Here is a 144179-nt window from a genome sequence, read left to right as displayed (position 1 = left end):
CTAATATACTGAGAAGTGTGAACAGACAGTTGGAAGCTGACACTCTGCAGCCGTCCTAACATGTCTCAGGGTGATATGTGAAAAGGAAGTCGTAATAAAAGCTCAACCATTAGGATCATGAACTTAAAGCAGTGAATTAGCTACCATAACATACAGTCCCTGCCAGAACACTGTACACTTTATCTAGCTGATAGCTGGCATCCCTCTTCAAGCATGCTCCTCCGGTAGGTGCTGAATGCAGAAAGTAAGTGCCTGCCCTCATTCAAGTGAGTTGCAAATCTCACTCTGGAAGCAATCCTACACCTCTTGATATATATCAGAATAAAGAGGAGAAAGCAAAATTGCAGACAGTGAAACTCTGCTGACAACTCAGGTTGATAGCAAATGTATATTTGGCTCTTTCGAGTATATTCAAAGGTTTGTAAAGGCCAATGGAAAAGGTATCTTATTTCTACACCCATTCTAGAATCTATTCTGTTGATCAGTAGTTCAAGACACAAAACTTCTATACTAAGAGACTGTGTTTATAATCCTCAGTTTCTGTCATCTCAGGACTGAATTTACATAGATGCAGATATATTAAGTTGACAATGAAGAGGCATTAACCACTGCAGTAACAGGTGAGGTTAATTCTCTGTTAAATTCCAAAAAGAACATAGCATAAAGAGAAACCCTGAAATTATTAGAGAATTAGACCAGGCACACTGTATTTAAATATATAGGGATTTACCAACAAATTCATTATAAATAACTCTTTGGTAATAGAGTCTTTTCACAGTAATATGGAAATCTAGAGTTGAAATTAAAAATAAATAAAAATGTTTTCTAGAAATCTCTGTTGGAGCTGAGCTTGTCTCATTTCTTGTCTATCTGTCTTTTTTGTCTTCCATCAGAAGAGGCATGGCCAGCAGGGACAGGGATGCGATTGTCTCTCTCTACTCTGCCTATGTGAGACCCCATCTGGAGTACTGTGTCCAAGTCTGGAGCCCCCAGTACAAGAAAGACAGACAGCTGTTGGAGAGGGTCCAAAGGAGGGCCACAAAGATGTTAAAGCACCTCCCCTATGAAGACAGGCTGAGGGAGATGGGCTTGTTCAGCCTGGAGAAAAGAAGGCTGAGGTGTGACCTCATTGCAGCCTTTCAGTACCTAAAGGGAATCTATAATCAGGAGGGAAGTAATCTCTTTGAAAGGGTAGACAACAGCAGGACAAGGGGAAATAGTTTTAAGTTGAAGGAGGGAAGATTTAGGTTGGATGTCAGGGGGAAGTTCTTTATTATGACAGTGGTGAGCTGCTGGCATGGGTTACCCAGAGAGGTTGTGGATGCCCTGTCCATGGAGATGTTCAAGGCTGGGGTCCTGGGCAGCCCAGTCTACTGTGAAATGTGGAGGTTGGTGTCCCTGTGTGTGGAGCTTCATGATCTTCCAACTTGCTCCATTCTGCAATTCTGTGATTCTGTGGTTTCATTCTCTGACTGTCACTGTCCTGAGTTCTCCTCAGTACACACACCAGCCTCCTGCTATGCAGAAAGTGACAGCAGTACCTGTTTATCTGATAATCTCTACTACAAACCAGCTGAATGGGGAAGCACTGATAAACAATATTAGCTCCAACCTATGGCATCAAATACATTACTCCTTAAAAATTAATCAATGTACTTTTAGACCTCTGTGGTCATAATTCCATCTTTGAAACCTAAGTTTGTGGACAGCTCTGTATTATGGCAGCTGGTTGAGCTGGCTGACTTCTTGATCTCCTCTATGCTGTCACAGCAGACTGTCCATGCAAGAGTGCTCAGATATCTGTCTCCATCCTAAGAGTTTTATTGGCAAGAATGATGCACTGGAAACTTGAATAATTAATAAGAAAATCTTCCAAAAATATTTTGACTGATTCGGACCTACCCCCAAAATTCAAAATACTTTTCCAAGTGAAAAAATAAAAAAAAGTTTCTGGAAATTTTTCTACGGTGCCTTATGGCAGGTGATTCTGTGATTCTTCATGGTTCGTTTCTCCTCAGCAGACAATCTCTTTTGAGAAAACTGTGTCTCCCATGAGGCATCATAAACCTGTTCTCTTGAGGATTCTGCATTATGGGAGCTGACAGTCAGCAATGCAGTCATTCAGAAGACCAAGAGAAGACAGGTACACTGCACTCAGACATCATCAACCACAGCTGTCCTAAAGGATTTTCAAAATTAAAATATTTTCATTTGGCTGGGAGCTCGTTTTAGAGTCTGTATGAGAATTATCCATCTAATTTAGTCATATTTTGTAAGTAATTCAGTTAAATACACTTTTTTTTCAAAGGAAAAAAGAGTTTTTCTGAAGATTTTTTGGCCAGAAAGACAACGTATCAGCACCAAACATAATCTGAGTGTTTAATATGAAAAAATATATATAATTTTTATTTGCTCAAAATATCTTCTACATGAAAAAAACAGCTTAATTTTAACAGAAGGAAGGTGGATCAAACATAGAATGGCTTGGGTCGGAAGGGCTGTGGGCAGGGTTGCCAACCATTAAATCAGTCACTAGATCAGATTGACCAGGGTCTTGCTTCCACTGCCTTTATATGCCGGTTTGATCAGCAGGTTCTTGCTCAGCCATGTCAATTTCCTGACTCCTCTGACTGTTTTTCTATACTGAGGGATAAAGAATTCTTGTCTTTTCAGAAAGACATCCTTATAGAGTTATCAGTTCTTTTCCATTCCTTTGTCTCTAAGGACAGGGGATTTAATCCAGTAATTCTTTATACAACTTAAGGTTCACTCTCCTGAATTTCAGGGTCTTGAGTCCACTCTTTGTGTGTCTCTTATTCCTTCAAGTCACAAACTCTACCAGGAGTTGGTGGAGTGCCTCCAATCTTAACCTCTTTAATGAGCTCCTCTGCATTGGTGAGCAGGTCCAGGTCCAAAATGTTTGTCCTCTGATCAGTTTCTGGATCAGGAAGTTTTTCACAATGCACTACAGCAGTCTCCAGGATTGCTTTGAGCCTTCAGTGTTGCTTTCCCAGTGGACACCCAGGTGGTCGAAACCCCCCATCAAGATGACAGTCTGCAAGCATGATGCCTCCTGTAGATGAAACAAGCAGTAGATGTGGCCTGAAGGAGGCTGCAGCCCATGGAGAGCTCCCACAGCAACAGACCACAGCCTGGAGTTGCAGCCCAAGGAGAAGAACCCACAATGGATGTCTGGAGGGAGCTGCTGGCCATAGGTACCCGTGCTAGAGCTGTGCCTTACCAAAGGATCAGACCCATGGTATGGAGCCATGTTGGAGCAGTGCTTGGAGAGCTGCAGCCTGTGGGAAGCCCACACAGGATCAGTTTGGGAAGGATGGCATCCTGTGGGAGGGATCCTACATACAGCAAATGCAGAGAGTGACCATGAAGGATCAGCAGAGATGAAATGCTATGGACCAAATACATAACTTTTCCCTTGCACTTCTCAGTGGCAGGAGGCAGTGGTTTTTGTTTCCCTTTAGTTCTCGCTGTTCTAGTCTATTAGCAGCACATGCTGAGTTTGTTTTGCTCATGGTGGTAACTGGTTAATAATCTCCTTTTCCTTATCTCAATTAGTGAGCTTTTTCCATTATATTTTATCCCTCTGTTCTGTTCAGAAGAAGCAGGAGAGCAGCAAGACAGAGCTTAGCTAGCGACAAGTGTGAAACCATCATGGGAATAAATTATAACTTCCTTCCACTTTTCTGAAATTTTAGAGATGCAAAGTCATGCATCATGAGTTCTTCATAGAGATATCACTTCTAGACATCTTCTGCTTTATTGCTAGTTTCTGTAACTGTAGCAGAAAGAATATGTTATCCAAATATTTCCAAAACAAAGTGTCAGTTAAGATTGGCAATGAGGAGACGATGAGGAAAAATAACTCCCTCCCCATTAGTATCACCTGGCTTGTGCCTTCTCCAAGACACCTGATTGGGCAGCAGTGCCAACACACGCATTACTTTCCTTCTTCATTTCATTCCCATCTACTGTCCAGACACATCCATCTGACAGGTTTCCATTTTTAAGTTCCCTAGTCAATTAATTGGCATATTTCTTTAGACCTCCGCACTCAGGCATGCATGTTATATTTAGAAGTCTGAACTGCTGCTTTTTGTGAGTAGAAAATTCATATTTCAGGAAAATCTGTCACAGATGTTTTGTCTTTAGGAAAATGAATCAACAGAAACTAAAAATTGTGCCTTTGTAGTCTTTTGCTTATATTGTGTGGCTCAATTGCAGAGTGGTCAAAGGCTCTGACATTTGACATGAAATTGGTAGGAATGTGCAAAACAAGATGAGTGAGCAGGATATTCCCTTATCATCTTGACAGAGAAGCTGTTTGTGGTGATGTGTGCAGAATTATCAGGCATGCCTCTATGCTTCCTTATCTCCTTCCTCTCTGATTTTGAGCTCCAACTCAGGGAACAGAATTAACATTTACCAACAGTATCTTTTAAGAATTTACCTCTTGGGATTATGGAGATTCACTGGCTCAAGACCTCTGATGGCTTAGATTGCACATTAAAAGAGAAAGTTATTCACTAAGCATACCCGTCTGACACCACTGCTACAAAGACAAAAACGTGGAACTATAATTCTCATCCAACAAGATGCCAAATGCAAATTGTGTTCTCTTTCTCAACATACTGATATCTTTATAATTTCTCCTGTTATCATTCCTAGCTTATAAGTGGTGGAAAGGCTGCAGAAGAAGCTTTAGAATGCTGCAAAAAGGCATGAGCTCTGTGGAACATTTATTTCTTCTCTGGGTTTGTAACTGAGCATAACCCCAGTGGAGTAGAAGCTGAATTCCCAATAGTCCCATTCTAATTAGAGTGTAACCAGAATAAAACTGCAAGTTATCTGGTCTCTACAGCTTCCCAGAGTACTCAAAATCTTGCTTCCAAGCTGGACAGTGAATACATCCCTGAAGGCAAACTGTAGTTGTTCTTCAAAGTATTACACAGACACAGGAGACATGGTATATCTTTTTCTTCAGATTCTGAAAATAATTTACTCAAAGTATTATTGCTTCAAACAAACATTTAAGATATGCTTCTTTTTTTAAGTTGTATAACCTCAGCAGAGCCATAGAAAAGAGAAACAGATTTTATGTTTCACATTTTAACAGCATGGCAAAGACATGCTGAAACTTCTCTGATGATGGAATACAGGCATTGCCCTGTGTAACTGTGAAGGTTTTGCCCGAAGATCATCATGAAGCTAAAGAACATGGAATTCACATGGATATTTTTATGTCTTTTCTGACCTGAGAGATTCTGTGATGATTCTATGTTAACTTTCCCTTAGGCAAAACTATGCCTATAAGACATAAAGCTGTAGAGCATGAAGATACCCGAGCAAGCACTGAGCAAACAAACTTTATTGTGGAGCTCCGTTGTGACTAATTAACACAGCTAGATGTAGCTATATTAGTCTGGGCGAACTGCCATGAAAACCTACCATACTGCTTTTTGTATCCAAGCAAACTACTTTAGAACTACCTAAGGCATCTTGAATGAAATATACTGTAAGGAATGGAAGAGCCTTAGTGCCATAAATGATAAGAGATGCAAGACTCAAAAGCCCAAATCAGCCCTGAACTTTGTTTTAAAGTAGGGATGATTCTAAGGGAATGGGTCACTACAGGAAATTGGTCTCTATGCAATCTTTAGTTAGTAAATTCTTACTATATTATTCACTAAAATTCTTCACCCATCTTGTCTGGTTTAGACTATGCAAAGAAATACTCTCTATAAAGAGTTCAGAGAAAGGTGTTTCTTTTAAAGATTGCTAGTATTATTAGGTTTCTTTTGTTTCATATAGCATGGATTTAGCTCTAGTTTCTCTCTTCGAACCATAAACTCACAGCTGTTACCACACTCCTGAGCAAAGGCCATAGTATACTATGGTAGTGCTTTGTCATTCTTAAAAGTAGTGTTATTTCTCGTACCTTTTACGGTTTCAAGAAGAGAAATCACCTCTTTTAATGGCTGAAGAAGATGATATTAAATGTCTCTGAAGCTTTAGTGATTATAAGGTTTCTGAACACCCCTGCAGAAATGTTTATCCTCAAAAATAGCTGAGACAATGGAAGTTCCTCAGTAGATCTTAAGTGGGGGTGTGTTAAGAAGAATTGCACACTGAAGCTTACAAATATGATGAGCTGTTTTAGTAAAACAGCAGAAATAAGAACTACTGAAGGAGGAGAAGGGATCTGTCTGTCTACTTTCTGCCAAGATGCTGTCAACCAACATTATCAACTGTTACTTAAATCACAATGTTTCAATGAAAGGAATAATCACTACTCATGCACAACTATGTGAAGCTGTTTTGACCTATGGAACTAACCATAGCTTGAAAGGAATTTCTGCAGGCTATTCAGGTCATGAGGACTCTATGGGAATTGCAAGCAAAGGTGCTGCAGATGACCAGTTGCTAGTTTCTGAGAAATGAATCTGTAGCTGCTGGGAGCTGATCCAAAACACTCACTTTAATTTGGTAAAAGCTTTCCAGTGTTATTGCTATCACTTACAGTTTCTGTTGCTATAATGCACAGCAATTCCATTCAAACCAATAATATAAATGTCTGACTTAAACTCCTAGTATGTTTCAGAGAAGAGTGATAGGCATTTTTTGTTATTATTTCTCTGCTTTTCTGAAGCTGACAGATTTGGCTTTTTATGTAGTAAATGAGAAGACACAACCAGGTACTAGAAGCATGTAGAATAGCTAGCATAGCTAGCATACATCTATCACCTTAAACATCTAGATAAATTTTAGATTCAGAAGAGAAAAATAAAAGACTATTCTGAGACTTTTCTGGACTGTAAATGTCTGTCTTAGGATGTGAGCTGAATCCTATCCCCAAAGTAAGCAGTCTGTCTGACTTCATAGCATGGATATTTCTCTTTGTCAGGCTTTCCAGTATGTTAAGTCATCTGAGCCACCAAAATAGCTTTGATATCAATGCTAGATCTCTTTCTTATTATAGAAATAGGAAACCTAGTCATGGACATTATCTTAGTGTGATAGGGCTATAAAGATACTTGCAAACGCACAGTAGAAAATGTAATGCATGAATCAGTGATGGACAGGAGAATGCAAAGTAGCAAAATACACTATTAATTAATATTATGACATGCTATCACAATACAAGAGCAATACAAGTAGTGTCGTGAGATCTCATAAAATGGCTTTGCAGATATTCAAACCTCACTAAATACAAATACATCTAAATACTAAATGGACTTGGTCCTAGGCAATTTGCTCTAGGTCACCCTGTTTGAGCAAGTGAGTTGGATAAGAGGACCTCCAGAGTTCCATATCAACCACACAGTGATCCCTAATTTCTCTAACAAAGGGCATTTTTGTGTTTTTTAGCTGAACATCATTCTTTCTAAACACCGAATAATCAAGAGTTAAGCCTCAAAAGATCTAAAGACTTTTTGCATGCCTTCAGTGTTTGTGTGCCTCCCGAAGAGTTATATGCAGTAATAATATCACATCAATTGGGAAAATAGACAGGCTTCACAGGATTTCTGTGTCCCAAAGTTGATGAAGTACTTCAATTATTTCAGACTAGTAAAGCCTTGTAAGCACTATTTCTTTAGTAGAATTTAGTAGACCAGAATTTTTCCAGCACCTCTGCTATTACTTAACACTAGATATTATCAGACTGTAGTTCATAAGAGATTTTTTATGAGCCTTGAAGCAAATTATTTGAGTGTTTTTTAAGGTAATATTTTATTATCCTATTTACTCCAAAGCCATCGTTCGGGGGGGAAAACGGCAGATTGATACAGAAGTTGAAAGTGCTGGGCTGTATAATTTCACTGCTGATAAATAAAACATTATTTGTGCTCCATATTACAGAATTTGTCATTAAATACCAGTATTTTCTACACTGTTTATTTTATTGCTCATGCAGACTCTAAAAGAGGCACCAATGCCTACTTCTTTCTTATATATGTTTGAATTAAAGACTAGTGAGAGACATGCAGCATACTCAAGATATAATATTTTTATTGTTATTATTTTAACCACTCTAATAAATTTCTTCTGAAGCTCCAATTCTGGAGAGATTTTTATTAGTTTGCTTGCTTGTTTACTTTGTTTTGTGTTGCTTTGAGGTTGTACTTTCATTTGTTTTTAGAAAGCTTGCTCTCAAAGTATATTCTTTTCTCCTATCAACTTGACTCAGAAGTGAATCTCAGAGATGACATAATCTTATTTTTCTTAACTAAGGAGAAGCATTAAGATGACAGCCAACAGGGTAGCTGAAGTAGACTATCTTGATAAATACAAAGTTTCTCTCCAAGTAACAGTGAATATAGTGATGTGTTTCCTCTTGACAAGTAATTTAGAAAAACTGATGTATATTCTAAAAGATCCTTGTCCAAGATTTCAGCTGCAGTAAAAGAGCATTTCCTTAATGTTCAGTGGAGTGTTTAAGACCTTTCAAGAATCTGGCATTTTTCTTTTGGATATTTTTTCCTATCCTTAGGTTTCATGTCCCAAATACTCATTTTCTGGTAGCAGAGCAGTAAATGTCATATTCTTGAGTACTTGCCCAAAGATGTGCTTATGCTGCAGTGCTTGTTCTCAGGGTAAAAACTGATGTGCAGCAGAAATGATGCCCTCTAACACAATACAGGAGCAGGGAACATAGCCCTTGCTTTCAGCCTGATGATATATGCAACACAACATGTTTGTTTCTGCCTGTGTTTGAGTTGAATTTTGGGGGCTGGTCATAATAATCAAGTTTTAAATGTTTGTGAGTAACATTATTTCATTTATCTCCAAATGACAAAGGGAATGTGGAGGAAAAACAGAAGATATTTTCTCTATAACCCAGGAATGTATAATAAACTTTAATGTTCAGGACTAGAGTTTTCCAGTTGCATTATAATTGGAAAAATACAGGTAATTCCTGTAAATAAAAGCTATGCTTATGAATGGCTTTTCAATATTGCAAGTCTCGCTGAATTTCCATACCTAGTGATTTGTGTGGCTGAACTTGAACTACAGATATTTTGAATGTGTTTTGACTTTGTTCATTGATACACACTACCCTGGATAATTGTTTGGACAGTATGAAGTATTCCAGTGCTCAAGAACACTTCACTCTAATGGAGTTTCCCCTGAGTTCTGCCACTAAGGAACTCACCAAAGTGCCACACTGTTAATAATACGAGAAAGTAAATTTGTCCTGACCCAAAAGTGCATTCAGTAGTCACTGGATTATTCACTAGTTAAAGTGCTAGCAGACAATAAAATGTGACTGTAAACACTAGCATTAGTCTTATCTTATAGAAACCATAAAGTTAAAATGCAGTTTCCTCGAAACAAACAGAGAATGCATTTAGAACAAAATATACCATCTGATAAATAAGATACCCAGTCAGCCATAACCTCAACTATTTGCAGACTCCATTCGATTACTTTTTTTTAAATTTTTTAAAGGAAATCTATGGGTTGCTCACAAATATACTGAATAAAAATATTTTGTTTACTGCTTGAAAGGGTCCCTCCACTGAGATTAATCCATGAAAATTGAAAGCGTAAAAGTTGTTCTGCAAATACATGTGTGTATGTGTGTGTGTCTATAAATACTACAACATTTCCTGTAATTAATGTTGCTTGATACTTGTTGTTTTAGGATCTTTCATTAGTTTCTCATAGCTCTCCTAATCACTAGGATATTTTTCATTCTAGCTTTATCCAGGCTGACACAGGCATTTTTGGTTTGAACCAAAACTGCCAAGAATACTCCTGTTCAATATTAGTTGTTTACAATATAACAAATGAGTATGCCCCGGATGGTTCCCATCTCTTTGGCCTACTCTTTCTTTAACTCCTCCCATCTCCAAGTCCTAGCTCAAGCCTATTCTCAGGCTATAAATGCATTTAGTACTGAACTATCTCATCTTAGTCTTTTGGGGCAGCCTGTTTTCATGGACAGTTTCCACTATTCTTCTGGTGTCCTAAAGTCTTTTTCATTTATACTTTGATGCTAACTCCTCACTTTGATCTGCAGTCCTTATCCATGCACATGGTCCATATCCCAGATTCTCACACTTACCCATGCTATGCTCCAGCAAATTAGCTTGCAGTGATTTCCTTACTGGCTTACTACCCTAACATCCATCCCTTCACAGCTCTTTGTCCATTTTACAAACCTTACAATTACCAGCAGCCACTCATATTCAATCACTTCCAGTCTCTCCTTCCCTTGTGCAGATCCTCAACTTACTGTGGTAAAACTGAATACCAAATAGTATTACCAGGCCTACTGCATACTCACAGAGTTATGTGTGTACGTGTAAATACACATGTATGCACGCATGCAGACAAATACACTACTATATATATGCAAATGTTTTCTTTAAACTACATTCAGTAGAAAAAGCTTTGTCTGTCTGGAAAGATGCAGCTGCCACTTGCAATGGATTTGTTGATAAACCTTTGGCATTGCTCCACTGATGCAGAGAATCACAAGTGCAGCTTAGACTAGTTTACAGCTGCTTTCCATCATCTGAGATGCACCATGCAGAAAGCTTATACCAGCATATCTGGCCTTATCTTTCTTTTCAGACATTCACAGCCTTGCTCAGTCTGTTCTTTCTCCTTATTATCCTTATGTAAACGGTCTTTAGATTTTAGATTATGAGACAGATCTGCACAGTGATTTTTCCTTCTGGAGAGCTAGTCTCCTTGGAGCACCACTATGCAAAATTATCCTGCCACACAAAATGTTATGAAGCGTTTTTCAGATCAGTATTTTCTTATTAAAAATTAGCATTTTCTTCTGATAATTCCTAGGAAGAATTAACTGTTGTCAAACTGACAGCAACACCACCAAACCATGACAACTGTCAACGCAGAAAAAAATGAGTTTATAGCCATGAGGAAGTACTTTACTAACTCAATTTGGAGACTGATGCTGGCACTCGGTCATCTAAGACTTCACCTACATCATGAAAACTGTGAGACATATATTAGATATCTAAATAGAATTTGTGTAGCTCTTCACTTCATAGATTAAAAAAAAATAAAAAAAAAAAGTAGTATTTATTAGCTCACTGAATACATTTGATAGAGAAAATCCTGCCTAAGTCTCAATGTCACCAGCTTATACTAATATTCAACAGCTGAATGGAAATCTGCATTTCTAAAAAGTAATTTGGGAATTGCCAGTGATTCAAAATAAGGAAATACTGGATGATAAAAGGTATTCACCTGAGATCCTTTGTGGTATTAACCTACCTAGAACTTGAAACTCTTAGAACCTCAATTTTATTTCTCTCTACTTTATGAAGTTTTAATACCAAAATGATGATAGACATTACATTAATTTCTTGAAATGAAAAATTAACATTTTCTGTTGTTACATTGCTCCTTTCAGTTGAATGAATTCTCATGTTCTTTGGATCAGCATAAGTCAAAACCCTCCCTACATATGTTGTTCCACTGCAGAATGAGACTATGAGGCTGCAGTCTAGTCAATATAGGTTAATACAACTGAGTTATTAGTGAATCAGACTATGAAGCAGCTTGCTTCTTCTTTTTTTTTTTTTTTTTTCTCAGCATCTTGTTCTCAATAAAATCCAGTATGCTAGTAATAAAAACGCTAATATCTGTTTGGTTATCCTAAAGCTTCATAAAATAGTAATCAGGCAGTTCAGCTTTCTTAGATAATATCATTTATGTGATCATAAAAGCTAAACTGTGCAAAGAACTCAGGAAAATAAAACCCATAAAAATGAACTTGGAGCAAAAGCTTGACAGTGAAGAGTTTGGCCATATACACATATTAAGTCACAGTTATTCAGAGAATTACATGTGGTATACTTCAAGCACTCATCCAATCCAAGTGTCTACAGGATAGGACAACTCCTAAAAATCTCAACTAAAAATATGGGAGTTGGAAGAGTTAGACCTAATTAGCACTAAGTATATATGACATGGGCAGGTGGAGGGGATGTGTTGACCTAATGTTTATAGTAGTTTCATCCCTCATTGTACAGATGACAGCTCTTCTCACTTCCTTTAGGGTAAGTGGCATTGCAAATCCATAAAAAGATATTGGGCAACATATTGAAATACAACTGTAACTTATTAACCTGTAGTCTTATTTCACCACAAAAAATGTGGGCCCTGCACAGTAATAGGTTTAAGTGTTCACTAATGATGAGAAATTTTGCCTAAAGTATCCTGCTGTAAAAATTAAGTCTGTAGGCCTGAATATGACAAAAAAAAAAGCCAACTCCATTCAAGTATTTTCAGGATCTCCAGAATCAGCACCAAAGGTCCTTGGAAGTATTTGAAAGCTGCATGCCTTGGGAGCCATTGTGGAGATGGGAAAATTTTGACATTATCATTTTGCATCTCCTTCTACTTGTTTGTAACTGACAAAATTATCAGGTACTTTGTTTTGCCTTGAGTCTGATAGAGTCCTAAACAAGAAAATAAAATAAATAAATAATAGAAGAAAGAAGGAAAAAATTACTTCTTCAGAATCCAAATTTGATCTCTAAGGTCCCTTCCAACCCGCACGAAACTATGAAACTATGAAACTATATACAGCAGTTCCTACTGGGACTGATGGGCTGAATGTGACCACTGTGAAACGAACTGTTACCCAGCAGTCTAGAAAGAGTGTATGGATATCAGATTGACATCTGAACATGAATCCTTCTATTTCATTAATAGATACTGATCCCTACCCTCAAATTAAACTTTGACTGAATGTCAGTTCCAAGGCAAATAGGGATGAGAAGACAATACACACAGAGGACAAAGATTTTTCCCAACTTTCTATCTCCGTCTCAGTGTTCTTTAGTGTTTTTGCAAGAAGAGAAGTGTTTTCTGAAGGGAGAATTCAGAAACCTCTTTCCTGATATTTCTCTCATATTTTCCTCCAAAAGTAGAAAACTCAATTGTTGCATATATTCCTCATATGACAGATGTTCGTTCATCTCTCTTAAGGAGAGCAATGCAATTTGAAACTAAAAAAACTTTCTATGCCTCATGTGAATATAATTGAGTTATTGGATAAGCTGAAATGCTTCACCTCTTGCTGTTTATCTGCATATTTAGCGTATGTGAGGATCATTGCCACACCAGGCTTGGTGAGTCTGGAAGCTTTTCTTGCTGTAGACTGTGCTCCAGCATGGAATACAGTAACCTCAGCACTGTCTGGGTTTTACTGAATTTGAACAGTCTGACTTATATGCGCCTGACACTCTTCTGGTATTGTGCTGAGCTAACAGTGACTTGAAAAATCCACTGATTCAAGAAAATGGGATTCTTGGGTGAATCTTTTGGTCATAGACATGAAAGCATCAAGTAATTTTTCATGTAGACACTTGTGTTATTTTAGAAATTATCTTCTGGATGGCCTAAGTCATACTGAAAGTCACTGGTTTTGTTTTTGTTGTTGTTGGTTTTCTTAAATGCTACTATCACATTAAAAAATACTCTAGACTTCTAAATCACTTCAGTTAAAAAATTGCTGAGGAGCACTATAAAGTATCGGATGCATATTTTAAAATGGCAGTGTTGAAGATTATGCTGAAGCTATAAATCTGTTCATGTTTCAGAAACTAAGAACACTATTATTAGGTAGAATAAAATTTGAATGTCAACTTTTCTCCACAAAAATCAACAAATCTTAAAATCACAAATCTCACAAATCTTAAAATCTAGCTCTGTCCAATTAATTTCAGATATATTCTCTAAACATTGTACAAAGTTGTAAAGAATACAAATCCCATATATATGTAGATATTTGCTTGCAACTCTTTGTCCAAATGCTAATGTTGTTTTCCACGTGTAGTGTTAAATTTGAGCAAATATATTGATCATAACACTGCAGCGTATCCAGAAGTGTATGTTGATTTCCCCTGTGGAGAGGAGCTAGCTAGTACTGCAGAATTTGTCCTCTTAGTCTAAAGATATGACAAATCTCTTCTTGGCAGCAATACAGCAAAATGTCAGTGAATCCATAGCTCAGGGAGATTACTTGGATTCAGAGACGTCTCAGGAGCCACGCGACTTCAAGGCATATGCTAGCAGCTCCACAGCTATAAGACAAAAACTGATGGTGGTCAGAGCTCATAGATGGTACTTACAGTATTTATTTGTTGAGCAGCTAGGTATTTCTGCATCTCCTCTCTAGAAACTTGTATCAGATTCAATCAGGATAAGTGCAGATGGTCTAATAAAACACTTCATGACACATGGAGAATTGAGCAAGGTTATCTCAACAGAGATGTCAAAAGGTCATAAATAGAAAACAGGAACCAAAAATCCTGCAAGAAGTAATACATTTCTTTTACACTAGCATAACCATCAGTCTCTATGGCTGTGTATTCTGCTTCTCCTTATTTTGAACTCTGGGATTTTAATCTTCAAACCCCACCCTCCTTATTTTTTCTCCCTTGGTGATTAAAGCTCTAAATTCAATCTATTTTAATTCATTTTATCTATGTTGTAAATCTGTAGAACTCTTTAATTTAATTGCTTTGCTGATGTTGCAGCCCTGGAATAATAGACTTCCTCTCACTTGAGCTGAGATGAGCAGATTGTTTCCATTAGACGCACCAGTTCCTGTTTTGCTTCTTGCTTGCACCAGGCAGTTACTAGAAAACAGAAACAAAAAATAAAACAAACAAACAAACAAACAAACAAATTCAAACCCAAAAACCAGCAGATAACTTATTTGTTCTACCTGAAAGGCATCTTTATGTTTCAGCTGAATCATCAGTTTTTCAACATTCACATCTTCTGTCTGAGAAAATATAAATAAATCATGTTCAGAACAGTGAAATATTTTCATTTGGCATTTCCACAGTAACACATTATTATCTGGAAAGTAAGATTTATAAAAACAGATACTAGTAGCAACAATGGAGCCTGTTCTTATAGTTTTTGTGCATTCCTTAGGTACTGGAAAATGTGGAAAGCCCAGGTCCGGGTTTCAAGACCTTTGTACCTGACTTGGAGTATGAACAGGACCTCCCTTGATCTCAGTTTATACAGCTCAAGCCTCAATGAAATGCATGTCTTTGCTTCTTGGACAAACATATTCCCTATTACAAGCAAAGACAAAACTCTTTCAGCACAAGGATGACATCTAATTCCCTTACTCAAACTAAAACTCCATGTTTGTATTTTTTTGCCTTATCTTATGTTTTGCTGCCCTACCCAGACAACCATTTGCACATTTCTTATTAGGTAGAACGACAAGCAAGTCAGAGGTCAGAAAGAAGCGTGTTAAATAAATTCAGTGAAGTTACTCTTCTTTAACACTGACATAAGCGAGAAGAAAATCGGGCATTCTGCTTTTAGCACTTCTATCATTTGCATCCATATATTAAAAGATTTCAAGTACTGATAGCTGGATCCCTTGTTTCTGTAACCCTGCAAATCTTCACTGCGTCTTGCAGATTTGCAGCATCTATGATTCTGGCCCAACTATTTGAGCCATTATATTAAGTAATGTTCGTATTCCTGATTAATCTTACAGTGTGACACTTACTCAATCTTTTGTATTCAGTGACAGTTGTAAGAAAACAGGCTTTTATTTTGTTTTCTTTCTTACACTGTTTTAATTATTTTCAATGAAATAATTAGCAATAGGAGTATAAAGTGGTCACACAGAGCTTTTTTAAATGAAACTTTCACTTTAAACCTAAAAGAAAGTATCTGTTTCTCTGTGTAATGCATATAATGTACTCTGTAGATATAACAGATTTTTTAAAGATGTATAAGTGAAATATTTTCCTTAAAAAAAAAAAAATAAATAAAATTAAAATAAAAAAAAGGAAAAAAAAGAAAGTAAATGCTCTTAATTCTGGAATAAAAGCAATCATCCCTTTTTAATTCACTTCCACTGCACTTGGTACTCAGAACAGATTCCTTTCCATAACCAGCTTCTTCTCCATGCAACAAAGGGGAAAAATCGTGGGACAGTCAAGGCTGTTATAAATAATTCTCATAATACATGGATGCCTAGACTAAGATTGACTACTTCTAAGGAAGAGACCTGAAACAAATAATCTCCAGAGCAGACATCCAATATTTGAAGATTTAGGAGAGGAGGCAGCTCCCCTTTTACTAACTCTCTTCATCAAATGCTGTGGTTTAAGTGCTATGAAATACTGCAGTTGATTAATGATAAATTTCCACAGATCTTATTTTGCCATTTCAAATAGAGCGGCTCCCAACACAAGGAATGGGATGGATAAGGTCAGAATAAAGCCTGGTTTACTACACTTGCTTAAGTGTGGAGTCCAGCCAGGATAAGTCCATAGGTTCTTTTTGCTCCTAAGTATTTCTCTCCTTTTCCAAATCATTTCCTTTAATGTTCCTTGTGCACTCTCCCCCTCCTGGTTTAGCAAGACTTAACTGGAATAAAAATAATGCATGAAAAAAAAAAAAAAAAAAAAAAAAGCAAAACTTGTCACTCAAAACCATAACTAATATATAACCACTCTTTTAAATGATACAGAATGGTAAAGTCTGGAAAGTGAATACAAATTGTCCCCTTCAAGAGACATGGAGACATGCACATCCTCAAAATGACTGCTACAGAGGTAGCACTGTCAGATTTCTGAATGGAAGAATATGAAACTACATTTCTTCTCATCTTTATTATGGTTTGTTCTGCATCAACAATAACCCCCTATTGACTTTGCATTCAGATGCAATACAGTCCTTTTGTGAGAGATTAGTACCTTAACTTTGCTTCTGCATTTGATCAGCCAGAGCATCTGTTTGTTATTTTGTGTATTTCAAGGCAGCAGAGATTATCACTTAAATAGACCTTAAAACACGTACTGGGGGGAATAATCACCTCAGCTGTTGGGAAACAGATTTTGTTCACTCTCTTAAAATTCTGGAAAATATTTTAATGTTTCTTTGACACATATAACAGTGTTAACAGCCCACTGTTGTTATGAATTAGTGTGTTGGCAAACATTAGCATCTGTCTAGCTGGTCTGGAAGGTATCAGAGGCCCACAGAGAAAATCCAACTCAAGAAATCAAGATCCTTTTCATAGAGGGCACTGTATGAGGACTCCAAAATCCAGCTGTGATTCCTGTGTGTTACTTTGAACAAGATCTGAAGGTCCAGTTAAAATAATTTTAGAGACTCTAATTTTCGAACTTTGCCCCACAGCTTTCCAGCATAGCTTAACACATAACTTTGAGAGTTATCTTCAGATTTTGAAAAGTCAGCATCTTTTACGGACTGAAGTTGTATTTCATCCCTTAAATAAGAGGGCAAATTAGATGATCATGATGAAAACTTCTGGGTGTGAAATCTGTTCATCTTAATTCTCAGTGAAGAGATCAGTTACCAAGACTATTACTTTGTCTTTCTGTCCACAATTTTAAAGAACATAAAAGAGTAAAAATGCAAGTTTGCTGTCAGATGGGGCCAGATAGATAGTGAAAACAAATCTCTATTTGGGCATGTTTTCAAAAGTTAAGGGCCGATGCATTCTGGTTCCACTGTTTGCTAAAGTCACAGGTCTCCAGATGAGAAGCTTCTGTTCATTTCCAGTTCGTGAAGGCTGAAAGTGCAATTGGAAACATTTGTTTGGAAATTGTGTTGATTGGAGACAATCTTGATCCAAAATCTTATGGTCACCCAATTAAGCACAGAAACACCATTCACTGTTATTACAGAAGCCCTGTTGCCTGCTCGTGCTGTGCTGGCTATATCTGTATGCAAAAAGAGAAAGATAGTATCTACCCTGCTAATTTTCTAGAGATTGGGATCAGCTAAAGGCAGCTGTTATGCAAAGAAATTAAGGGAAAAGCAGGCTGCTAAAGACAGACATCTTGTGAGATTTTTCAACTGTGCTTATGTATAGGCACCCTAAGTACAAAGTCTGAGTGAAATCAAAGAGACAAAAAAGTTCTTTATGCAAGTGGATTTGAAAATCTTGCTTGAATATACATATACTTTCCTCTAGAGGTCTGGTCACCTTAGAGGATATGGCCAAGACCAGGTCTGCAGCAGAGCCAAGCCTGTATGTATATGTGCATCCTATGTCACACCAAGTATCCACAGAACCATCAAAAAGTGACTATAATAGCATTATTTTCTTAGAGAACATTATGAAGGTTCTTTGGAGGAAAGAGAAAAGGAAAGCTCCTGTTACAAAACAAATCCTCCCTATACACTTTTCTGGATCAAAAGGAAGAAGAAATAAGAATCATATCATAGAATCATAGAATGGCCTGGGTTGAAAGGGACCATAATGATCAACCAGTTTCAATCCCCCTGCTGTGTGCAGGGTCACCAACCACCAGGCCTGGCTTCCCAGAGCCACATCCAACCTGGCCTTGAATTCCTCCATTTCCTCCTTGGGCAACCTGCTCCAGTGAAGAAGCTATTAATAAAATCTGGCAATATCCACGTGAGCCTTCCTATCTCTCAACAACTGGAGATCAGAAATAGATTTCCTTTTGACAGCTTTCTTGTTTCTATTTGCAATCTGCCAGCCAATGGGTAGGATAACATACCAGAGACACCACCCTTTCTGAAAGTGTAGTGAAATGAACTGAAATCAAGTGAGTCAAGCACACATCTCTGTTTTTTTTTTCTCCTCTTGACTTCATAGTCAGGCAGATGTCTTTGTAAATATCTCCCTTTGTGTACTAGCTTCTGACTAGAATATCAGCTGAAAGTCCCTGCTGGAGCTTTGTTCTGGCACAAGTGACCTTCAAAGGCATGGGGAATCTCATCATATAAAACATTATAAGTGAGACCAGGGAGTTTATCACATGATCAGAAGGAGCCCTGAGGACTGCCAATCTTTCAGCCTCCTATCTGAATTTGTAAATCAAACACAGCCTTCTACTCCTGTCTGAGTAATATGTTAAGATCTATTTTAAAATATATTGAGTGTTGTTTTTTATAAGGGACTGAAATTCAGTCAATGTAAATTGTAAATCCTCCAGGAATGTTATTTCCTCTTCTTACTCTACAGTATATCTCTGAGCAGATTTCATGGCACAATTGCTTTCATAGCTCTTTAATTTGCATTCCATAAGCAGAGTGCAACCCTCCATCCACCACATCCTCTAGGTTCAATTTACCTCGAAAAGTCAAAGTCCTTCCTAACATGAAATTTGCCATGGGAAGCTTTTATAGTTATTTAAGTGGAATTTCAATTTCTGTATAATTTTGATGCTGACAGGTTAACTGTATCTGAAGAAATTGTGAGCTTGCAATGAAGTGTTAGTGGGTATACTATAATTAATACAACTTCCTTGGTGTAGGAGTTGACAAGAATGGTTTTCCTTCGATGTTAATTCTAATTCCTCTTTTTTTCTTTTAATATAAAATCATTAATTCATAACCTCATATCTGAATAATCCCTGGTGCAGTGGATGCTAATTTGAAAACACCATGAATGAAACTTCTTTTGCCTATTTATTGGTTGACTTGTTGCATTAACAAGAAAACTGATAAGTTTAATTACTTTCATGAAAATGAAAGGAAACTATTATTATTTTGCTAAAGCACTGATGGTTGTGCCACTTTAAACTAAACTGAATCCTAACACAGGCTAAGTGACATACTTGGCAGGGAGCATATCAAACAACAGAGTGAAATTTTTATTTCTTAGGACACCATTAGCATTTTATGGTACAGAGATTGATTACCCAACGCTGATTTGTTTGTTTCATGCATGCTATGAAGCATTCTCCTTTAGGCTATTGCATAATTCCCAGTTTCCCCACAGCAATAGCAATTATTTGATTCAGTGATAGATCTTGTAGCCTGTGTGTAATCAAGAGCTAGTTGAAATTACATTCCAAATTTAAAGGCTTTTAAAAAGATGTTTACATGGTAGATTTAAAATAATATAGATTAAGTGCCACAAGTTTTCCCCCTGAGAAAAGAGTAAGGGATTCTTGTTTGTGTTTTGATTTTATAAAGAATCCACTAGTGTGTCTATCATACACTTTTTATTGTGAATTTTAAGCCAGATTCCCCCTTGTTAAAACTGTGAGTACTTTCACCCTCAATAACACTGTCCAGGTGTGAATTAGGACGCAGTTCTTCCTAGGACATACTTCCACGTGAATGTAACTTTCCTGTGTAATTCCATTCATATTCTTAGCAGTTACTTTTGACTTCAGAGCAGTAGAAACTAAAGTAGTCTGACAGTTACTCAAGACTCTATTGTTTTTCCACAAGAGATTGGGAGGGTGCAATCAAAAGCATTGTACTGTAATTTCATATAAATTTAAAGGTCAGTAGCAGTTGGGGTTTTAACTATCTCTGATCAGTTTTAAGGGCACTACATTTCTTGGCCACTATAGGCACTAAATAAGCAGTTGGGAAACTTAAGGTTTAAGGATCTAGGTGAAACCTATTTTCTTACATTTTATGTGATCTGGTTATGCTTTTTGGACATGTTCATGCCTATACATCTAGCATCTGGATTTGAACAAGGGTGTAACACTTTATACACCTGAAGATGAATTCAGTAGAAGCCTTGGGTTGAAGAAAATGGGAACATCTTTTCTGTCTGGGTTTTCTTGGGGTTTTGCAAACAAAATTTCAGTTCCATTCAGAAAGAAAACAAACCTCTTCCATCAGTGACAGGACTCCAAAAGAAAATTTTTGTAATTACCTGCAATTATTTTCATCTCAGTGGTATCTTGCAGAGTGGTTGTTAGGTTTTCTCTTGAACAAATGCAAGACAAGGGGAGTCTACATTATAGTGGTGCAAACAAACTGTCTGAAGACAAGTTTCTGTATTATCCTGACTGACCTTTAACTGTTGCTTCAAAAAGTCACTGGTCTCTCATATGTCCTTTTTCTTACAGGCATGCAGGTAGGTTAGATATTCCAAGATAATTCAACTGACTCTGCCCGTGGTTTGGCAGCTGAAATAGGCCAGGAGCCTATATTCAGGCTATTTATCTAAATACCCATATCAGTCAAAAGATGTCAAAGTAGTCTATGAAGTCTATGGTATAAGTCTTCAATCTAAGTTCTGCAACAGGTAAATATATATGTATATATATATAAATTTCAAGTGCTTATCTCCTCCCTTTAAATAGACTACACAGTCAGATGTATCCATCCATGCTGTGAACACTGTAAGATCCTACCCTTCATCTCAAGAGTTAAGAAGATGATGGAGCATCACACTGCTCATTTCTTAGACAAATAATAGTTCAGGTTTTGGAATGAACATTAGGAAATATGCATTAAGGTCCTGGCTCCACGCAGGTCTCTGGCTTCTCATGCAATCTCTTATAACAGATTAGAGGACTATTCATATACAGAAGTTTGGAGTCAAAAAGTGTCAGTGAACAATTCTACAGTTAAACTGATATGCTGGTTTTTGCATATAGCCCTCCCCCCTCCTTTTTTTCTGGTTAGTGAGATGGATGGATGCCTCTGAAAGCAATTAACTACAAAAGAAGCAGAAAACAGCACAGAAATATTCTGTATTTTGCAGTAGCAAGGCTTGTCACCACAGTGTAAGAATAGGTGGCACAAACTTTCCATTCTAGCATTTGGACTAAATAAAGGTGCTAAAACAAGACAGATAGCAATAACCTCATCCTTGTCTTATTTATATATTAGAACTAATTTCAAGAAGCCTGACTTGATGCTTAATTCTCAGACAGTCCTCTGAGAACTGAATCACGAACCTCCAAAGTTTAAGTGTAAAGTAATAGAGCTTGAAAGCACTAGTCACTCTTCTAGGTTAAGGTGGATCATCTTGGGAAAGAAAAGAAAGGAAAATTTGCCCCAGGTAGTTTTGTAAGGTATTTGCCATCTGCAATTGTTTTTCTACAGGGTTGTATTTTAATGCTTCACCCAGCTAGAGCTGTCACTTTAATGTAACTTCTCTACATCCTACCAAAATGCAAATAATAAGATATTACAATTCTACTCTGTTTGCTGTTCTTGTTGTTAGTAGTTTGGCTGATTACCAGTGTAAGCTTGCACAGCAAAGAAAATAAACTAGATGAACTTCCTTCTGGTGAAAACACAATTATTTGGGAAGGTAGCCTGTAAATACACTTTATGTGTATGACTTTGTATTACTCTTCAAAGGAGGTTATACTACAACAGGGATTACCAGATACCATTACACAAAGGTAAGGGTATCTGAGGACTGAATAATTACAGTGGTTCATACATCAAAACAAATTGTAGGATCATAAAGTACAGTTGGCCCTTTTGGCTCCAGGACACACTACGGACTCACATTCAGCTTGTCATGAATCAGAACCCCAAATGCTTTTTCACAGGGCTGCTTTCTCTTTTTAAATCTTCATGTGGTTGGTGATTGCCCAGCCTTCTAAATTCTCAAGGTATCTCTACAAGTCCTCTCTGCTCTCAAGGCAGTAAACAGCTCCTCCTAACTATCACCTGGAAACTTACTTAGTATGCATGAGTCCTACCAGTCCTGCCCTGTGGAACTCCACATATGACTGATCATCAACTTTGAGCTCAATCTATCTGCCAGTTGTTTACTCATCACGTTATACATTTGTCTAGCAGTATGCAGGGCACATTACCCAGAAGGATGCTGTGCAAAACATTAACAAGTATTTGTTGAAATCCAAAAAGATTATATCAGTTGGCTTTCTTTGGTCAGCTAGGTGAACAACCTTGCCATGGTCCTACCTATCAGGACTCCCGAGGTCTCACTGTCAATGAAAATTTCTGGGTATCACTGAGGCCCATCACAGCCAGAGAAGGCATTACATGACTCTGCTCTACAGATATCCCTATTTTAGAGATGATCATCTTCACCACATACAAAGTAACGTTATTTCTGGTCATCTTCCTGCTGTTAACAAAGCAACAAAGCAGAACCTTACTTCCAATGATTTATTTATTTTTTTTTTTTTAAATCACTAAACAAAACTTGGGGTGTTTGAGGATTGATTAATTGCACTGGCTCGTCAATCAAAAGGAAATGAAGTGTCACATCAAAAGCAGTCCTATTTTTAAGTGTCTGTCTATGATGCTATTGAAAATCCGACCAAACAAAAGCATGGAACGATAAAAAAGTCTGAGAAGAAAAAAGCTTTTCCCCTACAGAAGCATAAGAAAGAATGACTGTTCCCAGAATCAAAACAAGCTTCTGAGATCCTTTACTAAGTCCTGTTCTTCTACCTCCTTTTATCTACAAATAAAAGTATCCCAGAAGATGAGTGATTTGAAACAATGTTTGGACAGAGTGAATTGCTACAGAGTAGTCTCTGTGAAAGTGAGATAAAGGAACTTAGGGCAAGAGGAAAAGGAAGAAGGGGAAAACAAAACAAAACAAACCTGAAACAATAACTACACGCTTTCTATGCTGTCACTTGGAGCAAAAAAAAAGCTAAAACTGAAGAGTGATCCAGAGAACTGATATGCCGTTTCTTGAGGAAAAGAGAAAGAAAGAGAGGAAAGGAGGAAAGAGGGAGGGAAGGAGAAGAAAAGAGAGAGGGAGGGAGGAGGGAGGGAAGGAGGGAGGGAAGGAGGGAGGGAAGGAGGGAGGGAAGGAGGGAAGGAAGGAAGGAAGGAGGGAAGGAAGGAAGGAAGGAGGGAAGGAAGGAAGGAGGGAAGGAGGGAAGGAGGGAAGGAGGGAAGGAGGGAAGGAGGGAAGGAGGGAAGGAAGGAAGGAAGGAAGGAGGAAGGAGGAAGAAGGAGAAGGAAGGAGGAAGGAAGGAGGAAGGAAGGAAGGAACGGAGAGAAAGGACAGGAGAGGAAGGGGAAGAGGAAGGAAGGAGGGAGGAAGGAAGGAAACGGAAGAGAAGGAAGAGGAGGACGAGGGGGAAGGAAGGAAGGAAGGAAGGAAGGAAGGAAGGAAGGAAGGAAGGAAGGAAGGAAGGAAGGAAGGAAGGAAGGAAACAGGTTCAGAACAAGCACATCACAAGCTCGTTGTGAGTTACAGGTCTGAGAGGCTCTGGAGAAATGGATTTGCAAAAGGTCAAATGCAAAGTAGTCTTGGATTATGCTTCATTGCTAAGGGAAGGAATGCTTAGAAAACAAATAACTGTCTCACTGAGAGATATAAGATATAAGATATAAGATATAGCAGATATAAGAGCTCTATAGGTGTAGCATGACAGATATTCTATTAATACCAGAGGAATCAACATTATATGGCATCTCAGTATGTCTTCAGACTCTTAATTTCCATTTGAGAATCTGATCCCCAAGCCCCTAGAGCATGTAAAGTGAATTCTCTGTCTGAATAAACAAGGCATTAAAAACTGAAACACTTAGAAATCTACTATACTAAAATGAGTGTTAAGACATCTCAAAAAAGCTGAAAGCCTCCACATGATATAAATTTCCCTTCCACAAAAAAAAAGAGATACTGACTATGAAAACAGAATGATGTGGGAAGAGAAACATATATGAAAAAACCCAACTGAACTACAATGTTTATCACTTTTAAGTTGTTCTGTTTGTTATGATTTCATTAGAAGCATCTCAGTGATTTATGGTAATAGAGTGCCTGAGAGAAATGGATTAGAAAACAGTGCAAATGAAAGACTGTGAAGTTCATTTTATATTTAGTTACCAAATGGCCTTGCAATGTATTGCATGCCATTCATACCCTATCATATCACAGGTTTGTATTTAATGAAGGTATATACACAGAAGTTTTAGAACTGTAAGAAATAGCATGAGGTGATCAGAATTTATTTACAAAAATAAATAAATAAGAAGTCTTCACTGTTAGAGTAGCTGTTAGCATCATTAAAATTTTGAAAACATGAATGCATCATTCAGAGCAAAACAGTGTTCTTGCCTACTAAAAAAAAATATTTGCTGCTCTGTCTCTAAGGCAAATAGCATATAAATGTAAAATAAAATGTAAAATAAAATGTAAAATAAAAAAAAATGCATTTTCTGAATTTTATCTTTTTCTTTATTTCTCCCTTTGATGTTATTGCCTCGCATTTACTAAAGGAATGCCCTTAGCTGCACAGGAATGATTTTTACATTTGCTAAGGTTTTATAAATCCTAAAAAAGCTTTTTGTTGTTGCTTTTTGCCATTTCTTCTTTTAATTATTCTTATAAATGTGTAATTAAACTTGTTTGCCATCCAGACTTTTCAACTTCCTGCTGGCACAAAGCAATAAAATATTTAAGACTGACTACGATGCCACTCTATGAATCAGGTGACCCTTTCATGCCTGTTACTGTGGTCCTCTGCTGCCCCAAGGTAAAAAAGCACTAAGGGTGTTCTTTCATTCTTTTTTTTTTTTTTTTAATTTTTTCTAATCCTCTAAATATCAGTGTTAGTGTTAGCAGCACTGCAGAGGAAAGGGATGGTTTTATGGCTATGCTGTGGTTGTGCCTCTGAACCCATCTACAATGTGACTGCATGATGTGAAAAGAGGATGAGCATTGCAGCAAGGAGGCTAAAGACTTCTACATCTACCTCACTGCATTCATTATCACCTCTTTCAGGGCTTTCTTAATGGTTAAGACACAGACAGCACATCAACTACAGCATTTAAAGAAATATTCACCCGACGAAATACCCAGAGTGTAATTCTATTTGAGTTGGCCCTAAGACTTATTGTACAATTATCTTAGGGTAAAAAGCAGTTGAAAGATGTGAATCATAACATCATACACAAAAATAAATAAATAAATAATGATATGCCTAAAATAAATAGAATCAGTTTTACTCCTTGAAATTTTAAATATTACTTGTTATTTCTCTTTACTTGTTATCCAGTGATCCAAAAGTGACTTGTCCACAGTACCTATTTGTGACGTAGGCATTTCATAGTCTTGAGATCTAAAGTCACTATAGTCTAGCGACTATAATTCAGAGCGCTGACATCTGCTGAGATTCTGACCTTTTTGTTTCCATCTCTGTTCTCTGCTCCTCAGACTATAGTCTATAGTAAATCAATTAAATCTTCTGCTTGTCTATCTGCTTCACCAGTGACAGTGGCATGGATGCACTGCCATGGTGTCTGCAGCACTGACCTGATGCAACTGCACCTTTCTTGTGCCCCACTTAGGTGGGGGATGCCACACATGACCTGATACATTTTCACATTGTTTTTCCTGGTGTGTGCACTATTCATTTTGAGAGCCAAAAGCCCTGCTTCTCATTGCATTGCCGTATGGTTTATGAGTTTTGCAATGCATTTTTTAGGAACAGCAGAAGGTAACCTTGTAATGGAACTTGAGATTCCTTGACTTTCTTGACTTGCTTCAGCAGTACAAGCCAGTGCCTATGTATATTGAGAAGCTGTGAAACCATGTATGGAGTTGCATTCATGTTTTGAAGTCTGTCCCTCTTTGGAGCTATCAGAACTGAAAAACAAATACTAATGCTTTCAAGAAATAGTACTGATATGCTTTGGTTGACAATAAATGTAGAGAGGACAAAGCCCAGTAGCACATAAAGTGTTTCATGGGCACCATATTTCAGGTAAGGCTGCTGTGCACTCCAGTTATAAGTATTATGTATATATATATATATAAAATGTATGGCAACATTTGTAATATGATAAGCTTGGGAACTATCATGGACCTTATCCAGGATTACATCAGCTGAAGGTCTAACTTCAACTTTGTCGTTCCATGTGCTTTTGTTTGAAGGTAATGTCAACTCTTTGACATGAATTTCTACCTGGAGATATTCCTGTCTGCTATAGGAGTATCAGTTTATGCTTCAGAAATTATTTTTCTAAGTGTCTTTGTATTTATTTGCATTTATATGTTTGAAAAGCACCTTATTTGTTAGACTAACTATTTTTCTAGAAAGTTGGAGCTATCCCAACAGTTATCTCTCAATACAAAACCATCTCAAGCACTTAGGAGGATGTTCTTGTATGTACATATATAGGTAGTTGTAAGTTACTGTTTGCAGTAAATCCTGCCAGGCCTTTTGTAAGCATCTGATACCAATTCTTCTTCCTCTGTTTAAACATCAACAAGATCCATGTTGTACTGGAATCAGAGGGAAATGCCTTTTCTCTTAAGGCATCTTCAAGCCTTTTTATTCAATAACATATACAGCTTTTCTTTGGGTCTGCCTAGCCCCAGGTAAAGTTAGTTGCAAGCTGTGAACCTAACTAAGCCATCTTTCTACTGTAGAACAAAAAATATATATATTGATTCACTTCATGTAATAAGCTGACCACTTTGCTTCATACTCTCTTTTCTGCTCTCATAAAGACAATTCAGGAAATATGAAGAAAAAACAAAAACTCTTCTTTCATACTGCCAGTATATGATCTCTGATGCTCTTTATAAGCTCTTTATAAGTGTGACCAGAAAGTTCAGGGTGTCAAAATTGAAATAGCCCATCCAAATAATAAGCATTAGTTTGAGCAGGGTCAGCAAAGTATTTCCCATATATTGCTCTGCAGAGCTTTCTAAAATCATCTTTGACAGTCTGAAAAAGAGTTCATAGAGTAAACCTGCATTGTTGGACCAGTGGAAGAAGCAGATGGAAGCATACTTTTTGATTCTTCCAAACCGACCTCACACTTTTACAAGTTGCTTAAGCTATCATACACATGGCCAAAAGTCTGCTTGTCTTCATGAATCACTGTGAATATCTTTACCATAGCTTATTTACATCTTCCTTTTTCTGCAGGGGGTGTCTATCAATCTTGAAGATAGGACTGAAGCAATTGCTTTCTAATCTATAAAATCTTCAGTGCCGTGTGTTAAGCCAAGAAGTGCTTTGAGGGGCAAGGTAAATAAATTTAAAAAAAAAAAAAAAAAAAAAAAAAAGAAAAGAAATCATAAAGGATAACAGCATTTTCTTTCTTTACTACATCAGGAGAAAGCTGTCAGACTTATGAGGTCTACAAATAGTCTAGGCATTGAAGAAGCACTCAAGGCTGTAACAGAAAACCTAAATGAATGCTTTGCATCAGTATTTGCCAAAGCCTTACTTTACAGGTGACAAGTCTGAAGAATTGTCTATTCTAGTTGTCAAGAGGAGATATTTTTAAAAAAAATACAAACATAAAATGAGCTATAAAAAAAATTGTCAGACTGAAGTGATAAAGCAATTCAGATATGAAACTGCTGACCTACTGCCTGTGGTCTGTAACCTATTTCATAGATCGACTCTGTTACCCAAGGAATAGAATCCATCAGATGTTGTTTAAAAGCATTTAGGGGGTGATCTGGAGAAATACAGACCAATATATCTGTCTATCAGACCAGAAAATTGCTAAGGAAACTATGGCAAGGAATGATATTAACTAAAGCATTGAAAAATATTTTGGGAATAAGTTCTTGATACAGAGACAGCCATGTTGTAATTGCAATTTGGAGCCCATTAGGAAAGAGAAAAATTATTTGAATTTTTGCAACAATTTTGACAAATATTCTCACTAAAGACTTAGCAATGAAATGAGTGGGTAGGAAGTAGCTGAAAATGAGGAACTAAAGGGTAGGGATTTGTGCTCAGTTTTTGTCATGAAGCAAGACTCCCAGTGAATACCCCAAATGTCTGTTCTAGGATCAACACTAGCATAGTCTGAAAAGATCCTGAAAGAGATTGACTAAAGAGAGATGACAATATTGTTCACATAGGGGTATTCAGAATAGTAAAAAGCAAAGCTAATAGCTACAAAACACAAAATGATTTCACAGTATTGACTGGCTGGACTACAAAATTGCAGATGAAAGTCGTTATCAATGAATGTAAAGCATTCAGAGAAGAAAAGTAATTCCAGCTATGCAGATGATACAGTGAACTCTAAATTAACTGTTATTGCTTAGGATAGTTCTCTGAAACAGCCAACTTAGCTGTCAAAATGACAAAGAAAATGTTAGGAGTCATTAGGAGGGAACAGAAGAAAAAAAAAAATAAAGAAAACCAATATCATTATTATGACACTGTAATAACAGATATTTCTCCCACACTTTGAGGGCTACAAATGGTAACCTTCATCTTTTAGAAGATGTTGCGAATCAAAAGGATAATAGAAACTGGCAGAAATGTGATCAGGCAAAGGAGGAGGGATATGGCAAATGTCTAAAGCCATGAGTAATGTGAAGAGGATGTGAAGGAAAACCATTCATGGTTTCTCAGAATGCAGGAATTCGATATTCTTGCTGAGGCAAGCTTAAAACACAAATTGGAAATGCTATTCACACACCACCTAATTCAGTAAGGGAATTCTATGCAGCAGGGTTTTGGAAAGTCAAACAGAAGATGAAATTCCTTAAAGCACGGGTTACTCAAGCCATCAGTAGCATGTCGAGATCATTTTTTTGCTTCTTTGTCCAGTCTCCATATCATTCTCAGCAGCTGCTATTGACCATGAATAGAGATGAAATAATGTACTGGATGGATATTTGGTGTGAGCCCGTAACAGAGTTCTTAGGAAGTTATCTCTATTCTGAGGCAAATCTCCAATAATCATTACCACCTGAGATGAGTTTCCTACAGTGTTCCAACAAAAACAATATCATTATCCATCTAGGACATGCACTTTGGAGATCTACTTATTCTTTCTTCCCTCTTTCCCCAAACTTGATAGCCTGAATTTTAGACATTTTAGAGCAAGCTGTAAAGTTTAGCTGGGTATCATAAGGACATCCTACAATGAAGGGGACTGATATGATTTGTTATCATTTGTTAGATGGAAAACTAAGGGTTTTTTGTTTTTCCTTCCTTTACCCTTTGCATGGAAAATTAAGTTGCATAAGTGGAATTAATGTTATATATCTGCAGTCAGACCATGTAATGTTGCTGCACATCATGAGCCTTATGGTTACGTAGGAGCCAACTCCGGCAAGCTCCTCAGATAGAAAATCTGAGCAAAGACCAGCATCTCCAGCCCCTATCTGGAGGTGATCTCAGCCTTCCCTTTATATGGAGAGCAAGGAGGAAACAAAATTGGATACAAGTCCTTCTGTTAGGAAATAACATGTATTTGGAAAAGAGCTTCTAAGAGAGCAACAAAAATCACCTAACCTGCTCCCCCTTAACCTTACGTCGGGAATGGAATAAAAGTAACAAAATATGAAAAACACTTCAATGTTTTGCTGGAGAATATATGATTCTTTCTGTAGTTCAGTGTGTAGATAGTACTGAGTATACAAGAGACAGTCACTGAGTAATGCAGAGAAATCAAACTACTGACAAAGTCCTATTTCTTCAGGGTGCTGTATGTGTCTGAATTCTCTGCAAAAGAAGAAAGACTATTAAACCAATTAAAGAGTGTATCAACATGCTTATGCACAAGGGAGCTGAATTAACTTTCTACTGTCAATGTTAATTCTCATATTTCCTAAATTTGGATTGCTTTGCAACCTTAAGTTGTTCCCTAACCACGTTTCCTGATGTTCAATTTAAATAGAACAAGCTGAATAAAAACACACAGCTCTCTCAGTCTGTCTGCAGTATTTCTCTTTTTTATTATTGTTATTATTAAATTGAAGAGGTTAACAGTGTTTCAACAGAAAACCAAAAAAGTATTCAAAATGTTTTAAAACAGCCCAAACTCTACTTCAGTCACCACTTGCACAATCATGTCTTTACGGTGGCAGCAGATTTCCAGGTACAGTTATTCATTCTTTGTTTGGAAATGATTGTCTTTACTAAGGGATAGTCAAGGTCCTTAGCCCATGATTCTTTTCCCCCATCTCATTTCCAGGAACTTATGTTCTTTTATTTTGTCTTTCTAACTATGGACACATTTGTTCCTTTCAGGAGTGCTAATAAAATTAAATTGTAGCAGGGGGGAATAAATGGATAATTCAGAGAAAACCCACTACCAACAATTATCCCAGCCACAGTGAAGCCCAGAATATCTTTCAACAGGCAAACACAATAAACTTCCTATTTATAAATTTAACAATCCTTTTTTAACCAGTGGCAAAGTAGAATCTCAGCAGGACATTTAGACAGTAGTATATCCAGATGGATTCTCAGTGTGAAGGGAGTCTGAAATACACACACCAACATAATAAAACCAGGGTTTCAGGCTTGCAGTGCAGTGGCATAGGGACTGTGAGTAAATTTATTTCACAAGAAGCTGATTTCTTGTGCTAATGGGAAAATGTAGATCTTTTGCCTTGCTCTGTATGTGGTAGGTCATAGATACGGTAGGATTATAAAGGAAATAGATCTGTGTGCCACAGTCCCTGACAGCACTGTGTTGCATTTCTTGGCCCGTGCCCTAATTCAGAAGCACAAGCAATCCTTTCTATCAGCCCGTTGATGCTTTAAGTGGCTCACAGCTTGACTGTGTCTCACAGCCCCCCAGGGGAAAGCAAACTTGTCAATAATTCCTAAGCACCTTAAACAAAATATGCAAATGCAGTAATTCCTATAAAGAACAGAGATGGGGGAAGGGACAAAACTTCCAAAGAAAGGAGATGCAGTTAGGGGATTTTGAGGGGGGAAAGCGGGGGGGGGGGGGGGGGAAGGAAGAAATAGTATGAAGAAATCTGACTGCAAACAACTCACAAATCAAAAAGGAAAATAAAAGTAGGCACAGGAGAGTAAAGGTGATTTGTGTCAAAAGCAAAATATGTTAGGCAGTTCTAGGATTTGGTATCCTGTTACACACACATGGCAGGAAAACAGATTTCAGGCAGGATTTTGTAGAATGGGGCAGGCTGCCTGAAGTAATTTAATAATACATATGACAGAAACTGGCATCCGCTACTGCACCATGCCCTGTACCCTTATGAGGAAGATCTCTGCTCTTTTTCTAAAAGGCTTGTGTCATAGAGTCATGGAATGGAATCATTAAGGTTGGAAGAGAATACTAAGTTCATGCAGTCCAACCATCCACCCATCCCCACCATACCCACTAACTATGGCCCTCGGTGCCACACATACACATATCTCGAACACCTCCATGGGCGGTGACTCCTTCACCTCCCTGTTCAGCCTGTTCCTGTGTTGTCAGAATACAAATACTAACACATATACCACAGATTTCAGAGAAAACCTGGGGGAGGAGATGCAGATCGACAGTGGAATCTGACTTCAGATCGATAGGAAATGGACATCAGAAGTGATTCAATGTGTACTGCATATACCAAGCATACACTTGAATTCTTCTCATCCCTGCACTTGCAGTCTGCTGTAGGATGTTGGCTATGGAAGGGTAGTGTGATGCAAGTGAGAGATGTGCACTTCTGTGTCTGGCATGAAGGGTCGTCACTGGTAGCTGATAAAATAGGCCAATGCTCTGTAGAGTGAAAGGAAGAAGGTAAGAAAAACAGAAGAAAACTCTTTGAAAACTACAGAAAATTTGGCTGGATAAAGAGAAGCTGTGGAAAGCAGTTGGTAGAGACATCCATGATCCTGGAAAATAGAGAAAGAAAGGATGATACTGCTGCATTTACACAGGTGACATGGAATACAGCTTTCATTCATGTGTCATGCCACTTGAAGCCCAGATAGTTGCTGGGTTTAGCCTTATACTCAAAGTTTTCCTTGTCCTTTCAGCTAAAAAATGCTTATACTGCTCAAGAAGTGCCTGAGCACGTCATAGCATATTCTTGATGAAGTTGTCATCCAGCCAGTATCCCAGGAAACAACAGGAAGTAACAGTGTCACTAAAGTCCCTATGGGCTCCATGCTAATCAGCAGTGGGAGGAGAAGTGTTTTTAGCTGTAATGTACATGAGTACATTCAGCAGTGTGTGTATTGACCTAAAATTTCTTCAGAATCACTTAGCAATACAAGAAGGTATTGCATTTTGAGGATGAGCTTAATGATGCATGGTTAATTAACCATGTATTTTTAAGCGAGAAGAAAATGCATATTTGTCCTGGGAAAAACTTGGGATTTTAGATTGCCACTTCTTGGTACAGTGCAGAACTGTACTTGATTATCCACGAGGCCCTTAGGTATGACAGAGTGGCACCTCTCACATTTTCCATAACTGCAGATCTCCCACTGAAACTACTAGATGCAAATATATGCCCCTTTGAAAGCCCCGTGCTGTTGATCTGCTCCTTTACGCTTTGTCAGTGTAACCTGAGACTGGCAGGTGGAGATAAACCAAAGTGTGAGACTTTGTAGATACTCACATCAGCCACCACAAGCTTGTTGCCTTTGTATCTCCAGAAACAGAATCCAGCTGGGCCACATTGCTGCAGAGATACATTTGCACACTTACAGCTACGCACAAATGGAAGAGTACATTTCTTCTCCATCAAACTGCTGTTTTATACCCCAAGATTAACAAAATATCAGGAGAACACCATGTCTTATCAAGATGCTGTTGATGTGCCACAAGAAATTGATATTTTCCAGTCTTTGTATTGTAATGAAGACCACCACTTTCAGCTCAGGGTGACTGGCCAAAGGATGGGATTATGTCCAGTCATACAGAAATAAAGCAGCTGCAGAGCTCCTGGAAACCTGCTAGTGGGGGAAATTTGCCAGAGTAGCTCATTGATCCGTGGCCATATTCCCTGTCTATTTCTGTAAGGTCCCCAGGAAAAGAAGGAAAGATCACAGGTCTCATGAATTATTCAGGTAGGCTGGGTCCAATCCATAGATCACTCGGTGACTACACATGCATACTTGCCATTTTCTTAAAGCACTGCTTTAGGCTTTAATCTGCAAATAACTTGAGTGTGTCTGAAAGTAGCTGCTTATACCAAGTTAGAGAACTCTACAAAGTGTTCTTCTGCAGCAGTACCTTGCTATCAAATGTAAAATTGGAAAGTTCCCAGGTGTGCAGTCTTGAAGCTCATCCTGTAATTCCTTGTAAGAGAAAAGGTATTCACCTATTTATTTGTGGTGGTGAGCTTGTTAATTAAATATGTTCGTGAATGTTATAAAAACAGATTATACTACTCACACCTTTCATTCAACTCAATATAACAAGATGTGGCAAATCATAAATACATTTCATATTAAGACTCGTTCTTTGCATCCAGGTCAAAGGCATTGCTATCTCTTGATTGTTTTCTCAAAGCTGTCTCCTGGTAAGCTTTGCACTGCCCACTCATTGTGTCTAACTGCGGGTATATCTACATTCAAGTGTACTGTAGGGTGCACAATTTAGCCTCAAGTGAGCAATTTACCCAGTAACACCAAAACACAGCTTATTACAGAGCTTTTCTGAGAGCTCTGAATTGTCTTATGTTGTATCGCTGTGTGTACTCGTAAGTCTCAGTATGTGACTGACTAATAACACATGCTTAGTATGAGATGCTTACTATGGGACTGAATCTTCACAACACCTGCATACAGCACATGCTTTCCCAGAAGAGAACTGCAGCACACGTATTTTCTCTACAAAAATAAAATAAAATAAAATAAAATAAAATAAAATAAAATAAAATAAAATAAAATAAAATAAAATAAAATAAAATAAATAAAATAAAAAAAATAAAATAAAATAAAATAAAAAGTATTTCTGCCAGTCATACATTGAAATCAGATTTCCAGAATCCATCAGGGGGATGACTGGGATAGGTGCCCTCATGGTTGAAAAGTGACCCTATTATGCCAGGAGATCGAACAAAGGAAGAGCGCTGGCAGAAAGTAGGACTGTGACCCATATGTTGTCAATTACAGTTCACTTAGCTGAGTCTGTTTATTTCCTTGCTTCTCAGTAGCCAGGTGTAAATGCAAAGGGCAGCAGCATCAAGGACCTTTATCAGACATTGCACAGCTGCAGGTATGGAAAAAGAATAAACCAGCAGTGCCAGAGATGCTTCTCAAAGCACAGGCATGAATAAACAGGTTGTCTTGCCCCTAGAAACAATGCCTGCTGCACATCATACAATACCTTCAAGCCAAATTCTACTTGGTGCCTATAGTGACCAATTTCAGACACAGGGGTGTTTATTTCCTATTCAACCAAAAAGTTACCTTCCAACTCACTTTAAGCCCTAGCTAATGTGTACAAGACAATGCAAAATCAGACCTTCCTTGCCACTTGACTTTCCTGACAATCAGCCTTCAAGAATGTGGGTAAAGAATAATAGTATTTCAGACTTGTTTGTTACATTGTGCTGTGATTTAAAAGATACAAGACCAATTTCTTATCCATTTCAGCTTACCCTGATGTTACTTCAGTGCCTCATGTGCTTCTAATATAGTAGGCTAACCCTGAGAGGAGCTGGGCTTTTTCATTATGCTCCCTGCTTAACTTTGAAGTCCTTAATGAAACTGTTTAACCTGCAAGTCTTAGAAAATGTCCTTGGCTTCCAAGAGAAACACTCATAAAATTAGCCATGTGGCTGAAATGTAGTGGGCAGAGCACAAAATAAACAGATGTGAAATAACAACACAAAAATATTAAAAGGCTGGATCAGATTTGTTGCATTATTTCATTTTCTTTTAAATTGGCTCAGTTCCTCACTGGAACCAGGGCTGCTGGAACACTAGTGGCCCCACGTGAGCTCTGGGATTGCAGCTCCTGACTGCAGTGCCTCTTTTTTTGCTCTACCTGAGAACTGATAGTGCACCAGCAGGGAATTAGGCTGGGGTCACATCCCAGCACAGGGAAGCATTCAGGGAGAGGTGATTTTCTCCCTGCTGAAAGAGTTGGAGGTGAGAAATGAGTGGTGTCCTTACTGAAGCTGAGATGAGGAGGGAGGTATTGGGATTTTACAGACACCATTTCCATACTCCACCCAAGCAGCAGGAAGCAGCTGCTCACTGTTCCCCAAAGCAGAAAGCACTGAAGCCACATGTAGTACTACTAGCAGTGCCCCGTGCAGCACAGCTTAAACTCTCTCTCTGAAGTCAGTTCACCCTCCCTGACTGTTACAGCACACTCACCTCATGGCATTCAACGCTCTCTTTTGGATCATGACCTCCCATTAACACACCAGGTGGTTTTTCAAATGTATAAACCACAAAATATGATTTTTGTTCTCATTTTCCATCCGGCTTTGCTGCACGCTGGAGTGTTCTTTCCCCAGTAACTATCTTTCTTTTTGCTTTCCTTGTAAAACAGCTAAAATATAGGGAGGGAATATAGAGATAACAGACGGAAGACAGATAATGCAGATAGAATACATAGAATATGTTTTCTTATATAAACTATATCTCAACGCATACATTTGCATATTTATATCTCCATCTATATGCATACAAGCATTTTTTCTAGGAGGTGTAGAGCAGAAGCCAAGCTATGAAGCCAGCTGGAAGGCAGAAGGCAGGAGGACGATGCTACAGCCCCCGGACCGCCCAGGCTCTCAGCCGTCAGCTCGCAGCCCCCTGCCCGCTCCCAGCTCTGAGGATGCGACAATCGCAGCGCCACAACGCAGCATCTTCGGAGGGGCGTCACCCCCAGCCCCGACCAATCCGGGAGCTGGGGGAGGGATGCTCGGGGCAGGGATGCGGGGTTGCCAGGCGACAGCAGCGTCCCCGTGTCCCCCCCCTTTTCTCCCCCCGTCCCCCCCCCTCCTTACTCCGAGTCATCCCCCCGAGACAGGGCTGCGCTCCCGCCCGCCGTTAAACAGCCGCGGGCAGCGCATCTCCGCAGCACGGGGACATCGGCCCTTCCAAGGGCTGCGTGCCACCGCCCCGCTCCCGGTAGCGCCGTGAGCGATTAGGCAGCTTCAAAGTTAGAACTGAAAAGGCAGCGTATGAATAAATGATAGGAACAGGGTTCAGCCAACCCCTCCGCGCACGCCCCGAGTGCCGGGAGTGGCAGTCGGCAAATGCCAGCCGGCTCTCCCTCCGTGTCTGTGCAACACTAGGTCTCCTTCTAATTTAGAGCTTTGCACCAACCCCCCCTTTGCCCAGAAAGGAGAGGAGCTCTAGAAAGATGTCAGGCTGCAAAAAGGGACCCCAATTAGCAGCGCTGGTGCCGGGTGCTGCCCGGCCGAGAAGAGGCAAAGTTTCCCGGAGGAACGGGAAGGAGGTGCTCCAGAGAGGAGAAGGGAAGGGGACGATTACTTGGTGATCGCAGTGTTTCCCTCCCGTTGTCCCTCTCTCCTCCTCCCCTCTCCCAGCCTTACCCCCGACCGCCCAGGAGGCCTTGATGAGTTTCCATCGGGATCCGATCCAAAGTAGGGGGGGACGAACGGTGACTGTTCCCAAAGGAAGCAGCTCACACAAGTTTCGGGGGGTGAAACTCCCCGGTGGATGTTGAACAAGCACATCGGGAGGCTCGTGATGACTGGAAGCAGCTGGAGACCTTCGCCGGGACCTACCTTCACTGCACGGTAAGGAGCTAGGTACTGTCATCCCACGTCCTGCTCCCTGCATCTTACATCCTGACCCCTGCATCCCATGCCTCAGATCCCTGCATCCCATCACTCACATCCTGCATCCCAATCCCTGCATCCATTGTCCCTGCGTTCTAAATAGCTGCATCCCAGTCCCTTCATCCTGGGTCCCTGCATCCCACGTCCTTCATCCCAGATCTCTGCTTCTCAGTCCCTGCACTTCGAGTCCCTGTATCCTAGCCCCTGCATCCCAGTCCCTGCCCTCCCAAGGAGATGCAGCCTCTGACCAGGAGACTGCAGGCTGTGCAGCCAGGGAAAAAAAGTTTAGAGTGGCATTTTGAAAAGAGGTTTGATAATGGTATCTGGGGAACAGGAGAAGGTGTGAGGGGTACTTATGGCTGTCATGCTGTGAAGGGGACGTAGGGTGCAGGGGGATCCCAGTACTCCACAAACGGAGGGGGGCATTAAGGGGTTGGCTTGCCCAGGGTAAAGCAGCTGTGTCCAGATGTTGCTCAAAGGTTTCTGCTCACAGGGAGGCAGGATTTGGGAGTGAAGGGAAGATATCTTGCTGTCCTCTACCCTTTCTTAAGCTTTGGTGGAAAGTGCCAAGCCAGCAGCTGGGAGAGCTGTGCTGGTTCCCAGCTGATCTCCCAGATCTGACGCTGGGAGAGAGGTGGGGACCTTAAAGAAACTGGAAAGGCTTTGCTTCTCCAGAGGTGTGTCCACAGCAGGAACCTGGCTTACTCCTGAATCCTAAAATTGGAAGGCTTCAAAAAGAAAGGAGAAAGCAAGGATTATTGTGCCAGTATAAACTCTCCTATATATATATATATATATGCCTGTATATCCATCTGTCCATGTGAGTATGCATCCAGCTGTATGGATATATATGTCTGTTTCTGGAGTTGATTGTGCTTATGTGTGTGCACTGCCTATATTTCTGTGTCTCTGGGCTTCTGTTTGTGTGTATCCATGCTTGTGTGTGCTTAGGTGCATAATTGTGTATACATGTATGGATTCATAGGAATGTATGCTTATTCCTAGGTGATGTTTATCTGTGTGTAGAACCTGTAGGTGTGTGAGTACATATATTTCACCTGTATGTGTGTCAGACATACATAGCTACTGTGATATACATGAGTGGGTGTGAGAAAGAGTATCATGAAAAACTGGGTATCAATATATGCTATTGATATTGTGTCGAACAGGGCTAAGGATTTGCTGATAGTTTTTGAGTTCTTTGTTCATGCCACCTGCTGAAAATGGTTTTAGAGAACTTTTAAAATAATTATTTCAAGTAAAAAAGAAAAAAAAACTCTTGGTAAATTGTGAATCAGAACAGGCTGGGATACAGACTGGTACATATTTCATCTTGCATAAGTATATGTCTCAGGTTGATTAAATATGCACAAAAACAATTTGAAAAGCACATAGTCCACCTGATTAAATGCATATTTTAGGATACTTTTTTTTTTTTGTTTTCTTCAAACACATCTAAATCCTCGTGACTTCTTATGCTGTTCTTTATGTTGATAAATACAAGCCATTACAAGAACTGTACTTCCTTAGGTATACTGGGAATAAATCACACATTAAGCCACTTATATTCACACTTAGGGTAACAGGAAAATTGTGATGTTCCTGTTCACCCTATGGGTGAAATTATTAGCAGTCCCTTTTAATCCTTCTTCATAAATTGGTTACTTAAGGAATGCAAGTTGATTTGTCCTATGTTAGAATAATTTGTATTTTATTTTCTGTAGCTCTTTAGCTTGTTGTTTTCTTTTAAGAATGGGGCTGTGCACTGTTGCTCTCTGTATTTCCAAAGTCTTGCATTACATATAAAATATAAAAACTGCTTTAAAATGGAAAACGCATCAAATGTTCTACCATTCAGTAGCTTTAAAATAAGCAAAATTGCAATGCTATCAAGTACATTACAACAAGAATTTCATCCCTGAGCTGAGACACTTTGGCAATTGCTGTTGATCTTTGGTTACTTGTGCTGATGACCTACTTATAAGCTTCTATGAATAAAGTTAAGCATCTCATCTAAGAGTAAGTTTCTAATTTTGCCATTTAGAAATTGAACCTAAGGCAAGATACAGGAGTAACATTTCCTTCTGGATTCACTTAATGTTTTTGTTCTTATTTAAAGTGTAAGGAAGAAAGGTAGTAAATCAGACCGGAGAGACAAAGGAAAGAAATGCACTAGAAATAGTGGCATCATTCAGCTCAGAGATCTGAATTACACAAGTAGAGCTGAATTTGGAAAGGAAGAAGGTGTAAGGAGACATGCTGACATTTAACAGAGCTAAACAGCCGCTCTGTGAAAATATAATTGTCTCATGGAAGTGTCCCACAGGAGATAAATTATTCTGAAGCTTGCAGAATCCCATGAAGAGTACTGGGACCTGGTTCTACTGGTGGGGTTATTCCATAATCTTTCCTTTAAACATGGTGGGCAAAATTTTATATTAGATAGAGGTTAGGTTAGTAGTGTGATTGGAGAATCAAGCCTAAAGATTTCATGGGGCACAGAATCTTCTCTAGGAGGATGCTGAACCTGCCAATAGCCTCATATAGAACAGACTTCACTCAGTTCAGTTTTTGAAAGCTGTTGCCCAAGCCATATGGAATGTTTATTAGGATTTCTGCCATTTGTTTCTTGTAACTTGTTCCATACTTATTGATCAATTAGTAGACATTTTCCTTTTTGGTAAAATACTAGGTGTCCTGTCAGTCTCTGGGTGCCACAGAACAAAACAGAGATGACTGACACGCTACAGGATCAGAAAGTATTATTTTCATGTTTGAATATGTATAACCTACAGTAAGATACATTCGCTTCCATAAAGATCTTACAATCTTGACCAGCTTTTCTTTCTGCTTGTTAATGCAGCTGACAGCTGTTTTTAAGCAATCAGGAACTTGGTTCAGGTCAAAGAGTTAAAGAGAAGATTGTCTTCTTGCTCCCCACTTTAGTGTGCAGAATAAGGTTGTACTTCACACCTGTATGGGTTGCATTTACAAAGAAATGGTACCACAACCAGATCCAAGGGGTGGGGAGGAGAATGAACATCCATTCTGTCTCTGCACTCAGCGGTTGTGGACGTGGGCTCCAAAACTGGAAGGGAAGAAGTGTAGTATTCAGCTGGTAGTGTCTCCCCATATCTCTGGCTTTGGCCATTGCTGGCTCTTTGAACTCATTAAGGCCAACTTTCAATGCAGTAACCTAGCCCTGAACTGGCAGAAAGATCTGGGACACATTTCTTTTTATGAAGATTCAAATTGGCTTGAAAATCATGAGTTTATCTTAGTAATAGGAGTGAAATGACAAAAAAATAGGAATTTCTCCTTCATACAATGATGCCTGGGAACAGCCTCAGTGGACCTGTCAAATACTTCCACTGAGACAAAAACACGGTTCTTTGTTAGATGTATTTTAACCGCTACAGATTAGTGCAATTGGTTCTTTTTTCAAGTAAGCCCAGAATCCAGCGGGTGACCTAAATGAATTTTCTGGCTTATCTATTGTCCTACAAGGTTTTCTAGCATTTTATTTCAGAAATGTTCATTTTTTAAATTGTACTCCAAGGAATATGCTATCTAGCTGCTTTTCTAAGCAATGCAACAAATGTTCATATGGGTGTAAATCAGTATGAAACTGTCAAAGTGAAAAAGAAGAGCTATACAAAATTATACACAGAAAAAAAAAGAGGGTAAAAAAAAAGGCTGCGTATTGCTTTTATCTTGTATATGTAATATCTTCTTAAATATAAAATGATGTATCTGGGGCTATTATCATGCTACTGTTCGCAGTTCTGCTGAGATTATATGAGCATTTATGTAGTCAGTGATTGTATTGCTTCTTACGGGCTCCTTGTGTAAATCAATAGGTTGCATCAAAAAACTATGCAGTAGCATAGTAGCTTTTCCAAAAGTTCTAAGACTCAGCTTAACCACATGCAATGGTACAGTTTTAACCTCCATTTCTGAAGCAGCCTTGTCTCAGAGAACTTTAAAGTCTAGTATGTGGCTTGACCTTGATAGTGCTTAAGACCTGGAACTTGAAGGTCATTTTCACGGTAATTCCAAAGGAATACAGGATCATGACCAAGTATATGAAAGATATCAAATATGCATCAAGGATGGAGAGTACGGAGAGAATGGATTAGGAACATTTCAGAGATGAAAAGGGAACTTGGGTCAGATTTTGGTGGATGTTGTTAGATCCTAAATGCTCCAATGGGAAGGTGGGTAGAGAAGAAAAAAAATAGAAAGAGCTGTAGGAGACAAAGAGGCAAAATGGGAAAAAATTAAGAGAGTAAAATAGCTTGATATGAAAGAAAAGAAGAGTAAAGATAGGAAAGTTATTCAGAGGACTATTCAAGCTGGGAGAAAAGTAAATGGACCGGTAAGTCAACTGTGGGCTAAGGAGATTTGAAAGTAGGTAAAGGTGATAAAGAAGAAACTCATGCTTATGAGTCTAGAGAGCATCCTGTGACCCAACTAGGAGGGCATACATATTGCTCATTTTATGGAAGTGAATTGCAAAATTAGTATGGCAGAGGATTGCATTCAAGCATATTGATTAAGGAAGGTGACAGCACTGCAGTAGGGGTAGGGTAGACTCATCAAGAAAATGTTGTGGAGGTGACTTTTTTCCCACGGTAATCAGAAGTATGAAGACAAGATAAAGAAGCAAGGTAAAGAGGAGCAAGGTAAAATAATTTTAGAGTCCGTGGTAACCAAGAAGTCTTACAAGATGTCAGCATGCAGTGATTGTAGGTGAATGCACATCAACAAATCAGTATATCCTTGAGAAAAGGAAGGAGGGGAAATTTGTAGCTGTATATGGTCTCAGGGTTAAATCCAAAGATAGTGTTATAAGAACAAAGAAAGTTGAAGCAGGTGGATTGGGTCACTTGGGAAGTCAAGGGAGAAATAGAGTCTTGAGACAAACACAGCAAGCACACATTAGGGAGAATGAAGACAAAAGTTCAGTGGGCAACCACAAGGTCAGTCAATTCATGGATCAGACTATATAAAAAGAATTAGTGTGATAAAAGTAACGTATTCACAGGCAGAATGATGAACAGCATCTTAACTTGATGATCTTTGTAGGTCCCTTCAAACTGAACTATACTAATTATCTTAGACTATCTCCTTGAAGAGCAAGCAGAGAACCAGGCTGAGAAAAGTAGGCAGGGTTTGCAGGTGAGATGCAGTATTTCCCTCATGAAAATGAGAAAGTGTTTGAAGAGAGGAGATGGAGACGAACAAAATAGGGAAGGAATGTGAAAGAGTGGGGAATGAGGTGAAAACAGAAGAAAAGCACAGACAAAGGTGGAAAGCAGAGATTACACAAATAAGAAAGAAAAGAGCAGCAGGGGCACTGGATGATACAGGGAACTGACCTACAACTGGTACAGAAGGGAAGACGAGGTGGCAGGCTAGCTGGGAGGAGGAAGGAACTGAATGGAACCTAAAAACTGAAAAGCCTTTCCTTAGAAGATGATATGTTGGTGGAAAGCAAAGCAAGAAGATGTGCAGGATGTGGTGACTGAGAGCAGAGAACTCATCTGAGAAATACAGTAAGACTTACACGTTAACTTCCATTCCCATGGAAATCTCCACTAACTAGTCAATACTCAAACTGGGGACAATACTTTCTACCCATATGTTGCATTTGGGGAAGTTAACAGCTATTTCATAAACTGCATAATCAGACTCAGTCTCTCTGCTTTTGTGACTGTTTGTCCTCGGAAGCACATGTTGTTAGGCGGACTGAAAGTTTACTTCTGCAGTCTGCGAAGGAGTATGCTGCAGGCAGTTTACTGAGTGTGGGATCTGGCAATGCTGAGACATTTCCCCAGAGTTAGCTTTGTGCAGAGTCTAGAGATATGTGAGCAACAAGAGTCTATCTGATTGTATGGAGCAACCCCATATACTTCTTCCAGCAAAACTGAAGTGTCTGATGACAAATCTAGAATTCAGAGAGGTTGGCGCTATGTGCCTGTCACCAAATACTCTGTGATCAGATCAAAACAATGACCTCTACAGGGACCTATGAATTATGGGGCTATACATAATTTGAAAAGGACTTGGAAATCATAAAACTCCCCTACTTCAAAAGCCAAGAATTATTAACTTCTGCAAATTATGCATTTATATAAATTGCTACTGAAATTTCTGTAAGTGCGAGTTAAATCCGTAGTGATGCTTAGCAGAAATTGAGTGTCCTGCTGTTAGGATCACATAACGCAAAAGATCTGATTTAAAAAATAAATAAATAAATGAAAGGAGAGCAAATTTATAATGTTTCCAGAAGCCGTACAATGATTTTTACGTTTTTTTCCCAGTTTCTCACTGCTTCCATGTATTTTCTTGAGAAGGCAGATAGATAGACAAAATGGTGGGAGTAAAGAGAAACATATATTTTGTGTAGTAAGACACAGAGGGTTCAGTTCTGATTTGTTAACACGCTTGTTTGCTTGGATCAGCTGGTATGGCTGAAGAATGCAAAATAAATAAATAAATAAATAAATAAATAAATCTGTGTATTTTAAAGTTGTTATTTTATGCAAAAATATCATTTATTTTGCCATGATGAGACAGGTTCCAAAAAAAAACACATTATAATTTTTTATGAAAATATGTCATTACCTGAGTTTTGAGCACCACAATCTAGGAATATAATCATCAGCTTTCTGGCTTTTGTCATAAACTTATAATTGCATTTTTACTAATGTGCAGTCAGTCAAAAAGACATCTTCACTGTATGTCACCTGACACTAAATTTGATCCACTGTAAAATAATTGGGACATTTCAGTGTAAAACAGATGGATGCTTTTACCTTCCAACAGGTGTTCTGGTTATTTTGCAAGTGTTTTAACTTTTTCCTTTTAAGAAGCAATAAGAAAAACTGAACAAATCTACAAACAACAACAAAAACTGCTTGTGACATCAATGTAGCAATACTGGAATAAAATTTACCAAAATGGTGAAAAAAAATAATATAATTCCAATCTATACAGCACATAATTTGCATAAATAGTAATAATGGGCTGATTTTCCTCAATTTGAAACATTTAATAGCAATTCATTACCAGAGAACAGCATTTACATAGAACATTTACAATGTATAATAGGAATATTTTTAGTATGTTTTTCTATACACTGTAAGAATGCATCTGTTAAATCTACCCTCCAACTCTTTTCTGTGTATTCTCCTGTGCTCTTATACTTATGTTTGTTCACTTTCTTCCTTGAAAACTCCAGGGCTTCAGAAGAGCCCTGGCAATAACAGGTAATGAGAGCTAGAGACATTTTCCTAAGAAGATGCAAGCCCCTCCTACATAGGATTGATGCATGATGATGAGTGATCTGGTTATGCTCTTTGCTCTCAAAAGCTGAGAACAGGGTGGAAATTGCCTCTGTGGGAATGATATGTCAACAAAAATTCCACTTCTTTATCTCACCATTGTTACAGGGTACATTTACTTCGAAGAAGAGTGCTTTCTTTGTATCCCAAAAATAAGCTGTCTGCCTTAGGGTCTTCATGGCAGCAGAGAAATGAATGTTTTAGCAAAGCAACATGCGGTCTGTGCCCTTTCCCATCTGATTGCTTGTCAATGGGGCTGTCGATAAGGATCTATTTACATACAGCTAATCCCACAGTTGATTCATTAAGATGATATTATGAGTGAAAAGGGAAGATGATCTAATGGGATAGCTGTAGGAATACAAATAAAGCAAAATAACTTTCAGAGAATAATAATTTTCCTTTCTGAAGTGAACTTTAAATCTTCAAGAAGAGAACAGCCCTGCTTAAAACAACCTTTTTTTCTTCGTTCAGAAGTGATCTCAGATTAATTGTGCCTTTTAGCTGAACTTTGCTTTCCTTGGTATCCTAGGAGAAAAGCTCTGACAGACTGGGAATGTTAACTTGTTTGTAATGTAAACTCAGTATACTGGTGGAGCTTTTTAACACTCCAGAAACTGTTTGGAAGAAAAGAAGAAGAAGAAGAAAAAAAAGAAAAAAGCTTTGATCCTCTAAGCAAACAAAGAGGAGAGAAGGATGTTAAAAGAACCATCATTTGTGAAAAGCAGAGAAGGAAAATGTGGGAAAGGTGTCTTTATTTGAAATATCAGCACTTCGTCAGTAATAAATCCTCTGAGGAACAGGGGAAAATTGATTTCTTTTCATCATTTCACTGACATTTTCAAGATTTCTAAACACCATGAATTTCTCAATAATGTAGCTCAATCTGATCAAGATCTCTCCCAAAAACAGATATCCAACACAAAGCTTAGAGGTGGAGATTTAATCCTTTCAGTATCAATCTCGGACAAGCACATTTCTAGTGTCATTATTCAGTATAAGAATCTTAGTCTAGAAATAACACCAGCTCCTGGGAACTAGGGGAAAACCAGCCTAGAATTCTAGACCAAAGGGTGAAATGTTATTTACAGCATCCAGATGTAACAGCAGGAAGTGGTGTGACCCAGCAATGTCCTCTTCCCTGCTTTTCTGTGGGGCATATTTCTGCTCCTTAAAATTTCACTGATCCTGGTGTTTCAGGCAGTAGGTAAAGAGGTAAAGCCAACACTCCACATACTCCTTTCAATTTGCCTATTTTACATTCATCTGTTTTAAGGAAGGAAGTATAAAAACATCTTCAATTAGACTGAGATAACTTATATCAACATCCAGGAACTAGCTGCAGAGAATGGCGATGCTTCTTAGTTCTTACAATTTCCTGGCAAGGGTACAAGGTCCCAATTAGAAACTATCCTGAACAGGAGCTCTATCCATTACAGTAGAAATGGTAGGAAAAGGCCTTTCTGATATAAGATTCTTCGTTTTCAAAGACTTATACAACATTTTATTTTCCTGAATATACTTTCACAGATAAAGACATTGGTAGGGAATTCATCTAATCCATCTCCCCCTACAAAGGCAGCACAAAACTCCAAGTCCTTCCTAACAGGTATTTGTTGAACCTTCAAATCTGCAACAACAGAGATTTCACAGACTTCTGCACCAGCACATGCCACTGCTTCTCTGTTCTTATGAAATGAAAGTCTGCAAAATTAAACTAAATCCTACTTTCTGCAGCTGTCTGACACTTCTCTCCTTTCTACCATGGAAATTAGAACCAATTGATTACCTTCCACTCCTGCTTTTTACATAGCAAAATGTTGGGGTTTTGGCTTTTTAACTTTCATTTAAACCATGTTCCTCTCAGTCTTCTTACCTCTTGACTCCATGAAATAATTACTTTTCTTTTGGTATTGCTCACTTTTTTAGAATCTTTCTGATATTTCTTTGTTCCATGTTCCAAGCCTCACTCCAACTGACATTTAGTCCAATCAGTGTATCAGGCTTTAATGATGTCCTTGTTTTGTCATCTCCCAAATTACAACATTTTTTCTTGACTGCTTCTAGTCATTTCTAGTTCACGAACACATGCAACAAAGCAATTGTCAGCCCTCACAACTGCGTACGTATTTCAGAAGAAAACTTCTTGGGTAGTTTGAACTACTTCTTCTTTTATCTTTGCCAGAGGGCTCTATATGGGTGATGTTGATGCAATCGTTACCAGGCAGAAGGATTTTTAACTGTTGCATTGCCTAGCATGAATGATATTTAGAACAAAGTGGCTGTCATAGTCACTGACTTGAGACTGGCCTGATTGTCTACAAGTCAGAGATTCCATCAGGGCTTCTGCACTGTGAAATATCAGAGGTTCAGTGGTGACATAGTACTCATGGCCTTTGCCACCATTAGTAGCAGGGAAGCCTCCAACCCTTCTCCAAGCATAAAATATACCAATGAATGCAGCAGAGTTGAGTGGTGGATAGAAACATGGGACCAGTGATAATTTAGATATTCCAGCTATACACCCATGAAAAGGCAGAAACTGCTCATGTTTTCCAGATTCTACAGAGCAGTGTGTCAGGAAGCCTCATGTGAGCAGTTCAACTTTGCTTCTGGCAAACACACACAGAGTTTTTCTACATTAAGCCTAATGAGTGTGGTATTAGGTAAGAATCCAGATCTTCATGCCCCCTAGGCACAGTTTATACCTATTTTCTTTAATTTCTCTTCTGTTATTAAGACTCAGATTTTACCCTAGCCAACTTCGAACATATCTCAAACCAACTAGGTCACAAATAGCATCACATGGATTTTGATGAAGGTGCCACAAGTACATGCCCTAACAGCTCCTCAGAGAGCCCTTTGCAACTGCAACATTCATGCGTATGAAACTACTCATGATTATTACTACCAAGAAAACCTCAAGTTTCTGCAGCAATTCATGGAGCAACTTAACAGTGCCGCAAAAATATCCCGTCTAGCCTTCAAACCAATCAACATGATATTTTAATACATCTCAATAAACTAAAATACATTATGTCTGTTTCATTAGTTCCTGTCTATTAGCACCAAACCTTGAATTCTCATTGAACGTGTAAGCAGCTGCTCTGAAGGTTTAACTGGCATAACTTTATATCAGAGTACAAGCCATTACATGTGAGAGCAGACGTTTTCCTACACTCTCTATCTAACCAGGTCACACTGGGGATGCTAAATAAATGCTACATGGGTGTACTGACTTAAGAGAAAGTTTTTCATCTCCATAAGAGGGAACTTTTTACTATCTGGAAAACTAAGTCATTGGGGGGAATACAGGAACAACCTCCAGGACATGCCCTAATACCCTTTCCCTCCATTGAAAATACATGGCTTAAGAGTTTAGTGTTTGGCAATCCTGGATACTTTTCTGGTTTGTTGTCTCTTGAACACAGATATATTCATTAAGTACCTAAAATTCATTTTCTGATTGTGATCCTGGCATTGTAGTGCCATTAATTAGATGGTCAAGTGCATTTCCAAGGCCTTAAAAAACAGTTTCCATTTGAAGAGTCATCCATATTTAATCAACAGTAGCCATCTCAGTCCTATCTTAGAGTGTTGCAAGTTTTTACACAACGTTTTTAAAGCTCCAAGTGCTTTAAGATGTCCCATTTTTGTCCATTTCCATTTGTAACAACATTTCCATGCCAATGATTACAATGTAATGCTAATATGAGTAGTTTCAACAAACAAAAGTACATTTAGAATCATCCATGTTTATCTTTAGAGAGTAAAAGCTGCAAAAATAAATGGATCGAGGGGGATTAAATACTAAGCTAATTGTTCATTAGCCAACCTAAGACTGATAAAATGTGTTAATCCATTTAATATTTTTTTCTAGTTTTCTTCATTATTATCCCTTACAAAATCCTTTTGCGTGTATTGAATCACCTAAGTTTTATTTATTAATAAAGGAATTTGCTTGAAATGCAGGTCTTGAATCCTTAAGTCCATTCTCAAGCAAAACTTTCGTGACTGCAGTAGCAGAAGGAATTCGAGATGTGACTGGAACTTTCTGTACTGATCTTTTCCTAAAATAAAATTTAAGCTCTTTCAATAAGATTAATGTGAATGCATTATCCATCTGTATTGATTCCAGATACTCACCATGATTAATTAAGATCCTTCTGCAAAATTATGCAAAGTTCTATGTATTGTCCTGTGAAAGTAGTCCTGTTTGTACCTGACCCAAAAGAATTGTTTTAAATTGATTGCTGGATACTACTACACAATATTTTTTGTTTATTTTGGTGTTCAACTGACCATTTACCAACACGATTTTCATATTGGTACTGAATAAACAAGAATATTGTCTGTAAGATTTGGAGCGTAAGCATCACTCTCTACTCTTCAGTGCCAGGGATACATTTGGAGTATGTAGCCTAGTTTTGACCATTTCGTTTCCTGAAGAATCACAAAGCGCTGAGACAGAATACAGAGAATTGCAAGAAAACGAGGTGTGGAAATATTTATTTCTCATTGGTAAACAGCAGGATGCAATCCCAGAACTAATTGCTGGGATGTCAAGAAAGTGCATCCCCAAAGAGTTTTTAAAAACAAGCTAGCCAAGATATGTCTTAAAAAAATATGTAAGTTGGTCCACGTCTGGATAATAGTAAATTGGGTTGATCTTTCAGGGTCCTTTCCAGCCTTCTTGTGATGGTGACCAGAACACTACCCCAGGATCCTATTCCAGGATCTTACATTACAACTTTCTATATGGCAAAAATCTCTCTACCTCACTGATAACCCAAGAGCAAAGAGTGACAGGTTTGTCTTGGGGAAGAGAGGAAAAATGGAGACACTTTAGCAGGGGGGAAAAAAAAGGTTGTTTTGGAGAAGTAAGCTCTGTCATGCAGAGGAATAGCATGCATGTTTGTAGAGAGAATAAATCTCTGCTTGATTTGTACATAAACTCATCATTCATAATGGGTGTTTCTTTAGTTTTGATCAACACCAGAAACAGCAGCTTAATATATTATATACATTATAGATGACAATCTAGCCTATTAGGTAAAGTTCATGAGCAGTCCTACTTCTTTCTATAAGAACTGTATAGAAGTGTACATGTCTACAAAATCCAGCATGAAATGAGTTCTAATATTAGGACAACAGGCAAGCAAGCAAGGGAGCAACAGCATGCTTTGCCGACTTGCAGTCTAAACTTTAAAGCCTAGATATGCATTTTCAAAGGTTTTGCTACCCCCATGAGTAAGAAATACTCTATATAAGTTTATAAAGAAATGTATGGTTTTGGAATGTTTGCATAACTAAATGAATGCAGTAAATCTGTTGACACCATCAGTGCAGAACTACTGGAACTCTAATGCTTCCTGCACTGCAGTGATGATTATGAAACTAGTAGGTATTTTATATTATTAATTCAAGGCATCATCTGTAGTAAATAGACAGTAAACACACTGGCAAAAGCATAAACTGCAAAAATATAGTTAAAGAATTTTTATGTATTCCCTATAATGAATAAATTGTTAATACTGTAACTCAGCAATTATTCAATCAAAAATACACTTAAGGAAAACTTGAAATTAGTGAAAGATTTTAGTTGTTAGGAATAAGGGCCCAATGCTCATGTTAATTATTGAAGCAGGGTTAGAGTATATTTTAATAAAATCATGAGACAGTATTGAAATTCAAATAACTCCTTGGAGATTCTATGGCTCATACAAAATGCAATGAAATTCAGAAAGAGAAGATTTTTTGAAATTAAAAATACTCCTTCGTAAAGAGAGATAAAGAATAGCATGTCTTCTCCTAAAAGGACATTATTTTTTTTTTCATCAGTTTGTGAAAAAATGTATTATTCATATCATTGATACTTAGCCTAAATTACACTCTCCTTTTCCTGCCCTGTAATTTTTCTTCCATTCAAAAAATACCGTATCTTTCACCATTTAAGTCCTTTCTGTATTGACCCCAGAGAAGACTGAGATATTCCCAAGATACTGCTTGTATCTAGCCTAAGTCAGGTGAACAATAAAAAAGTATTGATTTGTCATGCAGTATAAATAGTTCATGAATACATAAAAAATTTAATTCAGAATTCAGTGGGTCAGATCCTAGACTGTGATGAATTAGCAACAAAGACAGTACAGCTGCTCCGTGTTACACCAACTGGCAATGCTGTTCAATTTGTCAAGTGTACTGTGCTTCAATCATTTAATAGCTTCAAGAGATCAATAAGGTCTGTAGTTTCAGGTTTTCAAATGTCAGCTTACTCACGTTCCATACGCTTACTCCAGCAGTAGTGGCACTTCACAGCAAAATCCTTGCATTGCAATAAAGCATTACTTGCAGCAGTGTTCACTGTCTTGCTGGATTGAGACTGGATAGCACATTCTGGCTTGAGCTTGGTCATCACCACTGGGAAACTGCTGAGGAGTTGATGGTGTAAGAACATGAGTCACCAGCATGTAATCCCAGTCGCCATAGTGGTGTAAATTGCTGCAACTGCACTGCTACAAGCTCCATGAACAGAGATTTTAAATATGGGAAATACAGGAAGTGTGTAACATAAATAATGCTGAAAGTGACAAGAGAAAGTCAGATATCTGTCTCCTGCCCCAGTCTAAATTCAGAATTGTCATGTGATTTCTGACAAGAAGTTTAATTAATATTCTCTGTCCCAGTGCCATTTTACTTTTAGGACCAGGAAGTTTTCAGTAACATCTGCCCTATACTTTTCTTTTTCAGTTGAAGTTCATTGCTTCTTTCTCTAATGACTGCAACCAATGTTCTCTTTTCACCCCAATTAATTTCTCACCTCCTGAGCTTGATAACAGTTTAGCTTACAATCTGGCCTGGCCACATCTGTGATGAATCTGAAACTGCTGATGTGTTCTGGAAAACTGTGAGTTTCAGGCAGTTTTCTGAAGTAGGCTCAAATTCCAGAATTGTCCATTAAACCATGAAAAATTCATTCCCACTGGATCCTGAAAAGGCTCAAAGCGATGACTGTGGAACAATAGGGTCCAAAGATATTTTTTTCCTCTACACCTATAGTAGGGTTATTTTGTTATGCCTTTTATCATAAGAAATTAAAATCTGAGAGTAAGACATGCTTAAGACCACGCTTTTTGCATGGCACAAAATACTAGTTGCATGATGGTTCCAACAAATAATTAGTATGATTCATTGCTGTCTTTTATGCTCATTAAATAAAACACTTAGATTCCAAGTTGAAGGAGGGAAGATTTAGGTTGGAAGTTAGGGGGAAGTTCTTTACTAGGAGAGTGGTTAGGCCCTGGAACAGGCTGCCCAGGGAGGTTGTGGATGCCCCGTCCTTGGAGGTGTTCAAGGCCAGGTTGGACGGGGCCCTGGGCAACCTGTTCTAGTAAATGTGTATGTTTGGTGGCCCTGCCAGGCAGGGGGGTTGGAACTACATGATCCTTGAGGTCCCTTCCAACCCAGGTCATTCTGTGATTCTGTGATTTATTAAAGAACTCTATGCTTAGTGGAAGAAATAACACTGATCTGAAAAGAAAATAGAGTGGAAGTAAAAGTTATTACTGGTAAAAAGGGGGTGTTAAAAATGTCTTGCAAATGACAAAAACATCTAATTTTTCAGATACTCTTTTCTCCATGAATGGATTATTCTACTACGGTCAATATCTGAAGAAGAATAGTAGTTAAAACTCCAAGATTGACTCATGGTTTAAGAGTCACAGCTTTTCCTTAAGTTGATTATTTGAAAAGAAAATGAATCAGCTCGCTCTTTCATGAGGACACAGTTACTGGTAACAATTCATCCTCCTTTTTCATTGTTCCTCACTAAGGCTTGGCCTTGGTTCAGGGCACCCTACTCTGAGTGTCCCTGCCTGAGCAAAATATTGGACCAAATGGAACCACTAGTCCGTTCCATCTATGATGCTTCAGAAGTTGGAGGCAGAAGCCTTGACTAAACCTCAGGCCATTGGATACTTCCTCACTAAGGTATATATTAGTTTCCTGGCCCATGTTCAGACTCCCATTGGTTCACTTCACTTTGTTGAGAGGAAGGGAAAGACTTTGCACTGCTTGATTGACAAAGACTTGTGCAAACTTTTCCATACCTCTGGCCCTCATTTCTGGCTGTCAGCCATGTTTTAGGGCCTGAAACTCTATCTAATACTTACATTACTGCAGAACTCAAGCACATGGCTTACTGACATCTATCAGATGCTTCTAAAGCACTTTCCTCCCTGAAATTTTGAAGTAACCTTTAGTCTATACACAGATTGCTTACCAAGTTCTTTTCGGTCTTCATTGTCAGGAGCTGATCCTCTCTAGTATACAATCTCTTTCAGCAGGTCATCAGAGACTACGTGAAATTACAAAACAGGCTTATTTTCTCAGCTCGAAAACATTCCTCTAGAGTGAAATTACCCTGCACTGGAGCACATTTAGGCCTGCAGAGAGTACAAAATGATCTGGATCTGCATGTAGGCAGTTGTCTCCTCATTTTTGCCCACAACCCTCCCACTGTCAATAGTGCTGGGAACTCTGTTCCCAGATATCTTTTAGACTAAGCGGGGAAAAGTAAATAAATATCTGTATTTCTGTACTCCCTATGGACAGGAATATCTTTAGTCATTTGTTGCACTTGCTCTTCACTACTTCCATGGCTATCCGGGAATCAGGTTCCCATTAGTCATTTTACTACACAACGTCATCTTGTGAAAGGAAGCGCCTAAGAGTGGGATTTTTCTCAGTAGACACAGAATGAAGACAGAGGTACCTATATCTGTAAATAATCACACTTTGTAACGGCATGGGGTTGAAACTAGATGACCTTTGAGATCCTTTTCAACCCACGCCATTCTATGTTTATATGATTCTATGATAAGAAGGAAAATAACATTTTATGGAGTGACTCAACTGACCCACTTTAGACACCTACTGTAGGAAGACAGGAGTCATGTCCAAAACTGTGGGTTTTTTTGTCTATAAACTGACTATCAAGGGACATCTGAATAATCAGCTGTAGAAATATATGATGTGACTGTATGGTTAAAAGAATCTTACCTAAATGTTTAGTGTGGGACTCCGGCAGATCAAGTTTAGTTTTATCCACATTTCTTACATGCTTTAAACTTTAGTCAGGACTTTGGTCAGTCTGCTCTATGACTGACCTTAAACGAAGTGCCATGTCAGTGAGAGAGGAGAACTTGGTGTGCTCTTTCTTCCTGTGATCTTTGCTAAGTTGTCCTTCCTCATTTAGTTCCACAAGAGACTGCTCTACATCTCTGCCAAAGAGCAGATCTCTCTGAAGTGCAATACCTTCAGTAGAACAAGGGCAAAAATGTACCTGATACCCTAAGATATTATCTTTATTGTTTGGAGACATGTTTGTCTTGCAAAATGAACTTTCTATTCTTGAATTCAGAGTTTGCCTTTGCACTGAGATTTAACTTTTCTACATGTGTAAGCTACAGCTAAATCATGAGGATTTTCTACCTTCTGAAACTTCTAAATAGAGATGTGATGCCTTCCTAAAGCATCATCAAAAGGATGTTACCAAAAGGCACACTCTCTGTGTCCCTTGTTAAGCTCGTGCTTCTCTATGTGTACAATGGTGACCTCTGTCAGAGACTGAATACTGTCAGACATGGGCTACATAGACCTTTGCTTTAACCCCATTCAAAGGTTAAATTCTTTGTGCTAATCTTTTAGATTCAGAGTAGGAATTAATACAGGCAAGTCCTTTTGCTTGCTTTATACAAGTGAGCCAGCTGGAAGGTCATTATTGCCTGCATGCCTTCAGAATCATTAGATCTCTGAATTAGATATTCATAATCTTCAGGGCTTCCAAATTAATACTGTGTTGAAGTGAGGTATTATTAGAAAACCTGGCAAGTGTTCAAGCCTATGCACACTGTTCATCTCAATCTTGTTAATTTGAAAGGATTTCATTACAGCATTTTCTGAAATTATTAAGTTATTTTTCAAAAAATCTAATGCTGTCAACATTTTGCTCCAATATTAAAGTATGCAAATCTGAAATCTATTCTCAGTTTATGTACAATGCTTAGGTGATAACCTTCATTTTAGTTATGATAAAGACTAAACCAGTGATTCACTAAGACAAAAGCTTAATACTTTTAAACTAAAACACTGTTTCCTGTTCATAATGCTGATTTAGGCTCAGAGTTTCTGTGATTTGAGTGTGGAGGAGGCTACCCTGCACAAATTAAAGCAAATACATTTCCTTCCAAGTAATGCTGTCAGAAAGTGGCTTCTGCTAGACTCAAGGTTTTCTTGTAGAGGCGTTTGTGGTATCATATATACATATTCTTCCTCCCTGTGTCAGAAGATCCAGAGACCTCAGGTCTCCTGTTTTCATTTTTGAACACAAATTCCCTGACAGGGTTCATGAGAGTTTAGCTTAGTTTAAATTCAGTGACTGGTGGGTTGAATTCTTTCCATTTTTAACTTAAGCCTTTGCTGTCTTCTCTTTTAAAAGCTGTCGTGTATTTGAAACTCTCTGATAAAACACTGTGCTTTGCCCCTCCTGCATAAAGCAGGCTGAATCTGAGTCTTATTGGCCCCAAGAGTGAATTCTTGTGATTTCCCTTGTGTACACCTTTTTCTACTCAAAGCGACCTTTTATTCTTGCTCCCCTGCTGCACTTCTCTGTGTCTCTCATTTTGATGTTGGTTTGTATAGAGCTAGCAAAAGTCTTTCTGGGGATTCTTGAGGCTTCTTGGGGATTCTCACATACTGTAATCCTGCAGAGATTTCCCCACCCACTTGATTTTCTCCTCTCTAACTAAGCAAACTGACTTTAAGACCACAAGGACAAGATTACAAGCAGAATCAGAACTGTGTCATTCCATCACCTGTGCCTTCATCAGAGTCAAAAATAGAATCACTTCTTTTGCATGGTTTGGGTCAATAAGGTTCATTAACTTATATGTTCAAAAAATGCCACTTTTTTTAGTTCCACATGTTTCTTTTCACTTTGGCTTAACCAGCCATTAGCAACATTTGCATGTGAATCGCCTGCTGAACTATAAGAGGATGGGTAGCCACTCAGTTCTTGTAGACTAGGTTGTAGCTCCACTTTAAGGTTTAAGATTTTGGGAACTTTTTCTTCTTTTCACTACACTAATCTATATTCTATTCTTGTACAGAGGGTCTGTAATACACACACATGCACACGAATACACATAAGGGTATGTAAGACACACACAAACACACTTTTCAGCCAGCATATAAGGAGGCAGAAAACTGATGACATTACTAGACTTACAACTGGGAATGCACACAGCCCCATTGCTTGTTCTGGTTCACAATACTGACCTTTGTGGACGATTCTATTGCACTGGTGGGTTTGATAGTTTAGTTTTCCTCCTCTAGGACATAATTACTAAAACTGGAATTTAGTATTTGCAGATTTCTGCTGTGTTACAGAAAGTTCATTTTTGTTAATGTCATTACATCCAAAATGATCTCTCCAACATAAACTTGAAGAATTTCCACTGATTATCACTGAATAACTTCTGAGTTGTAGCACCTTAAACAGCAAGAAAGCAATTCAGCATACCTTTTTGCATACTTCAGATTCTCAGATCCATCTGCATTAATCGTCTCATGGTCACAGATATATCTAAATAGGCCAAAGGGGTTGTTTCCTTATATAAACATTTAAGTCTCATAATACTGAACATTTATGGCTTAAATCCATCAAAAATACTTTACACTCCAAGGATACAAATCTTTTTATGACACATGTATTACTACGTCCAAACATTTCTTAAATGTTCCAGTTCAGAGTTAAATAAAACCCAACTGTCAGTGAAGGTACAGAAGTCAGGCCTAAAAATCATCCAGTTCTAATATCAAGCTGTGTTTAAAAAGATGTGTAATTAGACATTTTGTTATGATGGACATCTGTTTTTGTAAATAATTATGTCATATTTTAAAAAAATCAGCCTAGGGAAAATACTGAGGATTTTATTGATATTTTTAAGAAACAGAAGATTTTAAAGTGTTAAAACCATATTTTTTATAATATAGAAATGAACAAGCAGCTAAATATTATCAAGACAATGCCAAAGACTGTCATTTTGTAAAGTTTTGTCTTTGTCTTGTACCATATATCTGAGCTCTGCTGTTTCAGTGCCCCCCTCCAAAATCCCAAGTTTTTCCTGCAGGTCATGGTTTTCTTCTGTCAACATCTTTTTCCTGAAAGATTTTATTTTATTTGGTTTAGATCTGTGAGCTGAGAAATGCCACAGATATTAAGAAGTGCAGACAACCTTTGATCTCCAATCCACCTGATAACTCTCCATTGGATATTTAACACAGAAACAAAGAGTAGCTCAATGTGCAGAGCAAGTAGGGGAACAGACAATGCTGAGCGGAAAGCTGGCTGTTGTTTGCTGTTGACAGGCTATTTTTAGCTCACAGGCTGTTATTCCAGTGAGTAAACTCAAGTCAGGTAAAAGAAAATGCACTTTGCAGTCTTATCTGCATAGAACACTGGATCAATCAGAATTCTCAATACTTTTAATGCTCTCATATTTTTAATACTTGGCTGATGATGTCGTATCTGACATATTGCTGTAGCAAATTCAACTTCTATGGACCAGTCATCTTGCTGTATAATAAAATATCCCCAAATTTTACATTATCCAAAAATAGGTACTGTGGTAATGTGAAAACAGCCGGCTAGCAATTTGCAGAGATTCTTGCTATTTCCATTCTTATTACTAGGCTCATTTCTCTTGTAATATAAGATAAAATCAGCACTTTCCCATTCTAGCTGCCCTTCTCCAGCACCCAGCTTCTTCAGCAGTTTCACCATCTAACTATCTCCCTCCAGCCCCCAGGCTCTTCTCCCTGTCATCAGGGGTGATGATAGAATTTCAGGTCTCCCATTTCTCAGAGCAAAGGGCCATGACTCATGCACCAGGTTAGAGATTTAGGCCACAGTCAAAATATCCAATTCCCAGCGATCAATTCAGCAAGTTTGACTTCAGTTCAGCACTTTCTGTGCTACTTTCTCTGGGCAATGACAGTGTCAGCCTGTTGTCAACCAGTTTCTCTGCCTTTCAGTCTTTCTTGACATATGTGTAGGTGGTCCTCCATTTACCAGGGTGCTTCTGTTTTTTATTGCTTCTTGGTTGTTTAAGGCATGAGAATCTTGATTCTTTTTCTTTTCCTGAGTTAAAAATATTCCTTCTGTATCAGTGGTTTTCACTATTTTTTCTCTAAACCTTTCATAATGACCAGTGTGAATGCAGATTCTTCTGTAAGTGCATTGGCTTTACAGTTGCTTTTGTCAGAAAAGTAGAAAAACATAACTGTCATTAAATTAGTCCTCAGACCCATGTGGGTTTAGAGAAGACAGGTTGAAAACTCAAATTTTACTGCTGTTGAGAATTAGGAAGGAGGGAAGAAAACAGGAGGAAGGAAAAAGAAAGAAAGAAGGAGGGAAGAAGGAAGAAGGAAGAAGGAAGAAGGAAGAAGGAAGAAGGAAGAAGGAAGAAGGAAGAATATGGTCAGAGGGCTTGAAGACCTTTCCTATGGGGACAGGCTAAGAGAGCTGGGGCTTTTCAGCTTGGATAAGAGAAGACTCCAGGGGACATTATAGCAGCCTTCCAGTAGTGCTGGAGAGTCCTCAGGGGGGCCTATAGGAAAGACAGGGAGGGATTTTTTATTGTTTTATAGTAATAGAACAAGGGGAAATTGTTTTAAACTGGATGAGGGTAGATTTAGACAAGATACTAGGAAGAAATTCTTTACTGTGAGGGTGGTAAGACTCTGAAGCCAGAGCCAGAGAGGCTGTAGATGCCTCCAACCTGGAAACGTTTAAGACTAGGCTGGATGGGGCTTTGATCAGTCTTCTTTACTGGGAGGTATCCCTGACTATAGCAGGTGTCTGGAACTAGATAGACTTAAAGGCCCCTTCCAACTTAAACTGTTCTATGATTATGTGTAAATAACATAAAAGCTTTCTTTTATGTTATGCTCATGCTCATAGAAGTGGGATTTTGTACTCTTGACTTCCTGGGAATGCACCACTCACCCAAGAATTTATACAATTTCTATTTGCATGATCTTTCCCAAATTCAATATTAGCACAATTTATGCTAAAATACTTTAGTAGAAACATATCCCATGATGATAATACACCCTGTATTTCCAAAACACTTACATTCTGACACAGGGGCTACTCTGTTTTATGACTGCTGGGTGTGATATCCTATGGACTTGTGCAGTTTATGATCCAAAGATGATATTCAGCTCTCATTGTTTTGGCTTGTTAGTGAACAAATTGAAGCAAATCTCACTTTTTGTATCAGTATGACCACTTTCTACTTCATTTCTTCACAGTTCTTTCTGGCATATTAAAACAGATCAATAAGATGATCATGAGAGGCTAAGGCTTCTCCTATTTGTTTGTATGTTGGAAGGTTTGTATCAGCTGTTCTCAAGCCCCTTGCGTGATAATAGCTCACGTGGGTAACTTCTTAGGCTCACACAGGTACACAAAATGTTATAAATATGGTAAACAGCTCACATTTGGCAGAAACTTTGTAGTGTATATAGTGATACCTATCAGTTGTTTCTGTTAAACAATTAAAAATGGTCTCATCTGCATTTCATTGTATCAGAAAATACAGTTGCTACTCCTTCCTAGTCATGTTATGACAGCTCTAGGCCAAGTTTTAAAATATGTCTTGAAGGAGTATGCTCCAAAGTGTAGCTTTTGGGAGGGTTATGCATCTTGCCTAGATGAATCTTGATAAACTGTTCTCCACTTCAGGAGAGGCAGATTCTTTAGCTCCTCCCTTATTAAATGTTCTTATTGAAAGAGAGAAATGTCTTTCTCTTGGGAGCTCTGCATCTCTGCATTAGTGAGAGAGGGAGCTCTGTTAGTATATGTCACCAGGTTCCAGTTTTTTGCATTATTAAAATTGAATTGAATTAAATTCACCTATTATGCTTATATTCCCCAAAACCCTGAGGATAGTTTGCCTAACCATCTTTATTCTCAGTAGCAGTGTGGAGACTTTAATTTTTTACCACTTTTAAGTTTCAGATTTTTTAGCACAAACTACCATGTATATTACTAGTGAAAATATTATGATGTAGGAGGGACTTCACCACATGCTTCAGTTGTTTTTATACCCACTATTGCTGTGCCATCCTAATGTATTTTTTCTCAGACTTCTGTACTATTAACTTGCATTCATCATTTATATCTCTCTCCTGAGGCTTGTTCTGAGACTCTATAGAAGAAGATAAACAAATTACAGATACATAAATTAATTGTTGCCTCATTGGAGCACCCCAATCAAGGGATTTTGGGAGCACTGTTTGAACTGAAGCAGCCCATAGGCCACACATATGAGATTGGTAGGAAGAAGAGCTGAGCAGAAACTGAGAAAATGACAAACAAGTAAACAGGCAGATATGAAAATGGAAGCCAGGAAAACTGACAAAGTAACTAGATCTCCAAGGAAAGAGGTTGTGCAAGCCAGATGTTAAATGCTCCTTCCAGCAAGGTTTTCTCCCTATTGCTCATGCAGCTTTTTCTACAAAACATCACTTCTGTTGAGCTCTTTAGTCAGCTCCACCTCTTCTTTTTATTTCTCTGCCCACTTCAGATCAGGCATAGAAAAGCCTACAAAGGCAGAGGGTTCAAAGTGTCTTGACCACTCCTGGCAGCTCCTTGCTGGCCCCCAGCCCCATTCCTGCCTCTGTACAACAGCCCAAGTCTTGGCAGCACAGCTCTGGAGGAGGGCAGGGAGAGCGTGGGGAAAAGGGAGAACCACAGAGCCTAAAAGAAAGATAGCATTAAAAGAACAATAGACAGAGGAGGAAGAGAGGCAGAAGAATGAATTAAGTTCAGAGAAATGTAAGGATACATCAGAATGACTGTGTATATTAAAGAAGAATATGGTGCCTTGAGCCATGGGGGACCTATGCTGTGCTACAGTGGGTAATGACACAGAGTGATGGACTGTCCCTTTCCCTGAAAATCTTGTGGTTAAAATGAATAAAATAAATCAGAGGGGAGAGGACTGACTGACATAGAGTCCATCAAGATCTCTGCATCAGAGACACAAACAGCACCCAAGGTAACACCAGCCAGATGTGTTAGTGCTGGGTTCTGCTAGGAGCATGACAAAGCAGGGGAAAGAGTAGAGAATATCTGAGAAGTGGAAGAGAGCTAAGTGTGATGAAGCTGAGGGTATTAGAAAAGCACAGGGAGGATGTAAAGTTTGGCTCTAGAGATGGTCAGGTTTGCTAGCCTGAGAAGGGTACACAGAGCCCATGAGAGGGTGAGAGCATGGCTCAGTTCTTTGCTCAGAGCAAAAATAGCAACTGTGAAAGGAATGGGAAAGAGGCAGGCAGACACAAAAGAGAAGAAAGCTGATGAAGAAAGGAAAAGAGCATGAAAACACTCTCCTTTAAACCAAGGCAAACATGCCAGCCATAGTAATTTCTAGGGCAAAAGACCTGTCCCCAGTGCAGCTCAGAGAGGGATCTGACCACAGTTATGTTTAGGTGACTATGTTTTCTTTTTGTTTTAGAAGATGTCTTTTATTTTTAACAATAAAGAAAATGCAAGTGCCAAGAAATAAAAATAAAATGCTCAACCTAATTCTGCAGGCAGAACATAAGGAGAAGCTTTTCATGAAGGTGAATTTATTCTCTGTCTAAGGAAGAGATTTGTGGGTGGTTTCACACAATTTCAGTGGTGTAACTGATAATCCTACTAAACAGTCATTCCTGTTATTTCTAAGGTTATTTTTTAGCCACTGCTATCAGTCAAATTGCTTTTCAGAGAAGGTAAGTGTCAGTATCTCTGTTCTGTAGAGGCAGCATCACTGCACAAAGGCAAAACAACCTGCTGAGGGCTTTGGTGCTGCCTGATGGCATGATAGACAGAAAAAGGTCTGCACTGCATTCACAACCACCAGGCAGATTCCCACATCCCTTGCATGCTGTGTGGCCAGAAGAAAGGTGGTCATTTTACAACAATAAGCTGAGGCAGACAATATTGGACTGGAATAACTAACAGCATGGGTAGAATTCAGATTTTTTCTTGGTTATTGTCATCCAGGATATGATTAGGAGGAAGCATTTTATGTTTTGGACAAGGATATCCAGAGTCTGAACTAAATACATCTTTGTTCATTTATTTTTTTTTTTTGTGCTTATGATAGAAACCAGATCTATCCATAACAGCAATAACAACAAGAAACAGAAATTAGGACAATCTTTGTGCCACTTGTGAAAACTTAACAGCCCACAAATTCCCTTGTAACATCTCCTGCATCACCTGGTGCTGGCCATCCTCTGAAACAAGGCCCTGGATGGGTTCAGGCTTGGGTGCCGTCCAGCCTACAAATGTCTATGTCCCTAAGTTGTGAACTAGTATCACATTCTGCTTCTGTCTAGAGAAGTCCAAATAAATCATAATCTTTTCCTTCAAGGAATCTGACATTACATACTTCCTTGTATTCTAAAGAAGATTCCTTCCAGTGCTTTCTTCATAGCACTTGTATTCTCAACAATGGTTTGTAAAGTACTTATCTTGGCCTTTCCTAGCTAAGAGGAACAGTTAATTATTACAGACACAGAGCATTTGCAACCTGCTGTCCAATTAGTTCACTCTTCAAATGGCCACCTAAAATAACAGTTGTTAGAAATAATCCGGTTGCTTTTCCGTTTTTATTATGGGATTATTTATCACCTTTCCTACTTCAATCAGCGGCTTGTTAAACCGAGGGCACAAAAACAGAAAACAAAACATTCCACAGTCTCATGGGAATAAAGAAGTATTTGTTTAGGAACCAGATGGGTTAGAATGGTGCATGGATGAAGTTGTTTGTTTTATATTATTTCTTTGAATTCAGATCAGTGCTTTTTCAATCTACTTTTCATATTTAGAATATGCATCATTTCTTTTATTACATACATATAGATCACATGGCAGAAGAGAAACATTTACTTTCTTTGACTGAAATTGTTTCACGTGAACTATGTAATGAACGATCAGCAAATGCACTTTACTGGTAAAAAAGAAAATGTGTCGTCCCACAGCTCCAGTGCCCAGAATCCAGGACTTTAACCACAACATCTACAGATCTAATGGAAACAGATGTGGTTGACTGTCCTGTGAGGGCTGGACATAGAGCTGTTGCGTGATGTAAGAAGCTTGTAGACCATAGATCCAGCCTTGCAGATAGCTTTGAGCAGCATAATCGTTCCAGGTAATTCTGTGGGAAGGATGAGGGAGAAATCTGTATAACCCACAGTGTTAAGCAGAAACAGATTTAATGGAATAAGCAAGCTGTGGATTTCCAGGAGCTGGGAGATATATTTGAAAAAATATATACATACCATGAAATGTTTCCCCCTTCTTGTATTTTGAATGCTGTTGTATGTTATTGTACAACTTGAAGAACTATGTAACATACAAAGGAAGAGGACAAAGGAAAATAACCAAGCCTCTAAGTCCCTATAAGAAGACACAGCAGAGTAAGCAATCAGCTAGATTCATCCTCTTCTATCCACACAGTTTGCTCCTGCTGTAGGGCTGACCCTTGTAGGAAGAGAAATACTTGTCAGCCATTGTCCAGTCATGTTAGGTATTACATTCCGCCCGCACAACCCACCAGTGGTTAATACGTTGATTTTACAATCAGTCCAAAGGCAATATTTTTAACACCATGCTGCATTATTGCCCCAGCTCTGACTCAGGAAACATTTCCTTTAGCTCTTGAGTTTTCCTTGGAGGCTTCTCCATCTAAACACTGACTGAGCTCAACCTGCTTTAGCTTTTAAAATATGACAAGGTAATAAATCACAGCAGGGGTTGAGTGGGGTGGTTGTATTGCTGTGGTTCAGCAGGAAGGCTGCCATACAGTGCGATGACAGCCTTCCACCCCGCTCTGCACAGGCAGTTGTGGTACATATCGTGAGGTTACTAGGCAGGATCCTTCCTGTGTTTACAAGCCCCAGGGGTGATGGGGAAATGTTGCAGGTGTCAGGGACACAGATGCAGCTGCAGATTTTCAAAATTAACCTGGATGTCACTGACTTTCCAAACAGGCCATAAAACTCTGTAGGCACCATCCTCCATGGATAAGCTCTTTGGTGACCCTTCTCCTGCCTGAGATCCTGCAGGATGAAGGCAAACAAGCAGCAAAGCTAGAAGTTCAGTGTACTGCAGCAGTGGATAGCATCATGAAGCAGTCCCCAAATTCAAGGTACAATAGTGGGTCAATTTGCTTCCCACCCTACATAGCCCAGCATGTTGCACTCCTTCCAGCCCTTCTCAAACCATAGCATTCACTTGTAAATAAGAAACTTCAAAGCAAACAGGAAGTCATCGGGTGATTTCTAGGGATTTCTATCCTGCAGTCAAACTGTGCCTCCAGATGCTTCACTGCCAGGTTTGGGACTCGGTCTCTAGTAGTGAACCCCTACTCAGCAAACTATCTCCCTGACAAAAAGAGGAATTCTCTTCAAGGCATTTTCAGCCTGCACTCAGCTGCTACAGCAGTTTTGAGAGAAATCTGTCCCACTGTTGCCAGCAGCAATTTATGCACATTTGCAGGTGTGACACATTTGCTTCACATGACCTCTGGGAAGGAAAAAGCGTCTGCTGGAAAGTGTGTCAGTGATACCACTTAGCACTTACATTTTCAACTTCAAAGTGTTCTACCAATATTAATAAAGCAAGCTCAAAAATAAGAGCTGAAAATGCCCTAATAACATGGAAGAGTTGCCCTGGAATGAGAATATAAACAAAAAGGCAAAAATACCATTATAAATGAGGACCCTTTTTTTTTCTTTAATGAGCTGGCTTTGTCCAATCTATTTTAAATCCAGTTCATCTGCTAGCTGAAACCCTCCAGCCATTTTTTTTTTTTTTTTTTATAGTACCAAGCTGTGGAACATAGCAACTTAAAATGTAAAATTTCAGTTCCTGTGACCCTGGTGACCTCGGAAAATATAGCACTCAATTTAGGGAGATTTTAAATTACTCCACTTTTCACTCCAGACTATTTTTCTAGCTATGTAAGTGTATGGTGCAGAGTTCTTCATAGACATATTCAGCCCCTGGTTTGAACTTCTAGGACAAAGGAACTCAGCTGGGATTAAGCAAGACCTAGAGACAGGCAGAGGTGCAGTTTCCATCAGAAAGCATCATCAAGATACACGTAGCTGTACAGAATGAATCAGTTTGAATAAAGCAGCAAAACTGCCAAATCCAGGCATCTCTTATGCAAAGCTCCCATTGCTTTTAATGGGGTTAGGATTTTGCTTGCTGAACTGAATTCCCAACTCCACCCTGAATTTGCAGTAGTAGAAATCCCTTAATCTCTCTGTGCTCCCTTCTCTCTGTGCTCTTTGCTATCTCCTCATCTGCGGATAAGGATGCTACTAACGTCTGCCTCCATGGGTGTTATGAGAACTAATTAGCTGAGCTTTCAGGGTAACTTCAGCAGAAAGGCAAATTTCTCATCTGATAATGAAACATACGTGCACACACATCCACTTGTGTATAGCTGTAGATATTTGTGAGCACAGAGACAGATAGATATATATGAATTTACAGCACCTGCCACACCTTTCTCCACATCAAGGCTTTTCTCTTTGCCTTATTTTTCTGTTACATTCCCATTATTTTTAAATGCTGGGCTTTCTTCCAATTCAGTGTGGGACTGTCAGGTAGGTAGCTGTTAAAAAAGAGAGAGAGAAAGAAAGAGAAAAAGCCTTTGCCTTCCTCCTTTTTTAATAGCATTTTTGTTCTGTAACCATTGTTCCTGCCAGTCAGAAAATCTGCTTGGTTTTTAATGAAAAACCTGAACACCAACAAATTGCAACCCTCCCTTTCAACACAGACATGCCCTTTGAATTTAATTATGCCTCAGGCGATGCATTATAGCAAGGCATGCAGTAAGTGACACCAAAATCTTACAAGAAACACAGAAAATATCTCCTAGGGGGAAAAAATAATTCAGTGTTGGGTTGCTTCTTTTTATACCAGCATCTGCCTGCTTTACCCCACCCAGCCCACTGATGCCAAGTGAGAATCATAGAATCATAAAATCATAAAATGGCTTAAGTTGGAGGGGACCTTAAAGATCACCCAGTTCCAACCCCGTGTTGTGGGCTGGTTGCCCCGCACCAGATCAGGCTGTCCAGTGCCCCATCCAATATGGCCTTGAGTGTCTATAGGAATAGTACATCCACAGATTTCTGGGTAATGTTTTCCAGGGATGGGACATTCACAGCTTCTCTGTGTAGCCTGTGCCGGTGCCTCACCACTCTCTGAGTAAATAATTTCTTCCCAATATCTAACATAAATCTCTCCTCTTTTAGTTTAAAGCATTCTTCCCTGCCCTATCACTATCAGACCATGTAAAAAGTCTGTCCCTCTTCTGCTTATAATCTTCCTTCAAGAACTGAAAGGCTGAAATGAGAACTGCCTGAAGCCCTCTATTCCCCAGGTTGAACAAGCTCAACTCCCTCAACCGTTCTTCAGAGGAGAGGCAGTCTGGACACAGACCTGGACACAGTACTCCAGATGAGTCCTCCTAAGGGCAGAGCAGAGATGGCCTCTACCCACTGGCCACCCCTCCATTGATGCAGGCCAGGATACAGTTGGCCTTTCGAGCTGCAAGAGCTCTCTACTGGCTCATCTCCATCTTTTCATCCACCAGAATTCCCAAGTCCTTCTCCACAGATCTGTTCCCATTGAGTACTTCTCCCATTCTGTACTTGTATTTGAGATTGCCCCAACACAAGTACAACTCCTTGTACTTGTTCCAGTTAAACCTCATTAGGTTTTTTGTGTGCCCACTTTTAGACCCTGTCCAATGTCCCTCTGATTGGAATCCCTTCCTTCCATTGTGTCAGCTGCACCACTCAGCTTGGTGTCATCAGCAAACTTACTGAGGGTGCACTCAATCCCAATGTCAATGTCATCGATTAAGACACTGAAGATTGCCAGTATCAAGATGCACCCCTAGAAGACACCACTTAAACCCTTAGCCATTTAAAGCCACCACTAGTCCCATCACTGTATGTATCCTGCTCTGGAGGTCTGCAAGACAGTGCCAACCCCAAGGAAGGCTGTGGGGCAGGGACATTCCTGGTGGGGTCACTCAGAACACTCAGCAGGAATGCAAAGGAAGGAGAGGAATCTGGGTGGTTTCCTTTCCTCCCAGCATAATTTCTCACAAGCTGTGTCAACTAACTGAAGTTAAACAAATAGTTGAAATCTCAATATTTCCCATTCTGGGAGGGAGAGGCAGCACCCGTTACATTAGGTTTTGTTGTCTTGGGAGCTGCAACAGTCGGTAAGAGGAAACTGTCTGAGTTTTTTCTGAATATTTGCAGGAGAATATTTCCTTGCAAAACAAACACCCACAGCCCTGTTATAAAGCAGTACCAGGGTCAAGCTCTGCCCTTTGCATCCCCCTGGATGCTAATAAGGGATACTGCAACGCCCCTGAGTTATTTGGTTTTTCTGTGATCCCCAGTGTCTCCTATCAGTAGCAAATCTGGAGGTGCTGGTGGTGTGCAGTGCCTGGATCTGTTTGTTATCAAGATGCAAAGCATTCATATGTATGGGGAGATAACAGTCTCTGATGCCTCCTGATTGCCACCAGGCAAATATCAAGACAAATTCCATCTAGCCTCAAAAGTCATACTGCTATAAACAGAAAATGAAGCAATTGCAATCCTGCCTGTGAGATTCATTCTCTCAAAGTGGCTGCATTTGACCTGATCTCTGCCTTTCATTCTTTTTCTCTGCTGAACAGTTACCTTGGTTCGCTGACATTATGAGAAAAGAAAAATTTTCTTATTGTATACCCAACAGAGCTGCTGTGGGTCTGAGAACCCTTGCTCATGACAGAAATCTGCTTCCTTTCAGTGGTGCAGCTCTCAGGAGGCTCTGCAGCAACTGTTCTCATTGAAGGTTTAAAGGCAAGAGGCAGACAGTGCTTTACGGATGTGAGGGTTGGGACTCACAATCAAGTTACTGGGGTTGAATGTGCTTCTGTGCAGCAGCTGAGCCACAGCAGCCAGCTGGGCTCACACCTTTAGCTTATAAGCACAGAAATTCAGCTTCATGTGCTACCATGGACTAGCAAAATTTTTTGTCAGATTTTCACAATAAATCATTCACTTTGTAGAGCACAGTAATTCCATCACAAGAGTCCTCCAGATACTTAAATGTTTAATTCTTTATTCCACCACAAGCTTGCCCCACAACCCAGGGCCATACCACCTTCTCAGGTTTCAAACACTGGGTGTAAAATGAATGTAACAGGAATACCTATGCAATAGGACAAGTCCAAAAAAGCTTGTGAGGCATTCATTGGCACAGGCTGCAAAGGGAGGTGACAGAGTCACCTTCTCTAGAAGTGTTCAAGAAAAAGCTAACTGTGGCACTGAGGGCCATCATTAGTGGGCATGGTGGAAATGGGTTGATGGTTAGACTAGGTGATCTTACTGCTCTTTTCCAACCTTAATGATTCTATGATCCTGAGTACCTCAGCTGGCTTGGAGGATATCTTACACACACCTTTCTGCTAGGAGAAATCAGAATGGCATTGCTTTGCTTTTAGTAATTCACAGTGCTCCACATTATCTATACATTTGTGAAGATGACAAATGGTTTAGATTCTTCTTTTTTGCTACAGTAAGTAGAAGTCAACTGAACTGCACTGCTCTACAGAAGCCAAGAACCCATCCATCTCACTATGCTGCATAAAAACCTGCAATTCACAACTGTACCAAACTATTTCTGTGAGTGCCGCCTTTGACAGACAAAATTTGGGGAGTTGCTGTCAGATATTTCACACAAACAATGTGAAAGATAACATCAAACATTTGGAAAATTTGCAAGTACAGTGCAGGGAAATATGGTGATTTGTCAAGTTTTAATCAGTTCAATATAATACCATGAATTTTGCACCTAAAGGGCTCAGACTGATGTACCAGTTACCTGTGAATAAAGCTTGTTTCTAGCAAGCGATAATTAATTCTTAAATCTTGGAAGCGTCTGAGTTTCAGAGACCCTTGAGCACATTTATATGAAGATTAGACATTGTTTCTTTTCTCCTGTTTCCTTTGAAGTCTTCTCTTCAAAGACTGCAGCTCACTGTTCAAGCTGCAGAAAGCCTCTCTTGACAGAGATCTCTTTTCCCTGCATTCACAGAGGCTTTGGGTCTGATGCTGCACTCAGTTACTCCTCTGCCCACCACTGAAGTATAGGGAGATGCCAGCTTCACATCACTGCTGCTGGGGAGGAGGATCGAGCCCTGTACCAACCACATCAAGTGAATTGCTCACTCTCTGAGGGGAAAATTCACCACCTAACAATGCAGTAATTGATATTGATGGTGTGTGTTGTTCACATTTCATTTTTTCAGACACTTGTTTTCTGGGTTGTGAGAAGTCAGGTTACAGTGATCAAAGTTCTAAGCCTTAAATTCCCTGTAAAACAAATTCCTCGGGGCTACGCTTAATGTGAGAAGAAATTAATGGTAAGATTTATACAAGACATGTGCCTATGCTGAAACAGAGTGACGATGCTAAATTAGACTCTTTTCTTATTTATATCCCTCTGAACTGCAAGCAACAGCTCTGATACTGAATGAATGACCTCCTCCCTAATTTTAGATGGAATAGGATGCATTTGATACATAGCAAATGAAGCTGAATTCTTTTTTTCACACCTTAGATGAACTTCTTACTTCTCTCTCTTCAAGCTGTGTTCTTCTTGATCTTGTCATAAAAAAATAAATAAAAAATAAAAATATTTTGCAACTTCAATTCTAATGAAAAAATAAAACAGCTGTGCAGACAAGGAGAAATATTTTTGTTTTTCTTCTATTCTGGGGAACTTTTTTATAGTTCATTGTAGGAGGAGAGGGAGAGGAGATCGAGAAGAGAGGGAAAAAGATGAATCTAGATGAATGCAGGTTGTAGATTAAATTTCAACTCAATGAGATCACAATATTGTATCAAAACAGTTGGAAGGAGCGAGTAATGTTTCACTGTCTGGCCAAAATTGACACACTCAAATTAATAAATTTTTAACCAAATCACTGCAAGTCACTGGAGAAGACTTCACACTGAAAATACATGGCTACATGTTCACTAAGTGTCTTGCTCATTAGCAGATATCTTTAAAATATATTATAATTAAATCTCTGCTAGATATGAGAAACTAGAAGTGCCAGAGAACTGATGTGCTCAGGAGATCAGGGTCAGTGACAAAATTAGTCGAGGAGCTTGGACCCCTCATATATCCCGTCTTTCAAACATTCATTACATCTGCAGAGAATCACCCCACGGTGGCCCAATATGCAAACGCACCAGTGCAATTGCCCCAAGAAATTTCTCTAGAGGGACCAGCAGCCAGGTGAAAGAGAGCCAGGAGAGGAGGTTTACAGTTGAATACCTTTGCCCAAGGGAAAGCAGGCCAAAGAATACAAAATGTCGGCAGAGGGCATGTTGCCTTTGATTGAGTAGAGAAGGGCCCCTGTTGGCTGGATACCCAGAATTAACAACAACAAGAAAATCAGTAAGGCTTGCCAGCTGGGGAGAGACATCTGGCTAGTGATCACAGGGACCTGTGAGTCAATTAATCCATCTCTGAGCTGGATTAGCACATTGAAACACGCTTCCCTTCACTGCTGCAGAGGGACCTGTTGAATGAGCTGTAAAGATGAATGGAACTAAAGAAATTTCATTTAGATGAAGAAAAATGGCTCTGAAGTAGTGTGTGGGTGGTTTTTACTTCCCTTATGTGCACAAAGAATTAAGCACAACTGAGAGAATTTAGGACATGGAGGAGCCATTTAGATATAAATACTCTTGAATTTAATATATGTTGAATATATAGTTAGTACCTAGATATATGCCTTTTTTTTAATTATTTTTTTCATTTTTTATAGCATACACAGGATAGAAGATACTGGAAACATAGATTAGGATCAATAAGTCTTCCAGAACATTCTTCCCTTGTTGTTTTACATCAGCTTGCCTTGTTTGCTTCTGCAGGAGATAGTTCTGGGCTGTTTTGCTATTAAATAGAAAGGCAGAGCAGTGGCTGGAGGACATCATTCCACATTTAGCTCTGAAGGGAATGAGACTTGGCTTTTACCTTCTCTGTCGTTGCAGATCAATGGGACATGATCTCGTTCTATGCTTTACAGATCATCACAGATAGGACTTGAAGGGACTTCTTCAGTCACGGAGTTCAGTGCTATCAGGGCATACAATTTCTTAGCTTTCTCTTCAATTTAGATTATTTTGGCATTTATTCCTGTTGTCAGAAGGCTTTTCCAAGACCACATTCCTCTACTATTTAGAAAATTCTTTATAATTTCTAATCTCTATTTATTCAGTACCAGGTTATATGTGCATGTTTTTGTGCCAAAAATATCTGAAGTCTCTTCTCCCTGCTGAGTACTCAGAGCTACCAAAAACTTCTACAGTTTTCTTTTCACTCACTTAAATAAGTAAAGCCACATTGCCCTCCTTCCTTAAAAGGGGCTCACTAGTCTCTTGATTACCGCACTAGTCTTCAGTACTAGAATGCATCAGACAAGGTTTTTCCAGCAGAGGAGTAGTGTCTGTTGTCATGTATTACTAGTAAGACAATCAGTGCCAATGAAAAGGTACATACAGTATAAACTGAGTACCCACATTAAAAGATTGCTGGAATGGTTCTGACAAGAGTCACTGAGGACTTTAGAGACATGGTACTGTCCCACATAACTCCTAGACATGGCTTTATACTTCACGCATGGTCAGGACCATTCATCATAATTATTCTCAATGTGAGTACCCTGTTTTAGCTGTTGGAAGAGTTTAGCTGTATGAGGATACAACATTATGTACCGACTGATCCCACTGCTCACGAATGTCCCCAGGTAATTTTAATTTATGAGATTAGATATAGCCACTGATGGTGGCATACAGCTTCTCATTTGACGGACTATTCACAGTTCTGGAGTAGACCTGTGGACCTCGCTCTGTGTGCCCAGATCTAGCCATAGGTGTCCCTGTTCATTGCAGGGCAGTTGGAATACATGACCTTTAAACATCCCTCCTCACTCAAAAGATTCTATTATTCTGTTCTATGATCATCTGTATTCACATCAGAGGATCTTGAGGAATGCAACTGCAGCTCTCAAGCCAAGGGAGACAGAACATCCACCTGAATGTGATCATCCATATCATTTAATTGCTAACACATTCCCTGGCTCTTGATTTTTGGCCAAGATAAGTCTCCCAGAGCAGCTCTTGGGAAGTAGCTGAAAACTGGCTCAGCCCTAATGTTGTTCACTATAGACTGCTGGGCTTTAACCATTTAGTTCTGAGTGCCAGAGATTTTGGCTGTATGGGCACAAAACAGCTGTATCAAGTAGCGTCCTGGCCAGAGTGGTCCCTGACCCATCCTATTTGCTAAAATAATCACAGTCAAACCAGATTTGATGCAGAAAAGAGCTATATAGATGATCAAGACAATGCAGAATCAATTTCATCAGAGAAGGCAAAAATATTTTGAATGCTTTTGAAAATTCCTCTTCATGTTCAATGACAGTTTTATGTGCAGAAGCCATTCTTAGCCCCTGGGAATTTGGTCCTGTATCCCTTTAACTGGAACATCCCAAATGATTCCAGCTGTCACAGGCTATGTTGTCTGAGAGACAGTGAGCTTTGAAAGTACAATATGTACCTTCAAACAGATGCACTACTTCTCTGGGAGGCAATGACAATTGCTGAGCATGATTTCCTTCCCAACAAATATGAAAGCTCCACAGGCAGCAGTCAAAAGACATTTACTGTCCTTCAAGACTTTTCACATGAATTTCTCTCCTTCCTCTATCCCTCTGCTATCTGTCTTCTGTCTCAAGAAAGTGCCAAAGTAGATAAATTCAGGGCTTATCCCTATGAAACGCAAGGAGCCTCAAATAATGAAAAAAGAAAGCAGCAAATGCCTGTGCATAACTAGGGTCATAACAGGTTTGGTTAAAGCCCAGTATAGTGTTTTGCCAGGATAGGAGTCCTGCTCATATTTACACAATACTTAAACCACAATATTTCTGACAAATTTAGCTATTTTAACCACGGAGTTAGGGAAGGGGGTGGAACGTCCTTTATTTAACTGCAAAGGAATGACTCAGACCTCATCCCCAGTTTGGGATGTATTCAGAATCAAGTTTTTACAATACAAAACCATAAAGTAGGGATACCACCATCAGTTCTTCCTCTTCTGAAGGTGTCTAAGCAGAAGTAAGTAAGTGAAGCACGCAAAAACATTTTGAGGTGGAGAGGACACATATAGAGAAGATTTGAAGCCACGGAGTACAGAGAAACAGGAGTGTTTCTTCCAGCCTTTCATCCTCACACTAAGAATTCCCAAACCATCAGAACAAGACAGCAGAAACTATTAACATACAAAACGCAAAAATAGTCAGTCTTCTTTTCCCAAGCCTCAGCCACTATTTGTAGCTAGAAACACACAAGCCTACAAATCCCAGATGTCAAACACAGCTATCTTCTACAGGTTTGAGATATGTCCACACACTCAACTCATTCATTTTGTCTTTCTGTACTAAGCAATGCATCTTCTAGGATTTTTTGAATAAAAAGTCACAAAAGCAATGTAATAGATTGATATATAGGCTGAAAGCAAGAAATACAAAGTAGATATAAACAGAACAACATCTGAGTTTTGGGCTTTTCTTTGCCTTTATAAATATACCCCAACATGTCTCACATGTTCATCCGAATAGTCTTACATCACCAATGGAGAATGTGGGACATAGAGAGATGAAGAAAAGTCCCTACCATCACACTGCCATAGAAATGTGAATTCAGATGAGATTTGCTGGCCATCAGCTCATTAACCATGTGGAGAAAAGAGTGAAATGGGACTGTTCTGGAAGCATGAAATAACTCCCAATGTCCCTTGGCAACCACTAGACCATGTTCCCTTAATAAACCATAGCAAAATGACCTAGGAAATATAAGCTTGGTCAAAATGATTTTCATTCATCAAACACCAGCCTGCTGTAACTGTACAGGTGTTTATTGCCAGCTGTGGCCATTTCAGAAATAGAAAGCCCCCCACTCAATAATGAATGGCAAAAAAAAAGTGTTTTAAATCTATCTGCAATATGTCCTGACCTTACACTCATGTGTAAGGGGGCTCAGTGTTATAAAAAAGGAAATGTTAAAGCAGAGATTATTACCTTGTTTACCAGCATGTCCAAATGAAGCTGTGGGAATAATAAGGAAGTATTTAAAACAGATTGCCTGCCTCATTCACATGTCTCAAGGAGGTGATCCAAAATGTTTTAAAGACACCCAGGAACTTTAAAAGGCACTAGAGCAAGCCCATCAATTTCTAGAACTAGTAGGAGTTGAGCTGTTGGTGCCTTTGCATGACATCCTGTAAAAAAAGCACTGGCATTTGGCTTACTCAGGAGAGATTTCACCATCTGTTATTGTAAAGACCCAATAATGAGAGAAAAAAAAACAACAAATAAGCAAAAACCCCTAATGCTCCATCACCATTTCAAATTTAGTGAGGTCCTAAAATATTCTTGCACAGGTAGAGGATTTTGCTGAAGGAGAATCAACACAGCAACGGGCTCAACCACATCCAAGTTTCCAATGTGAGATCTCTCAAGCAACTCCTATTATCACATCTGTAAGTGAGTGTGATTAATTTGTTTTATTTAAATTCATGTGGCATTTACTACCTACATCCAGACAGATAATGGACAGGTAGAAGAACAATGATCAGCAAGTGGCTATCATTTAATTCATGTTTTATTCTGCTGTTTGCTTGCCTTCATCTGTCTTCCCTTCTGAACAAGTAAGCATGCTCCTGTTTCAGAAGGTAATGCAATGACCTATTATGAATTCTTTGCAAGTTTTCCATTTTCCATCCAAAATCATGACGGTGATAAAAAAATAAATCCCATTTGTGTTTCCAAAAGGATTTGGTTGCATGCATATATATTTGTCTTTTTGCAATTGGATTTCTCACCCCCCAAAAAAGACAATCATCATCTGAACTTTCTAAGTAGCAAACATAACATTTAAAGAGTCCGTCTTCCATATCAAAAACAGTGTGTCCCAAGCACAGTGATAAGGGCACAGCATCCTAAGAAATACTGAAATAATCACTTGCTGCAGCTCTATTAATTTCAGAAACACAAAGAGAATATGCTGAACAAGAGGGAAAATAACATTAAATAAACACCACGTGATGTGGTAGTTAATCATCTTACATGCTCTCATCACTGTCATCTTCCTGCAGGAAGAAAATATGTGTTCAGTTCTAAAAGTACCTCCTTTCCATACAAGTATTGGTGTACATTCATTTGCTCTAGCTATCTGAATTCCTCTGGGTTTAGTGAAGCTGTCAAAACCTTACAAGTGCAAATGCTGTTGTGTAAGTAAAATTAATGACACCTCTTCTGCTTCCCATATTTTAAAGCTTTAAATGAGCCTTACTGCTTGGGGGAAGGGGAGGAAGAGTAGAGGGAACTGTCAAAATGGAATTGTAAATCTTTCGGTGTTTAAATTCTTAGACCTGATTGACCTCGTGACGGTGCTTCACATCAGCATTTGTCTTGGTGCTGTAAAGCAAACAAACTAGCTTTACCCAGGCATGAATCCCACTTCACAATCTGTTCTAACTAGCTAGGGTATGAGGCTTCAATGGAATGCTTCAGTCAAGCAAGTAAACATCAGAAAACAAACAAGAACACTTGCATTTGCAGAGTTATTACATGTATTTATAGTCTGCCCTTTGAGTATATGTAACTGCCAGAGAAGGGGATGGAAATGTGAACATAACTGTAAGGTGATTATTCAGTAAAAGTAAAATATGAGAATAAAGAATATCTGTCATAACTGGTGCTTGCCAGAGTTGTGTGTGTTGAGGTTTTTGCTGATGCTTGTCATGATTTGGGGTCATAGGTAAGAGCTGTTTGGAGAGAGGGTTTCCTGGATGTCCTTTTAGACTCTACATATTATGGTTTGCACAGATAGCTCTCAGCTGGCTATTTTCGGTGTGCTAGGAGGACTTCCCAGCAATTCTCTGCTTATGGCTGCAAGGTGAAGGCTGTTTTCAGAAAGCAGTGTCAGCCTACCAAGCATTACTGCCTAAATGCTGTCTGTCTATGCCAGTGAATTTCTCCCAGAGTAATTTAAATTCAACTCAATAGAAGTTATCGACATCTTCATATTTTAGCTAGCCACCCTACACTCCCCCTCTGTCATTAGCAAGAGACTTCAAAAAGTCTGAACAAGATCCAAACTCAGGGGCTCTAAAAGTCCTGTGAAGGAAACTGCCCATGTCCAGAAGGGATAGGGATCCCTTGCAAGGTAGCTGGGTTAGGATTTTTGCTTCTGTGTGCTAGCAGCAAGAACAACTCTGCATGGCTTGTTTAATTACTGTTTCTTTAATCCATTTGGAGGATGGAGGAGCTGTGATGTTCTGGAGGGTAGGTATCTCCTCCTGTTTTTCTATGATGCGTGCTCTTCATTCATTCTCAACCTACCAACATATTCTCTTACAACCCAGAAAAATATATCTTCCCTTGAAGAATATGTCACAGTGTTGAAATTAGATCTGAGGCATGTCACCAGCTGAATGAAATTGGGCTGAAGCCTGGAAAAGATGGGATTAATGTTACTATTCAAGGGGACCAACTTTCTGCTGCTCCCAGGGCCTTACTTAAGTTGCCTTCAGACAAAGAACAAAGTGCATTCATGGTCTAGACTACTATTCACTGGAGAAGTGTATAGCACATTAGAAACATTAATTCTTAGGATACATCCACAAGGTCAGAAAGTAATAGTATCCCTATTTTATACAGACATAGAGAGGTGAGCCAAAGGCAGAGATGAGACTGGAACCAAGTTTCAGAGCTCTGCTTTACTTACTATGCTGGAGCCCTTCCAAAGAATGGAGGAGGGATTTTTATGTCACAGTGTGATCCAAAGCCCAAAGCCAATAGACAGATTTTCATGGATGTTAGTGACTTGAATGCAGAAAATATGGAGTACACATGAGCTTTCCTAAGAGATTTGGAGAAGTCAGTCCTTAAATTGGAAGCTGTCATAAAGTAAAAAGCTACTGAAGGGCACCTTCATGGATAGTTTCAGGATTTTCTCTTTCTCATAAAAATAAAATAAAATGGTTACTCAGGGCACATTTGTTCTATTGTAGAACTCTCTCGTCTTGGTTCTGCTATGGGCTACATAATCACTATCCTGCTGAAATTCAGCATCTATTCAGAAAAAGTTTTATGAAGAGTTGGTACAGTGACCACAGTAGTCTGATTAAGTAAAGCAACATTTGTAAAGAGCAACAGGAGTTAAATCAATGTTTCTGGTGAGACAACAGAGAAACTTTAGATAACGAAGACCTGAAAAAAGATCATACCCAAAATACTACCTACTTTTCCCAACCATACAGGAACTACTTCTTCCTACAGCTCTTTATTACATATGGACTGGACTAGACTGGAAGCAGCACCTTACTGTCTCTAGATTCTCGGTCTCTTCATTGTTCTTCAGTGCCACTGAGAAGCTTTTTCTTTGTTTCTTCTGCCATTAATTCACAGCTATGCTTTTCCTCTTCAGCCTCCCACTGGTAAAACAAAAGGGATGGTACTTAATCTCAGTTATAGAGAGATTTTTATGTAGAGAAGAAATTTAAAATATTCTTGTGTTCAGGTAGTGGAGTGGAAGAAACTGTTCACAGCTCCATGAAAAAGAATATTTATGAATGGAAAGATTAGGTGTTCAAGACAGAAGAAACCAAAGGAAACTGAGATGTGTTGTAAATTTAGTTCCACGTTGTCTTGCTAAGCCACCTGGGAAACAAGCCATCCCTGAACAAAGATTATGTAATTACTTCAAACTCACAGTATGCACTGAAGAACAGCTAATGCTCTGCTGTAATTGTTTCCTGAATATTGAAAGCAGCCAGAAAGCCCACAGGCATGCATGAGTATCTGTGTTCATTGATACTCTCTGGCTAATGGAAAATGTATAACCTTCTTACTCTCTCCAGAACTGTACTGCTTCCGATCAAACATCAATACATTGATTTCAACAGCAGATCTCGGAGCTGAAAATGGGTCCTTTGAAACAGCAGACTTTAACAGCTGAAAGCATCAAAGCTCCTAGCCTCCGTGCTGACCAGCTGATGAGTTTTTAATCTCTTCTCTGTTGTTCCTGTAATGCAACATGTAAACATGACCAAACATATTCTTCTTTCAATTACTAGAAGGCCACAATGAGGTCTCCCCGGAGCCTTCTCTTCTCCAAGCTAAACAAGCCCAGTTCCCTCAACCTTTCCTCATAGGAGAGGTGCTCCAGCCCTTTGACCATCTTAGTGGCCCACCTCTGGATCCACCACAAGAGCTCCACATCCTTCCTGTGCTGGGTGCTCCAGGCCTGTACACAGTACTGCAGATGGGGCCTCAAGAATGAGTAGAGGGGGACAATCATCTCCCTCTCCCTGCTGGCAACCCCTGTTTTAATGCAACCCAAAACACATTTGGCCTTCCAGGCTGCAAGTGTGTGCTGCTGGCTCATATCCAGCTTCTCATCCACCAAGACCCCAAAGTCCTTCTCCGCAGGGCTGCTCTCAAGGAGATCTTCCTCCAGTTTGTATAAATACTTGGGACTGCACCAACCTGAGTGCAGCACCCTGCTCTTGGCTTTGTTGAACCTCACAGGTTTTCATGTGCCCACTTCTCCAGCCTGTCCAGGTCCCTCTGGATGGCTTCCCTTCCTTCCATTGTATCGACTGCACCACTCACAGATTTTTATATTACTTTTGTGTGTCCTCCCACATGACTTTGATATTTAATTTAAGATCTGAGTGGTCCTAAATAACATTCTGAGATTAAGTTAAAGTACTAAATATTGTTATTCATTCAGAATGCATGAATAATTCTGCATAAGAAGAAAGAAAACAAAATAATTTAAATGATAACAGTGGGCTAACTGCATAATGAGATAACTACATTCACACAAATTGACTGTTTCACCTGAACTTTATTTGGGTTGCACTAGTTTTTATTCCCCATTACTATGTTCTTAGCTTAAAGCAAGTAGTAGGTACAACAGAACTCATAATTTGAGTTCATTATGTTTCTGAATCTGTGATCTAGAAGTCAGTCTAAGATTTCATTTTGAATTTAATGAATTCTGAATCAGCAATGCATATACATTATTAAATTTAACTTGAAAAAAACTGTGAGTTGTATCCCAATATAAGAAACCTTTCCAGTACTACCGCCTCTAAATTTATCAAACATTTCCCACCATGTGACTCTCTGTATAGCATGAGTTGAATGGAAGTGTAGGAAATGGTCTACTTGAGGTTCAGTTTAGGGTGAGCTGAGAGTAGACCGAGGGTGAGAAAGTTCAAGACAGGAATTCTCTAAGAGGAACAAATCTAGATGAAAAGACTGTTGCTTGGCTGCTTAAAATACGTATATATATATATAGCAAGCTTTCCTTTGAGTAGCACTTTCAGTTGTTTATACTTTAAAACAGTGCACTGAGAGTAAGGACAAGAGTCACTGGTCAAGACTTTTACTAAACCTTTGAGAATATCCTAGGGCTGCTCTCTTACCAGCCCTTCAAAATAATCACTGCTTACATATACTCAGGAAAACCCTCGTAAAAGTCCAGCAGCTAAAGCCTTTGAAGAGACTGTCCTCATTCAAAACACTTGAATCCCTCAGCTATTCTAGTGCCGTCCAGAAAATGAACCTGAAATGCTTCATAGTTTCTGCTTGGGACTGAAGAATCAAGGAATGACAAGAGCACAAAGGCAAAGCCAGGATTTCACTGCAATTGTTGTTCTTATCTACCAGTCATAATTAAGGTGAACACCAGTAGAGTCTTATCTCTGTTGTCAATGCAGTCCAGTAAAGTAAAAGCAAAAAACATGCCACTGAAATGCTAAAGGCAGCCAACGTATCTTAGCATGGATAAATAGCTTGAGATAAAAAGACTGCTACCATGAAGAGCTGGAAGACTTGACATTCAAAGGCACCTGGACAGACTCAAAAAGTGAGGCTCTGTGAACCCAATGAGGTTTAACAAGGTCAAGTGCAGGGTATTGCACTTGGATCAGAGCAATCTCAGCTATATGTACAAAATGGGAGAAGAACTCACCGAGAACAGCCCTGTAAAGAAAGATTGGGGGTTTCTAGTATATGAAAAGTTGAATATGAGCCAGCAGAGTGCTTTTTCAGCCAGAAAAGCCAACGTTATCCTGGGTTGCATCAAAAGAGGGGTGACCAGCAGGAAGAGGGAGGTGATTGTTCTTTTCTGCTCTGCCTTCAAGAGGCCCAATCTGAAACACTTTGTCCAGGCCAGGGACCCCTAGCACAATAAAGGTCTTGGAGTACAGCCATAGGGCAGGGCCCCAAAGATGCTCAGAGGGATGGATCACCTCTCCTATGAAGAAAGGCTGAGAGAGATAAGCCTGTTTAGCCTGGAGAAGAGAAGGCTCTGGGGAGACCTCATTGCAGCTTTCCAGTACTTGGATGGAGCTTACAAGCAGAAGGGGGACCAAGATTTTCCTCTGTCTGTTTGTGATAGGACAAGGGAGAATGGCTTTAAACTAAAAGAGGGGAGATTTAGGTTAGATGTTGGAAAGAATTCTTCACCTAGAAAGTGATGAGACACTGGCACAGGTCACCCAAAGAAGCTGTTGATGCCCCATCCCTGGAGGTGTTCAAGACCAGATTGGATCAGATCTGAAGTAGCTTAAGCTGGTGGGGGGCAATTGGCCCAGGGCAGGGGGTTGGAGCTGGATGAACACTATGCTCCCTTCCAGCATAAACTATTCTATGATTCTATGAAGAGCCCAAGAAGATTCTGACTAGGAATAAGGAGTGGGAAAAGACTGAGAGTTGCTGAGAGACAGAAATGAACTGTAATCAATGAAGGAAACCACTGACAGACTGAGGAAACAAAACTGTTAGCATCTGCAAAATTGTAAAAAGCAAGCATTGTACATAAAAGCATCCTAGTTACAGAGTACCAAGTTAACTCACCAAGTTATGCTGGATCGACTTGGGCATGCTGTGAAGATAATAAGAGCATTTATCTGTCATGAATGCAAGCTTACAGACTGATAGATCATTTGATCTATGTGACTGTATCTGGATTTGCCATTAGCTTTCATCTTTAGCCATACTGACAGAATCAAAAAAACATATTTATTACGCTTGGTTGGTTTTAATCGACTTTGCATTTTCCTGTGAGTTGCGTTAGAATGCAGATAAACTACAGCAGCCACTGACAGTCTTCCAGTTTACTGTTTTATTCATATTTTTCTTAAAAAAATAAAAAACATAAAAAATAAAATAAAAAACCTTGAAAAGCGTATCACAAATGCATTCTCCTGTAAAAGCTTTATATAAGATTTGAAGGAGAATGAGCTAGCATTAGCAGTACCAGAGAGAAACGTGGTGTGCAAAAAAAACTTATCCTGTGGGCTTGATGAAAAAAACAGCTCAGAGCCAGCAAATCAATGATTTCACAGTGCAGTTAAAACACTATGCACAGAGAAAATAGATTTGCAGAATGTGAGTTCTTCCTATTTCATATTATATTTCTTCTACTCAAAAAGAGGGCAGTTTTACTATTAAGACTCAGGAGTCTGACAGTATACAAGTAATGTGACGGAGGGGCAGGTCATTAGCTGTATCAGAAAAGGCTAAAAGTGCATAAAGAGGAAATCCATCTTATCCGGACATCTCTGTTGTAGATGTTTGCATGTGAACTAGCTGTCTTGGCTTAATGTGGGTTTCATCAATCTAGTCAATATTGCTGAGGGTGTGATTCAGCCTAAAATACATGTGAGCTTTTGATGAAATGAATCACAATCCAAATTCTTTTACCTACTCTGATCTCGCTGACTAAATAGGAATCTAAAGAGCTCAATCGATGCAGAAAACTCCATTGTCCATCTCCACAGGCCCTCTTGCTATCAGAGGAGAGAAACAAATACAGTTGGGTGAAATTTATTTCATCGTATTTCAGTGTCTAAAATATATTTAGTTAAATTGCATGCTACAATTAACTAACTCCTGGAGTAACACTGTGCAATGGACTTGCTGAGCAATAGATTAGATTTAAATGTTAGAGCTTGGGACACTGCAAGGATAGAACAGTCCCCATGGGGTAATCCGGCCTTTTGCAGGCTGGTTTCCTAAGGAAATATAGCCTATGCAATTACAACAGCTGTCAATACCAGCAAAGTTTGAATACTAGCCAGTTTCAACAAAACTGCATGAAATGCAGACCTCAAGGATATTAATTTTTTACAGTTATCCTTTAGAGGAATGTAAGGAGTCTGAATAAGGGAATGAGAACATGATTAAAATCCCACTGAAAAAGAAGGGCTGAAGGGTCAGTTTAGCCACAACAGCAGACACCTGAGAATACAGAGAAAGTTACAGGAAAACAGACTTTCCATAAACCTCCTTTGCATGGGTGGGGTATATCAGTGTTGTAATTTATCTGACATCAGCTGGAAAATGTCAGACAATGAATCTGTCTCAGAGAAAAATAAAATATAGCATTTTAACAGAAAGAAAATACGTAAGCTGAGGGTTCATGTGAAGTCAGAGAAACCTTGGCTCTGAATTCAGTGAACCTTGATTTCACACCTTGTAACTGTGTTTTAGAGAAGAAAGCCTACAGGTAGGCACACTTAACAGTTTGGTGGTGTATTCAAACCAGTGAGAAATCCTTATATTCAAGCAACTGACTATCTGTGACAGTTGCTACTTCTGCTTGAGATAACTTTGTACTGTAGACAAAGGTGTCTGTTCTCTGAGCCACTACGATGTACTGAAAACTGCAGCCTGTGATGGAGCAAGTGTGGGTTGTTTCTCATGTAATTGTTTGATAGGAATCATCATTTGAGTATTGTCACCCGCTTTCACAGCACTCATTGGTCTTGCATGAAAGTTTTTCATTCCTGTATGTAATAGGAAAAGGCAGAGGATTTTGTTCACACTTATTCTTTCCTAGGGAAAAGTGTCCCAGCGTACTCCATAGCCCAGCAGTTGGGTCTGAGCCCTGAAGGGAGAGTTTGGTTTTTGCCAAACTGAGACAGATAGTTCTAGAAGCACATAATGTTATCTAACTTAAACCGTGGTTCTTTTTTTCCCAGCAAAACCATCACATTGCTAAAGTCTAGGATTTTGTCAGTTTGTGGTTTTCCAGCTTCCATTTTTCAGTCAGTGTTCAACAGAAGAATCTGGGGCAGTTATCACAGCAGAGCATTTTCACTCCTCCTGCAGCATGGACTGTTCTACTGACATTCCTGTGGACAGGAGAATTTTTGGCAGACTTGGAGCTTCTGCCTGATCAAAGCAAGGAAGTGCAAGGAAAGAAAAGAAATCCTCACCTCTGGTTCAGTTTTGTTAATAAACACATGTAGTGACTCTTGGCAAGCTCCTGAATTCTTTATGGGATTATTTTTCATTCATGCCGACCTCAGTGAAATTCAGGATGTAAGTAATAATTTTAAGTTGCAATAAGAACTGTATTAACAAGAGAGCTTGTTATTACAAGGCACGCAGGCCACACAGAAAGACACTCAGCACTTGACCTCCCCAAATAAATCAGTTCTAACCCCTCTTGGAGTGAAAACAGAGTACATCCCTAATATGGATTGTACCTTTCAAGAAATAATAAACCTCTACTCAAAAAGCTATTCAAAACAGTTTTAGCCTCGACTAATACTCACCCTGTGGATTTCTGTAGTGGTGGCAGCACCTGAAGAGTGTATTTCAACCCAGTCTGGAAATAAATGATCCAAGGGATGAACACCTCTACTGCAAGGACAGGCTGAGAGAGTTGGGGCTGTTCATCCAGGGGGAGAGAAGGCTCTGCGGTCAGCTGATAGCAGCCTTTCAGGATCTAAAGGGTGAATGTAAGAAAGAAGGGGACATACTATTTACAGGGTCTGTTGTGACAGGACAAGGGGAAATGTTCCCAAACTAAAAGAGGGGATATTTGGTTGAGGTTGGAAGCAATCTTGTGGAGGTCATTCTGTCCATCATCTGCTCAAGCAGGGACACCCAGAGCAGACTGACCAGGATCACATTCAGATGACTTCTGAATATCTCCAAGGAGATTCCAAAGCCTCTCTGGGAAACCTGTGCCAGTGCTTTGTCACCTGCACAGTGAAGTAGTTCCTGACATTCAGACAGAACCTCCTGTGTCCCTGTTTATCCCTAGTTGAAGCACAGAGTAAAATCCAAAAGTGTCTTGGCAGGACAATCCCCTGCCCTCATCAGTTCTGAGCATGCAACCCACAGCCTTCCTATGTGCTCAGTCACTCTTGTAGCAGAGAAGCCAGTGAACAGCCATCACCCACAACCTACTCATTTCCATCATGGCAGTACCAGAGTCACTTTCAGTTCTTTCCAGCCAGCAATGAATGCTTCACATTTATATGTTTGCCTTCTTGTCATTCTATATGTTACCCTGGACTTAGAGGACCAGCCTCACTAATCTCCTCTTCGCAGTGGGTTTACTCATCCCCAAATGGCATTTTCCCATACTACCAATGGTGTATAGCGTCCACTTTCTGAAGATAGATCCACTTCTACAGTGCTCAGCTGAGAACAGAACCTTACACAGTATTCTTAATTGCTTGACTTTCTTTTCTGTCTGGAGTTCAGAAAAGGATTTCCCAAGGACTTTTTATGAAGGTGGACCACAGGGGCCACAATTTATCCATCTGAATTGTTTATAAGAATAAGGTGATTCATTGAAAGAGTAAAGAATGAATAAGGATACATTCACCTGATTTTTACTAAGGTGGTTAAACGTAAAAACAAAAAACAAAGTTTGTACAGGTTTTGAAAGAAGTTGGTCAAAGACTGGATTACCAGCTATCATGAAACATCACTGGAAATTTATTTTCCAACCTCTTTTCAGCAGTTTGTGGGGACAGGACAAGGGAAAATGGACATAAACTGGAGCATAGGAAGTTCCACACACACATGTGAAGGAACTTCACAGTGAAGGTGATGGAGCACTGGAACAGTCTGCCAAGGGAGGTTGTGGATTCCCCTTTTCTGGAGACATTCAAGGCCCATCTGGATGCCTACCTATGCAGCCTGATGCAAGGGAGGCTGCAGAGGGGTTGGTCTCAGTGATATCTAGAGGTCCCTTCCAACCCCTACAATTCTGTGATTCTGTAATTCTTCAGATTATTCATAGTTGCTCTTTCTCTGCTTTAGCATCCATTTAATTTTAAACTCTGAGATTTGTCACCACAGAGAGGCTCCTCACAAGGAGAAGTGTCACAACCCTGTGGTGTAGTTTGTCCTGTGATGCAGTCAGTCCCTTGATCTGCCACCAGGCAAACTGTTGCAGAACACTAATTCCAAAGAAATTAATTTTCAGGTTGGTCAACCACTGAATTCAATACTGAGGCTGATTGGATGATTGAAATGCAGAGAAGAATAAAGACAAAGACAGGATCAGAAAAAACTATTGCCTCTACTGCACTGAGCTGAATATGCCAGATCACAGGTGCCAAGGGCCCCATGCTGTCCTGGAGCAGTTAGCAACAAGAGCCATGGTGGGAATCAATCTGTGGTTTTACAGGGAACACGTTTGTATCTCATGTATTATGATCTCTTCTAATTGTCTCCCTACATTTTGTGTTAAACAGTTGTTACCATAGTGATGGCCATTTACAATGAGAGGAAGTAGTGGGTATGTTGAGGATATGAGGTTCTGGCTTTTCACATAAAAATATATGTGCATGTACATACACTGCTGCAGAACCACATGAAAAGAATCAAACAAACAGATTACACAAGATCTGAGGGACGGATGGAGGAGATGAAAAGAGGAGCAGTCTGGAGGTGTTTGCTCCAGGATTCACCTTTGCCTACAAAGAGTTGTGTCACAAAAAGAAATTAACTGTGTGGTATTTATATTTAGATCTATGCTTGTACAAGTCACTCCCTCTGTCAGCATGAGGCACATTTGTTGCTGTCTTTGAAAGATACAACTTTCCAGAAACATGAAATATTGGCCTTCATAGAATTATTTCTGTATATGTATATATACATATATATAAAACACTCTTACTGCTAGCTCTTTTGCAGGAAATGCTTTTCACAATCCACTCCTTGTTTATATTAGAATATTTGCCAAGGCAGAGGCTGCCAAAAAGTCAATAAATAATACAGATATTTTGTTATTGCATTTTAGGTTATCTTCTAAGATTTTTCTGTGCTCCTCCATCTAGCTTTTCTGGTGGTTACAAATAGAACTCTAAGCTTTTATTTCTCTCTTTATCCCACCTCTCTGCGAGGTGAGAAAACTCATGAAATTCATTTAGTTTAAATATCTATAGAAAACAGCTAAGGCAAAGTGCAGTACACGTATCTAAGAATGCTTCTCTGGGGATTTTGGCTCAGTTCTATCTCCTAACTAAAGCTGGCTAATAAGTGGACCTAGGTTTCACTCTCACTTGATTAGCAAATGCAGGTAATATCTGGAGTTGTGTGGTTAGGGGCTCTCATCCTGAGAGTGAGCAGCATTAAATGGTGTAGGAGAGCAGACAGTTTGCATCACTGGCTGGGACCCAAATTCTGTCAGAGTCCGGGATTAGATGTGAATGGTTTTATATTCCTTATATTCATACCAGGGCACCCAACTTTGAAAATACAGCCATAAACCTACAGTGGCACCCATGAGCCAAGACGAGGTCATGGATCAGAATTAAATACTGTCTTCATGAAAGAGAACACGGTTTGAGATCTGAAAATAATTTGGGCGCAAAAGAGAGAATGAAAAGTGAATATTTTCTAAGTATACATCAGTACTGTTTCTTGTTTCTCAGTAAATAAAAACTGACAGACCCTGTTCCCCGTTAGTGACATTACCTGCATCTAAGGCCAAGCTGAGTGAATGGCAGGTTCAAGGGACTGAGGATATTGTTTCCATCAAGCTCCCAGAGGTACTTTCTGGCAGAGATGAGGCAGTCTCACACCTTTCTTTGCTGACTGGGGAATAAAAACATGAAGAGGAACTCTGAAGTCAGCAGAACACATGGGTTGTAGCAGTTTACTGATCTACAGCAGCTGCAGATCAGGTTCTCTAAATTTTTAGAACAATCCAGTTCCTGTCGACAACTGAAGGCAGCTTTTGTTTCCAGTAAACTTCTGTGACATTTACGATTAAAACTATAAACGCAGCAAGAACAATTCACAATCAATTACATTTTATTAATGGTTTTTTAATACACGCCACAGCCCAGTAATCATGAAGCTGTTCAACAATGTTGTTCTAAAATCAGCTAATAGCAGGATGTAATTTGCAGCAGTCTCTGCTCACTTACAAAACACTTGCTCCGTTAATTGTGATTTCACACTTCAATGAATGCTGTAGCCTGAAGGCAACATTCCTGAGATGGAAGAGTTACCAGTCTGGGCTCTGGTGTCTCCATATGAGGGGGAAGGGATCGTTTAGAGAGACACTACTGTTGTTAGAATTTTAATCCTTTTATGTTGTAAAAAAAAAAAAAAAAAAGTCATCAATGAAATGCTACAATCCACAGTTAAACACTTCAGTTCTATCATTTCTTTACAAACCTAAATAGAATATTTTCCTATTTTGATCTTCTGCTGGTAGTCTCTGTTATTATCAAGAATATAATGAGACATAAAAAATACAACATATAACAAAACATACATGACCAGTCAGATCCTACTCATGTAACTGAGCCCCCATCTTGCTCTCATTCTATAGATGCCACACAAGTTAATCCTCCTAAAGCAAGTACCTGAGTTTTCATTAGAAGGATTTTCATGGCCATTGACATACCATGCATTTCTTACTAGATCCCTGGGTCAGAATAATCAGGAGATTCTCTTGAGGGAGGTCAAAGGTTGCCATCTGCTAAGTATGCAAGTTTGGCAGATTGAATCTCATCAATAAATGGTTGGTTGTTATGAGACAGAGTGCAGCACTGAACAGCCAGGGGTAAGGCAACAGCTCTCTCTCCAAAAAGCTTCTGGTGTAAACATCAGAAGGAGAAATGATGCCTCATTTGAAAATGAGAGAAACCATCTCATCTTGGAAAATTCCCAGCTGAGTGCTTAGCTCTCCTGTGGTAAGCAAGGAGATACATCTCAGATCAGGAAGAAGTGAGGCCACCAATCTTGGAAGGCTTTTAGTTGGCTTTTAAACAAGCCATGGCTGGATGAGAAGGATACAAGGAGGAGGTTTTGCCTATTTCTGGCCTTCCCCTTTGCTGTTCCTGGAAAGTTTCTTCTATAATAGCTGGTGATATGGAGGGGTACTGGACTATACTTGAATGCAGTTACCTGGGGCTTTCAGCCAAGATTGATTGCCGCTGGAACAGCTTAGGTGACAGCAAAAGTCATCCTTTATATAGATGAAGAAGAGAAAGGATATGAACAACTTCTCTACAAGGCCTGAATGACTAACACTGGCTGTGTTAGCAGCCAAACTGAATCTCAACACCAGCTATAATGAGAAAGGACTCTCTGCCCTCCACATATGCTGAGGTTCAGCCACGTTTTTGCCCTATTTGGAAATGTCTTAGCACAGGAGCAATAAGAGTGAATTTGGTAGCCAGTGCCAATACCTTTTGGCAGGAGCCAAGAATGCCAAGGCAGAGAACCTCAGCTAGAGCATGGGGTCGTGGAGAGATCCAAGTTTTGGAAAAACCCTGCAGATGTTACAGAGAGCTGAAGAGGGTTCTGAGCACTACACAGAGCTATGTGAAGGTGGAAAATCTAATGCTTAAGAATCAAGAAAGAAGGAAAGGCTAAGCAGTTGTCTGAAGCCTAAATGCACAGATATCCCTTAGGGACTGCACTTAGGCAGAAACCAGCTTCACTGAATTAAGATTCATTTGCATTAAGCGCAGGTGTTAAAGATCCACTTGGCTAAAAGCTACATGTAAGGACATGATACTGAATATTTCATTATTAGCTTTGTCTGAGACAAACTCTACATTTATGCTTTGAGATCTCTTATCCAGCCTTTGGCATTGTTGACCTTTATATGGCAATAGTGTCCCTGGACCACCTGACAGGAGCAATGCTGTGACATCCACAGGTCACATAAACCAGCTGCTCCTTTGTCCACAAAGCCCTTGTATTATTCCCTCTTTACCTATTCAGTGTCTGTCCAGGACCACACAGGATGCAGTGATACTAAAGATGAATAGCATACAATCAATAAGCAGATAGCACTCATCTGTTCATTGCAGTCTTTGCTGATGTGCTTTCAGCTGTCACCAATGCCTGGAAGAAATAAGCAGAAGGATAAAAAGCAGTAGGATTCAGCTCAATCCAAAAAAGAGACAGACGGGAGGATGGTAGGACTTGCAAAGGTCTAACCCTGCATTACACCAAGATCATTACACCGCAAATTGTCCAGATGGTGCAAAGCCTCAGGCTCATGGCCAGCCTTCCCAATATTCATGAATATACTGATTGTCAAAGTACCGAACAAACTCAGATAAGTTAAGAGACTGCACTGTCTGATCTGGATCTTCAGCTCTGGTGGTCTGCTCATTACAGCTCCAACTTCTAAGACCAAATTTGTTATTGAAGACTCAGCCAATGCTGAATACATTCATTTGATTTAACAAGAAGCAAAGAATCATATTTTCACATTACAATAATGTATTGTAATTATCGATGTCTCCTTGTTCTTTGCTGGGCTAAATTAATAGGTCCTGCTGCAATCTACAGAATCCTTTAATATCTAGAAACTTCAAGAATATCATATCAGAGACATTTGTTTTCCTGTGCACTGAATATTTTAAGTTCTATTTTTGAAACAGGATGAATATGCCACTTATCTCTAAGGCAAAGTCTGGGCATCTGTTTTATGTTGACATTGTAGAAAACATAAAGCATCTCTCGTTGATGTTAACAGAGTATAAACAGTAATACACTGTTCTGATTTCTTTTTTTTTCCTTCTCCTCCAACATAATGGCATTTAAGTTTGTATTTTAAGAGGAATGGTTTTCCTCTATACCAACATTTTACGTGTTGCATTGTATGTCACCCTTAATATTGAAATCAACCCCAGGACGTTCATGGCTTTTCCAATAGAATGGCAACACTTCTACAACATATCATGCATAGGATAAAATTGTGTTGCTTATGCTCCCATGCAAAGGATGTGTAGCATGGGAGTATTAATTCATGTTTTTCTGGTATGGATCCCCAATTTGAAATAAAAGGCAAAAAGTCACCAAGCTATGTAGCCATTTTTAATTTTTTTTTTCCCAGGGAGATAAAATAAAGAAGAAGGAAAAAAAAAAAAAAGAGAGACAGAAAGAACAGCAAGAAACTGAAATTTAAAGCACTTTGATTTATTTTCAGAAATGTATGCATCAGCACCTGATTAACATTTCATGAAGGAAATATCTCTACTTTCATAGAGGAAATTTACTTGTTTTCTCTACCTCACCTTGCCCTCCACAACTTTTTTCCTCTTCTTTTGACTTCCTGATTCAAACCTACAAAATTTCAGCCAGTCAGAATAAAAATGTGAGCAATTTGTGTACCTGGTAAATACCTGTCAATGTAAGGCTTGGATTCCCTTAGAAATATTTCTTTTCCAGATGTAATGGCACATCTAATTATAATTGGTAAGGAGTCTCAAGATTGTCCATCACTCTTTTCTGATGATGTGAGACATCTTTCAGTGCAGTTCTCATCAGGCATTAAGGTCAAGTTCTGGTAGAGCACATATAAATGTGCCAAACGTTTTGGATGAGCAGTGCTGCTGTGTAAGTTATCCATGATCTCTGAGAGAAAGACATCTTGGCATTTATCTTGTGTCAGTCTTTAAAATGAGCAAGAATTCTGAGTCAAAATTGGAATTGTCTTAGAAATACACTTCTCTAGACAAAATTTATAAGGCACAGCAAGGGCTCAGGGAAAGATATATCTCTGTTGGTGTGCCCTTGGAGACAGATATATTGAAGGAATCACTAGCTTCAATGTTATAATGTGGAACAAGAGCACAAGCATGGGAACCTCCCCTGTGACTTTCCACTGAGAGCAGTCTGCCTCCAAAGAAAGTTTATTAAGGATGGTAGGTGATAGTGAGTTGACATATGGCTCCAGCACCACAATATCACATTATAGTCCTGAATAATGCAGTAAAAATCTATGACTGCCAAGAGGGAGCCACCCACAATAAAGCTAAACATAATCTTCTCCAGCACCCACGTCAACTCCTGTTGCATCTTTTCACAGGAAGATGGATAAACAGATAAGCCTTGCAAAATGCTGCAGGGAGGAGGGGATGAAGGGGGGAATGTAAGGAAAATTAGGATAGCAATGGGTAGAGAATAAGGAAACGAAAAAAAATTCCTTTGTAGTTTTAGCTTGTTCATGAACACTGTCCCATTTGCTAGTTAGATACTGGCTTTGGAACCTACTAGGAGATCTCAGGTTGCCTCAGCAGTCAATGAAGATTCTCATTCCATCCTTAACCTCGTAAGTGGAAAATTGGAAAGTCTACCGCTGTTAGACAGACTGCTAATGCCAGACATTGGTGTTGATATGGTGGAAGGTGTCAGCAAATTTCTCATTGATCTGTGAACAATCATACTCTACTTACAAGTCATCAGGCTAAATGGAACATGCAATTGCACTTCTTTTCAGAGTTTGATACTCAGAAAAAGAGATTGCAGTGACACCTCAAGCCTAACAAGAATTCACTTCTGAACCAATAGCACAGGTGGTTCTATTCTGTGAGCTGAAAGCAAAAAGGCTGATGAAGACCAGAGCTGTTATGTGCATGTACCCCTGGAAGAAAGCCATGAAAGAGATTTTGTTTTGCAGATGATATCAGTAGAAAACTGAATATGGAAAACCCAGATATCTTTCTTTTTTTCCTGATTCTTGATGTTTTGGGGAAAAGAATGTGCACATCCATAATAAATAAGCGAATGTGTACAAGTGAATTTGTGCAGTCAACCTTTTACAAGCACAGAAATATTGTGTAAAGTAATAATAATAATAATAATTTTAAAAGTGCTTTTTTCTGAAGGTAGTTCTGACAGGGTCCTCCAAGAGCAGATGTCACTCTCCCCTGTGGACCTTTGATGGTGAAAAATGAAGGCAGCCTGCCCAGGAAAGGTAGTTCACAAGCAGAGTGCTGCTGGCTAAATTCACACAGGGAAGTGCTGGCAGAAGCTATCTGATCCAGACATGGAAACTGTTCTCTTTGTGCCTGTTCCTGTTTATTTTTATTTTGATATTTGGATCACTTCTATGCCTAGTCTTTATATCTATTTCCACCCAGGATCCAAACTCTATATGGCTGTATATGGTTTTAATATTTTTTATATTAACAGAACCCCTAAAAAAATACAATCCTGTCTATGGCCAGATTTAAAATATTAAACATAAATGAAAAATGAGGAAATTGTAGTTTGATCAACAAATGCTTCTTTCTGAAATGTTCATTTAACTTCCTAGATATGTGGTTGGATATTAGGAAAAATTTCCTCTCAGGAAGAGTGGTAGAGTCACCGTCCCCAGAGGTGTTCAAAGAAAGGGCAGATGTGGCACAGAGGAACATGGTTAGTGGGCATGGAGGGACTGGGTTGATGATTGGACTGAGTAATCATAGTGGTCTTTTCCAGACTTTAGGAGAGGATTATTGCAAAGACAAAATGCAATGGTCAGCGTGGTGAAATCTCTTCTGTTAGAAAATGGCAAATGTTGACCCAGGGTGTTGCCTTCACAATGGTTCAGGGGAGAAATATGTTCTGTATTAGCCTGGAAGAAGTAAAAAATGTCCCTATAGATATTTGTGAATTATGCAAGTTGCATAGAAAGCATGTAGGAGGAGCACACCAGCAAGAACAGGAGAGAAACTGTCTTTGCGAGCTGCTTTAAAATATCCTCCCTTCTTCACATCAAGCTGTCTGTTTGGTGTCACCATAGTGATGCTACTCACTGGTCACCCTGAACTACTTTACAAACTGCTTTCATCCTGGAAGCATCACTCCATTAGAGCCCCAGTGGGAAGCTCTCCAGTCTAACCAGCTTTCACACTACAGCTTCCACTCACCAACCTGCTCTTTGGCAACACAGCTAAATGGGCAGCAGGGCACAGGTTTCTGAGACAGAATTATATCTGATGACCAGATTAGAGTTTTTGTAACTGTCTCCTATTTATAAATGAAGAATCTGAACACATAAGATGGGATGATTGTGTTTTCCTAGAAAGCAAAATGCTGCATATAGGGTCTTCCTACGGTTTCACACTGTCATAGAATGGCTTGAGTTGGACGGGACCTCAATGATCGTCTGTTTCCCACACCACTGCTGTGGGCAGTGTTGCCAACCACTAAATCAGGCCCTGGATCAGATTGCCCAAACCCCCACCCAACCTGGCCTTGAATGTCTCCAGAGAAAAATTCAGTTTCAAGATGGAAATTTTTGTTTTGCTATCAGAGATTCTTTCAAATTAAAGAAACAAAGATGAAAGTCCCTGGCGTGTCATAAGAGTAAATATAGGAGTAGTTTCCATGACACAGTGATGACAGAAGTTACAGAAGCAGCAAGAATGGATACTGCATGAAATCAAACTAACAAACAGACTCCAAAGGTCTGTTTTTACCCATGCAGTGTAACAATGACAGTGGAAGACAGTCCAATTGAATTCTTAATCATACAAAAAAATGTATGTGAAAAATGCTGCCCTTTTGTCTGATAATTATTTTCAATTGGATGTTTTCAATATTTTATGTCCTGCATACATTTGAGTATTATTTGGCAAATTGTAGTATCAGGTCTGGAATAGAAATGATTGCTGAACAATTACTTTGTTACTCCTCCTAACATTACGCATAAAAGTCTTTTCAGGAACTGGTTGATAGGCCATAAGCGATCAACAAACTCGCCTGCATATAGATCACTGAGGAATGATGAAGCTTGTTTTCCATTAATATATCACTTATCTCTGAATGGAAAGTTCTTCTGAGACAGCCTGCAGCTCAGTTTACACATATATTTCTAGGTTTGGAGTGAAAGATCTTTAACTGTTCTTATGTCACATTACTGATTTATGAGAGAACAAAGTTGATGTAAATATGAATAAAATGCTATCATTTTACACAGTTTGGTGGAGCAACATTGATATTGTATCATGATAAACAACTGCCTTGAAATAAGCTTGCTCATCCATCATTCCCTGTTAAACCTTAGTTGCTGCTTATTTCAATTCCTTTGTGGTAAGTATTTCCAAATTATTAATAACCCTGGAAGTCTTATAATAATATATATTCTGTTAAGAAAAAGGTAACTACAGAAATAAATTATTAAACTGATCCATTTGAATATGATCACACTTGATTTATATGAGAAGCTGGAGATCAAAGCAGAAGCTTTGACATATTTGAAGAGATACTGACAGGGAGCCCACAGATAAATCATGTATTTGTACTGCATAGATAGACTTTGTGTATGGGTCACAGAATTATCTTAATTATCACTCAAAAGTCTGATTTTTCTCTTTTTAAGGTCACTGGCAGAATATTTTGACCCTAGAGAGAGTAAAATCATATCCCAAGTAAATACATCATTGCTCTGCTCTCTCTGTGATCTGAGCACTGAACTGTGCTTAATAATAAAGAGAGCAAGTCCAGCTGTAGGCATTTCCATGCCCTAAGCAGGCATCAAGAACAAGATTCTTCCTTGTCATGTCTCTTCTTTTTCTCTTTCATCTCCTTTCCCCCCCCCCCTTTTTTTGACTTAATTTGCTTGGAAGAGAACCTTTTGTGCCTCAAGGAGGGATGATTTTGTGATTAAGGCATAAGGAGATTCAGGTTCTATTCCAGGACCTTCCACATAATAAATACGCTTGGTAGATCACTTAGTAAAGTGCCATGCAGAACTGCAATGCTAATAACTAAAATGGACCACAAGCCATTCTCTGTTGATGAGACAAACCAGTACAAAATGACCAAGCCTCTGTGTACACAGCTAAATAATTTACTGAGAAAAGTTTCTGGTCATTGCTTGCCCAGGCATTCTTTAGAAGAGTGTTAGTTGATCTGAGTCTAATCTGTTCCAAGGATATGTTAGCTGGTATGATATGGCCTTGTTTACTTTTTTAGTACAGACACAGCCCTTGATTTCCACCTGCTTAAGTAGGCATTTCTGTGTTTCAAATAACTTGTGAAACATAAAAATAGATGTGAAACCACAACAGAGCAGTCCAATAAAAGAAGTCAGGGCAGGTGGACTTTAGCAAGAAACTTTGGACATGAAGGTCTAAGAAGAGGACCAAGTGGTGGATTCAGCAATAGCTACCAGCAAGGAGAAAACACAGTGGTAGAGCCACAGATGAAGGCATTTTAAGTAGGGTGCAGTCAACAGAAAGAACAAAACTTACTAAGGGAAGGCTGGAAGCAGCTGGAGATGCAGTGAATGCTAACATCTAAGACTCTGAGTCCAGAATAAAGAGATCATGGAATAAGACAGGATGCTATGAGAAATAAAAACAAAACAAAACAAAGCAAAACAAAACACATCTCTCTCTTTGTAAAATGTAAAATGTTGCTGAACAGTAGTCAACATAAGGTATATCACCCTGCATGTCTGTGGCCTTTGCATAACTGTCATAGCAAATGCTTAGTCTGTAATCAGCTATGGAGCAAATAGAATAAGATACTTTATGATAGCACAAGACAAATATATTCCTTATTACCCATACTATCTGTGTTAAGTGAACACCGCTCAAATGTTTTGTTGATAAAGCTTTGTAACAACTCACTTCTCCTTTTGCCTTTTCTAATTATTTTCATCTCTTCTTTAGAAATCCAGTGGAAAGTCTTACTGGCTCGCTCTTCACTGACTTGTGGGTCAATGCTTCAGTTTTGGTAATGGCTCAGAAGAAATGAAGAGCACTTTTGCTCCCACCCATGTTTCTTAGAGCTGCGAAAACAGGACCAATGAAGATGTTCACCAGACTCCAAGTCCTTGCACTAGCTTTGTTTTCCAAAGGAGTTTTCCTTTCCCTAAGTGATCACAGCTTTGTAAGGAAAGAAATTAAGATAGAAGGAGACCTGGTCTTAGGTGGCTTATTCCCAGTCAATGAAAAAGGCACTGGGATAGAAGAATGTGGGAGAATCAATGAGGATCGAGGCATCCAGCGCTTGGAGGCCATGTTGTTTGCCATCGATGAAATCAACAGAGACAATTATTTGCTGCCAGGAATTAAACTTGGAGTTCACATCTTGGACACGTGTTCCAGGGATACATATGCCTTAGAACAGTCTTTGGAGTTTGTCAGGGCATCTTTGACTAAAGTGGATGAAACAGAATATATGTGCCCAGATGGCTCATATGCCATTCAAGAGAATTTACCATTACTCATCGCAGGAGTTATAGGTGGTTCCTATAGCAGCGTCTCCATACAGGTAAGTCACTGTAGCTCCATCAGGTGAGAATCATTGGTCTGCAATTCCTGTGAATCAAATTCTGCTTATATGGGATGGACAAAATTCAAGACTTAGATTAATCAGTTTATCCTAGGGGTGGATCAAGTGTGTAGTCTTTTTTGCATTAGTTTTATTCATTCTTTAAAACACTTGCTTTAGTTCTAATCTTTGCCAGCTGCTCACTTCCTCTAGTCATTTTGTATCCTGAGGGTAGCAGAAGTTTCTGAAAGCCTTAGTGTTTATTTTGAACTGTGGATTTCATGAGATTTTTATAAAACTTTGTTCAGATCTCTACTTTCACATTAATAATAAATTATGCCACCTATATTTCTGAGTATATATATACTCATATATATATATGCTCATCATGCCAAGTTTATGTGCTTTTTGTTATGTAAACAATAGAGATATAAAATAAAAGAAGAAATCCTTGTCTTACTTCCAGGCTGAAATAAAGTGAACATGACATATTGCCAGGAACTAGAATTACACCTGACCCAAAGGATTACAAGAATTTAGCATCTAATTAAGCACGCTGAAGCCGGTAAAAATTATTCTGCTGACTTCAATGAACGAATTCTCAAATATCGCTTACAGACAGCAGTTTCTGAATGGCTTCCAAATTTATTCTCTTTGCTTTTGTTTTCATATACTGTTCATATTAAGATAGATTTTACCAGGAAATGTTACCTGACAGAATGCAGTGCAAGCACTTCAGAAGACCAGAACAGAAGACAGATGTCCTCAGTACCTCTTGCTCCTTTCTTCTGGCACACTGCACCTTCAGCTTTTGGTTTTATAATATTTGTCTCAAATAGATTCTTAGTAGGGTATTGGAGGGTATTTAATGTCTTAGAATGGTATAAGGTTGCAAGTGGAATAAATGATCCACTTGTCCTTCAAACTGTGCTTCCCTTTCATGTTTTCCCTCAGTCTCCAGAAACTAACCACAGTGAGTGTTGATTCCTTTTACTCCTGTTCTTTCAGTTGTTTAGAAACCTGTGATAAAGCTTAAACTCTCTGGCATTTTGTTTCACTGAATAAACACAAAGAATTCATATGCCCCCTTTTATTCTTCATCTCTGCTCTCCAGCCCAGGAATTCCTATGGCAGTGAAGCCATGGATATTCTAAAGTTCCTTACCCCTGCCGGTGATTGCTAGTCACAAGCAAAAGCATCCTCTAGTTTCACTGACTATGTCAAATCAACATACAGCTGATTATTTTTGATTAAATTAAATAAGCCAGACCATATCACTCATTACCATCTTGAATGACGGCTTAAGCTCAGATTCATATAGACTAAGCCCTGCAGCTGTTGTTTTTCTCAGTGTCACCTATAGTTTCAAAAGGCAAAAACCTTATGACAGAAGGGCACAACTGAAGTAGACCACTGGACTACTATGAGCAATGTGATTTCACAGTCTGTGTACAAGACCTAATTACCATATCAGTGTCAAAGAAGAAAAAACATTCTTCTGTGCTACAGACCATCTCAGCAGTGACAGAAAGCTCATGGATTTACTTCTTTCATAACCAGGACAATGTTTCTTTCAGTTTTCATTTTAATTAGATTACATTAAGTAATTGGCTGCTTCTGTTTTCAAGGCATTCATTCCCATCAGTCTGAGAGTATATCCTGTTTCCATAGGTATGCATAATTTCAAAAGGAGTGTTTCAACAAATATCACCTTTTTTCCCTTTTTTTGATCCAGTACATAGCTTGTCTATGTATCCATAGGCAATAGGGAATAAGTAGGAAGGTGGTTACCCACACCACAGGGGAATCATTTTTGCAGAGAAAAAGATCAGCCACTTTTCAGTAGGAGTTTTTTTATCCCACTGTGGGTCAGCTTGGGTGGCAGGAATTTATGTCAGCAGTTACATAGGTACAATCACTTCAAGTACCAAGAGCCAGGATTGGAAGAAAGATATCTGAAGAAGAGGAATGGTAGCTGCAAAATCTCGAGTAACAAAGAGTTCGTCATTATTCATTGTCTCTCACAATCAGACAATGTCAATTGTATGTTGAAACAGCAAATTGCAGGCTGTTGTGGATGCTAAAAACTGAACTAAGAGAAGAAGTTAGTAGGAAAAAATCAAGAAATTCTGTATAATTATAATTCTTGGCTTATCAGTTCCCAGGAATGCAAGTATCTCAAGGCTGGTTGAATATTCTGAGGAAGAAACATTATAAACTTGCATGATCCCACTGGCAGAGAGGTGGCAGTGGCTTTACTGTACCTTTCATCTGACTGTATTTCTCAGTCTACCCCAAATTCAACAGTGTCAAAAGGACACAAAGTAGTCTAAAAGGCATATCTATAGAAGTATTTATCATTAAGGGAATGGAAGAGACATTTTCTTCCCTCCCAGAAGCCCTGAGGCAGTCACACCATACTCCTGAAATGTCCTGGGGCTTCTTACACAACATCTGTCAGTCTGTCTCTTTGAAGCCAGTCCCTGGTGCTCACTGATGTAAGATTAAATCCGTATCTGAAGCGGCAGATTGGATGCAATACACATTGAATATATTATATATATACCAATGTCTCATATTCCAAAAGCTTGGGTTTGGAGCAGCTGTCACACGTAAATCAGAAGTCCTGATAAGAGACTGTCTCATTCGGTACGTATGAAAAATAGCAATGCATATCTATACATCACCCAATTTTTGAAAATTATTAAGAAGGGTGAAACAAAAGCAATATCCAACAGTAACATCTACGCTACACATAGCTTTGCATAGTTGCCAACACTTATTCAAACATAATATCTTTCTTGCACATCTTTTCAGAAAAATAAGTAGATCCACAAATCACTCAGTATGCCAAAGTTTCGAGCTAGAAAAGAACTACTTAGTAGATTACTTCCCCTTGACATAATTAGGTTGGCTTCTCTCTAGTTGATTTCTTCTAGCTTTCCTCTAGAATTCAAACTATCTAGAGAAGATTTAATAATGCTGTTCATCTTATTAGGATAGCCAGTCATGACTTCTGCTTAAAAAAAAAAACAAAAACAAAAAAACTCCATCAAAAAGAGCAGGCACTGCAGACTCAAACCTGAAGATGTGAGAACTTCAGAGCACTAAAAACAAATCTCTTGGTGGCATGCCAGAAGACTACCACATTTTCTGACTGTCACCTCTACACCGTAGCTCCAGCAGCAGCTGCCATCTCTCCCCTACCAAACGTGAGAACCCTCCATCCAGAAGGTGCAGCATGAGGCTGAGCCCCCCTGCTCCCATGCTTCCAAAGTGTCCTCAGGGTGCTGAGTGCTTTCCATTGTAGCCTTCTCAAGTATTTCTCATTTTCTCAAGAGCATCACAGAGTCCACAGCATATCTCCTCAGCCTGAAAACATACCATGCTGAGCAATTCAGACAAGAAATTATTTCTGTTATTTTTCTTTGTTTGTTTTCTTTTTTCCTCACGTGAATTTGTCATTGTATTTCAAAACCTTCTCTTCAGCTCCTTTCACCTTCCCTCACCAGATTTGTCTGGACAGCTGTCTGCAAAATCACTTCATGATGCTCCTGCTGTCAGATTTCTGTTTCTTTCATTATCCTTCCACCAAGGAAAAAAGAATTTATTGGTAAATCAGCAACAAACACCTTCCCCACTGAGTCGGTATGCGCAATAGGCACTTTTTGCAGAGAGAAAAACAAGAGAATGCAGAATGCTTAATTATTTTCTGGTCAGACTAGGCTATTATCGTTAATGACGATCTGGATAATTAGTTTTTAGATGATGTGTTTAAATTAGCGCTGGGCCCAATCTGCGCAGCATTTGATCCCTCAAAACCCAAGCCAGGCTTCTCAGTTGGTGAAAAGGCTCCTGTAAAAAAGCTTTTTTCACAGTAAAAATTTCTAAGCTAAGTTGATTCTGGGATCAGAAGGTGTATTCTCTAAAGTTCTGAGACTTAATTTTGCTTTAAAATAGTTTTTTAATCAAGTCCTATTATCCAACATCTCTCCTATCTGACCAGAAATTTCATAGTTATTTTCCTTAGGGATGTTCAATGACATTGTAAAAAGGATGAGAAAAAAGCATTGTTCATTTGCATAAGGTAGCACCTGCACAGATAATCCATATGCCATGTTTAAAATACTCAGGTCAGCTCTGTAGGGAATATGAATGTGTAAGCAGCAATATGAGTACTCAGGTGCTGAATTTGGCCACACATAATACTGTCTCTGCAACCCAGCCTTGTCTTCTGAAAGTGAAGATCAGGATGCACTCCTTATAGCCAGCTCTCTTAAAATCCTTATGGCATTCCTTTAGGTAGGCTGGGCCTTGTACTTGTGTATCCAATGCCTTCATATTTATAGAGGGCTTCAGCCCTTTGCAAAGTTTCCTTTATGCTGCGGACACACAAGATCTCCAAATCACAGTCATGGAGGTTATTTCCAATTTAAAGATTCATCTAGAAAAAGAATGTCAGAGTACAAACTATTGCACAGCTGTCTTCCTGTGAATTCTTGCTGTGTCTCAAGTAGACTAGCAACAACCAGAAGGGAATATTTAAAGTTAAATTACTGTTATAAAAACAGCTGAAGTCTTTCTCTGAAGTGAGTGACCATCTGGTGGGAAATTCAGAGTACATACTCATTTACTGGCTATCTCCCTGGCATTCATTTCTCTTTAGCCACACTGTTCTGCCAGGGCGTCCTGGAGCATGAAACAAACCACCTCCATTTTCTTTCTTCAGGAATAAACCATCTTCCATCCAGAGAACCGAGAGAACAGTATGTGATTTCCACAACATGGAAAATAATGCATTAGAAAGACTACATGCAGGAAAAAAAAAAATCTTATAATGTAAGGAGTTCTGTCTCCCTGCATGTGGATTCAGTAGGGATACAGGCAGGACGTGTGCTAGAGGCTGCTAGGGACATGAAGAACTACACTGCATGTATGTCATTTGTGCTTTGTAGAACAGCTTTGCATTGAACTGTGCAACAGTCTGAGGTGATTTTGTGCTTGTAAGGCTTACTAAATCCTTACTAAAAGATCAGTTCTGTGAGATGGGCCACCTGCCACTAATACTTAAGCTATATATGCACTTTCTAACTTTTTGGTGTCTGCGTCAAACAACTTCCCTCATTTATCTTGGTTCTTTCTCTCCCTCCTCTGTCCCTCTTCTTGTTTGTTCCATTCTGTGTTTCTGTTCCACATTCAGAAAATGAGTATCCACTAGGTTGGGATTTTCAAAGTTCCTAGACAACATCGGATTTGTGTTCCTAAAGATCCCAAATAAACATAGGTACCTTCCTCTCCTTGGCTTCCTAGAAAATCATAAGCTAATTAATTCCTCTGTAGTCTTGGTTGGTCTGATGGTTGGTTTTTCATTTGTTTTTGTTTCTTTTCCTTCCATGTGAGCATTTTTTCCTACTGCAAGTGGAAATGTGTATGTAAACCCTGAGCTTTCAGGTAAGAAAGGAGCCATTCAGTGTTCAGTGTGAGGAAGGTTGTAACTATAAGAGAAACTGAATAGGAATGTGTTAAGGACATCTTGGCATCATCAACTCTCATTCTGCCCCTTCTAAGTAGGACTTATTCAGCAGCTGATGAGTCTCAAATAATGGTATTCACTTCTAACTCCGGGATCTCATTTATCCTTTTTGAACCACCAGCTTTAGTGTTTTTTTGAACTATCAGGCTTTTCTCAAAGGCAGTCATCATCTGTAAATGTGACATGAGTCACTCATAGTCAGGTTTACATGGTCTCTAAGTAGAATCATACCCATCTTGCACAGATCAAGGTCTTCTGCAAGTGTCTCTTCTCAGATTGGCTGCTTAGTGCTAAGCTAACATCACTTCAACAGCTAATGCTTCACAGAGTGCATACATGAAAGCTCATTGTACAGAAAGAACAATAATTTCCAAGCAATTATTTTCTCAGAGAACATCATCTCTCTGCACGTCCTTCTTACTTTATTTTTTATTACACAGGAAAAGCATATAGAAAGATATTCCTGGGTTGTCCGTAGAAGTCCTACACATTATTCTGTCACTGTTCCCAATACCTAGTGTTCTTCTCATAGATGCAATTTTTTCACTGTTCAGACACTGCTTCTCTAGATGTGACAGCTATTGAGTCCACTGCAAATATTTAGTTATAATTCTCTATCTTTGTTGCCAATATATTCAGAAGAACTAGACTGAAAAGTTTTCCTGCCTCTTGTTAACTGGGAAAAAAGAAAAAATGCATTTCATGTTTGTTTTTTTCCTGTGTTATCTCTTTTTTGGAAGGAATTTTGTAAGAAAACAACAAAAACTAACACTAGAAAACAGATCTTTTAGTATCAAAAAGAGAGAAATCTGAAGAGAACTACTGCTTCTGTCCTGTAATGTATCAGATTACAAACAATACAAGTTGGGATGGTGCTCCTAAATAAGTTGAATACTTCTGGCTCAGTTTCTGGCTGTTCACTCTTAATGATTAAAAGGGCAGGGATACCAGCACTACTGATTAATCTAAATATTTTCTGCTGTAGGTTGTAACACAACCCCATGGAAAGACTGTATTTCTTAGTGCCTTTTATACTATTCCAGACCACTGTAATACCCACAGTTTTAAATGGAGAATGTTCTAGACTGACAGAGGCATTTCAAGTCGACTGTCAGTATAGTACTTAATCTCTTAATTTACTATTGAAAAATATCCAAATCTGGAGTTACACATTTTTTGAGTTAGGTGGCTACAGAGTACTGTGATCTAACAAGTGACCTCCTCTGTCCAACCACCATGTGATACACGCTTGTGAAGAAACATTTTCAGTTCTAGCACTTCAGAGATTTTTCTTTTTCCAGAGCATTTCCTGTGTTCCCCAACCATGTACACATTACAACAGTCCATGAAAAAGGGAAATTTTAGCTAAAAAAAAAATAAATTAAATAAATCCTATTACCAGTGGGGGGGGAAAAATCCTACATGGGATAGACAAAATGTTTGATGGAAGTTCATTAATCTCCTTCAACAAATGAAACCAGGGTATCTGATACAAACAGGTCTTACCTGCCTGATCTTGTCTATTGTCAGGACTAGTGACTGGCCAGAAACACACTGGGAAGACAGATTCGTGTGACTGAGAGCTGTACCTATTTCACTGCTCCCTGCATGTAGTTATCACAAAGCTATTTTCACTGTTAGAAACTCTACTTCCCATTTCCCATAAGTTTTTGTATGTTCCTTGGTGTACAGGATCACAGAACGGAGTAGTAGCAATACAGAGATGAAACAAGGGCAGAGTTGGGTCCTTACAGTTGTGGCTTCATAGATGTCTGATCCTACTAAGAGACATGGCACACATGGGACTTCATGCCCTGCTCATGTTGGGCAGATTCTTATGACAAAAGGGTGAGCAATCAGTTTTTCACTGGTGGACACTTCAGCACAGGACAGTCTCCATGTTAATAAATCCAGCAGCATGATGGCGGATAAAGGTTTCCCATCGCTCTGAAAGCTGACTATACTGGCATGCTTTGTTCACAGCAAACAGTGCAAAGCAGTTGCATCCAGCTTCATTTTCAAAGGTGCAAAACTCATCATTTTCAACAAACAAAAACAAAAAAGCAGGCTACTACCACTATTTAAGTGCCAACATATGGATTTCAGTCCCTAATTGCATGCCCTATGTCTTGATTAAATTGCTGCCTGGAGCTTCGCCAAAACAGATTATTTCACTTAGCAAAAGTTATATCTACACTGCAGTTCCAAGCTATAGTGCACATCACAAGGCAGCCTCAGGTGGTGCAGCCTTGGTACTATAGTACACATAACCAAGTTCATATTACACTGCCCTGTACTGCACTGAAACACAGCACAGTACAATACTCAAACACTGTAGAACATAACATAGCCTTAGAATATCAGCTTCCTCCTGAATCTTTTGCCTGAACTTTGATCTTGCTGTTCATTTTGTCAAGATCTGATTTTCAGAATCAGACATTCAAGTCAGCACAGAAATGGCTTTAAAAATCAGGACCATTCTGGAACTAGCCTGAAACCAGAGCACTTTTGAAAAATAAGTCCTTAAAGTCAAAACATCAGAATATTGCAACTTCAAAATTTCCTGAGGAGTTTCTTGATCTGAATTAATAACAGATACGGCTTCCTTGAGCTTCATCATCAGTCACAGCTCTTGGGAATCAGTGGGTCACCATCTTCTATGAACAATCAGACTTTCTTTTCTATTTTTTGGGTTGTTTATTTTCTTCCATGAAAAAATCTACCATCTGGACATCACTGAAGAGCTTTACAGCAAACAGCATTGCATTGGGGAAGTCTTCCTATCCCTGTAACACAGGAAGCATAATTGCAAGAAAAAAATGACCTCTAGGGCACAAGACTGCTTATGAAATGAGGCAGTAGTTCTGTTTTCCTGTACGTAAATACCTTTGGTTCTTAAACTAATAGAAATTAATAAATAAATAAATGACATGCTGTATTTCTTATGACTATCTTTCTGTGAAGGCTTGACTACATGCTGAATAACATTGCTTTATGTACAGAATTGGCCAACTGGGGGGAAGGGGGAAATTGCAGAACGATATGTGTATATATTCTTATTATGGTTTAGTTAAAACAAAATAATTCCTGCTAGAATAAAATAAGAACAGCAATGCCAGACCACACAGTAAAAATGCTCCTGAACAGCTGCACAGAGGACATTCTTATCACCAAATCAAAGTGCTCCTTTTGAGTGAGGGCATATGAACATCTGAATATATGGGCATATAATCAAAAGTTACGACTCACAGAAGCAAACAATATTCAGACCATCCATTGCACTCTGGTGAAAAAGACAAGCCCCTCAGCCCACCCCATTGCTTTATATCTTGTATTTTAAATGTCCACAATGAAAATTAAATCCTCTTGTTCTAGTATAAGGCTGTGAATTGCATGTTACCGTCCAGCAAGGTTAAGACTGTGTCAGATGTTACCTGAAGGGCAATAACTTGTTCAGCCACAGCATTTCCCACATGTGCCTACACCCTTAGGCAACACCACAGGGCACTATCCCATGCTTCCCTTGAGAATAAACCATCCAGGCAGTATCGACAAGACTTTATATTAGTTTAATCTAAAGAAAACCTTTCTCAGATATCTATTTTACCATGGCATGGATCAGCAACCCAGGCACAGACACCAACAGACACGAGCCTGCTTCTTGCTACTACCCCAGGAGGGGCAAGGACAAGGTCTCACTAGGTCCCATGTTTCAGACAGCTCAGGGGGTTGTGAAAGTCACTGTGCACATACAGTTAGGCAGCAGATTCTGATCTGGAAAACACCAGTTTGCAGTGGGAGTCTAAGCTACAGCAGGAGATTGACTGCTGCAATGTTATCTTAAAGCATAATCCACATCTACAAAATCTCAAGAGATAAGGGACAGCAAAAAGCAATAAAATTATTTAGGCTATTTTTACTGAGCTGTCTGTTTTGCTACTGATAACTTATTCTTTAAAATTTGCCTTGTTCTATGTAGGTCGCTCCAAAAGTAATGTCTCCTATTTATTTCCATGGGAATGACAACATCTACAAAGAGCACAATAACACTATCCAGTAGAGCAAATTCTCAGCTATAAAAAAAATATTTTTGAACTTAGTTGCCACCATTAGCAATGCATTATCTCCTGAGATGAACAAGAGTCCGCATGCCACACTCACAAAAATCTACACCAGTAAGGGTGACCCACTGTTGCTAGGAAAATGTTGCCCATCCAGCCCATCTATCGTTGGTCCAAACAGATGGAAACTAGAAGGCATCAAATCCAGACTATACAGTGGGTGTGGTAGGACAGTTGAGACAAGACTGGCAACATGCTCCACAGTCTTGAAACTGGTACAGGATCTGGTGTTATCGTATTGCAATAGAAAGACTGTCTTCTTCTCTGGCCTGACTCTGGAATGTTGAGACTTCATCTTAGTCAGCTTTGCAATGTAGTGGTCAGAGTGGATGGTTCATTCAGGTTCCAAGAAATGCAGAAGGATCGCTCCCTTCCTATTCCGAAAGGCAATGCAGATCACTTTAGCCATGGAGGGCTGCATCTTTAACTTTGTCTTTGTGAAGGAACTGTCATGTGATCACTCTTTGGACTGCCATCTTTAGTCTGGCTCATAGTGGTGACACTACACCTCATCATCAGTAATGAAACTGTACCTTTCAGCTCCATACTGTTCCACTAAGTCCCGACAAAGCTGTGTACAATATTCTTCTTGTTCCTGTGTGAGCATTCATGGGACCCACCTGGCACAAACTTTGTGATATTCCAATGTTGCCACCACCATTCCCAGTGCACTGAAGCCAATATTCAACTCTGTACACAGCTGCATGATCATATTCCATTGATTTGCATAGATGAACTGATCAAGATGCTCTTCATTTCATGGTATGACAGCCATGCATGGCCTTCCAGAACATGAGTTGTCTTTTCTGTCACTGTCACCAGTGCTGAAACAAACAACCCACCACCTCACTGTGCTCACATCTACTGCTTGGACTCCATAAATATTCACTGTCAATGAATGTCAGTGGGTACAGTTTTTTCCACGTGGAGGAATTCTGTGACACACCTTTGCTTCATCCACGCTTCCATGTCAGATTCCATTTTGTCAGACTGCCCCTCTGCCATCATTTGTCATACACAACAAAATGCAATGCAATTTTGGTGAGAAGGTTCAACCTCTACTTCCATACCACCACCATCTGCCTCTGTCATGGTGGGCTAGCATAATAAAATTGGAAATGCTACTTTCAATATTACATAGTGGAGCACAAGAGGAGAACTAGCACACAATAAATTTGCCATCTCATGAGGACTACAGTCAGAACAGCACAGAAGACTGTTTAAAAAGTAAAAAGTAGAAGAGGCAGTGATTCAGTATATAAATAAGTGAGGTCAGAAAGTGTTGTGAAAGAAAAGGTCTGTACATATGCATCCATGATATTTTCATAAATCAGAACTTTGCATCTGTTTAAGTGCATCTGTTTATCAACTACCTTGACTCTCGGAGAAGCGGAATCACGCCTCTGAAAAGGAAAGTCATGCAAATCTCCAGACCTTTAGTAAGGAGTGTAAGTTGAGACAGAAGTTTATCAGGCTTTTTTTTTATTTAATTCTCTGTTGGTTTAAACAGACTCAGCTTGACAGAAATAGAGTATCTGTTGTAGCCCAAGAAGGATTTTTGAGAGACAGCTGGACAACAGAACAGATATTTAGCACATGTGCAGTATACTGCAGTCACAAGGGAATATTACCAGTATCCTCTATCAACATCCTTAGCCTTTGATTGTCCAAACACCTCTTATTAAAAATCCCTCCTTATTACTTCCCCCTAGATTATCCTCTTCATTTTTATAAATATCACCCTTTAAAAATGTTTTATTCCCCTTTATTGCAGGTGGCAAATTTGCTCAGACTCTTCCAGATCCCCCAAATAAGCTATGCCTCTACCAGTGCCAAGCTGAGTGACAAATCCCGCTACGACTATTTTGCAAGGACAGTGCCCCCTGACTTCTACCAAGCAAAAGCCATGGCCGAAATCTTACGGTTCTTCAACTGGACTTATGTGTCAACAGTAGCTTCGGAAGGAGACTACGGGGAGACAGGGATCGAAGCCTTTGAGCAGGAAGCTCGTCTTCGCAACATCTGCATCGCCACCTCTGAGAAAGTGGGACGGTCCAACATCAGAAAGTCCTATGACGGCGTGATCAGAGAGTTGCTGCAGAAACCCAATGCCAGGGTGGTGGTGCTGTTCATGCGAGGTGATGACTCTCGGGAGCTCATTGCAGCTGCCAACCGCTTTAATGTCTCTTTCACCTGGATTGCCAGTGATGGATGGGGAGCACAAGAGAGTATTGTCAAAGGCAATGAGCATATAGCCTCTGGGGCAATAACTTTGGAGCTTGCTTCCCATCCAGTTAAAGAGTTTGACAGGTATTTCCAAAGCCTCAGTCCATACAATAACAGACGTAACCCCTGGTTCAAGGACTTCTGGGAGCAAAAATTCCAGTGTAATCTCCAGAATCGGAAACCACACAAAAAAGCTTGTGACAAACACTTCACCATCAACAGTTCTAATTATGAGCAAGAATCCAAGATCATGTTTGTTGTGAATGCTGTGTATGCGATGGCCCATGCCTTGCATAAAATGCAGCGGACTCTGTGTCCAAACACCACCAAACTGTGTGATGCCATGAAACATCTGGATGGCAAGAAGCTGTACAAAGATTATCTCCTGAAAGTAAACTTTACAGGTAATAACTTTGATTTCAGTGTGAACAGAATATCACTGAAATTAATGAAATATTCATTGGTCATTGTAACAGCAAGCTAAACAGCAAGCTATAGCCACTAATTAGAGTTCAAACTAGGTTCACATCCAAGAAAGGCTACTCCTGTCACAGGAAGAGAGAACAATCACAGACTCACACAATGAGAACACTAAGAATATAAATCGGTTGGTGTTGTTTTCAGCAGTAGGAAGAGATGGAGGTGGCAGCAGTATGTCTTGGAAATGTTACCATCCATCCTCTACACTTCTGGACACCAGTCTCCCTTTCAGTCATAGCCAGTTTGGCTTTTGTTGGGAATGTCCTGGGTTCAGTGGTCATTTCACCATGTGCTACACTAGGCAGTTGCCTACTGTGACTATGCCAAGAGTTGGCCTTCTTTTCCTTGTTCTGTTATGAGAATTTACATAGTATTTGGACCCTAAACAATGGCGAATGCCCTTGAAATAGTAAAACAATGATTCCTGCCATAAGATCAGATAGGTAAAAAAAAAATCTAAATTTGTGGGACAGAATCATAATCTGTGTTAAAGTTCTTTAAACTTTATGACCAAGTACAAAAATTTAGATTAAATGTGAACAAAATGCTCATAGACAGAGTGGGTGATCTGGTAATGATATAAGCAAATTTCACAAGGACTGATTGTGTAGCACTAGACAGGTCTGTGTTTTTGCTATCACAAATGACTGAGTTTAGGTTTGCATTTAATACTGTACCATAGCAAGGCTAAGTAGGTCACAAGCATCTTGCCGTCTAGTTGTTATGTGCCTAATTTTCTTCTGAAGCATTTTCTTTTAGCTTGCATTTCTATGTATTATTAAACTGATGTACGCCTAGCTGACCAAGCTGCTAATAAGGGAACATCACGCTGTGCTTTCTATGAGAACTAGCTCCAAGAGGTATAGAAGGGCAAATACACATAATACAACACGTTTACCCTCAGTAAAAGTACAACATTAATATCATTAGAAATTATGTGAAACTGGCAGATCAGAACAGCATTTCATTCAGACTCACTCTAAAATGCTATGGCCTCCCAGCATCTTACTAGCTGACTTGTTTAGAGTATTCCAGGGCTTCCTGAATCCCATATGCCTTGATTTCTTTACCACAGAAATCTAGGAAGGGCAGTAGTAACTGGTCATTTTCTGCATCTTTCCTTATTCCACAGAAGGTGATTCAGGAAAAGGCAAGAGCTTAGACATGCTCTGGTAATATAAGTGCAATCGTAAGAAATAATAATGTTCTCAGAGAGAGCAGCTGGAATTTAAAATGTTTCAAAACTCTCATTTCAGCGTTGCATGCAATTCAGATGAAACAACACATGTGACCAGAGCTACATGATGTTTGTGTATGTTATGTGCTTTTGTCTTCTCCTAAAGGCTGCTACATCAGTAAGAACAGTCACATACCATCTCATAAACGGAGGTGTAGTCAATGTACATATATCACATGAAGTGCTGTAACTGCATGTGGTTTATCTATTAATTTTTTGTCTCAGAGAAAACAGCATAAAAGCCTTTTCATTGTTAGAGCCGTGGAAAATTAGAAATAATCACCATGACTCCTTCCTCTCTGTATCACACTTAGAATGTAGAAAATATTTTCCTTACATTCATCCCCAAAGATATTTTACTATCTTGAGGTTACTTAGGACAGTAACAACCTACCCCAATGTACTCACCCAGTGCATTCATTCAATTCACTAACTTGCATCAATAATTTTGAAACATTATCTAATTTTTCTGGATTTAAGCACATACATTCTTCAGACCATTGTTAAATATTCTTGGCTCCATTGCTTGATTCCCAATAATTTTTCTGTCATTAAGAGTTTTTTAAGCACACAAACATTTTCCTACTCAGAATTTAGATGTAAAACCAAGATATCTGCTTATTTCTTTGACCAAAACTCCAGGAATAGAAATCATTTAGATACAGACAGAAAATTTCACTATCATGTTGACTTAAATGTATTTTATACTTCTTAAGAATCAGAAATTGAAGTTGCCAAGCTGAAAAAATAAAAAAATCATTCGAAGCCTGTGATTTTGCAACTTTTAAAATGGAAAGCATTTTAGAATCGAATGAATTGCTTTAAAAGTCAATGTGGAAGTCTTTCCAACTCAAACAAGAACCCTGTTTTCAGTTGATTTCCAATTTAAACTCTTAGAAATCATGGAGAGTTCATTTCCAAGGGCTTTGTTCCATATGTATTATTATTGCTAGTTTGCAGCATGATTTGCTCGTCCCCCATTGCCTTGTTATCAGTTCTCTCATTATGATGTTAATTCATGCTCTTACTGTCTGAAGTCTTTGAAACCAGATGAGTGATTTTTAAGTAGTGAAAGAATCAGCAAGTCTCCTATGGCTTCTTTTCAATAATGTGTGAAATTTTAATACATACAAATTTTGTCATTGATTTCCACAGGACCAAGGATTCATTCTTGCTATTTTCTGCTTGAAGAAATTCTCTGTGTATGTTGCTAATGCAACAAACATTTGATCAACCATGTCCTCATATTTCCAGCTCCAAAACTGAGAACACATCCTCAGTCTAGTGTGAGGACAGCATGAATGCTACTAGCCCATCAGCAAGTCAAACAGTCAAGTCAGTCAACAGCCCATACAGTCAAGTCAAACTGATTTTTCTCACTTAGAATCATAGAATTGTTTGAGTTGAAAGGGATCTTTAAAGATCATCTTGCCTAACTCCCCTGAAATGAACAGGGGTACAACAGCTAAATCAGGTTGCTCAGAGCTCCATCCAACCTGATCTTGAGTGTCTCCAGGGACAGGGTAACAACCACTTCTCAGAACCCTTTTCCAGTGCCTCACCACCCTTATCATAAAGAATCTTTTCCTTCTATCCAATGCAATTCTGTCCACTTTTGGTTTGAAAACATTCCCCTGTGACCCTATCCCTTCTTTAGAATGAGATAGTGATGCATACTCAGTGACTGAATTAGGCAATAAACAGAAGTGACAACCATGTTTGCTCACACACAAATGGTTATTTAAGAGATGCCTTCGGTTCTGAAAGGCATAGGCAGCTGAGCTTTGCATGCATAAACATCTTGCAACATACAATGAAAACAACTGACAAATGAGCCAGAATGTGTTCTCTCATCTTCCCAGTATATTCAAACACACCAGTTTGGGCAAATGACAGGGTTCAATTATGTGATTAGTGTGACATTGTGCAATTTTGGACATTTACATTACACATATTAATTAATTCTAGTCATTCACCAATTATAGTTAATGGAGGGGATCAGCACTCACAAAGCATGATTCAGCCCACATGAGTTATGATTTGCCCCTATATCTCTTTCAGTTGACAACAGAAGGAGCTGAGCAACTGAGATACTCACCTGCTGTTTGGCTAAAAGCCTGAGGTAAGCCTCCCAGGCACAGCAGTAATGGGATCTGTAGGGAAATACTCAGGCATCAGCTGATAGCGTGGCTGGATAAAAGAACTGGTCAGGATTTGTGCACTGCCATGCCACTTCTGCTACTAACATGCTGTGTGACATGTATTTCATGAACACCTCTGGGGTGCTACTTATTTCTCCCGGTTCCTTAAACTGAAATAACTGAATAGAAATGCAGCATGGCATGAAGGCAAGTTGAAATTTCCTTCCTTATTTTCTGTGAACTACACTGAGCTCATATTTTTTCTTGCAAGACAATAAGATATATATGACAAATGTGTTATCCTGATTCTTTTCTCTAAGGGAAAGCTGCTTATTCCCAGTTCTAGCAGCAGGACCTGAGAATACAAAGACCAGCCAACAAGTAAACATACCCACAGGATCTCAGTGCTTGTTTGGGCTTTCAAGGAGTTATATGCTGGTTCATCTATTTGACTTTCTTGTGCTCTTTGTTCCTTCCTGAGAGCACAAGTGCAGCATTTGACATTATGAATTGTGATGCTATTCTGCTGATAAGGAGACAATGGTTCAAGAGGCTGTTAGCTGGTATTGCCACAACAACAAAAAAAGTGTCAAAGTAAAGCAAAGGGCTCCATAGAAGAGAGTGAGGAATAAACTCAGAGGGCACTCTCAAGGAAGGCGTAAATCTGATTATTGGCCCCAGCAGGAGGCAAAGTTCCACACACCCAGAAACCCCCCTTCTCTGATGGATGGAGATGTCAGTACAGCAATTGGTGCTAAATGTTTTAACTCCTTTAAGCCACTAGGATGAAACCAAAAAGAAATATAACAACAGATTGGTACAAGTTTTAGGCAACACACACATTTACAGCATTCAGTGTCTTGTCCTACTTATTTCATCTTCCACAGCTAAAGGAGAGTCCATCAGCTTCTTTTTCTAGTAATAGGATGAGAGGCAATGGCCTCAGGTTGTGCCAGGGGAGGTTCAGGTTGCATATTAGGAAGGATTTCTTTTCAAAAAGAGTGGTGAGGCATTGGCACAGGCTGCTCAGGGAGGTGGTGGAGTTACCATCCCTGGAGGCATTCAAGAAATGTGTAGATGTGACACAAAGGGACATGGTTAGTGGGCATGGTGGGGATGAGACAGTGGTTGGACTAGATGACCTTAGAGATCATTTCCAATTTTAATGATTGTACTACTCTGTGTGCCTCCCTGTATTACATTCATCACGCTGCTCTGCTGTCGTAAAGTCTACATCATCAGACCTTGCTCATATGGGGCAAAATTCTTTCCTGTGGGTGAATAGATTGATCATTTGATATGAAAAAGAGGTTGAAAAATTCAGGTCTGATTTGTCCCTTTTCACCCCCTGGATTTTATGACACCATTTTTATTGCTGTCTGGCCCTACATTTCTTTGTGTGGTTAATTTTTCTTTCTCTGCCTCAGTCAGCATTCAAATAGTATGAAATTAAAACGTGAACTTACCTTCACATGTTCTCTTGCACACTGCTGCAGTGGGAAAATACATTCACAAACCATTTCCGTAGTATCCATCCCACCTATGTAGGAAAGAGCTTAAAAAACTTATGTTCTGTAACAGGCTGATGTCACCTCAGTTCTGAGAACAAGGGCACTGCAAGGTCCCTGCTCAGGCATTTAGTCATAAATATTTCCTGTAAACGGTCCACTCTAAGGCTCAGTGTCCTATAAGGCTGGCATGAACAAATGATAGGAGTGCTGTCACCAGCAGAGTACAGATGCGGTAATTTCAAAGGCTAGACATAATTTTACAGCACAGAATGTCCATTGGTAGATATGCAGAATAAAGCTAGATCTGATATCCTAGGCTGTGCAGCAGACTGCCCTGCTGTCCTTTTCCACAGGGAGCTCCTGCTCATCAGGTCAGATCCTCTTTGCATCCCACATGCAGTCAACTGTAAGGTCTTGCTGAACTTCCCTGTGATGCTCATATGTAATATAAACCAAATCAACACTTTAACTTAAGATGAATTGTTCATGGGAAAAAGCATCCAATTCCTTCTGAATCATAAAAGTTTTCAAAGTATAATACATGACAGATTTGTGGTCAATAAATCAATGCAAAAATAATGTGAATTCCCCAAGATATTCATTAAAAATATATGTGAAAATGTTGCCTACGATTTTTAGAAAAAATACTGCCTTTTCTCCCACCTTGTGGGATCACAGAAGTGTCATAGCATTTAAAAACTTGAAAGCATCCAAGGGAGGTCTCTGAAAGCACATTTGAGATGTGCTGCTTCAGAGCAGAAGAGCAGTTGAGTATAGAGTATTTTCCCATACTATTCTCTGCATTAGAGTTATATTGGTACATATGAATGGAGTAGATGGGGATGAGTAGTGATGGGTGGCCTAATCTGGTAACTCTGCCCAAAACAGGGGTGTTGAATCTAGATGATCTTTAAGAATCCAACCTAAGCTGTTCTATGAATCAGTTTTTGGACTAGATGATCTTACTGGTCTTTTCTGCCTTAATGATTCTGCAATTCTATGATTCTACAATTCTATGATTCTATGATACATGCATATATAATTATGAGTGTATATTATGGAGCCATAATTTTTAGAGTCATATAGTTGAACAGTAAATCAAGCCAGGATGGATCTCTGCAGGTCTTTAGTCCAGATTCCCATTCAAAGCAGGGTAACTTACAAGATCAGAGCTCACAGTTCAACAGATGTAAACAGTCTGAAATTAAAATTAATTAATTAATTAATTAATTAATTAATTAATTTTGTATGGAACCATTTTATCCTTTTGCTTAAGTTTGAGGTATTGTAGTGGCAAATAATGGGATCCGCTCTCTGATCCAAATAAGATTTTTATTTGCAATTTCTCTTGCCATGATGGTAAGCCAGTGACCTACCTATTAATGGGAGCTACTATCTAGTCAGAGATCATCATAGAACACTTCCTTTTCATGCTTTTATTTGGTACTAATAATTACACTAATTGGCCTGAGTGTGCAGGAGCAGAGGTTGAATACCATTCTTACCTCCTGAGATGAGCTCAGATAAGCTCCAACAGCAGAGGCTGAATTCTGCTGACTATTACTTCCCTGCTGATTCAAGCACAAAGGACTTCTTCCCATTTCCGCCATTCTGGGCACTGAGCTTCCAAGAACAAGAAGAAGTGAAATGCAGCATTAGCAAGATACAAAGAAGAAATAACATTCCATAGACCAGGAAGACTCTGGAAGGATGTTACATTTGGTCTTCACCCAGCTTGGTGCAATCTCTGGAAAACCTACAGAAGCCACAGTAAAATCTAAATCATTGCAACAGCATACTTAGGTGAAAGTGCCTTCATATCCTTAAAATAACAACCAGTTCTTCATTTCTGTTTCTTCTAATCTGTTATTTATACAATCACTTCAGTTTCACTATGAAAAACTGAACATAAACAGGCACCAAATCATAGAATACTAGAATCGTATAATGGCTTGGGTTGGAAGGGACCTTAAGGCCCATCTGGTCCCAATTCCCCTGATATGGGCTGGTTGCTGCCCATTACATCAGGCTGCCCAGAGCCCCACTCAACCTGTTTTTTTCACCTCCAGGAATGGGGCATCCATAACTTCTTTGGGCAACTTGTACTGCCTTGCATCTGACTTCTACTCAGCTTCATTCATATTAATGAAGCAGCCTCTAGACCTCTCACTAATCTATATATCACACAGTGTCATGGGGGTGTGTAAACAAGGATGAGATTAGACATTATATTTATGGAACAACACATGATTTAAAATCTGAGGGATGATTTTCATTCAGATCACATATTTGAGAGACAGAAGGCTCGGTAACCTAATTTCTCTAAATCACAGACTTTCTGTGTATGCCTGCTGTTAGCTTTATAATAGTTACTATTTCATCTTTTGTTCTACTGGCAAATGTCATGTGAATCCCAAGCACCTGGGTACAGTCAAGGTGCTTTGAGGTGCAGGAGGATGCAGGCAGCTTTTTCATCCCCCAGCCAAGCACACTCGCTTTTGCTGTCCCATAGGTCTCTACAGCAGATCTGGAAATACCATAGAATTCCATTCTTATTTTTCATACAGTTTGACCTGTGCAAGAATATACATGCAACTGGAAAGCTGCTATTTCTTGTGACCTTGAAGGGCAAGATATCATATCAAAGTCTTGTTCAGGATTCCTAATTCTTATATTTTATTATCTAATTTAGCTCTGAAAATCCAAAAGAATGACCATGTTCTGTTCTGTTAACTTCTATAGAACAGTACTTCAGCAGTTCCAGAAGTATTCTCAGTTAGTCTCACTCGTGGTAAGAAGCTCAGGCTGCACTCAGTATTAAGAAGGATGAGGACAAGGACACAGGTAGTACTTTGCATAGGGATGTAACAGGACAGCGTGACACACTGGGAAAATAAACACTCTTCTAAGCAATTCAGGTGTGTCTGGGACATTCACTGTGCCCCAGAGAAAATGATTTTTTCAAAAGGAAATGCAAAACAAAACAAAAAACAGAAACAAAAATCATACACTCAAACAGTGAGTTCCAATAATAACAGAATGCTACATTATTTTTTACCAAAACTCTCTTTCTCTTGGCAGCTAATAGTTATGCTAGAAAGGTAAAATTGAAAGCATCTTGCATAGAAAAATATTTTTTCTCCTTCATATCATTTCATTCCTGGAAGACATTTACTTTACCCAATAAAGCACATTGCAAAGATATTCCCAGGCTAATAATGACTTAATGGGATCTCATACCAAACCAGTGTAGCTGCACTAACAAGACACAGCCTTCAGCCCACTCGAACCCTATATCACTGCATAACACATTTCCAAACCTGCCAGAAGCCAACTGCTGTATTTGTCCCTGTTAAACTGCAGTCCAGATGAGCATGTGAATCCATTTCAGTTTTCTATTGCCTTCATATCTGTTGCCGCCTATTTCTAACTCCCAGTGCAGAAACAATGGCTGAGCCAAGGATTTGCAGATCTGAACATAAGTATACCTTTCAGATGTTTTTACCAAAAAAAAACTCTTTAAGAGCACTCTTCACAAACTGACCTTCTACATAATTCCCATCAACTGCAAGCTGGATGGACTTGGCAGAGAGATGTGTTCAAGGGTGACTTTCCCTTCCTCGTCTATTAGATCCACATTTCTAAACACCTCTAAAAACATTTCTGCTTTGGCACCACTGCAATATTTATGGCTATTTTGTTAGCCGATACAGGATATAATGTAAAAAGATATTTCAATGCTGTTATCTGAGTGAGTCATTTCCTTGTGTTCCTTTCTTCCTGCCATGAAAACATATTTTGTCTGAGGATGAATACAAAATGAATACAAAGAATGTTAAAATTCTCCAAGGCAGCAGGACGAGCACACACATTCATGTACAGAGATATCAGAATCAGAGAAACTTATAAAAAAACTGTCCACTAAACCCTGCCTAGAGCATGGCTCAGTCGCAGGAGATATCCTTTGATTTGCTTTCTCACTTCTTGTTCCATACAGCAGCAGTCAGAAGCCATTCAGCTGCCCACCACTGGGATATAAAGAGGTTCAGGAGCAAGAATTCTCCAAATATAAGTCTTTAAAATTAAGGTATATGAATCATAAAGTATTACTAAAATCATTAAGTTGGCTCATAGGTTCTGTGCAGCAAAACTCCCTTTCTCTTTAGCCCCCAAGAACAACTCAGAGCTGAGTGGTGTATTGAGAATGATGGCTGCCAATACACAATAGAAAGAAAGCAGAGGTTCACATACCTCCTGTTCCAAAGTGCCAAGACCCTCAGTCTTGCATTCACTTTTCATCTCCTACAGCTTTACTTTTGTCATTAAAAGTCCATCTTTCTACTTGCCAATAGATTAATTGTCATACCTCTTCTACCCTAATAGCACACATAAATGTATTGTTTTTCCTACAGTAGTAATTCAAATGTACTTCCGAAGGCTGAGATGCTCACTAAATGTGGATGTGCAATCCTTTTCCTGCTCACTTTCATACAGAACACTTTCCTATTTTCTGTTACACAGATTCCTGACCATTTGGCAGACAACAGAATAAGCTAATGCAGAAACTCCTTTGTACATATCAAATAGTTACCGTTTCTGTGGCTGACATATGAGACTTGATTAAGAAAATATATTAATTTTAGCCAGAAGAGGAAAAGCTCTGAGTGGAAACATGGAAACTATCAGAATGAGAAACCTGGCTGAAACACAGCCTTGAACAAAGTCCTCACACTGAAAGTATCTGTCACAGAAATCCTGTGTAATGCCATCACTGAGAGTGTATGGATTTTCAGGATGGACTGTGATTTGTAACAGAGGCATCTGATGTTTCTTCAACAATGTGCCACATCACCAACCACACTCTTGTTTGGGAAGGTTGGATCAGAAAATACACACACGTGCACACACTCAAAAACACTCACTGTTTTCACGCCTAATTATATCACTTGATGAATGATTGTTGATTTCACATTAGCAGAATGTGATGAACAATAAATCAAAAAACAGTAATCATTTTTCTACAGAAATGAAGGAGAATTTCATAGTGTTTTGGTAGCAGCACTGATCAGTTACAGCATCCATGGGCAGCAGACAGCCCCAGGAGAGAGTATTTCTTCTCTCCATTGCTCTTTTGTTCCCTTTCTTACAGAAGCCATTGAAGTTCTTGTAACTACTTGTTATCTCCTTTATCATTTCACCATACACAGGATGTTTTGCATATGCTATGTACATGTACTTCTCTCCCTTGATTGTGCCTTAGACTCAATCTTCTCTTGTTTCCAAGGTTGAATTCATTTACTGATCAGTAGCTGACTCTTTGTGTGCATGCTTGTACCATCTGGAGCCTCAAGCATCTTTCTCTGCTTCAGCTACAGATCTCTCCCACTCTCTTCCTTTGGGAATACTTTCTTTGTGATTCTTTAGCTTTCACAGTTGGTCTCAAATTTACTACAAAACATGAGAAAATATATGATCACATGCAGAAGTGTATTAGGTGGACTTGCTGGCCTCTGCCAGTCTCAGCAGCAGCGATATAAGTACCTATACATCCTGTGACCCTAATGCTCTTGAAAACAAAAAAACATGTCACCAAGTAAATTCTAGTTACAGAGTCTCCAAAAGTTGTTGGGGTTTTTTTTCTGTAATGTTTGTGTATGGCCCTGAAGGATGGAGCATCTGATCTCTGCACTAAGATCTTGAAGTCAGTTGAGTAGATTGGTCCACTGGGCAATGACAGACCTCCACCAGATGGTGCCAATTAAGACAGGTATGATGCTGTCAGGATTTTTAAAAATAAAAAGTTCTGAAATAAGTATGTTAAGCTCCTATAGCATTTGTACATGTATATGAATAAATAGATCAAGGTTAATAAATGGTCCAGTAACAGAAAGAATACTTTTTTAAATCATCCTAAAGGCATTTTAGAAAAGTTGGAAGAGGATATGAGGCAGTGTTGTTAGTGTCCCCTGTAGAAATACTCTCTGAAATACCCTCTCTGAAATACTTTATCAGTCTGAGCCTATCAATGAATCTTTGCTTCAACCATTAAACAGGCAAACAAATCAGCATTTCTTTTCACATTTTTCCCTGAGGTCCAGCGATAGCTGCTGCTGTTGCTGAACTGATTCATTGGAGCAAAACATGAGCAAAATTATTATTTTTTGCTCCCAGCTTTATCTTTTGCTCCTGAAAGCAGAAGAATTTGCAAGCATTAATAGGACATGCAGCTTGCATGTTGCAGAATAATACACTCCAGTGAACAGTGATGATGCTGGGAGAGGTGATGTGCTGCTTTTGTAGCTGGTGTGTGATATGTGTGAAAAACCTAAAAAGACAGGTGTTCTTTCTCTTCATCTATCTATCTATCTCCTCACTGAAATTTGTTGTTGGGAGAACCCACTTTCATATCTAGATTGATTGACTCAGTATTTGGTTATTCATGAGATATACCCTATTGAATATTGACTTAACCTGCCATTTTATTAGATACACATTTCTAGCTGTTGTATTATGGTATGGAAATGAGAAAATAGAAAAATCCAGACTCGACCTTTTACAAAGGTTGTCACACTTAATATATGCAGGGGACTAAATGAAAGTACTACTTTGATGACTTCTCCATCACTGGCCGAAATTCAACCCTGCTATCTTCTTTAGCCAATTTCTTCCCACTGTACAGGAGCTCTGTAAGAAATGTACAAGCCTGGGATAAACACCCTGGCAAAATTTAAGTTAAATAAATATCGTATGCAATTGTATTCACAGAGAAAAATGTTCCTCTTTAGAATCTTATAACATAAAATGCATTGTACATTTAAGCCTTCAGCTGAACTCCAAGTTTTCTTTGTCATCCATCAACATTATACGAAATGTGCCAAATGCTATAACTGAGTTGCATAATACGCCTGAGCTAAAGATTGCTATGTGAGTTTCATTACAGCATTATTTCTTTATTCAAACTTCAGAAAATCCTATGATGCCTTTATTTCCACAAAGCGTTCAATAAATTTAAGCTCTAGTTATTTAAAAAAGACGCTCTCCTTAGAATTTACTACTTCATAGTTTTCTTCTCCTACTGGAAATACAATTTCACTTGTCAAATTGCCCCATGATTAGTAATTGTTAGGGTGATTGCTGAGAGTTTGAAGCAGTTTCTTAACAAAAATAATAGCATAGAGTCATAGGATTCATAGGAAAAGTCAATATTTTTATTACACTGCCCACATAGCTCGGGGAAAAAAAAAAAAAAAAGTTTTGGCATAATACATCTTTTGTGTATCTTGTCTTACATCTTCATCGGGGCCTTCTGTTTCCGAACCTCATATCTTTAAGGAAGGAAAAAAAATAACTCTCAAATCATTCTGCAAATGGATAGTAATGAAGCTTTTTGCAAAGTGAAATTGTGTTTCCAGAAAGAAATAAAAATCTGAAATACTGAAGACCAAGCAGAGCTGTTCCTTCAAAAGAAGTGAAGGTCAAAATTATTGAGCAAATTTCCCAATGACCTAATGAAATGGCCTCATACCTGAAAGCTTGTGCACTTCTTCCATCTATAGACTGGTCTGATAAATAGTACAAGCTTGTAATTTTCTACAAGCTTGGAATTTGTTTAATCTTAGACCATCACATCTACAGTGTTTCTACTACTAAATGCTAACATTACAAGTAGTTAAATCTGTCTTAGCTCACCTGATCTGGGACTGTCTTCATATCATGCCAATTAGGAAATAACTGCTAGAGGGTCTATTTCAAGGTTCATTTGGTTCTGATGTCTAAGGGCAAACTATCTCACTGAATTATTCAGAGCACTGTCTAGAAACACCTCTCTAATCCTCAAATCCCCACAGAGGAGAGGATGTTTTAACCAACATCTTTAATATCTTTAAAAAAACTTAATCTATTCATGTTTCCTTTAGGCTAATAGGAAGAATGACAAAAGAATTTGTTATCTATTCAACATTTCCTTAGCCATCAGCTACTATATGCAGTCTGGGGGATGCAACACGTCATGAAATGGTGCCTACAAAATGAGATAGATTTAAGCCCCTATGACTTAATGTGGTCCCTCTCTTAGTATAAAAGTAAGTGAATTTAAAAAATAAAACTGAAAAAAAAATCTAGTTTTAGCTATCTCAGAGATGAATTGATGTTTAAGGCACAGCACAGGTTTCCGTTGCCAAGGTTAAATAAGAATGTCCTTCATTCAGTTCAGGAGCAGGGAAATCCAAAACCCCAAAAGGCAAAAGGTCTCAAGTTCAGAAACCAGTGTTAACGGTCTTACATGTGCCAGATAACTCACCAGGAAACTTATTTATTCTTCAGATCAAGGCATTTCAAAAAATACCAAAGGCCAGCCCTTAATTTACAGTTCCAGCTCCCAAGCTTTTGTATTGTCACCATAACAATGGCCATAATTCTTCGTAATGGTATTTGCCTTATCTTTGCTTACGTCTACAAAATAACTAGTTGGCCTGCGGGAGGAGTTAGGCAGTTTAAAGTTACAGTTTAATTTCCTTTGTAATTGCAAGTTGATTGCTGGTATAAATTACCTTGTATGCATTTTGTGTCTTGTGCCAGCCATTTCCTAAAGTGGGTAATCTTAAATTAAGAGTGGTATCAATTGACAGGCATTGCTATGTTGGAATCTCACAGTTCATTCATTTCAATTATCAACCAAATAGACACAGGAAAAAGAAAAAAGAAAAAAAAAAAAAAAGAAAGAAAAAAGAAAGGAATAAACAGCTTGAATGCTTTTGCATAGTTAGGTTTTTTTTTTCTAGTGCAATTTTACCAAAGAACTTCAAGGAATTTTCTTAATCGCAGGGGATTCTTTTTTGTAATTTGTAAGAGTAAAATATAATGGTTAGAAAATAGGCACATGTTTTTGCTTTGCCAAATCCAAAGCCTTTGATAAATCAGAAATCCCCTTTTAATTCTCTACATTTACCTAAAAGAAATAGTGAATTTCTATAAAAATTACATCTCCGCGATGAAGGTTTGTAGCTTAAAATCTAACTAATTTTCCCCAAACCTTAATGACTCCACACATGTCCAAGAGCTACACAAGCAAGGGAACAGTACACACCTAAAATTGTAAGACTTTATGCTCAGAGCAAGTGTTTTGTAAGGCAGGTAAGTATTTAGGGAATTTTTCACTCAGGCAAACTGAGAAGAATGACATGATGAATAAAATTCTCTAATCTTTTATACACTTAGTTTATTTTATTAGATGTATCTAAGCTAATTACTCTCATTATGGTTGCCAAAAAAAAAAAAAAAAAGGAAAAAAGAAAACCACACAGAGGTACAATTCAGCTGGTCTATCTTACTTTAAGATGACCCCTAGAAATGTCACTGTTTTGTAGGATGGATGTGTTGGATACCTAACAAATCAGAGATGGTTGTAACAAGATGCAATCCCACAGCCCTCTCACACAAAATGTCCTTACATTACCCATGCATATATACATTTCCAAGTAGTACGCTTCTCCATCCTGTCTAAGATGTTTCCAAGTAAAACTGAGCCAAAAGATAAGTTATTCAAATGTTTGTGCATATTTTTTGAAAGAGAAGAATCAGTGTTACATACGAAACAAACATATCCAGAAGTGATGGCACAGAGCTTATTAGTGATTACTTGTCTGTGTGGAAAATGATAATTTAAGAAGTCCATTCACTAATTATTAACGGTGGAGAGGTGCAATCCAGAAACTCTTCACTCCAAGCATCCCTTATGCTAACTTTCAAATTGCCAAATTTCAGTGTCCTTCCTGCCAATCAGGTGTGAAACCATCTGTGTTATACTGAGAGAGAAGCAAGAGTGGGTGGATCAGGTCTCCGCAACTTGGTCCGAATGTTCAGCCAAGCAGAAATAAGTCACTTGGACCTCAGCAAGGAGCATCTCACTAAAAAACAGAATGAAAAGAAAAAGACGTGATTTCTCAGGGTTCTTTGTGATAATTTTCAAAACAAGGCGTCATATGTGTGGATGAGTCTGTTGGGCAAATACACAATATCCTGTTCTTATATTATTAACACAGCTCTTCCTTACAGAGATGTAGTAAGGCATTGCCCAGGATATGTAACAGGAAGGAGTGGGGAGCGTTGAAAAAAAAAAACAATATTTTTTCATTCCATAAACAAATAGCTTGTTTTTCTTAAATCAGAAGTTCAGAGTTTTTGCAGCACCATCTAGTGTGACCAAGGAGATTTTACTGAACTTTGCAGTAACTCTCATCCTTCCCTCTTGTGTTTCTTTTAAAACCCAATGATCTCCTTACAGGCTATTGGCTGAAAATCTTTGAGGCCAAAACTGTTGAAACATGGCACACAATATTTCTTTTCACATTCCTTTCTTTACCTCATGAAATCCCACAGCTTCACTCGCTGCCGAGCATTCATCGAGCCTTGATATTAATGAATTGCTTCCTAGCTAGTGAACAATGCCTCTGATCTGTACCTTGTTTTGAAAGAATGCATGCTGCTAGCACAGCACAGATGCATGTTTCATGGAGTATGAAAGATGATGTTCTCAGATGTGGGCTGCCTGTCATCATTGCTTCCAGGAAGTGTTACAGATGTTGTTTTCTATAAGAGAACACCTATGCACTCATCTCTGTGCCAAACACATACAAGGCTCTGTATGTGAAACAGGCTGAAAGACACGGCTGTCAAACAAAACTGTCTGATTCCTAGCCTGGTAAGATGATGCTCATTTTCTCCCTGTCTTTTGAAGTTTTCCTTCTGCCTAAATAGGGTTTAAACCACTATGTTTTCTACATCTACTCATCTCTGTCTACAAGATCCTGATGTGATGAGGCTACACATACAGCTCAGTGTGGGGCTCCTCACTACTCCATGACAGACATGGAGGCCCTGGAGTGTGTTTAGAGAAGAGCAAGAAAGCTGTGATGGGTCTGGAGCACAAGTTTTATGAAGAGCAGCTGAGGGAACTGGGATTGTTCAGTCAGGAGAAGAGGAGGCTCAGGGGAGTCCTTATCACTCTCTACAACTACCTAAAAGGAGGCTGTGTCAAGGTGGGGTTAGCTTCTGCTTCCAGGTAACAGTAATAGGATGAGAGAGAATGGCCTCAAGTTGTGCTAGGGGAGGTTCAGGTTGCATATTTGGAAGAATTTCTCCTCAGAAAGAGTAGTGAGGCAGTAGAACAGGCTGCCCAGGGGTGTGGTGGACTCACCATCCCTGGAGGTGTTCAAGAAATGTGTAGATATTGCACTGAGGGACATGGTTAGTGGGTGTGGTGGGTACATGATGATGATTGGACTGGATGATCTCAGTGGTCTTTTCCAACCTTAGTGACTGCATGATTCTATAATGTGTGGTTTCAAACGATTTCAAAAAGCATTTCCAGTACAACTGCTTAAAATAATGTTTTTGCTCAGTAATTAAACTAATCCTCCTTTCAGAAATTTCCTTCTGAATGCTTTCATGTCACCAAGAGTTGCATAGCACTGATACAACAAATGATAAAACAATTCTTCTATCTCTAACTGAACATAAGCAAAAACATAATAGCTTTATACTAGTGATTTATTTGATTGTTGGAAAAGATGATCCCACTGTAGGAAGACAGAAACAAAATTACATAACTCACTACATGAAAACTATGCTATCTTTTTATCTATTCCTAGTACAAAAATAGTCATAAATCTGCAGTCTTTCTTTTGTTATTTGAAGTTTGTCCTCCACTTTTAGGTGGCACTGCTCTTGTGTCTTCCTTGCTAAACTGCTGCAAGCTGGAGTGCAAATCATTGCTGGTTTATATTTAAGTAACTTTCTTTTCCTCAGTAATTTCTTATATGGAATTTCTCTCAGATAACTGTTTTGCATAAGGACAGTTCACGAAGTGCAAGGAGAGGAAAAGACTCTATGACACAGCTCAGAGGAGATGAAGGAGATGAAGGAGATGAATGCATTGTCATTCACATAGCTATTCACATAGCACAGGTAAACCCAGAGAGTCTTGTCTCTCATCTCCTAAGGGAAGAATCCAAAACAGCTTAGCCATAACTCTGTAAAAGGCCTGACAGAAATACCTGTTTCAAAGATATCACAGAATCATAGAATCAAAGAATAATTATTAAGGTTGGAAAAGTCCTCTTAGATTATCTACCCAACTATCCACCAATCATTGCCCACTAAATCTAGAGACTCCACCACCTCCCTGAGAATAAATTCTTCCTAATACCCAATGTGAATATGTGTACTCACAAAACCGAAATTTAACTGCGACAAAATTCTCATAATTTTTTGACATGGATTTGATGTTTAATCTCTGGGAAAATCATCTGCCAATAGGCAAAAAATATTATATATATTTTATATATAATATTTTATATATTATATAGAGAGAAAATAGTACCTTATTTTCTTATGATTCTGCGTTCTTGCCTATAAGAATCTTATAGTTATAATTAGGTCATCTTTTCTGAAAACATGATTTTTGGGAGTGGTGCTACAGAGTCTAAAGTATATTGACAGATATGTGTTAAAATGCATTGAAGATTTTGTATGTGATCAGTATTTATATTAATTGCTGCCACCCAGTGGGCTCATTTGTATGCTTTGGCTCACCACAGTGTAATTTAATACATCGTTGTTTGTCTAAATGACTTCATCCTCCCCATCTGAAAGGGTGCCATTTATTTTCCTCCATCAGCAACCACTAAAAATGAATGTTTCCAACTACAAGCTGTGGTTGATTTAAAACAAATTGACAAAAACCTTTCTGTCATATTTGTAGTGTGGGAACAGACTCATGGATGGTAACATACACTTGAGTTTTGAGTTAACTATATGTGAGATTACCTTCTTCAACATCTGGACTTAGCTGTAAAGTCCAAGGCAAATACTTTGTTTTGTATAAATGATAAATACTCTATTAGAACTATGAAGTTGCTACTCATGCTACATAGAAGGATTTTTTTCATGGAAAATTGTGATATTTCTGAGTCTTATTTCCACTGGGGTATTTATGTACTTGGAGTCCTGTACGTGACAGAAGATTAAGCCTTGCAACTAGTTTGCAGGTTGTCTTGTTTACCACTGGTCCCAGTAGATGTCACAAGTTCTCATCACACCCCAGGACTTGGCTGTATAACACTGAAGTGAATAAATTGGCTCTTCAAACTGGGCTTCTGTGTTAACAACTTCTACAATCTACGCAAGTGTTATGAATAATGAAATAAGACACTGGTGATGACAACACATTATTGAAGAACTGTTAAGTGCTACATTATGATTTCATTATAATGCTATTTCTGGCTGAGATAGCTTGCGTGCCTACGTATGAGGAGGAGGAGGAAGTGAAAGCGAGCTGCTTGGTATTCTTCTTGTTGACCTATATTTTTAATCTATCTACTTGTTTAATTTAGAGCATTCTACATCCAGGAGAACTGGCCATTTGGGAGGCTTACGTTACCCTTAATTTCTGTGCACTCAGAGGTTTTGTTGGATGAGACTGTAATACAACTAGATGCGAAGTGTGAATGTTTATTCCTTGTCTACACAGACTTAACTTGTAATCCTGCAAACCAAGACTGTCTATCACTGTAATTGATACAGGTGAGGGGGCAAAACACAGCTGAGGGCAGGGATAAGAACAGAGAGTCTTGGCTCAAAACCAGGATAAACCATACGTAGAACTAAATTATCTTCTTACTTTGCCCTAAGGTTAAAAAAAAAAAAAAAAAAGATTGAGGAAGAAATGTACTTTCACATCTAGTTCCTGCAGAGCTTCAGGTTGTGCATCAGTCCTCCAACCAGTGCTTCTGTGCCAAAATCACTGTCCCTTTTGCTGACCTTAGAGTAAGCGCTGCAATGTGCTCTGCAGGAAGAAAAAAAAATAAAAATAAAAAAATAAAAAAAAATTTTTAAAGGTGAGAGAATTTTGGCCTCTGTGCTTTATAGAAGCTAAATAAATCTACTGCAACAAATCCAGAGTATCTGGAAGTTGAAGTGGAGGAATATATTACATCCTTATACAATATTGCTGGTGCTCAAGCACAGCATGGGCACAGATGCAGGGGAAAAGATTTATTCCAGCAATGACAATGGAACCACTTCTGTAACCAAAGACACTGGGAATGAAATCATCTTTATTGCTCTTCAAAAGTTAAAAAAAAAAAAAAAAAAAAAAACAAACCCAACGACTTTTCTTTCCACCTGTAAAGATATTTGATGCAACAGCAAATGACCAATAAATCACATGGTAAATGCAATTTCCTCCCACATTTTTAATAATTCTTCATTCCCTGCATGAACCTCGTGTAGAGGAAAAACAAAAATTCTCTAGTGCTTACCATTTGGAAGTGTTACAGTATTGATTTCTCACAGAAGGTCACAGATCCAGCTTGTGGTTTTTTCATCTATTCCCCAAACAAGATGTAAGACCAAAGCAGCACATTCTAGGAAGATCAGACCAGATTTTAAAAATGACCAAAAAAAAAATGGGAAAACTGAAGCAAAATAGGAGGGTTTCTTAAACTCCTAAAACACTGGAAGATATTAAGAAGATGTGATAGGAAATTGTTGAGAACCTCAGACTTACTTCATCATCATAAAAACAGATCCTGTATTCACCTTCATTCCAGACTGCTGGACTAGACACTGATATGTATGAATCTGATGATTAGTTGTTTTTTTTTCTTATTTCACAATAGGTTAATTTCATCAAAAAACTGTGTTAATAGTGGAACTCTTTCTTCCAAGAAAAAAATAATCTGAAGATTCACAATTATGCACATTGTGAGAAAACATGTAAGAATTTGTTAGTACCCGGAGTAAAAAGATAAGGATACTGATAACACAGCTCTCCACATTTACAACTATCTCTCATTCAGTAAAGTGAAATAAAGTTCAATTATTTTAACCCTTTTTGTCTTCCTCATCTGAACAAGGCAAAAATATCTGACAGACAGACACAGACATCTTGACTTACCTGTTGACACTTGAGTTGGACTATGTAAGCTGTCAGAAGGCTGTGTTTCCCAAACAGTTAAAAAAGGTCATCTTCTGTTCTGATAATATTCTCTATTTCTGTTTTTTTCACAGCTCCATTCAATCCTCCCAATGCCGCAGACAGCACAGTCAAGTTTGATGCCTACGGAGATGGGATAGGTCGTTACAACGTGTTTAATTTCCAATACACTGGAGACAGATACTCCTACGTGAAGGTTGGTCACTGGGCAGAAAGCCTGTCACTTGAGGCAGACTCCATCCACTGGTCGAAGAGCTCGGTCCCTGTCTCCCAGTGCAGTGACCCCTGTGCTCCTAACGAGATGAAGAATATGCAACCAGGAGATGTCTGCTGTTGGATTTGTATTCCCTGTGAAACATACGAGTACCTGGCTGATGAATTTACTTGTGCAGACTGTGGGCCAGGAAAATGGCCTACAGCTGACCTGACTGGCTGCTATGACCTACCAGAAGACTACATCAAGTGGGAAGATGCTTGGGCAATAGGTCCTGTTACGATTGCATGCCTGGGCTTTATTTGTACTTTTTTGGTCATTGCAGTGTTTATCAAGCACAACAATACTCCCCTAGTTAAAGCCTCTGGCCGTGAACTATGCTACATTTTGCTCTTTGGCGTCTTCCTTTCTTACAGCATGACATTCTTCTTCATAGCCAAGCCTTCTCCAGCTATCTGCACCCTGCGTCGTTTGGGGCTAGGAAGTTCCTTTGCTGTCTGCTATTCTGCCCTCCTGACAAAAACAAACTGCATAGCTAGAATATTTGATGGCGTAAAGAACGGTGCTCAAAGGCCTAAGTTCATCAGCCCCAGCTCTCAGGTTTTCATATGCCTGAGTCTCATTTTGGTACAGATTGTGATGGTGTCCGTGTGGCTCATCTTGGAGGCCCCTGGCACCAGGAGGTACACTCTTCCTGAGAAGAGAGAGACTGTCATATTGAAATGCAATGTTAAAGATTCCAGTATGTTAATCTCCTTAACATATGATGTAATCCTCGTAGTCTTATGTACTGTGTATGCCTTCAAAACAAGGAAATGCCCAGAGAACTTCAACGAGGCCAAGTTTATCGGTTTCACAATGTACACAACGTGCATCATTTGGCTGGCCTTTCTCCCCATATTTTATGTGACATCCAGTGACTACAGAGTAAGTCTTTGGATATATGTTTCCATAAATCATGTGCATCACGTTAAAGAACCCTGTCATCATTCACTTAAACGCTTCTCTCACTTCCTTTGCCACCTGGATACCTCACAAACTGTTTCGGTATTAATATCCAACTAAGCATTCTAGCAAATTTTAGTTTATTTCTAAGAAAGATGTTCTCAGTTTGAACTGTGAATGTATATCTGGAGGTGTAATGTATTAGTACTTGTCAACCTCACTGTGATACAGGCAAAGCACATAGATCAAGAACATCAGTCCTAGTACTGACCCCAAAGGGAAACCAGTCATCAGTGATCTACATCCAGACATTTATGTATTGATGATTTCTCTCTGGATACAGTCTTGCAGACAGTTATTCATAAATCCACCCATCCACATCCACCCAGTCCACCCACCAAATCCATATTATACCAAGTCAGAGGTAAAAATATTATGGTGTACTGTGTTAAAGACTCTACTGAAGTCCAGATAGATAGATGATATTAGTGACTCTTCCATTAATGCAGTTTTGCCATCACAGAAGGCCACCAGGTTGTTCAGGTGGGACCAGCCCTTGCTGAAGTCATGCTGCTTGTCTTGTATCACCTCTGTCTCTTCCACATGCTCTAGCATAGCTTCCAGGTGAGTCTGCTCTGTGATCTCCCCAGGACAGAGGTATATTCACACTAGTACATCAGTATGTGGAGCTATAGACCTAACAAAAAAAAAAAAAATAGTAGATCATGAGCATACATGAATTGCAGAGTTATTTGGTGGAGGTAGGCCTTAAAAACTGAAGCAATCAGTCTCCTGATTTTGTTTTATTTTTTTTCATTCCAACAGATATTATGCTTTAATATAGAACAATCTGTTCTCTCCATTTTGTAGAAGGACATCATTAAGCAGAAAATGCTGGTCAACATTAGTAAATAATTTAAAAAATATAAAATTGTTTTAATTGTCACACAATTTGGAAAAGATTCAGATTAAATAAAATTGTATTTCTGGACCGAAGAAAATTATCTCAGAAAAAGACTCTGATCTACTCAACTGGAAATCTCACAGTTGTTATGACGTGAGAAGAGATTGCTGGAGTTGGCCCTTACAGTAAATTGTACTGAATTAGTTCAACTTTCTGCCCAGAAAAAAAAAGATATGAAACTTAGGGTGGTATTATCAGCAGTAGTATGCTAAGATATAGCATGGAAAACTGGACATCTAATCATACAATTTAACATGCTTCTAGTGTGACCACCCTGGACCAGTTTTCTCAGCAAAGGAATGGTTCTGAAAACCTTGAGAAAACAAGGATAGATCACAAATGACACAGTAAGACATGCAGAGTGACAGTGAAAGAGCTAAATATATTTAGTCTAGACAAGTGCAAACCCAAGGAGACATGATCACACTACAAATAATTCCAAGGCAATGAAAAGAAAAGAATTATTCAGTCTCAGGAGAAGTTAGAATGGCTAGTAATGGCTTGAAGCTAATGAAGGAAAAGCTTAAGGTAGGCACTTGGGAAAAATTCCTGACACTCAAAGTAATCAGGAAGCCATACACAAAGGAGGGTGATATTGGTTCATACTGTCACACCACTGGGCAGTGCAGGCAATAATGGCCCAGAGGGACATGACTTGATTGCTCAAGTAACATTTTAAGCCTCATTTCCTGAGGGAGATTTTCAGGAGCAACTGTGAGCATTTAATTTGAACAAAAAGTTCCATATGAGCCAATTTGAGTCCTATTCAGTGGACAGAAAAAGATTTTGACACTTTTTTGACACTTTCATAACATGTTAGCAGGTTTTTGAAAATCCTATCGTTTATGTCTACACTTTTGGTGTTCTTTTGAAAAGCCTAAATTTAGTTTCCATGCAGTGTCACACGAACATGTGTCATGATGTCACTGTGACATCAACTTGTGCCATCCTCATGTATTCCAACACTGGTGGCATCACTAATGACCTATCCAAGAAACATAAAAGTAGCAATAAAAAAAAAAAAAGTGCTGATCAGCTTGAGATTTTAATATTAGGGGGCTTATTTCTGGGGTTGGAGAGGAGAGGAGAGGAGAGGAGAGGAGAGGAAGATAGGAAGGAGCGGAAGGAGGGAGGGGAAGGGAGGAGGAGAGGAGAGGAGAGGAGAGGAGAGGAGAGGAAAAAGGAAATGAAGAGAAAAGGAAAGGAAAAGAAAAAGAAAAGGAAAAAGAAAGGGAATCATAGAATCACCAAGGCTGGAAAACACCTAAAAGATCATCCAGTCCAACCGTTCACCTATTACCGATAGCTCCCACTAAACCATGTCCCTCAACACAACATCCAGTTGTTCCTTGAATACTCCCAGGGTCAGTGACTCCACCACCTCCCTGGGCAGTCCATTCCAGTGCCTGACCACCCTTTCTGAGAAGTAATACTTTCTAATGTCCAGCTTGAATCTCCCCTGCGATAGCTTGAAAACATTCCCTCTGGTCCTAATAAGAGTAGGTCCTGGAAAGGGAAAAGGAAAAGAAAAATGGAAAATGAGACCTCCTGGAAATGTATGCAAAATAGTATTCATCCCTACCAATCATGATGCAGAAATTTGGCAATTCAGTCATTAAGTCAGCTGTAGGATTTTTCTACCCACATCTTTCCATAGGTCCCAGTGTTGGAAGGTTACCTCTGTGGATTGCCTAACTCAACTATGCTTTAGGCAATGCTGACTGCAGAAGATTCTCAAGACTGTGTCTTGTGGGGTGTTTAATATTTCCAAAGATAGATTCTCCACAGTCTCTCTGGGGAATCTGTACCAGGGTGACTATCTTCATGGTTTCCATATAGTTAAACAATATCCTGTGTACCATTTTCTGCCAGTGTCCTGTCACTGGGTTCTAGCAGGAAGGGTCTGGCTGCCTCTTCCTTTCTCCCACCACAAGGTACATGTACACACTGGTAAGATCCATTTTGGCCTTCTTTTCTCTGCCCTGAGCAACGCCATTTCTTTCAGACTCACATGACATTTCCTCCAGACCTTTTTCTTTATGGCCTTTGCATAGAGTCATGGAATCATTAAAGTTGGAAAGACCACTAGGATCATCTAGTCCAACCATCAACCCATCACCAACATGTCCACTAAATCATGTCACTCAGTGTGACACCTATCTTCTTGAACACCCTCAAGGACAGTGACTCCACTACCATCGTGGGCAGCCTGTTTCAGTACTTCACCACTCTTTTTGAGAACAAATTCTTCCTAATATCCAACCTGAACCTCCCCTAGCATAATCTGTGGCCATTCCCTCTCATCCTATCAGTAGTTACACAGGAGAGGAGGCTGATCCCCGCTTCACCACTACCACCCTTCAGGTGACTGTAAAGAGCTATAAGGTCTCCCCTGAGCCTCCTCCAGATTGAACAGTCCCAATTCCCTCAGTCACTCCCAGTAAGACTTCTGCTTCATTACCCTTCTCTAGTCACACTCCAGGACCTCAGTATCTTTCTTGTAGTGAAAAGCACAAAACTGAAAGATTATCTATAATGAATATGGATAAGTAGTCCAGTCAATCCTCAGTTCACCTTTATCATACACTTAACTTATTCTTACTTCATCAACTTGTCAACAGGGAAGTTATGGGTGACAGTGTCAAATATCAGCTACTCTCACATCATGCACAGTGCCAGTTATTTCCCCCTGCAAGGCAATCAGGTTGATGATGTAGGTTAGCCTCCTGCAGCAATCCTTTTCCCAGCAGCAGCAAAGCAACCTGATGTTCCTCTGAGACTCCCCTTGAGTCTTCCAGCAATCCGAGAACTGGTTTCCAGACAGTCTGGATCTTGAAGCAGAGCCCAGAAACTGCTCTGTTTGGTAGCTGTATCTCTTAGTTTCACTGTCAGAAATTTAAATCAGAGCTTCTGGATAATACAGACATCTCTGATGCTATTAATTTTCACGTAGAGATCCACACTGATTTCACTGAGGTGTTCTTCAGAATCAAAGACAAAATGAAACCTGTTATGACTAAATAAGCAGCTCTAACATCTAGCACATTTAAGGGATTTTTATGATTATTTTTTTCACTCAATCACCCCAAAAAATGCAGAAAACATGGAAAAAGTCTGGGTGTTAAACCAGTCATAGCAAAATCAGGCATCCACCTTTGGTAAAGAGTGATCATCAGTTACATGATCACCTTAATTATACTTAGAGTTGACAAAGCAATTGATACTCTGTGGATAAGTAAAGAGACAAAGTCCATTTCTTATTCTGGTTTTCATTTTGCAATAAGTATTTCTGACAAGGAGATGTGAGGAGCATTTCCACAGAAGAAGGCTGATCTCCAAGGACTGCAGGAGTGCATCTAAGGCAAAACGAGTCATGGATGTATGATCATATCAATTAAGCAGTAGAGTTTAAGGCAGTTTAATTCAACGTCTTAATTAAGGAACCTGCCTTGAAGAATATAAACGGAAAATGAGCCAGTAAACTGGTGCCTAGTTATATGAGCGAACAAAGAGGAAGATAGATTGACAGCAAAGCTGCACTAACAAATTGCCCAAAGCAGTGAATCCAAAATCCTGTACCTTCCACACAATTCATTTCCCAGTCCTTCTATCTCAAAGTCAGGGCCCTTTTCAGGGTCAATCTGACAAATGTCACCAGCTGCTGTGTTTACTCAAAATCACACCTATGCCTCAGCAAGAGACTGCTAAAGTACTCTGATTAGAGTTGAAGCTGGAGGCTAAACTTGTTTTCAAATGGAAGCTTTAAGGCATTAATTGTAATGTAAAGCACACTACATACATCCTGGTTTCCACTGTAGCCAGCTTTGCTCAGTTGCTGCATTACAGAGGACTTCTTGACCAATATAGGAATCAAGTGTATGGGGGTGAGAGAAACAGAGCATTCTCACTCCTGTGCTAAGCTGTTCAGTCAAGTATCTGTTGACAGCATCAAGTTGAGTAGTGCAGTTGATATGTCAGAAGGATGGGATGCCATCCAGAGGGACCTTGACAAACTTGAAAGGTGAGACAGTGTAAACCCAATGAGGTTTAACGAGGCCAAGTGCAAGGTTGCCCCTGGATCGGGACAATCCCAGGTATGTGTACAGACTGGGAGAATGACGTCTTGAGAGCAGCCCTGCTGAGAAGGGCTTAGGGATCCTGGTAGATGAAAAACTTAACATGAGCCAGCAGTGTGCTTTTGCAGCCCAGAAGGCCAACAGTATCCTGGGCTGCATCAAAAGAGAGGTGGCCAGCAGGGAGAGGGAGGGGGTTGTCCCTCTCTTCTCTGTGCTTATGAGGCTCTGTCTGGAACACTGCATCCAGATCTGAGGCCCCCAGCTCAGGAAAGGTGTGGAGCTTTTGGAGGGGATCTAGAGGACGGCCATGAAGATGGTAAGAGCTGGAGCACCTCTCCTATGAAGAAAGGTCAGAGAGTGATCAGGTGCTGGAATAGACTGCCCAAGGAAGTGGTGGAGTCGCCATCCCTAGCAGTGTTCAAGAGGCGTCTGGATGAGGAGCTACAAAACATGGTTTAGTGGTTTGCTGTAGCTACAGTAATGGAAGGATGGTTGGACTAGATGGTCTTGTAGGTCCTTTCCAACCTTGTGATTCTATGATAAGGTTGAGGGAGCTGGGCTTGCTTAGCTTGGAGAATAGATGGCTTCAGGGAGACCTCATTATGGCCTTCCAATACTTTTGGCATGAGTAGACAATGATAGAACAAGGTGGAATGGTTTTAAATCAAAGGAGGGAGGATTTAGATTAGATGTCAGGGAAATTTTTCACTTACAAGGTGGTGACATGCTGGAATAGGCTGCCCACAGATGTTGCGGATGTCCCATCCCTGGAAGTGTTCAAGGTTGGATGGGATCTTGGGCAGCCCGATTTCTTGCTTGATCAGTCAGCAACCCTGCCCATGGCAGAGGGGCGGGAAATAGATTATCTTTGAAGTCCCTTCCGACCCAAGCCATTCTATGATTTTATGGTCCTATGATACACAGAGAAACAGTACCATCAACATAACGCATTTGTCATATTACCACATGGAAGGTAGGAATAAGACAGATGTTCAAGCCCACTTGCATCAGCAGCCCAGGATTGTGGTTCCTACTGTTATATTATGATGCTTCTGACATTCTGAATTTCAGAGATTCCATACCAAAAACACAGCACTTTGCACCCGCTCTCTTCCAGGTGCAGACCACCACTATGTGCATCTCCGTGAGTCTGAGCGGCTTCGTGGTGCTGGGCTGCCTCTTCGCACCCAAGGTGCACATCATCCTCTTCCAGCCCCAGAAGAACGTGGTCACTCACAGACTCCATCTCAACAGGTTCAGTGTCAGTGGGACTGGGACCACATACTCCCAGTGTAAGTAGCAAAACTGCTGCCTTGTTATAAGGGTGTGGGGATGCAATGGATTTGGATGAATAAAGGCAAAGCTTTTATTTTTTATTTTTTATTTTTTTTTATTTCTTTTACCAGCAACAAAAAACCCTTTTGTAGGCTGAGCTGATATGGAAGCATGGCTTCATTTATGACTAGAGAAAAAAAACTCATTCTCCTCCCATGGGAATGAGTTCAGAGCCTGCTCTGAACCTCATTTAAGCCAGCAGAAATCTTGCAGCGGGCTCCAGCCTGTTCAGCACAAAGCAAGGATGACTCGCCACTTGCTGTCACTCTGACAGCAGCACAGCAACAGATTGCTCTGGAGTACTCCTGTCAAAGTGACACGCTGGAAAGACCTGGGCCAGAATGCAGCTCTATCTCAATGCCAATTATAAAGAAAAAGCTCAGTTCTACAGCAAACACACACAGAGAATGCTAGAAACCATTTCTGTATGCAGAGTGTGAGCAATACTCTTTGTAAGAGCCACAGCAGGGAAGATGCGGTGCTGTGTGGCAAGCGCAGCTCACCTGCTCTGCCTTCTCTGCATTGTTATTCTCTTCATCCCAAGCACAATCACATCTGTGATTTTGTTAGGTGGCTGCTGCTCATCTTCTGGGTGAGCTGTTCAGAGATTTTTTTTTAATTAAAAGGGGAAAAATAAAAAGGTCACCTGCAGAGTTTTGTTTGTCAAGTTTAACTAAGCAATGACGGGAGCACACAGCACCTTGTTCACGGAGCTCTGCCAACAGCATCTAACCTGGAAGCTAATTGAAAAGCACAACACAGGCAGAGAGAAGCAAGGAATACAAAAGAGAGAAAAAGGGAGCTGCAGAGCACACACCAGAAACCAAAATTGTTTGCTATTTTGGAACACTTAGTTGAAGAGAGATGAGTGTCCAAAGTGAAGAGCAATCCCAAAGGGGCTGTGTTTCCAATATCTATGGTTTCTGAACAACTTGAAGAAGCTTGGCTCTTGGACAAAATAAGTCTCATGTGATTAATTTGTCCCCTGTGAATTTTGTGAAGGTAGTCTTTGCATATATATTTTTTTAATTTCTTCTTACTATTAAATCAGCTATCTCAGAAACCATGTTGATTCATGGATACTTTTATACAGAACTGGATTTTTTTTTATTATAATGGCTGGATGATATACATATTGAGTGTGTGCCTGTATGCAACTGAAATACATCCTCAGTGCACACCTTTTGATTAAAAGTCTACCTCTTCAAATTTATGAATATCTTCAAGACATTAAGGGAAGCACAGAAATCAAGCCTTACATCCTCCTGCAACTTACTTCATTGTTCAGAAAAGTGACCTCAGTCATTTACTTTTCCTGCTTACACCAAAGCGAATATGCTGATCTCTGGGAACTTTCTGGACCACTATGAGATGTAGAAAGGACATAGAAGAGAGACTAAAAGTCCCATGTAGTACAATGGAACAAAAGCACTGTTTCCATTTATGAAGATTATTTTAGGAAAATAACACTGAGAACTCACTGTCTATCACTGCAGCTATATTTTTGAGATGGAAAAACTTCACTCACACCCTTCAATTTATTTGTAAACTGTTTACATCTTCTTCTTGCTAAACTGTTTATTTATTCATAAGTCTCTGAAAGGACTGACATCCAAATTGATTCTAATCCATTTCATGGCCTTCTCCATGCCTGCTACAAGCTCACTTCTATCAGTACACAGTTCACCATGTGGCACATTCCTTCAGTGGCAGCAGGACTGGGAGAGAATATCAATTAACATACTGCATCTATTAAAAAAAATAAATAAATGGAATAGAAAATATTCCTTTCACCAGTCCCAAGGCTGTCAGCTTATTTTTCCTTTGGTTTCAATGGTGTTTTCATCAGTCTCGAAAACTGGGCAAGCACTGAGAGGAAAGCAAAAATATCTCACAACACTCTTGGAGATCATTAATTGTAAGATCTAAATGTGTATCACAATAACATGGAGGGAGGGCCTGATGCTAGTGAGTCACATAAGCCTCAGTGTGGTCCCATTTATTGCTAATTGCACCTCCAAATGCGGTTACCTGAATCCAGCTTCTTGTCCTGCTGCACACTCTGCAGAATTCAGTAGAGTTGAATGCTGCTGAGTGAGGGAACGTGATTTAAAAGTACCAAGCTTTGATCACAGAACAGCTGAAGTTTGGACTAGAGAAGAAAACAGATCAAAGCTGAAGTGAGGCAGGATATACATATACCTTGGCAGATGACATTCTTGTATCTATATGTATTTTTTAGGGTCTAAAAATTCACCTTTGGCAGAGTGCTGCTTCACCTATTGAGATGTTTGCCCCATTTTCCATGAGTGTTTTATGGGCATGGCAGAGATGTTCCCATAAGGCAAGAGATAAGCACTTACAAAACTTCCTGGGTTGCTCAGGACTGATTTAAGCTCCTCTGTGACTTGGGCAGAGTTTTTACACCCTTTCAGCTTATTTTTACCGAGAGTCATTCGTTCAAGTGATGTCCATGTAGAGAGCTGCACACAGATGTGAGCTCCTCCAGGTATCCTCTACTGGGGTCAGAAAAAGAACTGAAGTTAATGTTTACAGCCATGCTGGTAAATTTCCTCTCTCAGTACTTTGTTGCCCAGCTCTAGCTCCAAACTACAGCTTTTATACATCATTAACTCACATCTGTCTTGCTGTGAGCATGAGTAGAGAAAGTTGTGCATAGAAGTTTGAGTCTGCCTGCCTATATAGGTATGCATGGCAAAATGGAGCTGAGGTGTCTCCAGGAGGTCCAGCAATCTTTCAGGCTGCTGCTTTACAACACACAGAGAAACTCAGAGCTGTGTAGTGCCAGTGCTGAACATTGCTAAGCTTTGTAGGAAGGAATCAGTGCTTTTGTTCTGAGAGAACTGAGAGCTGGATTCTCAGTGTGAAAACTGCCTCCCAGCACTACAAAAGAGTTAAGTGCTGAGGAGGAAGCCTGGGAACTCCAAAGGCAAAGCCACTCACTCCTCACTTACCACCAGATTCCTCTTGTCCAACTGTGGCATCCTCCTGATCCAGTTCCTGCAGTATTCAAGCTATACTTCAGTCCACCCTTCAGTGGGCTGGACTTCAAAGAACCCCTGACGCTAAAAATGTTCTGGGTGTGCGAGTGATGCTCACAGAACCAAAATGCTTTTGCCCATAGACATACTGCAGAAGTACAAGGATTCAAAACAAGTCTCCTAAGTAGTATCGATTTTTCTGTTTGCCAGCAGTAAGTGGTAATACAAAGAACAATAATAAAACCTTCAGCTCAATGTAATGCCAGTATATTATCCAGCTGAAAACTGAATGTAGAACCTGATAGTTAATCTTCATTAAATCATAGACCAATATCAGATTCCAGCATGCATATAGGTTGTGAAAGATGAAACTCCATCTACCTAAATCAGGGTAAGAGTTCACTCTTGATTCTTCTGCTTACCAGCATTATGCCCTGCCTGGAGTAACAAGTTAGTCCAGGAGTGCCTCTAAATTTATCTTGTTACAACAGTTGTATTTTCCATATGAAATATTTATTCAGTCAATGAAAGAAAAATAAAAAATACAAATAGGAACTGATCTGAAGAAATAATGATCAATTTTGAACATGATGCTGAGAGTATTTAGAGAACCAGCTTGCAACAGGGACTGCAGCCAGCACCGGTTTTGGAAGACTGAGCATGCCCTTGTCAGCTGCATAAATTGCTTTTTACAGTGGATGATTGGGTTTACCAAGTCATTGCTTGCTGTGTGTTTTCTTTGATGAAGGCATCACATTTCTCTGGGTCACAGTTATCATTAACCTAATGTGTCTTTCAAAAAGCTGCATTATGGTGCTGTAAGCAGAGATGTCACGGAGTATTGAAAAACACACTGCTGATGCCCAGTGGATAATTTTTACAAAGATGGATAAACTAGCTTGCTTTTAAATTAAAAACCACAAGGCTTTGGCAGACCATTAATATCTCTTACAGTGAAAACACAAACATGTTCAAAAGCAAACTGTGATATCAATGTTCAATTGTCACATCACTGAAGCAATGAAAACTTGTTGAATAAAATATTAGGTGATGAAGATAAGGGTAACAGAATTTGGGCCTATCTATTTGAATCCTGACCCAGAGCTTCCAGAAATCCAAGGGATTATGACCAGGAAATAAATTGGGATAAATTTTGCTTTAAAATTCAGTTATTTGAATGTTTCATCATTCCATCCACTATGCACATCATTTTTTATTATTATTTTTTTTTAATTAACAATTAGATTAACACACAGTCCTAATGTGCAGAGGTAGATTATCTCCTGGATTTAAAAACGTATATGTTTTATTTCAGGAATGTCCATTCCAAATACTTGGAAGCCTGTAGGATCAGACATTACAATTTCCTGCCAGTAATGAATGAAAGACCCAAAGGTTCAATTTTTATCCTGTAAAGGCATCTTTGTACCACTCTAGTGGCACTGGCACACACTAACATCCAAAATGCTACTATGTTAGGCCCAGTGGTCCAAAATCCTCCCCAAAATGCATTTTATTCGAGCACTTCTTAGACAAGCTTACTCATCCCAAGCCCTCTTAACACTCAGCAAAAAGAATACAGGTTCCTCCAGGAGGTTGCAGCTTCAGATCTGCATTGACTTGTAGAGGTAAGAGCACACCTCCACCAGCTCCACTGCTGTTGTCACCTGCACTCACTTTTCCATAGCGCATCTTGGTTAAATTGGGTGACATGGTTGAGATCATTCAAATTCTAATCCTGTGTGTTGCTGTGACTTTTTGTCCCTCGTGACATCAGTTCATTTTCCCCTCTTTCTCTTTCAGCATCTGCCAGTATGTACGTACCAACAGTCTGCAATGGAAGGGAAGTCCTGGACTCCACCACCTCATCTCTGTGATTGTGACTTGCGGTTCAGTTCTTGAGTTTTTAGACTGTTAGGCAAAACTTTGCACACGTTGTGCACTTTGGAAAACACCAGAAAACAAAAGAAAACAAAAGAAAACAAAAGAAAACTAGTACCTTTTTTTAGAAACAGTGTAATAAATTATTTTTGAGGATTGTACAGTATATAGTGACGTTCTGGAACTTTTTAGACTGATTTTAGCTCTTCTGTTGTTAATGGTCATAAGGGACATGTAAATAACCATGGTTCACAATGTGCATAGTCCTAAAGTAAGGGAGTGATTTGTTGCAAGCACAGTTGCAATGTTAGGTGACTTCTTTCCTACGATATTTTTTGTAGTTCCTTGTTGTAATTAACTTAGACTGCATTTCTATGTTGTATATTACAGTTACCTTACATGTAACAGACTGGTTTTCTCAGCACAAAACAACAGTATTAATGTAAAGGCACCAATAATAAAAAGATAAAAGTTTTTCAGCATGGTTTCATTTTTGTTTCTTCCTCCTTCCAGGTCATTATCTCCTTGCGTTTTCCTCTAACACCAGGGTAAAAAGCCTGCATGAATAGTGTGCATGTATACACACTCATGTGTATGGGAGTGTGTCTGTGTTACAAAATCCACATCACAAAACAGGTGATTATGATGAATGCTTTGTCAGGGCCACGTATAACGTCCCCTCTCCTTGAAAAAATATAAGCACATTATTAAAGCATCTTAAGTGCTTCTCTTGTTAATAAAATGCAGGATAATTTCCAAACATGAAAATGCCTAATTGCATCTCAATGAGACATTAGCAACGAAACTTTGATCACTGGTTCACCCATTTGGCATGATTTAAATCTGTCGTGTACACTGTAGACTGGTAGCATATAAAAATCAAAGACATTTTAGATTATGTTGGCAAAGAGGTAGAAGAAGATGTGTCAGAAAATTAGCCTAGACTGTTTTATACCTCCAGCCAAAACAAAGCTGGTTCCGTATCACCAGTGCTATAAGAGGTAATTGGAGCATCACAGAGACGCAGAGGCTAAAATAGTAACAAAGGAGCAATCCAGGAGACATTTACACCTGTCTCTGGGGTGACCTTTGCATTCAAATCAAACAATTCAATACACACATAGCGGCCACTCAGACCATTGCAAAACACCTGATTTTATAACTGCTCTCTGAGAGCCACCTCTCAGTCTGTTGGAACAATCTGAAATCCTCCATTTTCCCAGTCCAATAAGACATTAAGGAAACAAATACACCTTTGATTAATGTGCCTGGGCATATTTACCTAAGGGCTTGTTCCCGTTGATCTCATTCCTGCTGAGGTCAATAGCAAAATTCTCATTGACTTCAAAGGCAACACCACTTGGGGCTTGAAAGACAGATACTAGAGATACATGCTGTTGGATGTACACGTTCTCTCTAGCCCAATCTCAGATGTTTTTACACGCTTTTTAGGGCTGAACTGCCAAAGAAAGCAGCTGTTATTTTGAATGCAAAAAATGAAAGACATAAGTTCTTAAAATTCCTACTCATAGATAGATGAATATTGTTGTTTGGTTTGTTTTTTTTTTTTTGTAGATCCATGTGTTGACCAGTGAAGATCTTTTGATGTCCACAGTCCCTAAGCTGGCTACACAGACTCTGCATCTCAGAGTTGGTCAGTATCAAAATCTCTGTGAACTGCCCAAAACAGACATTGCACAGCCCACAGAGTCAGTTTCTCCACAAGCTCCTCAGTGTCAAGTGCTTCAGGCTTGGTTCCTACCCCAATACATAGGGGTCGTGGTTTGACAAACTGGGAGTCTTGTTTTCTCAATGAAGACCCCTTAAAGCATCTCAGATTGGGCAGTGATGTTCATGTGACTCTTGGAAGCTCTTTTGTGTGCTAAGAAACTGTTTATGGTATGCCAAAAGGTCAGAGTATCTGATCATAATATTAATGTCCTTGCATCAGCATTATCTTTATGAATATCTTAAAAATGCCCGAACCAGAAAGAATTACTTCTCAATCTGTATGGAGAGCAACAAACAGGATCAGATCTACATCACCTAACATTCACTATCTGCAATATAGAGCTACTTATGAGATAGTCAAGCTCTACTCCTTTTGTACTTGGTGGAGAGTCCCCTGACTTAACTTGGACTGCTACTTGAGACTGAGATAAACATCCCTAAGCAAGATAAATATCCCTAAACAAGCTTGCGCAGATCACTAAGTTTACACTGAAATGACAGGCATTGTGTCAGACCAACTGCATCCCTAGAATCTAAATTGGCATCAATTTATAGCAGGTGAGGATCTCACTGTCCCAGAGGTTTCATTCATTCTGATAGCACTACTGAGAAAATGACCCAATGTCTGTGTTAGAACATGATTTGAATTCTAACAAAGGCGGTTTGAAAGCCATTTGCTTGTGGGTTTTTAACACATACAGGAACCAAAACCAACCCACAATGAACATCCATCCCCACTGAATGTTCTGGACTTCCTTATATTTTACTTAGATCTCTTTTTTGAAAGGTTTTCACTGCTTTCTGATGGTTGCAGGTTATCGGATACTGCCCGATACATCAAGTAATCCAGTTTTAAAACAAATCAAAACAAAAAGGAAAATAACACAGTCTGGCAAAGGCTTTGCACACTGGACTAACAAAAAAAAATCTTGGGAGAAACATCATATTCATGATTTCTTTTAATTATTACTTCTGCCCTTTCACACTATCATTTGAGTTTCTCTGATTTTAAATAATAAGAAGATTTTGTTTCCATTTGTATAAAACCCTTTTGCTCTCTTCAGTACTTCTACCATATGTAAACAGTGAAGTAAATCACCGCAAAGCAAAGAGGATGCTGTGGAGGTTGATAGGGGAAGTGTTAAGTCATGATAAAAATTTGAAAGCAAAAACACAATCCTTTTGTCTCAGTGATCACTTTCCCTGAAATAAGTAGATACAACTGGTTCTAGCCATAGTTTAAGAAATTCCAAAAGGAAGCCTTTTTTCAAAGTAAAAAAACTCTAGCACTTGTTTCCAAATGACCAAATCCTACTTTAAAAATATCATGTTTTCCGTGAAACAAATAAATAACAATTAAAAAATAAATAAATAAAATCCATGTAAAGAGTCCAAAGTACACTGTTCCACCCAGAAATCTGAGCTCTGGATAAGAACTTTTCTGACATAACCCTTCACACAATTAGTCCTTTTAATAAAAAGGAGCTGTAATCAACTCCATAGTTCAACACCAAGTGCAGATGTTGAGTGCTTGGTGTCATTATGTCAGTCTATCATTATCATTTGCAGTTTGCAGTCTGAGAGTTGTATGCCCACCTCAAAGCTTCTCATAAAAAACAGACAAAAACTCATTGCTGTTACTTTACTAAAGAGGTCAGAGCCAGGCTG

At 39.2% G+C, this 144179-nt stretch overlaps 1 protein-coding gene across 3 annotated transcripts; it reads left to right on the top strand.

Moving 5' to 3' along the window:
* The first annotated feature begins 36419 nt into the window (after positions 1-36419).
* Positions 36420-141264, top strand: GRM3 (glutamate metabotropic receptor 3). Of its 3 annotated transcripts, XM_015875707.2 has the most exons (7): positions 36420-37159; positions 74204-74302; positions 95516-96119; positions 107548-108403; positions 128438-129504; positions 135680-135854; positions 140703-141264. In XM_015875707.2, exons 3-7 carry the CDS (start codon positions 95622-95624, stop codon positions 140774-140776), a joined length of 2670 nt encoding a protein of 889 aa, XP_015731193.1. In that variant the 5' UTR covers positions 36420-37159; positions 74204-74302; positions 95516-95621; the 3' UTR covers positions 140777-141264. The 3 variants fall into 3 exon arrangements, with proteins under 3 accessions (XP_015731193.1, XP_015731098.1, XP_015731281.1); XM_015875612.2 differs by lacking the exon at positions 74204-74302; XM_015875795.2 differs by lacking the exons at positions 36420-37159; positions 74204-74302 and adding an exon at positions 37773-38021.
* Positions 141265-144179: the final 2915 nt, after the last annotated feature.

The sequence above is a fragment of the Coturnix japonica genome, chromosome 1, assembly GCF_001577835.2.
Source record: "Coturnix japonica isolate 7356 chromosome 1, Coturnix japonica 2.1, whole genome shotgun sequence".
Classification (NCBI taxonomy): Eukaryota; Metazoa; Chordata; class Aves; order Galliformes; family Phasianidae; genus Coturnix; species Coturnix japonica.
The sequence above is the reverse complement of the archived record's forward strand: the minus strand, read 5'-3'. Positions and strand labels throughout refer to the sequence as shown.

Coding starts and splice junctions, on each gene's coding strand:
- GRM3 (XM_015875612.2), top strand. CDS start 95,622: ATGTTTCTTAGAGCTGCGAAAACAGGACCAATGAAGATGTTCACCAGA. Junction 129,505..135,679: donor TGACATCCAGTGACTACAGA/GTAAGTCTTTGG, acceptor GCTCTCTTCCAG/GTGCAGACCACCACTATGTG. Junction 135,855..140,702: donor TGGGACCACATACTCCCAGT/GTAAGTAGCAAA, acceptor TTTCTCTTTCAG/CATCTGCCAGTATGTACGTA.